This window comes from Macaca fascicularis, chromosome 18 (assembly GCF_037993035.2).
Source record: "Macaca fascicularis isolate 582-1 chromosome 18, T2T-MFA8v1.1".
Classification (NCBI taxonomy): Eukaryota; Metazoa; Chordata; class Mammalia; order Primates; family Cercopithecidae; genus Macaca; species Macaca fascicularis.
Window position 1 is genome coordinate 58,451,250 of NC_088392.1, and position 144,179 is coordinate 58,595,428.

Below are 144,179 nucleotides of genomic sequence, written 5' to 3' on the forward strand. Positions count from 1 at the left end.
TTTCATTCAACTCACTTTATCTACTTTATCTACTGGCACCCTGACACTACCTTTCTCATGCACAATTCAGCTAGTGAACAAACACTTTGTGCTAGCACATGCTACCTGCCTGCCAACACTTCAGTAACCAGACAATACACACTGTTATCTGTAAAATGGATTTATACAATTTTATTTATAAAAAGTATATATAAATATATAAATGGATGTATATAATTTATATAATTGTTTGAATAGTTTTATTGCCTTTTACCTTATTATTTTCAAAAATGATAAAACATCTCACAATCTTTGATTTGTTTGCTTTCTTAATCCATAAAAGCATTGGCAAAATTGTTGCCAGTAATTCCTTCTCATTATCAACTGGCTTTCTTCAGCTTACTGTTATTTCAAGTAAGCTAAAATAGAATTTAAATAAGTTGTCTTAGTAAATTAATTTTCATTATCTGTATTCGATATTTAGTCTATGTTTAAAATACTGTAGCAATCATTTACATATTTCAACATTTATGATAAAAATGGAAAATTATCTCATATTTACTGATATTAAGTTGGCTTTCTGGAAGTGGGGTTTTTCCATGTGACATGTAAGTTTAAAGTTTAGGATTCATTTATTTGGCTTTCACGTTGCTTTGGAAAATGTGATTAAAATAAATAACTTTTATCTGGTTCTTAATACTGAGAGCTCTATTTTGCTGCCTCTCATATAATTTTTTTGTTACTGAATTTGTACATAAGAAATAACTTCAAAAGAAAAGAAAAGCTATTAATAAACTAATGGCTGTAATGAAAGCAATCTTATTATCAATGGACTCTGTCAGTGATCAGCACATTTCCAGAAGTATTAGCATTCTTCTAAATCATTTATCCTGTGTAAATGTCATAATGGAAAAGGCAAAGTTACAAATTAATGCCGGGGTTTTGAAGACATCAAAGTTATTAATGTATACATTCAATTTAATTTTAATTAATTCTAAACATATCCTTCAGATTTCTTTTAACTTGAATGTATTAGAAGTGCCAACATAATAATAATAAAAGAAGAGTCAATGGGTGGGGACTGTACTTACCAGATAGTAAAACACACTGAAAACAGTATACTACAGCTGTAACAATAGTCAAAATTATCAGCATACCCAATAATATATCAATCTAATAGAAGAGAGACTAGAAATGTACTTAAGTATGTATGGTAATTTATAATATTTATTGATTTTTTTTATTATCAACTAATATTTACTGAATGCCAAATTCTGTATAATGATGAGTAATATCAAGTAATTATAATCTTTATTAGATTACTAAACATTAAAAAGCTGATAACATCAATTATTATTAGGTCTATGGCTAAGCAAGCTCTGTTAGGAACAGCTGGCAGAAGTGTAAATGGACATTCTTGTTGACAGAAAAATTTGGGAAAACGCTATAAAAATTATGTGTCCATATACTTTGATATGGCATCCCTCTTTTTTAAAGAGTCTATCCTATACAAATATTTCAATTTCCATGTGTTTGTTCTTATATGTACATGTATATTATGTCTATATTAGATATGTAAATATTCATTGTAGCATTATTTGTAACAGCAAAAACTGAAATCAACCTAATTTTCTGGTCATAAGAGAATGGTTAAAAAGGTGTGGTGCAAATTTATGAATATTATGCAGATTTTTGAATGAATGAGGTTGATAAACATGTGCTGACACAACATGATGTTCATGATAAGGTAAGAAAATCAAGCTACAGAAAAGTATACTAGAAAAAATTCGATGACAAACTCTTGGCACTAAATTCACATTCTAATACCTCTGTTTGGCTAACTGTAGGAAAAGCAAATCTGCTGCCACTGCTTTAAAAACTGGCTGTATTGGTTATCTGTGCTGGATTGATAATTACCAATTGTCAATTTTGCTCTTCCATCACCCACTTTTAAGGCCTTTGTGGAACTACGTTTCCCAGCTTCACTTTCTCCGTAGCATTTTTAGAATTTAGTTTACCCATCTATACCACCATTTCTTTCAAAAAGCACGTGAAGTTATTTTCCGTGACTTTATTTTAGTACTCTTTCTGCAAAAGATCAATTTCTCCGGAAATGTGATTGTCTTGTTAGTTAATATGCTTGCGTCTTCTCCTAAAGGGTGACATTGACACAAGCTTTTTGGAGATCGTTCAGAAGGCTGCTATCTAGAGGCGACACTGTTGAACTGCAGACACTTACTTTCAGGTGCTTGAGAGAACTTGACTATATTTTTCACTTCTAAAATTAAATGAATGCATGCTATATACTAGACATTCTAACACCACAGATATAGAAAGGAGAAATGCATTGTCCTTATTCTTAAGGGGCTCACAGGCTAGCAAGCACAGGGAAGTAGTGTGGTAATTTCTGAAGGGAATAAAGGAGAGCTAGCTATAACAATTGTCAGAATTATCAGCATACCTAATCATATATCAACCTAATAGAAGAGAAACTATTAGCAGCACCCAAGCAGGCTGGGGTGGTGGAAGAGATAACAAGAAATGCTTCTGAGAAGTGGCAATGCTTGAGGTGAGTAAGGAAAAGCCAAACAGATGAGGGCAGTGGAGAGGGCTCCAGATTAAGAAACTAGGGTGGAGCAGTGTGACAGAGGTATGAGAAAGCAGGCCCTGTTCTAGGAACTACAATTAGTCCAAACACCTCACTTAAAATGATAAAAATGGGAAGGGCATTCAATTTGCAAATACTTTGACTAACAAGTAAGATGATTAATTGGAATGGTTTTAGAAACATCAAGGACCTGCTCACCTCAGTGGTGAGCTAAAGGATTTCCTAGGCTTGGAATGGTGACTTATCAGAAGATCCTGACTTCCACAGAGAAATACTAGGCTCTCCACCTCAGTGAACAAGCCACGTGGGTGTCTCAACAGAACACAGTCATGAGGATTCCTGAGGGCCATCTCAGTGCCACCTCATAAAATTGGGCCTGCCCATTGGCCAGCACAAAAAATTTCACTGGTTCTCAATTTCCTACCAAGTTAAATCCAGCCTCCTAATTGGATTCAAGATCCTTCTATAGGCTGCCTTTCATATATCCTTCCAGAATTAAATAAAAAGAATTTGGCATATAGCAGTAAGATTTTTGGAGTGAGTCCTGGGTTTGGATTTTAATTTTGCTACCCACTTAACCTCTAACAAAAATGATTTCTGGCCACGTGCGGTGACTTACGCCTGTAATCCCAGGACTTTGAGAGGCCGAGACTGGCGGATCACTTAAGATCTGGAATTTGAGACCAGTCTAGTTTAGTAGAACCCCTGTCTCTACTAAAAATACAAAAATTAGCCATGTGTGGTGGCATGCACCTGTAATCCCAACTACTCATGAGGCTGAGACAGGAGAATTGCTTGAACCCCGGAGGTGGGGTTGCAGTGAGCCGAGATCGCGCCATGCACTCCAGCCTGGGATACACAGTGAGGCTCCATCTCAAAAAATAAAAAAGGATTTCTCTTAGCTCAGCTTTTGTGTCTTCATCTATGACATGGGTATAAATCATACCTCATAGTGTTATTTTGATAATTCAGTAGGATAGTATATTTTGAGTAAATAATGCAGTAACCATCATTTAAAAATGACTGACTATATGATAATTTTAAAATTCCTATTTTGTTTCAGACATTTTTGTTTTGATTTAATTTAATGTAACTTAATTTAGGAGAGCTAAGTAATTAAACATGAGGCCAAAGTACATAAGAAAGTGGCAGTCTTTTATTGCAAATATGCATACACTCTTAGACGAGGTTCTCTGGTCCTCAGGTGTGGGGGGCCAGGGAAGTCACGCCGGCGCTCTCGGGTGATGTTCTCCGGTCCACGAATGTGGGGGGCCGAAGAAGCACACCGGCTCCGGCCGGCGGCGGACTTTTATGCCTGGGAGCTGGAAGGGGAGGAGTTCGGGGTGTGTGTGTAGGAGTGGCTTCTTGAATTTCAGTGTCCTCGGCTTGACGTCATTCTGCGCATGCTCAGTTGATTTGGTTCTTTTCCCGGGCGCGGGAAAATCTGTGAAGAACCCGGAAACAACAGGGACTGCTCCATCTTGTTCACCTTCCTCCATCTTGTCCCTTTTCCTTCACCCAAACAGTCCAACCTCTTATTGATTATAAGAATTTAGGGCGCCGTGGTCTGTCTGGCTGCTTCCTGCTGTTAAGGGGCGTAGTTAGGGTCTGAGGTTGGCAGTCGGGTGTAGGGATGCAGGAGCATTTGGTTGAAGGTGACTCGGGTGATCTCTTGGACCTTGGCTCGGAAAAAATTTTATTAGAATGGGAGTAAGACATAACATAAGGCAGAGGATTAGTATGGGAATTAGGAATGGAAGCATCTGCTGTACTACAGGCGGTAGCCATACCGGTGGTCCGGGGGTTAAGGGGGCGTTAAATTGTTGAAGCTAGGGAAACCCCGATAATTAAGGGAAGAAAAACAGCCCGCTTTTGGATGTTATTGCTGGAGCTGAGCTGGGAAGCTAGTTCAGACAATTCTCCTTCGCTATATAGGGTTAAGCTAGGCACTAAAGATACCGGAATGCAAAGGGACTGGGTGATGGAGGTATGGTTAAGAGTTTTAGATAGAGTTTGGTTACACCAAAAGTAGCCTCCAACAGGGGCCGTCTGGGTCCTGCTGGGAGCTTATGTGCAATTACACCATGAAGAGTTTGGCGTAGAGTAGCAAAAAGGAATCTCTGTCTCACTGTCTCTCTTCATATCTCTCTCTGTCTCTCTCCATCTCTGTCATCTCTGTCTCTCCCCATCTCTGTCTTTGTCTCTCTCCACCTCTGTCTCTCTCTCTGTCTCTCTCCATCTCTGTCTCTCCCCATCTCTGTCTTTGTCTCTCTCCACCTCTGTCTCTCTCTATCTCTGTCTCTCCCCATCTCTGTCTTTGTCTCTCTCCACCTCTGTCTCTCTCTATCTCTGTCTCTCCCCATCTCTGTCTTTGTCTCTCTCCACCTCTGTCTCTCTCTATCTCTGTCTCTCCCCATCTCTGTCTTTGTCTCTCTCCACCTCTGTCTCTCTCTCTCTCTGTCTCTCTCCATCTCTGTCTTTGTCTCTCTCCACCTCTGTCTCTCTCTCTCTCTGTCTCTCCCCATCTCTGTCTTTGTCTCTCTCCACCTGTCTCTCTCTATCTCTGTCTCTCCCCATCTCTGTCTTTGTCTCTCTCCACCTCTGTCTCTCTCTCTCTCTGTCTCTCTCCATCTCTGTCTTTGTCTCTCTCCACCTCTGTCTCTCTCTCTCTCTGTCTCTCCCCATCTCTGTCTTTGTCTCTCTCCACCTGTCTCTCTCTATCTCTGTCTCTCCCCATCTCTGTCTTTGTCTCTCTCCACCTCTGTCTCTCTCTCTCTCTGTCTCTCTCCATCTCTGTCTTTGTCTCTCTCCACCTCTGTCTCTCTCTCTGTCTCTCCCCATCTCTGTCTTTGTCTCTCTCCACCTCTGTCTCTCTCTATCTCTGTCTCTCCCCATCTCTGTCTTTGTCTCTCTCCACCTCTGTCTCTATCTCTGTCTCTCCCCATCTCTGTCTTTGTCTCTCTCCACCTCTGTCTCTATCTCTGTCTCTCCCCATCTCTGTCTTTGTCTCTCTCCACCTCTGTCTCTCTCTATCTGTCTGTATCTCTTTGTCTCCATCTCCGTCTCCGTCTCCGTCTCCCCACCTCCCGCTCACCAAGGCTGCTCCCCTCACCAACTCCCCTACCTCCTGGCTTCTCCCTATCTCTGACTCAACAGGGACTGAGTGCAGCAGAGGCCCTTGGGGAGGTCTGGGCTTTCTACTGCCTTCTGGTTACAGCCTCTCCTTCCCTGTATCTGTCCTTCATCCTGGCCTAATGAGTCCACATTTTATTTAGGGAGAGGGCAGAGTGACAACCCTGGGTGGGGGGGGGGGGGGCAATCTGCAGGGCCCTGCATGACTGAGTGTATCTGGTTGTCTGTAGACCAGGTTTAGAATCTCCATACAAAGTTAGGATTAGTAGGAGTAACTAGGGGAATTAGAGTGAACCATAATAATGATGACAAAGGTGTAGAGGGTAAGTTCAACATTGCCGAAATCACAAAGGGCACCCTGCCAAGCTAGGTCTTCTATGAGAGTAAAAAGTTGGGAAACCTACTGGTTGGGGGATGGGTCGGGAAAGAGGGTGTCTATGGGGTTTATGAGGGAAAAGTCAGTTAAGTTAAGATGAAGAATGGTGAGGAAGCAGGAAAATTTGAGGAGGGTGTTGATCCTTGAGTAGAACCTGGCCACCTGGAGAAAGGGAAGGGGAATAGATGTTTTGAGTTAGGTCCCAAGAGGGGGTGGGACAAGAGGGCATGATGAGGAAAGAGTGGGCAAAGCATGCATAGTCCAGGCAGTAATTTAACATTGGGGTCTGGCAAGGGTTAGACGGTTTACCGTCTACCCTCACTACTGAGATAGTGGATGGCTGGCTAGGACCTCCATAGGTTGACAAAACAGAATAGGTAGCCTCCGCATTGATGAGAAAAGAAATTGGCTTACCCGCTACCTGTAGAGTTACCCTAGGCTCAGCAAGGGTGACAGGGGTCTCCGAATGTGGGCACCGTCAGTCGTCGTCCAGGTGTAGGAGCTGGAAGGAGCCTTCCGACCCTTGAGGAGAGGCACCACGTTGAGGCGCAATGCCTGCCCTGCTGGCGGGGCAATCAGACTTCCAGTGTCCTTCCTGTTGGCAGGTTGGGCATGGCGTGGTAGGCAGGCGAGGATTTGGACACTGTTTTGCCTAATGCCTAGTTGTGCCACACTTAAGGCATGGACGAGACGGAGTGGCCGGCTTGGCCTGGAGACACTGGTTTGCCCAGTGTCCTGAGTCTCCGCATTTATAGCAGGAGCCCCTGGGAGACTTGCCCTGTGTCTTCCCTGCTGGCAGAGTGGGCAACGCTGGTTGGAGGGCAGCCACTAGAGCTTGCGCCTGAAGCACAGCCCTTCTTTTCTCCTTGTCTAGCTCTGCGGCCTCAGCTGCTGCTTCTCTGGAGTTAAAAACTTTAAAGGCCAATTTTCCTGTATGGGAGTCTGAGGCCCATCTTCAACCTTTTTTTGCTTTTTTCGAATATCTGAGGCTGACTGGGAAATAAAATAGGAGGCTAGGACAGCTACTCCGGCTGGGGAGGTGGGGTCTAGCCGAGTAAATTGGGCTAGTGCCTCTATAAGGCGATTTAGGAAGGAAGCCGGGTTCTCATCTGGGTGCTGATTTCCTTTAGTTTATCAAAATTGACCACTTTGTTAGAGGCTGCCTGCATACTGGCCAAGAGACATTGAACCATAATGTCTCTCCTATGGTGGCCGGGCTGCTGCGGTTGGTAATCCCAATCTGGTTCTATGGACAGGACAGCCATCTTTCCTAACAGGACGGTGGCGTCGGTTAAATGCCATTGATCTGCATGTTGCCTGGCGGCTGCGAGAATGCATTCTCTTTCCTCTGGGTTAAGAGTGGAAGTAAGAATGACATGTAAGTCGTGCCAGGTAAGGTTATATGCTCTGGCCTAGGTATCGAAACTCTTTGGAATATTAGGTGGGGTTGGCTGAGAAGTCGCCAAGTCGTTCTTCAATTTTGGAAAGGTCAGCCAAGGAAAAGGGGACGTGGACTCTAACCACGCCTTTGGCTCCAGCAACTTCTCGGGGTGGGGGAGGGGGCAACAAACTAGCAGGGGAGGTTGGAACAGTCAGACTGACCAGTAGGGTAGGTTAAGACAGGCTGACTGGTAGAGGGGGTTGGGGCAGGCTGACTGGTAGAGGGCTGACTAATGGGGGCCGCTACCGCGGTCTTGGAGCGAGTGTGGGCGGAAATGGGAGAGGTAAGAGGAGTGGCTGAGGGAGGAGTGTCGGGAGGGGCGGTAGGAAGTCCATAGGGAGGGGGGTTGGAAAGTTGGGAGGGAGGTCGCCTGCCGTCGGCCCCATCTGAAATGGAGGTGGAGTCCTCCTCAGTTGCTGAGGTGGGGGCCAAGGGCCGGGTTTAGGGGTTTAGGCTAACAAGACCTGGGCCATTTAACACCGGGCGCACAGGTCTGGGGGAGAGCGCAAGTCCTAAAAGCCTTGGACATAGATAATTTCTGACCACTTTCCGAGCCTCTGGCAGAAATTAGAGAGATCTAATTAAAATGTTACGGTCTAAAGTGCCTTCAGGCGGCCGTTGAGACTGGTTGTCAGTCTCAATGTTGAGACTGGCCACGCCACAGTGGAGAGTAAAATCAGTCGCTTTCATTTAAGATCTTGCTGTAATTGTAAAGTTTTGAGATTAGTTAGAAGACACCCTAAAGGGGTGTCTCTAGGTATTTTGGATTGGGGATTTCCTATTGCCTTTCTCTCGCCTATAGGCGGAAACCGAACTCTACCTGGCTACAAAGCGTCCTTTGGAGCCACTAGAGACCGGGAGGCTCCTGGAGCCGGAATGGAGATTACCTCCAGGCGGACGTCTCCGTCCTGGACGGGTCTCACACGGACTGGAATGGAGTTCCTTTGGGCAGACGTCTCTACCTTTGGGAACTCTCCTGTGGGTCACCTGGTGACCAAAAAACCTTGGGCCTGTGCAGGACTTCTGGCCAAGGAGTATGAGAGGGAGGCAAGAGATACTCACCCCTAGGAGACTTGGAGGTGTGGAAAGCGATGTCTAGGTCCTGGTCCGTCCGGGGCGTGAAGGAGGAGGCTCCTCGGACCTTAGGGGGCCCTGAGGAGGGGTCTCCTCCCGGGTTTTTAGCATGCCACAGTGGAGAGGAAAATTAGCCGCTTTCGTTTTAAATCTTGAGCTAGATGTAAGGCTTCCACGTTTTGGAGGAGACACCCTAAAGGGGTGTTCGTAGGGATTTTCAATTGTGAGGTTTCCATTGTTTAACCACCAGAAATGGAAACCGACCTCATGCAGTGGCAAAGCGTCCTTTGCTGCTGCTGGGGACCGGGGGCTCCTGGAGCCACTAACGGAGAATTGAGGAACTTCAAGACGGACGTCTCCGGGTTGAAGGCCTCACTGCGCCACAGGGTGGCTACGTCCTTGGGCGTACGCACGACTCTAGGCCAAGGACACGGAAATGGACGGAGATGGTTAACAAAGGGGAGTACTCACCGAAGAAGAAATTCGCAGAGCGGCACCAGTGGGAGGCTGGAACACTTGTTTGGTGTTCGTGGCTGGTTGGGTTGGGAGCCGGTTCGCTGTGGAGGAGGTTCGTTAGACCCTTAGGGGATGTTGAGGAAGGGTCTCCTCCTGGGTCGGGTTTCTGCACCAACTGTTTTGATTTAATTTAATGTAACTTAATTTAGGAGAGCTAAGTAATTAAACATGAGGCCAAAGTACATAAGAAAGTGGCAGTCTTTTATTGCAAATATGCATACACTCTCGGACAAGGTTCTATGGTCCTCAGGTGTGGGGGGGGGGGGGGGCCAGGGAAGTCGTGCCGGCGCTCTCGGGTGATGTTCTCCAGTCCACGAATGTGGGGGGCCGAAGAAGTCACACCGGCTCCGGCCGGCGGCGGACTTTTATGCCTGGGAGCTGGAAGGGGAGGAGTTCGGGGTGTGTGTGTAGGAGTGGCTTCTTGAATTTCGGTGTCCTCGGCTTGACGTCATTCTGCGCATGCTCAGTTGATTTGGTTCTTCCCCCGGGCGCGGGAAAATCTGTGAAGAAGAACCCGGAAACAACAGGGACTGCTCCATCTTGTTCACCTTCCTCCATCTTGTCCCTTTTCCTTCACCCAAACAATTTTTAAGTAAGTTTAATTTGGCTACTTAATAGTCTTTGGATTTACCCTGTGTTTTGACTTTTATATCTTTGTAATTTCCATCAGACAAAATTCTATATCATCTTCAAGGATTCTTCCTCAATTCCCCTGATTGAAAATAATTATTCTTTCCTTATTCTACAGAAATTGTTTCTCTGGTACAGAAACAATAGTAATAATTTTGGTGAATAGAGAATCAGTGAAAAAAAAATTGTACAGGAAAATTTTCTTACCCTTTTCACAAGTACTATTTTCACCTCTTTCAAAAATTTTTATTTATTAATTAAATGCTTGGTACTATTTTATTTTAAATTCATTTCTTAAATCTCATGCCCCAAGATTGAATCCAGTGGGAAGAGATAATTTTTTTAAACTTTTATTTTAAGTTCAGGGGTACATGTACATGTTTGTTATATGGGTGAACTTGTGTCATGGGAATTTGTTGTACAGATTATATTGTCACCCAGATATTAAGTGTAGTACCCATTAGTTATTTTTCCTGATCCTCTCCCTTCTCCTACTCTCCACCCTCCAATAGGTTCCATTGTCTGTTGTTCCCCTCTATGTGTCCATGTACTGTCATCATTTAGTTCCCATTTATAAGTGAGAACATGTGGTATTTGGTTTTCTGTTCCTGCATTAGTTTGTGAAGGATAATAGTTTCATCTCCATCTGTGTTCCTGCAAAAGACGTGATGTCATTCTTTTTTATGGTTGCATAGTGTTCTGTGGTGATACTTAATTTTTTAATTGCAATGTCTACAATAATTTATGGAGTTCATTAAATTTATGTTATTTTGTAATGAGCATTTACTAATCAAATAATTCTATTGATAAATTTTATCATTAAAAAACAAATGAATTACTCTAAATTTTAATTTATAAGTGAATTCATGCCCCTGTACTGTGGGGCATGATAAAGATGATGATTATTTATAATGATAAAGATGATGATCCATAAAATAGGAAAAGATTTTCTGAATTTGTCTGTTTACATATAAAATACTACATTAACCAAAGAGAAAATAAAACATTGTTTCCTCATCATATGTAGTTTTTAAATAAATACATAAAAAATTACATTTAGTAATTAATACACCATGATCAGAAATAACTAGTTCAAAAGAAGAATTTTTTTAGAAAGTAACTTTTTTCTTTAACAAGTTTATTAATTCTGTGTTCTTAATGTTTTCCTTTCCCTTCACCTAAGACTTTTCCAAGATTACCTATTAATTCACGTAATGATGCTACCCCCTCAAGTAATTTCACAGGGCAGGAAATATGATTCAGACTATATGTTATCATATTTATTTAAAAAATATAATTTCTTGAGCTTTTGGGTTCATTTTCAAACCTTAACATAAACACGATATCGTTTTTACTTCTTACACAAATTAACACCCTGAGTTTTAAGCAGTAAAGAGAATATTGGTTTATGCTGTTTTGTTTGAGATGACATTTAAAAAATATGTCCATTTTGGAAGCTTGAGTTGTATCTGAATGATACTGATCACCTTGGAATGGTGGAAGAGTTCTTCCTTACTAACAATGTTGAGAGAAATTACATTGTTCAGCTCTTGTTTCCACAGATAGTATGGAGGAGGGCATCTATTAGAGGTAAATCTTTTCTTTGGAAGCAGCTTTAAGTCTTTGTGTATTGATAAAGAGAAGAAAAAGCTCACAGGAACATTTTCTTATCCTTTCACAAGTGGTGTTTTTACCTCCTTTAAAAATTGTAAGCAGGGCCAGGCGTGGTGGCTCACGCCTGCAATCCCAGCACTTTGGGAGGCCGAGGCGGGTAGATTGATTGAGGCCAGAAGTTTGAGACCAGCCTGGCCAATATGGCAAAAATCCGTCTCTACTGAAAATACAAAAAATTTAGCTGGGTTTGGTGGTGCGCACCTATAGTTCCAGCTACTCGGGAGGCTGAGGCACAAGAATCGCTTGAATCTGGGAGGCGGAGGTTGCAGTGAGTCAAAATCACGCAACTGCACTCCAGCCTGGGCAACAGAGCAACACTGTCTCAAAAAAAAAAATTACTTATTAGTTAAATGCTTGGTATTATTCTTCATTTCTTTAATCTCATAGTGTTTTGACTATTTTGTAATTCTTAGAATGATTGTCCTAACAGAATGCAAACTCTAGTTTTGCAGGTCAATTTCCACTTTTTTGGTCAGTTTAAAATATAAAAAAATCCAAATTTAAAATAGTCACTATATTCTAGAAGAGAAAACTGATTGAGTTCATTTTTATAATTTTTAACATGTTTTAAATCTTAAACGATAACAGTAATTTAAAATACACTCAACAAATTTCTCTAACAACAACATGTGTTTCTATATACCAAGAGTATGATCCTACTTATCCATTTGTAGTTAAAAAAATTCAAACAGTATGGAGATTTCACAAAGAACTAAAAATAGAACTACCATTCAACCCAGAAATCTCACCACTGGGCATCTACCCAAAATAATAGAAATCATTATATAAAAATACCTGTTTTAAAAATTTTTTATTTTGTTATTTTTCTTTTTCAACTTTTATTTTAGAATCAAGGAATACATGCACCGGTTTGTTACAAAGCTATATCACGTGATGCTGAGGTTTGAGGTATGACTGAACTCATCACTCAGGTAGTGAGCATAGTACCCAATAGACAGTTTTTCAGCCCTTGCCCTTCTCCTTCTCTCCTTCCTCTAATAGCCCCCAGTGTCTATTGTTTCCATCTTTATATCCATGTGAACCCAATGTTTTGTTCCCACTTATAAGTGAGAACATAAGGTATTTGGTTTTCTGTTCCTTCATTAATTTGCTCAGCATAATGGCCTTCAGCTGCATCCATGTTGCTGCAAAGGACGTGATTTCATTCTTCATTCTTTTTTATGGCTGCATAGTAGTCCATAGTGTATATGTACCACATTTTCTTTGTCCAATCCACTGTTGATGGGCACCTGGGTTGATTCCATGTTTTTGCTATTGTGAATAGCACTGCAATGAACATATGGGTACACGTGTCCTGTTGGTAGAATAGTTTATATTTCTTTGGGTTTATACCTAGTAACGGGATTGCTAGGTCAAACGGCTATTTGACTCCCACTTCCTTAAGAATTCTCCAAACTGTTTTCCACAGTAGTTAGACTAATTTGCATTCCCACCAACATTGTGTTAGTGTCCCCTTTTCTCTGCAGTCTCACCAACGTGTTAGTTTTTGACTTAACAAAAGCCATCCAATGCAAACTTTAAGAGAGAAATGCCCATGTCAGGATTTGCCACAGAATGGAGTGTGTACCAGATGCTATGTGGCTGGTTGTTGCTTGAGTGTTAAATCACCATGAGACCAATGCTCCTTAGCCACCCCATGGATTGCATCAATTATAGAGTAGTAAAATATACTAAAGTAAGAAATGGATGTAGCAGCTGGCAGTATACATAATTTGGAAAATATCAGGAAATATGTAAATAACCTTCTAGCATTACAATGTTTTAGCTATTCTGTGCTTATACATCATAAAACTTAAGTTTTTGAGAGACAATTTTTCTTCCAATTAGGGAATAGCAAAGAGTATGCAACAGGCAAATTTGGGTCCTCTTCATATCTGATGAAGTTATAGTATAAAAAAGCAAACTGGCTAGGGTATCTGAACAATGGGTTCAAGGCTTTGCAGCACAACTAGCTGGTTGGGATCATTTAACCTCTCTATTTCTAGATTCCTTGTCTAGAAAATGAGAGAATTGGGTAAGAGGTTATCTGAGATGACTTAAATTCTACAATAGTTTTATTCATAAAGGAGCAAAAGGTAGGCAAGAAGCACTACAATTATTTCCCTTCAAAAGGATTAGGCCTTGAAAATAAGTTTATTTCATTTACATTATCTCAGTCAGGTTATTGCTGCTACTCTATACATATTTTACAGAATTAAGTAAAATTACCTGGCTAGTTTCTTTTTCTCAAGTCAGCTTTATGCCTACTAAAAGTAAGCAATCTATGTATGTGTTTCCATTTTATTTATTCAACATAAACAGTAGTGTTGCAAAGAGAAACACAACTTTGTAATGGATTTAAATAGTTGGTTAATTATTGTTGTTAGGAACTTAAAGCCATATCCCAGAGTTTTATTTTAAGTCTAGAAATGAATAGAAACTCTATGAAGGCAGAAACCATGTCTGTCTTCTTCACCTGTATATTCACAGAGCCATGACTAGCACTCAACACCTAGTTGCTTCTAAGTAAATATTGTTGAATATATGAATAACTACAGAGTGCTTTTGAAGAATATCTGCTTGCCAATTGAAAGCTCTATGATTCAGTTCTATGAAATTGATTAAGCCATATTTCATGTATTTTTCTGACATAATTGGCAACAGTAGGGAAAAAATTCCCTGTAAGTGGGGAAAACTCTAGTATTTCCTCAATAACTCTTTCTACTTTAGGATTGTCATAATTTTTTTGCTATTCTAGATTAATTTACAGTTAATCTTATAAATCAATAAAATTCAATAAAAATATATATTTTTTCTTCAATGAACCATTTCCAGCGATGCTTTCAGTTGGCAAACTCTTTCCTTATTATATTAAGCATGACCTATTGCTTAATAGCACGCAATCTTGAAAAATCTTTTGAAGAGACAAATGACTTCAGATATCTGAAGATATTGACCGATACTCTACGTTCCTTTTCAATTTCCTTTCAGAAATGTACATTTTCATTCAATTTTTCAATTAAAAGTTTTAATATAAATATTTCTCTAAAGAAAAATATGGCTGGTGGATGTAGACAGGGCTTCTTTTGTAACTTCCAAGAACAAGGCATCTTGGTTGACAAGATTGGTGCTACAGGCCTCAAGACCCATAGGATTCACAATGTGAGTTATGTGCTATTCATTAGACAGTATCAAGGGATGCAATACATTTTCTGTACATTTTTTGACATATTATTTAAAATCAGAAAGAAATTTAAAAGGCTTATCTAAAGTGCCTAGCCATATTCACCCTCAAAATGGTATAATCAAATAATGGCATTGACCTTAGAATATCTGAGTATTTGTTGACTGTTAATATATATGGTACATTATATATCTTTGGTGGATGTATTTGTGATTACAAGGTGCAAGGTCTCCATAGAGAATACTGACCACAAAGCACTTACTGTTGGGTGTAATGTATGTTACCGTATCGTGTTACTGTGTGTCGAGATGTCACTGGGGATGTGGAGTCAACGGTTTGGCTTATGGGAAGGTCTGGGCTCACCATTTGCATCACTTGAATTTCTGGCCCTACTAAAATATTGCCAGTCATCACAGGTCCCATACAAACATCAGTCATGCTACTATTGCTCATGTCAGGCACACCAGGACTAGCCAGTACTCTCTCAGCATAGATTACATTGTTGTAATCTGCTAACTCAGCAGGTACACAAATATTCCCTTGAATATCATAGACAGGTGCCATTACTGCTTCGGTTACTACAACACTGGGTGCAAGTTGAGGATCAAAAATAATTGTAGTGGGTTGCACACATTGATCAGCAGTACCGTAAGTCTCAGTCACAATAATATCCCCATGAACCACGGGTTCAGATGCTGCCACTTCTTCTTGGAATTCAGCTTCTGAGGGAGTCAATCCTGAAGATTCATTAACAAAGTAATTAGGTCCGAGCAAAGGGAGGTCAGTACTGATCGGTATACAAGCCTGGTGTGAAGGAAATGGTTCAATTTCTGTGTTTAAGCAGATCTCAGCAAGAGTCCTAAATTTTGGATCTACAGTTTCCATGCAGCTTTCATCTAAGTCATCCACAATCCAACTGCAACAACCAATAGAGCCTACGGGAGACCCTACTCCCTCGTGGTCATAAATGAGCAAGCAGTCATTGGCTGGTCGACCTTCATCTTCATCTGCATAAGCATATGCTTTCTAAAATTAAAAGGGAGTGCAGAATTAGAAATTTCTTTTCCCCTAAAACAAGGAAGAATAACAGCAATCCCTCAGAGAGACTTCTAAGTTGTTATGGAATAAACTGAATAATGGTATCAGTCACTCATTAAAATAATTGATACTATTCATGCACATTCTGTGATAGTATTTGTAACTACCAATTTTAAGATATAGTTTACAATTGCAACAACATCTTCAGCATTTTTTTTTTTTTCCGTAAAGAATAATGGTGAAATTCATGTATCACCAGATGGGGAATAAAGCAGGCTAACTGAAATATGAGATAAAATGGGTTGTTATTTAAGCCGAGTAAACTTACTAAATAGGAATTCATGAGGGGATTTATTTACTCTTGATGCTACTCTATTAGGCCAACTCAATGTCTATAGGGCTTCTTTTTTTTTTTTTTTTTTTGCTGATAGACCCATGATCTTTTTTCTTTTTTTCATGGATACATAATAGTTGTATATATTTATGGAGCACATGGGATGTTTTGAAACAGGTATACAATGCATAACGATCAAATCAGGGTAATCAGGGTATCTCTCACTTCAAGCATTTATGATATCTTTGTGTTAGGGACGTTCCAGTGCTGTTTTAGTTCTTCTAAAATGTATAATAAATTATTGTTAACTATAGTCATCCTGTTGTGCTACCAAATACTAGATCTTCTTTATTCTAACAGTATTTTCGTACCTATTAACCATGTCCACTTTGTTTCCCCTCCCTAGTACTCTTGTCAGCCTCCAGAAACATCATTCTACTCTCTATCTCCATGAATTTGTTTTTTTCTTTTAGCTTCCACAAATCAGTGAGAACATGTCAAGTTAGTCTTTCTATGCCTGGCTTATTTCACTAAACACAATGTCTTTCAGTTCCATCCATGTTGTTGCAAATGACAAGATTTCATTTTTTTAGGGCTGAATAATATTCCATTGTGTATGTGCATCACATTTTAAAAGTCCAATCATCGTTGATGATTGTATTGGTTGATTCCATGTATTGGCCTCGTGACTAGTGTTGCAATAAACATGGGGGTGCATATATGTATTTCTTTGATATACTGATTTCCTTTCTTTTGTATATATACCCAGCAGTGCTATTGCTGGACCCCTTTTCTTAGTGAAGGTCAGTTGGTGGATAAGTCACTGGACTGAGAATAGGAGAGCTATCTTAGGTCTTAATCTAGCACAAGGCGTGGTGATGCTGTGTTCCTGAGTTTTAACTCCTTTCGTTCCCAATTCTGTCTTTGTATTTTTTCTTTTCTGTTGGAGGCTCCCGGAGAACATGAAGGACATCAAAAAAAGAGGTCATAAATGTACCTTTTTTCTCCCTTGATGAACACTTTCCTGCTTTGCTACTGCTATGGGAAACAAGGTGAGGAATCAAGGAAACAGAAGATAGAAAAATGGAAAAGGGAAGTGGAGAATGATGAGGGGTGTGGCCTCGTTCACAGTACTAAGATGTGCTATGGCAGTTGAATATGAAATCCTGCGGCAAACTAGTATTTTGTGTTTTAAGGAGAAGTGAAACATTTTTTATTCAGGTTTGGGATAGGGTTGAGAGTAACACTATATTTCAGAAGAGGCTTACTGCTATTGTATTTTACTATTATTATTCAGTCTCAAGATGATTGTGTGTGTGAGGGCATTACCTCCGAGAAGTAGCTGTCCAAGAAAGCCATGTTGACGTCGGAGTCAGCGTAGTCCCGCAGGGTTCCCATGGTAGAGCTCCTCTTCCTTGCGGCCCCTGCGGCCCCCGCGACTCCTGCGGCTCCTGCGGCCCCTGCGGCCATGAGGCCAGCGGCTGTCCCCATCCCTGTGTTGAGCTCCACTCCCGATACACCTCCTTCCACCGTGCCCCCGGCTGCATAGGTGTTGGTGTAGATTTCTGAAAAGGGAGGATGTTAGTGTAACAGCGCTCGAGTTGCCTGCAGCTCGTATCTGCCTAAAACGCTGCCGCCGCCTTCTGCGGTGCCACCACCCACCCAGCGCTAAAAAGCTGACAAAGAGCGATACGAGTAACACCGATACATCTCCAGGCTTGTTGACTAAAGAAAAGTAAATTAATGACACAGAGGGAGTCAGTGGTGGGACGTGGCCTTCCCACATTTGCACAGACTTCGCCCTAGACCTAAAGGTGTAGAACTTGCCAAGAGGAGCTGCAAGCAGGCCCCCCGTTCCCGCCGTGGCCGCTGCGGGCTTGACCCATCCGGGAGCCCTCCAAAGCAAGGCCAGCGGTGTGACTGCAGAAACTGAGCTCATAGTCCTCCTTCCTTCTGGAACAAGATGCAGCTGGGCTCACAGGGATGTTCAGTCACAGAGCTTCTTTGTATGCAAAGGGCCAAACTCGGAACACTAAGGAACCATCAGAGGAAGCTCACATGCACTGCAGAATTCAGCACCCTTTCTATTTGGTGCAATCATTGCCAGATAGCTAAGTAGTGTGTTCAATATTCTTAGATATACGTGGGGCTGGTAAGACAGGAGAGTTTAAGACACTCTCTTGAGGCAAAAGCTTGTCTGAATTTAAGAAAAGTTTTTCAGTGTATTATTAGAGTACATTTACTACCTTTTCTTTAGCTCTTTTTCTTTTTTTTAAACCAGCTTGTGTTATAAATAATGACTACAGTAGCATGTACTCTGTGCCAGGCACTATTCTAACGCATATTTTGTGATATATGTATATATACATATTTATATATGTGTGTGTATATATACACACACGTATGTTATACATAATAAAATAATCTATACAATATATGTATGTATGATATATTACATATGTAATATGTATTATTTACTCCTCACAGCAACACTTTAAAGTAGGTACTATCATAAGCTCAATTTCAAAGATAAGGAAACTGAGGCCCAGGGAGGTTAAATGTCTTGACTAAGGACTCACTACTACAGGTTGAACATCCCAAATCCAATAATCAAGAATCCAAAATGCTCCTATGTCTGAAACTTTTTGATCACCATGGCACAAAAAGGTTGAGCCAAACTCAAACTCACGGTCCTGTGCGTTTCAAATAAAAGCTATGCAGCCCTTAAGCAAGTGGCAGAGCTGGGAATCAAACCCAAGCATTCTGCTTCCAGAGTTTGCTCTTTTAACTGCTGTGTCATACTTCACTGTCTGTAGTTTCAGATAGAAAAAAAAAGTGGCTACTTCAAACAGGTCACACTCCCTCTAATTATACTGTCAAAAGATTGACAGACTTTTCCATAAGGTAGTTTTACATGAAGTTGGTTTCTGGTTGAATAATTGTGAAACATTTAAAAGGAAAAGCAGATTTTGGTGTTTACTGACCAGAGGAATCCATCCGATCCTGGGTATTTGAGGCTGTCATGGGTGCACATATATTTGACACATCCTGAAAAGAAAAATAAACATTTGAAAAACAAATGCTTTATGTTAAACATTTAAACACTGACATCTGTTCATTTTTGTGCAGCATGTAATCGTTAAGACATGCTCAATTTCCACTGAAACTCCACACTTCTCTGGAAAGTGATAGTCCACTCACCCTGTCCTCCGGATGGGCCCCTTCAATTCTCCAAGACTGCATCACTCCTTCTCCGCCCTCAGGCACAGGAGCAAATCTTGTTCCCAGGCCTTCAGGCTGCCTCTGTTTGCAGCAACACAGCAGCAGCAAGAGCGGAGCCGCTGCTCAAGAAAGTGACGACGCGTTACACAAATTGCTCAGTTTAGGAAGTCACTGGATGAATCGTTTTGGGGAGCATTTGGGGGCTTTATATTTAGAACAAAAATACAAATATATGTAAGAAAATCTCATTTTTTTCCTTTAGAGGATTGAGTATACATATCCAAGTTTATAAATACAACACCACCAAATCACATAGAACTCTAGCACTAGATGGCAAGGAGTTTGAGATCAGGTAATTGAATTTCTTTTTTTTTTTTTTGAGACGGAGTCTTGCTCTGTCGCCCAGGCTGGGGTGCAGTGGCCGGATCTCAGCTCACTGCAAGCTCCACCTCCCGGGTTTACGCCATTCTCCTGCCTCAGCCTCCTGAGTAGCTGGGACTACAGGCGCCCGCCACCTCGCCCGGCTAGTTTTTTGTATTTTTTAGTAGAGATGGGGTTTCACCGTGTTAGCCAGGATGGTCTCGATCTCCTGACCTCGTGATCCACCCGTCTCGGCCTCCCAAAGTGCTGGGATTACAGGCTTGAGCCACCGTGCCCGGCCTGAATTTCTTTACTGACAGATTAGGAAAGTAAGGTCGTCTTTAGTCTAAGAATCCTGAGCTGGTTGGGGCAGATACACACACACATGTAAGTTAAACACATCGTGAATATATGCTATCAAGAGGATTGAATACAGGATTCAGCTATGGGACCTGGAGATAGGACCTTTCTTCAATCCTTATTACAGTTACGCTTAAAATAGAAGTCAAATAATACTCACTAAATTTAATGGAGATATTTACAATTATTTTAAGACTGGTTTATAGACTATAATGGAAAATTAAAGCTATCAAAAATGTTTAGCTATCCAAGTGTTTCTTCCAAGAGGAAATTTACTATTTGTTACCCTAATAATCACCTCAATTCTATATTTTAATCCATAAATATAGACACTGCTTAAGTTTTCTAAGATTCTAGAATACACTCTGTTTAGTTCTTCGGGCCCACTCTAGTTGCTTTCCATACTTTCCTAATTCTCTAACATTCTCTAAGTGGGTTAATTAAAGATAAAGAATAGAAGGATAAATGCTTGAGGAGATGGATGCCCAGTTCTCCAGGATGTGATTATTTCACATTGCATGCCTGTATCAAAGCAGCTAATGTACCCCATACATATGTATACCTATTATGTACCCACAAAAATTAAAAATTAAAAACAGATACAAAAGAAGAGAATATCAAAGCTGCAAAATCAGCTTTAATCTTATTACAACAATTAATTTGGCAATTTTGCCATCTACACTATGAACAGTGAAAAGTCAAGTTATACATTTCCATAGCATTTTCTGGAAAAGGGCTAAAACTAGAATTGGTAGCCCCTAGGCCATGGTTCCACCTATTCTATATTTCTGTGAATTTAAATGTGAGCTGGATCATGTACCATTGCAGGCATGAACTCTAACAAAGGTACTATCTAATAAATGAAGTGTTTTTAGCGCATACCCAATACAATCACTGTATGTGTAATCTCATTTGGAGCTAACATCAAAAGTGTCAATTTGAGGCCCTTCGGGAACATAGGTTTGGACTCAGATCCCTCCCACTACCATCACACTGCCCCCTGTCTCCTAAAATCGACCATGGACTTCTCCGTTGAAAACAAGTGTCCATAGGGCTATTCCTCTCCTATTCTACAATCATTCAGTTGAACAAGTCTCCTGCTTTCTTTGACCTGGTCTAGAAAAGTCCTGAAACTCTTAGTGCTAACCTTCTGGAAATGCAGCTGGCACTGGGTTTTTAACCCTGAACTGAACATTAGTCTCACCAAAGGGCTTGAACATGCTGATGCTTAGTCTCATCTTGAGTATGACCCAAGCATGAGTAATTTTGGAAGACCTTTAATTAATTCTTATGTACAACTAGGGTTGAGAACCACTAACTCAAAGCTTACCTGAAACCACTACTCAATTGCTGTAGAGTTACATTCTGGGAAAATATCTCTAATATCATTGTGAGAATCACTCATGATCTTTGCATAGCTTTGAAACCTCGCAGATTATTTCAAGAAAGAAATCCTCCCCAAAAGTCAGCTGTTATTTTTTGTGCCTTGAAATGATTACATTTTAATTAGTGCTCATCCCTGAAAACATAGCAACAATACAGTCTGACAAATTTAATTCGCAAATTTTACAACCCAGCTTTTGATCCCCATGAAACCTAAGTATTGCAAGGGCAACCTAAAATGTATGAAGTATCCTTCCTCTGAGGATCTATATGTTTAAAAGAACACTATGGGGAAAGGAGGGCCCTTTTTGGGAAAGTTTTCTTTGGGGATCTTGCCATTTCTGTGACCATAGTCTTCGTTTAGGCACTCACCCAGAGCCCGGAGGGTAATTCTCTGTTCTAGTCTCTTCTCCCTGCTTCCTACCGCAGGGTCACCTGTGCTCATCTGCCCTCATCGACTCTTCTGTGCCACGGTACTGAAGCCCAGAATCCCTGGTGTGTCATGAATGTGCCTCCATGCTGGCTCCCAGCCTCTCTTTTAGCCTCTGTGCTCCTAGGTGTGCGATGCTGTTCCATATCTTGCTCCCTTTTGTGTGTGTGTGTGTGTGTGTGTGTGTGTTTGTCTTTGATTACCTTTCAAATTTCCTTAGACAGCATCCTCCTTTAAAAGAAATCCTCAGCAGGGCATAGTGGCTCACGCCTGTAATCCCAGCACTTTGGGAGGCTGAGGCAGGTGGATCACGAGGTCAGGAGTTCGAGACCATCCTGGCTATCATGGTGAAACCCTGCCTCTACTAAAAATACAAAAATTAGCCAGTCGTGGTGGTGGGCGCCTGTAGTCCCAGCTACTTGGGAGACTGAGGCAGGAGAATAGTTTGAACCCGGGAAGTGGAAGTTTGCAGTGAGCTGAGATTGCGTTGCTGTACTCCAGCCTGGGCAATAGAGCAAGATTCCATCTCAAAAAAAAAAAAAAAAAGAAAGAAAAAAGAAAAAGAAAAAAGAAAAAAACATCCTCAGCTTTTCAGGCTTACCTCAAAATCCACTTTTCCAAAAAGATTGTCCTAACTTTTCCATGGAAATTTCCATGATGGGATTTGTTTTGTGCTTTTCTGTAGTATATGTAGTGATTTGCATGTGTTTCCCATTTTTAGGACTCTCACTCTAGGCTTTCTTAGTTATCATTGTGGATTAAGCGCATATCCTTGTCCGTCCCATTGTTTATTTCTAAGGCACTCAAAAACTGCTAGAGATACCAAAAAGAAATGGCTACATGAACCTAACCATCCCAGCGAACCTCATTACAGTCCTATTTTGAAGAACTGTTGAAAAGAAGGATTTAATTGAGTACTCACAAAGCAGTAGCAGGATGCCCAGAACCATCATGCCGATCCCTGCTGGTCCAAGACCAACATTTGAAACTCCAGCTTGGTCTTCAGTGACAGGCCCATATGTGTCACCAGTTACGTCCGCTGTGTAGATGCCCGTGGCACCAGAGTCCAGGCACATGTGGTTGTCATCGCAGTCGCAGGCATACAGCTGTACCATCTGTGCCAATTCGCATGCTCTGTTATAACTGTCCTTCACCAGGATTGGGATTTCATAAGATCCTGGAGATAAAACCTGCTTAGCCGTAAGGATTGCTGAGGTAGCTGAAATGGAAGAGAGGAAACAGAACAGAAAGTAAATGGAAATTCCTTGGTTGTTGAGGGGGTGGTGGTTAACTCTCCCTAATACCAAACACTGACTTAAAACACTTGAGTTTTCATGCTTTCTTAGTCATAAAGCACCTTGTACTTTTTTAACATTTAATTTATTATTATTATTATTGTTATTTTTGAGACAGGGTGTCACTCCTATTGCCCAGGCTGGAGTGCAGTGGCACGAACATGACTCACTGCAGCCTTGACTTCCTAGGTTTAAGTGATTCTCCCACCTCAGCCTCCTGAGAAGCTGGGACTACAGGTGCGTGGCACCATGCCTGGCTAATATATATATATATTTAGTAGAGACAGGGTTTTGCCATATTGCCCAGGCTGGTCTTGAACTCCTGGGCTCTAGCGATCCACCTGCCTTGGACTCTTAAAGTGCTTGGATTACAAGCATGAGCCATTGTGCCTGGCCTTTGTTTCTTCTCTTTTCTTTTTTTTTTGAGACGGAGTCTCGCTCTGTCGCTCAGGCTGGAGTGCAGTGGCACGATCTCAGCTCACTGCAAGCTCCGCCTCCCGGGTTTACACCATTCTCCTGCCTCAGCCTCCTGAGTAGCTGGGACTACAGGCACCGCCACCACGCCCGGCTAATTTTGTTTTGTATTTTTTAGTAGAGACAGAGTTTCACAGTGTTAGCCAGGATGGCCTCGATCTCCTGACCTCGTGATCCGCCCACCTCGGCCTCCCAAAGTGCTGGGATTACAGGCGTGAGCCACTGCGCCCAGCCTCTTTTTCTTTCTTTTCTTTTCTTTCTTTTTTTTCTTTTTTTAACATTTATAACTACTTTTTAAATAAGTATTGCTTATTGCTGGATTGCTACTTCTACAATGCAGGCAAGGACCTTGTTGCATCTTTCTGGAGCAACAGTAATTGGCATATAATATACATTCAATGAATATTTGCCCAATGAATAAATCATATTAAGTTGAAAGAAAATATTAGAAGTCTTCTATTTAGGATTACAGTTTACACAATAACCTCCTTAAGACTGTTTATACGTATCTGAGTCAAAATTTTCACTTAAATTTAATTTTCACTTAAATTTAATTTTCACTTAAAATTGTTCAAATTCGCCTAATTCTTTGTGCTATCATTGCCTATGAATTTTTATAAAACATATTATCTAAAATATTGGTTGGAATGTATTTATTAATACAAGGAGTGTTAAGAGATGATTAAATTTACAGCTAAACCATGAACAGTAACTGACTGATCCATAGCACACAATATTTTTTATTATGATGGTTTATTATTCTCAGTTAGCTAGATAGCAAGCCAGATTTGGTGTCTACCAAAATCTGTGCACAAAGTAAAAATGAGATAAGACAATGCCACAGCACATTAAGTAAAGTTCATTCTGTTCTAAAACACCAGCATTGAAACAGGTCTCTAGGAATATTATCTCCAGTGCGGTTATCTTTTTTCTTGGCAAATCTGTAATAGCTATAATATTATACCTCATGCAGAACATTTTTTCTTATGTGTAAAATCATAACATCTAGGATCTGAATGAGGAAAAAAGTGGTTAGCAATTATTATTATTTATGAATGGGCTATTGAGCTTTATAGGAGATGGCATATTCAGAGTTGACTTGATATTAATGGAATTGCTTTAATGTGATTAACTTTAAAAAATATTAAAGTGGTTTTGCTGAAAAGAGCTAAAGGTTTGATGGTAAAAACAAATTGCCTAGTTGCTCACTTTGACCAAGTCTTTATTGGTAGTATTTTTCCTACCATATTTTAGGGTTTCTCCATTCTGTAAACAGAGGGGCTTGGTGGCCTCAAAGAGGTGGGAAGTATTTCTTCTCATCCTGGGCTCTGTAGTCTGATGGCCACCGAATAGCCCATGAGATTTTCCCTGTAGCCCCATATGAATATGAGATTAGGGAGCTATCTAAGCCCAAATGGGATCCTCCCATAGCATTTTCTTTTTTATTATGCGCTTAACCTTTTAGGAAAAAGAACCCAAGGTAGATAAAATGTTGTGTTATCTGAAGTTTATTCTTAATTTTTATCGATGTCAGCCATTCAATTGTATGTAGCTGTAGTCAAGATACATACGTATACAACTTTGTGATCTGCTTTTCACTTTACTTTCTTTGGTTTATGCGTTCTTTTGTATCTACATACTTTGTATAATTCCAATTTTAATGGCTGTATATTAGCACATCATAATAATATGTAGTATAATTTGTTTAATCATTCCTCTAATAGTAAGCAATTCAGATTTAAAGTTTTACCCTTAAAAATAAGTCTGAACTCATAGCTATTGCTAAAAATAATTTAATTGCTCTTATGTGCTCCCGAGTAGTAAATGTTTAAATGTATCTATGGGATATATGAGTTTCAGAGACATATATGTGATTTGTCTGAGTTTATTCAGAATAGGGAATTGTGACATTCTTAATTTATGAGTTTGTTAAAGGGTTCTGTTTATTTTAAACTGAATAAATATTGGTTTAATGTCCTACCTACTCAAAATGATGGGTAAACTGGTATTTATCTACCATTTGTAAATGCAATATTAATGAAACATTTTGACTCTTATTTCAGTTCAAAATTTTGTCAAATATCCTGTGTACATGAAAGATTTTTTTTCATTTAATGTTAATATGGCAAGAATTGTGGAAACAGAAATAGAATGTTTTATTAAGTGACTTGACACATTTTTTGGTAATTGTTTTGCTTTGGGACTTAAAGTCCAAAAAGCAAGCTTACATTTCACTTACCATTTGTTGATCTGACATCCCACATGTCAGCTGTTCCTGGTGGCTGATCAACAACACAGAAAGTAAAGGGAGACCCATAAGAATGCTCATGAACAGAGATAAGGACTGATGGAGAGTCAATGCAGATGGTTCTTCTTTCAGGAAAAATGTTTGGACAGTAATCGTTGATATCAGGAACCTCAATACATATGGTTCCTGTAGCTGTTTTTCCAGAGCCATCTGAAAGAGTAAGTGTCATAGGTGTTGAGGTAAATGGTGTTAGGGAGAAAACTCTTTCTCATATCCCCGATGATGCCATGGAACTTGTAGGAAACATATACGTGACTTGGGAGGCTTGACAGGTTTCTGCCCGCTTCAGCGACCCAAAGTCACTCTTCCCTTTGTGTGCTACCTTCCAGCCACACTGCTTCTTTTGAGTTCTTTAAACAAGTTTCTTTTTTTACTCTGGACTCTGGCACATTCTTTCCACTCTTCCTAAAATGTTTTCCATCCTCATTTCATTTTGCAATTCTAACACATCCTAAGGCACAAAATCAAATGTTCTTCCTCAGAGAAGGTTTACTGCTTTCTAGTCTCACCCTGTTCCCATAAATTAGACCCCCGGATCAGTTATGGACCTCCATTCAGAATGCTCATTGAGTCCTGTGTTTGTAGAAATAAGCACAGTTGAAATAAATACTTGTTGGTGTTTTTCTTCTGTGTTCACTGTTTATTTTAATTGCATCGGTTACACGCAATTGCTTTCAGAAATGGCATTTCTGAAAACAAATATAAGTCTATTAGATTTTTCCCTAATCCACTTGAAACAAGTTTTTGGATAGTATAATTTATCAGAAAGGCCCAAAGACTAAAGATTAGGAGTACAGGAGCTTTTTAGTCCACTTTTCTACTCTATGTTCTGTTACAGCAAATAAAGAATTTTTTTTGCTTGTTTTTAACTTGAAAAAAATCTTAGCTTTCTCACTTTTAAACCAGAACATGGTAATCTCTAGGGCACTTTAGTAGGTCATTTTCTGAGAAAGCAATAAATTCCTTTTACAGACGTTTTCTGTGTGCCTAAGTAGTAGTCACTGAGGTAACTGAATGAGAATAAACTGAGAGCCTAGTATAGTCTATATGATTTTGTATAATATGTTTATATACCCTATTCAGCATTGGACCTGATTTCACTAGATGAAAGATGTTGATTTCACTTAGTTTCTCATTCGAGAGCCATCAGATTATTCCACAGATTGTTTTATTTGTCATTCTCTGATCTTTGGTAGCTCTTCTATTACCTTGTGATTGGCAACCAAAACTCAAGCTATTGCTTATAGCGTTTACTCCCCAATAAAGTTTGCTCTTCCTAGAGGTCTGTCTCTTCACCTGATGATGGTGTGTGCTGAAGCAAACTTATTCCAACTATTCAGATTGCTCTGTGTCAGTGCAGACACTCTGCTTAGGTGAATAAACCATCAGCTTTGTTTTTGGATTTCTCTTGGTACATTTTGATAGCACTTTCTCTCTCTTTATTTGCTTGGAATGACTAATTATTTGTTCTAGAATTTGAAGATTTTCACGTATGACCAATATGCAAACATAGGGTGCAATCAACATGGTTAGAATCCATTTTCAAATTAGATCTTTCAGAATACTGATAATAAATAGGACAATGTTATTTATGAAACTGACCCAGGCATTAAAAGTTACTTGCCACAGGGTGAAGCTCAGGATGCATGGACGATAGTTGGTTTGGTTTTATCATGGTTTGTTTTTGAATTTTATGCTGCTTCTTTACCTTTATTTTTGTTTTGATACTAGAAAGGTCAGCTATAAACTCATTGCAAACCTACAGTATCTGTCTTACATTAGGCATGTATCTCGGACACATATCTTTCCCCTTCCTTTGTGGTTCCTGACCTTTCTCTCTTGTTTTGTTCTACAGCAGCTGGTTTCCTAGGCACTGCTTCATAGGATCATTAACTATTGATAAACAAATCCTATTGCTACTCACCAAGAGGACTGCTTAATAGATTTTCCCACATGAGAAGTGGCTCACTTACAAGTTAAGTCAGTGCATCTGCATTTATGACTTTTAATATGGATCTTATATTTGGAATAACCTGTGCTTTCTTGATCCATAGCATCTTATTATGGAAATATGTCAAATCAAGCAACACTCACACAAGCTTCTCACTGTAGTTCAGCTTTAATGGCTCTAAAATAATTGTATTCACTGTAGTTCAGGTTTAATGGCTCTAAAATAATTATATTCACAAGGTGATGCCCAAATGAACTTTGGAGAGCATGTAGCCCTTACTTTAAGTAAACATTCCCAACATACCCTACAAGTGAGATTAGCCGTACTCAAGAGACAAAGTTATAAACAGAAGATAAATTATATTTTAACTTTTACGCTTTAAGCCATATGCAACTCACTTTTGCAAGTAGATGAAATAAACTATGGCTTAAGTGTAAATTATGATTTTAATTGACTTCAATTCTTGATTTAAGGTGCTTAGGACTTTCTATAGGTCTTACATACACCATTAAAAATGTTTGAGTAACTCAAATATCAGCATTAGAGTAACATAATACTTAATATAATAGTATTAGTTTTCTTAAAATACTGAAAATAAATTTTCTTACCATCTATAGCCAGGATCTCTGCTGTGTATATCCCATTGATAATATATTTTGACTTCGTATCAAATTCTCTAGAAAACTGTATCTCACCAGTTCTTGAATCAATTTTTAACCAGCTGCCTGCATCATGCCCTATGATATATCTGTTTTTAAATAAAAAATTCATTATTATGCTTTTATTAAAGTTAGTACTATTAAATCACATAAGAGCTACAGTGTGGCAAACTTAAATATTGTGTTTTTATGTTTTATAGTGATGATTGCCTTGGTTTATAAAAAGTGTATATATATCAATAAAAATTCAATGATGTATACATTAATATACAGATTGGCAAGTTTTAAAATTTCATTATTCTTACTCTTCTAGCTCCTAGTATAACTGTTAATAAAATGTATGAGTTTATTTCAGCTCTGTTTATTAAATAATAGCAATATAAAACATCTGTTATTCATTTTCAAAAACAAATATTGCTTATTTATTTTCACATGTGGTATACTCAGGATTTTTTTGTGGCTTTTCAGCCATGTTGATTTCAGAGCACCTCACTGATGGCCTGTTGGGGGGTTGTGGTATCCTCTGTTCAGTGTGTCTGTCTGGATCTTGTTACAGATGATAGATTTAAAGTGCTTGACCTCACTGGAAGAAGATCTGGTCTCTACCAGGCACAATTTCAAACCTTCTGTTCCTTTTTCTGAACTGCTTTTACCTCCGCCCATCCTGGCAGACTTCACAGGTTTTATTTGAGTCTGTCAATTTGTTAACTGATTTAATAACTAAAACTGTGAACATCAAAGTAACTTATAAGTCAGTAGACTTTGTTTACTCCAAGAATATTGGGATGAAGAAAAGGAGATAGAGAAGGGCAGGATATAGAGAAGACCTGTGTACTTCACTGTGGTTATTTCCAGAATATTTTACACTGTTCTAATTCACATATAATCTACGTATCTCATGCCCCAATACTACCTTTTAATTTCTCCTCTTCTGACTCTCCTTATGCCTATCAAATTTCTAAAACACTGTTTTTAGCTTCTATGATTGTGTTTTTTCTCTTAGATTAAGCAGAGAATTGAAATTAGTCTCAAAGTCATAGGTAACACAGGTTTAAGAAAACAAGCGGTCACTCAACTTTTATGGTGTCTTATTGTCTACAATATGGCTTAATCGGCCCACGTCCAGGGTAGTACAAACTGGCCACAAAAGATCAAAAAGACTCATGGAGTAATTTAGGAGGCTCTTTGATCTTACAATTGCTCACTGGACACGATTACTTTTATAACTAGTTGGAGCCCTTACATTATTGAAGCCTCTAAAACACTGTTAAAATTCTAAGATTTCAAATGCTCTAATAGTCTTTTAAATCGAAGGAATAATAAAAGCAAAAAAACCTTCCAAAAGTATTACAACCAACATATACTAGCACATGCTACATGAATTAACACTGGATAGAACCATAGAACATGAGGAAAATATTTGCAGTACCTGACATTTGTTGCAGGGTTTCCTGTGTCCAAATCTATGGCTGTATATGTGCCAAGCACATAATTCATTAAAGAACTTCCTTTTATTCCTTCCCGCACACTAAAAGCCATAGTACTTGGATGAAATGCAGGTCCTTCTTTCACATTAACAACCTGAATTCTCACAGGGGTTGGGTGCATTCGGAATTGAGAAGCAACGGAGTAGTGAAAATCAGCTTGGTTTTTAACTCCGATACTAAGCTGAATATTAGGTGCTTGTTCATAATCCAGCATCTGAAATGAAAGAAAATAAAACACTCTGAAACAGCAAAGAACTCTCTTTTGATAAAGTAAGAACCCATGGTAAAGCAAACCACACACTAGAATAAAGTCCAGGAGATACATTATTTAGATTTTGAAATGAAAAAAAATTTGCTTATTACTGTATTAGGTGTCTTAGATATCTTATTCTGTTTATCTTTTAGCATAATCCACTATGTAGATCATTTAAGCCTGTGATTTTAAATTGGAATAAAATTTTGGAGTTTTGGACTTTTTATACAAAAATGCTGAAGTGAAAAACGATATTTTCCAAATGAGGTGTTTATGAAAAATTCTTTAGAATAAAAGAAAAAATGTTTGCACTATTGAATGAATAAATAAATAGTACCCAGATTTTCTTTCTAGCACTCACATCTGAGAATCTTTTGAAAGTATAATCAGAATAAAGGCGCTAATATATATGATGTCACTGAACACATAATTTTTTTTAATGATGTAAACAACTTATAAAGAATTTATGATGATTATAGTCGCTGGGTCTGGTGGATAGGAAGACGCCTTTATGGGGCATATTCAAATAAGTAAATGCCATGCCCAGAGAAAAGTCACCTTTGAAATGGGTATTCTGGATAAAAAATAGAATCTTTTGATCCAGAATGATTGATGTGGTGACATGAAAAGTCACAAGTGAAAAAGTAGTTGCAAAGAAAGAATTGCTGAGCAATGTCTGCTTAGAAGTGTTTTGGAAGCTAAGGTAAGCATCACTTGCAATGCATTTCCAACAGCAGAAGTCAAGACATCAGCAAGGCTTGCCATCAGCAGAACTCTGAGGTAAATCTCTGCTTCTCAGTGAAACTCCCTGATATCATGAATGTTTCCTTAGGTTTTAGAGTTACATCTTTTCAGAAGAGCTGATAAGAAAAACATTCACAGAAATTTATTTAGGTTCGTCTTGGGAGATGGCTCAGCATGCCACACTTGAATTTCAGCCAAAACCCGTCAGGTCTGGGATATTGATTCCTTTTGCACGTCTATTTACAGGTCCACATAATACCTTGTCCACTGGTCCACATAATAGACCACCCCACATGATATTTAGCACAGAACTGAATATAAATTATGTACTCAAAAATTGATTTTCAACTGGAAGAGATCTTTCTTCTACAAATCTTTTTTTATTTAATGGAATTCCATGCTATCTTAAAATAAATGAAAAATCGAGAACCTCTTTTTTTTTCCTTTTCTTTTTTAATTTTTTTGAGACAGGGTCTCATTCTGTGGCTCAGGCTGGAGTGCAGTGGTGCAATCTCAGCCCACTGCAATCTCTACCTCCCAGGTTCAAGCAATTCTCCTGCCTCAGCCTCCCAAGTTGCTGGGACTATAGACATGCGCCACCACACTGGGCTAATCTTTGCATTTTTAGTAGAGATGGGGGTTTTGTCTGTTGGCCAGGCTGGTCTTGAACTCCTGACCTCAGGTGATCCACCTGTCTTGGCCTCTCAAAGTGCTGGGATTACAGGCATGAGCCACTGTGCCCAGCCTGATAACCTCTATTCCGATAGAGAAATCTCTTGTGGTTTTGTTATGTATACACACAAATGCACTTTTGTTTGTAAGAATATTAATAGTTCTCTCCCCATTGAACAGAGTGTGACGAAAATATACCAATATGTGTCTAAAGTTGTATCAGTTAAAGATCTTCACATAATCTAGGAGCAGGAAATTGGTCTGGGGTGAATCTTTCCTCTAGGAGGGAAAGCCAAATAGAGGAAAGGCATAAAATTGTTTATTCATTCTTTGCAAGTGGGGCCCTTTAGTCAGGATTTTCTGATTGTGTCCAGAGGTCAGGGATTGTAAAGAGCAATGGAAACAATGGTTTACCTTGGAGTCTCTTCATAAAGTAAAGGAAGAGGCTGGGGAAACTCAGTCTCTGCAGTTTAAGAAACAAATGAAGAATAACCGCTTAACAAGGTACACAGGCGTGTGTTAGAGTGGGTGGGGGCTTGAGCTGCAGTGACCTAGAGTGAGGCTCTGGAAGGGATCAGGATGAAGATAACACATCCAGAAATGTATCTGGCTTCTGGCAGGATTTGGCTTCTGTAAATTGTAGTACAGAAGCTAAGCTTAGATTCTCACTTCCATTTTTTTTTGTTCTAATTTAATATGACACGGCTAATTCTAGTGGGGACACTGATTCATTTTAAAATTAAGTATGAAAGAGGGAGAACGTTAGAAGTCTCCATCCAAAAGAGGATGTGATAGCAGTTTTTCCACAGCAGGGGACTCGGGAAATGCTCATTATCTGCCTGAGCGTGTGTTCTGTTTCCAGGAAGGCTCATTTTCTGGTAGAAATGTGTCGGGAAGAGAGAAGCAGGGCACGCACAGCTGGGAAGGAGTTTATGGCGGTACACAGACTTGGAGGGAAATCTCAGGGTGCTAGTTTTTTCCTAAAATTGGTTTTACTGGCCCCTGATTACACAGTGAGACACGAAGGTGGCAGTTAAATATGACTTTGGGACCAGAGAATTCTGGTTGGATCTTGTCTCTGCCATTTACCACCTGGGTAAACTGAGACTAGCAATTTGTCCTCATCAGTTTTGTTTCACTTTCTCTAAAAATGGAATTACTGGCTGGGTGTGGTGGCTCACACCCGTAATCCCAGTACTTTGGGAGGCTAAGGTGGGCGGATCACTTGAGGTCAGGAGTTTGAGACCAGCCTGGTCAACAATGCTGAAGTACAAACAATGCTGGTCAACAATACTAAAAATACAAACATTAGCTGGGTATGGTGGCACATGCCTGTAATCCCAGCTACTTGGTAGGCTGAGGCATGAAAATTGCTTGAACCTGGGAGGAGATGGTTGCAATGATCACACCGCTGCACTCCAGTCTGGGTGACAGAGTGAGACTCCATCTCAAAAAAAAAAAAAAAAAAAAAAAAAGGAATGACCCTGTTTTCTTCCAAGAGTTGTGAGGATTAAATGAGATAAAATACGTCAACCCTCTGGATACACCTTATAACAGAATAGTTGGTGTTTAGTAATTGCTTAATAAATGTTAGAATTATTATAAAAATAGAGAATCATTTTTTTTTTGTTAGAGTTCCAATTGGGTAGCATTTTGCTTTGCTTTTTTCTCAGTGTTGGAGTCAATGTGTGTGTATATATATATATATACACACACACACACACACACACACACGTATTTATATTGCTGGTGTTTTCATATACACTTATCAATAAATGCCAAGGAGAGGCTCTTATTGACAAAGAGACTTTCATTTTTCTGAGATCTTTCTCTTGTTAAACTGTAAATTCCTTGAGAACAGGGACCATATCTTATTCGCCTTCATATCTTTAGCGAATTCTCAATACATAGCAATTCTCAATACATCTTTTTTTTTTTCTCTGCCTCCCCAGTCAGGGTTCAAGTGATTTTCATGCCTCAGCCCTCCCGAGTAACTGGGATTACAGGTGACCACCCCACACCCATCTTTCAGTAGAGACTTGGTTTCACCCTGTTGTCCAGGCTGGTCTCGAACTCCTGGCCTCACAAAGTGCTGGGATTACAGGCACGAACCATCCTTAAATCCTTTGAATTGAATCTTTGTAATTTCCTCAGACTAAGAGAAGGGTTATATAAAGCTTAGTCAAAAATCCATTAATGAAGGGCCAGTTTCCACAAGGTTAAGGGGTATCCTGAATGAAAATGGAGAAAGTGTAAGAGGACATTAACCTCATTCCAAATGTATCTGGAATGAGAGGCTGACCTCTGGCTGTTGAAAATGTCAAACATGGGAAAATTACTCTTATGTTCCCTAAAATAGTTCTTTTGGCTAGGTAGTAACACACACATAAAATTTCATTTTAATTAGCCTTTCTCTATTACTCTGGTATTTTTAAGCAAATTTTTTCTTACTCTTTTTAAGAGACTTGGAAAGTTATTCAGAAGAAAATAGATAGGGCTTTGTATATACAACATCCAAATTACATTGACAAATTTTTCATGAAATTAATATTTCAATATATTTTTTTAGCAATTAAGTATATCTTTTAAAAATGTTGTTATCACAGAAGGCACATTACGTAAGTCAGAGAGTACATTGCCTACATTGTTAATTTTTTCATGTTTATAATTTTATGCAGAAGTTATAAACGATGCAGTCAAGTCCAGGGACTTCTGTTTGGATGATATCTATACTATTAGTTTCAGGTAAATATTATCATCAATACTATTCTCAAATTTTGTGAGTCTCTACTATCTTTTGGACACTGGACCAGGTGCTGGGGATGGAAAGATATTTAGATCAAGTTCTTTATGCACAAAATTCTTCTATTATTTTAGTAGGTTGGGAGACAGACCAAAAGTGAAGAACAGTTACATAATATGAGATAATATACAAAGTCAGTCACTAAGATGGTAAGAACATAGGTAAGAATTGCATGTTATGTCTAGCTCTTGATTTTTAACCAGGATGCAAGGTTTAACAAATTCTGATCCCTGGAAGAAAAACTTGACTAAATATTCAGAATTTCATATGGTGGGAGGTGACCTCCTGTTCCTCTATTCCTCTTCGTATTGTATTTGGCAATGACTCTCTTTTTTTTTTTTTTTTTCAATTTTTACTGCCATTGCCTTAGATCAGATGCTTAGTACCTCAGGGCTTAATTAATATGATAATAATTTTGATAACTTTGGTCTTTTCAGAGTTGAACTCATGTTGTTATTTATTTATTTATTTATTGGCAGAGTTTCACTCTTGTTGCCCAGCCTGGAGTGCAGTGGTGCAGTCTCAGCTCACTGCAACCTCTGCCTCCTGGGTTCAAGCAATTCTCCTGCCTCAGCCTCCCAAGTAGCTGGGATTACAGGCATGTGTCACCACACCTGGCTAATTTTGTATTTTTAGTAGAGACGGGGTTTCTCCATGTTGTTCAGGCTGGTCTCGAACTCTCAACCTCAGATGATCTGCCCGCCTTGGCCTCCCAAAGTGCTGGGATTACATGAGCCACCTCGCCTGGCTGATGTTATTGTTATTTTAGAAAATATCCCAAATCTTTCCTTGGTCTATAAGTAGGAATTGAAAAGCTTTTTTGGTCAAGGGCCAGATAGTAAATGTCCTAGGTTTTAGGGGTCATATCATATATAGTTTCTATCTCAAGTATTCAAATCAGCCACTTGAGTGTGGAAACAGCCATAGAAAATATATAAATGAATATATGTGACTGTGTTCCAATAAAACTCTTTATGAAACAGGGGATAGGTTAAATTTGACCTCCAGATCATAGTTTGCTGACCTCTGTCCCAAAGCAATGTTTTCCAAATAGAAAGGCCATGATATACTCTTTGAATCCTTGTGTTCACTTAAGAAATTATAAAATTTGTGTATTCATTTGGATGACAATCTTATATATAAATATTTTTCATAATTTTGGTGGCCAGCTCATAAGTTAATATACCATATGATTTCAGTGTGTGTGGTTGTGCGTTGATGGTAAAGTAGTAATACTAAAATTGCTCAGATAACTTGAGAAAGAAAAGAGAAAGCCCCAATGAATAAACGATATGTTTGCATCCAGAAGGCTAAATGGTTTCCTAACACGCTATCTGAAAAAACCTCACAGTCACTTGATGATGTGGTTTGGGTGTCTGTCACTCACAAATCTCATCTTTAAATGTGATTCCCAAAGTTGGAGGTGGGGCCTGGTGAGAGGTGATTGGGCAGATCCCTCACGAATGGTTTAGCACCATACCCTTGGTGATAAATGAGTTTTTGCGAGATCTGGTTGTTTACAAGAGCCTAGGACCTTCCGCTTCTCTCTTTTGCTACTATCCTTGTCATGTGATACACTGGCTCCCCCTTTGCCTTCCTCAATGATTGTAAGATTCCTGAGGCCCTCACCAGAAGGACATGTCAGCACTTTGCTTCCTGTACAGCCTGCAAAATGGTGATTCAGCTGAACCTCTTTTCTTTATAAATTACCTAGTCTCAGCTATTACTTTATAGTAACACAAAAACAGCCTATGTGCTTGAATAGAGAAAAATAGTAACAAAACTGAATAATCACACTGTAAATTCCACAATCACACTGCGTAGCAAACTAAAAATATGTGTGTACGTATATGTCTTAATACATGTTTTCCCGGCTATAAGTGTTATGTTGTTAAGCAGCAATTTCCTTTGATAAAAAATAACAATTTCCCTCGTTACATTAACGTTAATCTGAATCTTACTGGTTTGTGGTTTTATTCATTTCTAATTATACATTTTTCAGTTTTATCATTGTCTATGAATTAAAAGCAAGTAATTAAAGAAAAATTAATCTATAGAAAAAAAATCAAACCTGGTATTTCAGTATGCAAGGTTCTCAGGGGATCGATTCCAGCTTCACTTCTCTGATGTGACTTCTCATTACTTCCCTACTCGAATGCTCCACTACAGCCCCACGGGGTTGCTCACCATGCCCTGAACATGCTTCATGTTTTCTCACTCTGCGTCTTTCTTTATTTTATTACCCACATTAGCAATCTTAGCTATAATATCTTGCTTAAGCCTTATTTCCTGCATGAAATCTTTTCAGACAGATCTAGCTCAGAAGGATCTCACCATTTCTTATCTCATTCATTATTTCATCTTTCATTCCCTTGGCAATTAATTATGTTTCATATGATGACATCTGTACTATTTATTACACTGTGAACTCCCATAACATTGTCTAATTTGGGGGTGCTTACCTTATCTTCATAACTAGATACTAGACACTGTCAGAACAAAACTGCCTTCCTATTTTTCTAGGTAATAAATTTTGTGTTGCTAGCTAGGAGACTCAGACTGACACGGTAGTTACTTAGGACCCTTGATATAAGCAATATTCAAAGTTATGAAGTACTTTTTCTGAAGGCAGATTCTATTCTGTCTCTAAGGTCATTTAAAACTTCTTTGGAAGAAAATATTGCAGAAGAAAATATTGCAGATCCTTATACTGTACCTTGACAACTTTCAAAATGCCTTCATTGGTTTGTGGGTCTGTTTGGATATCGAACCAATTCCCATCATTTCCAGAGAGAATTAAATATTGCGCCAACCAATTATCGGTGCCTTCTTCATCAAGATCAATTGCTTGTAATCGTAACAGTTCCGAACTTAAACAATTCTCTTCAATACTGGCTGAGTACTAAAATGCGGGGATCAATTTTGTAGTCAATGAATTTTCAAAAGAAGAAACGTACTTAAGAACACATAATTATTATTTAAAATACTAACAACAAACTATGTCAATTATTTTTGCACCATTATTCAATGCCCATAGTCCAATCAGGAAAATAAGAATAAACTGATTACAAGATAATAAAACTGACATTCATGTGCTGTATGTAAAATCAAGATCAAATTAGCACTTCGTCTCTTTTTCTTTTCTTTCTTTAATATTTTGCTTATTGTTAATTTCTTTATTCTTTTAGACAGGGGATCAGATTTTTTTTCTGTAAAGGGCTGAACAGTAAATATATTAGATGTTGTGGGCCAGAGAATTGGTGTTGTAACCCCTCATCTCTGCTGTTGCAGCACAAAGCCCCCACAGACAACATATAAAGGCATGAGGACAGCTATGCTCTCTAATAACACGTTTTTTGTTTTGTTTTTGTTTTTGTTTTTTTTTTGAGACGGAGTCTCGTTCTGTCGCCCAGGCTGGAGTGCAGTGGCCGGATCTCAGCTCACTGCAAGCTCCGCCTCCCGGGTTCATGCCATTCTCCTGCCTCAGCCTCCGGAGTCGCCCGCCACCTCGCCCGGCTAGTTTTTGTATTTTTTAGTACAGACAGGGTTTCACCGTGTTAGCCAGGATGGTCTCGATCTCCTGACCTCGTGATCCGCCCGTCTCGGCCTCCCAAAGTGCTGGGATTACAGGCTTGAGCCACTGTGCCTGGCCTTGTTTTTTTAATTTTGTTTTTAAACTGAAACAGACAGCAAGTCAGATTTGGCCCTGCTGGTTTGGATTTTATGCTTCTTTATGCTTAGAGATGGAAGTGGAAGTTCAGAATGTTTGGGGCTCTAGTAGAATTCATTCAGCAAATCATGAGGCAGATACAAAAACATTAATGTTGCTATGTTATTCCCAGAATTAGATCAACAGATTTCTGTGTTTCTGTGAACAGAGTATACAGAGTAGACAGTTCGTTGCTTTTGCAGAGAAGGCTTGTTGGGAGTAGTGAGTCAAAGACCAACATACAATTTGAAGGTATATTACTATACCTAAGAAATTCCAAAGTTTCTACAACAAAGTTGAGTATGTCCATACGTAGGACAGAACCAGGCTCATGAGCCAGCATGAAAGCAAATTGATTATTGACACTTATGGAAAAAGGGTGATAAGAATACAAACTTACTGAGGTTTTCTCTAAGGTGGGGAAATTATCGTTGACATCTAAAACCTTGATTCTACAGTCACACTCAGAAGACAGTCCATCTGCAGCTCCATCCCGATCTGAGCCTCTCACAACTAGGTTGTACATACTGTGTTGCTTAATCAAGATGAAAAAGAATGTAAGACTTAGGTTTGTCTTGAATAGAATCTGATGCATTCAATGCCATTATTTCTCTCCTCCTTTATTTATATAATTAAGCTTTTAATTTTTATTAAAAATGGATTATTTTCCTTCCCTCCTTTATGTTGGAGTAAGGGTACACATAGATCATTTTATCTTTGTCTTTTCAAAATCGGACTTTTTATTTCTTTATTCATTCACAGAAGGCTTTACCTCCCTGTCCAAGAAACTGGACATGGTGCAGACCTCTCCAGTGTACCTATTCAGAATGAACATGGGTGCACCTGACGGCTCCTGAGAGACGATCTTGTAGGCAATTTTAGAATTCAGATGATTTTCTTCATCTGCATCTGTGGCACATAACTTTACTACCAGTGCATCTAGAAATAGAAATGGGGGTGGAGAATGGTAGGGACTCTTAGAATAAATTCAGCAAATCATAAGGCATAAGAAGACAGAGTGATTGGTCTTCTCCTGAATTCTCTCTGTTTGAGTTTTCCATGGGAATATAGTACCATAACTTTCAGCTCTACCAGTGATTACAAAAATAATTGTGGTTTACTTTATAAAACCTTTTACTGTTTTAAAAGTACTTGCACTCCTTAAATGATTAAATGCTAAATTAGTAGCAAAACATAGTTCTCTTTAAAGCACGAAGAAGAAGTTCGATAGATTCTTTATCAGAAAGCTGAATAAACAGATTTTTATCTGTTTTATTTTTTGCCATGGTCTTGTGAAATGATTTTCAAAAGCCTAATTAAGATTATAGTTTAATTAAATGCAACATTGTAATTATTTATTGAACACCTGTATTCTTAATTGCCACTTATCCAGAAAGCAGATAGTTACTCTTGGTTGCACTGGAAGACAGCACTTTACCAAACAGTCACAAATATATAATTATTGAAAAGAAGACTTGTCTGTAGCAATATAAGGAGTTCCTAATTACTCATAAGTAGAAAGAATAGGTATCCTAGGCAAATCCCCAGGGACATCAATCTACAGGACAGATTTTTCAGAATTGTCAGGTCCTTGATGTTCTTTTGCTTCCTAGGCAGGGGGACTTGGTTGTGGGTTTCACCTTCTCTTCCTTCACCAATGTTATCTTGAGGCGTGTTCATGAGGAATCAAAGGACTTTGGTTCTCCTAGGCAAAATCTCTTTGCCTCTCTATGGGAGGACCATTCTAGTTTAAAAAAACATTTTGTGTTTATCTGCCTTTTCTCCTGAAATTTATTTTTCCTATTATTTCCCCCTAAATTTGTTTAGAGGTATATGGGCAGACATAGATTTGAAAGGGAAAGGGACATTAGAGGATTGGGGAACAAACCGATATTCATGTGCTGGACCTAAAATCAAGGTCAGAAGGCAAAGGGAGAGGAGAGACAGGAAAGTAGCCATATAAGAAAAGCATAAGCATAGGAAGGAAAGAAGTTCAGGAGAACTAATATAAAGGAAAGACAGAGGGTATTAGAACTGGAAATGGAATTAAGTGTAATGGAAAAAAATGAAAGAAAATGAGAGAATAGAATGTAGTTTGCTATGTAGTCTGTGAAGATCAATGATTAACCTTAGTGAATGATCTGATGGGTACAATTGCATGTGCTTGCACCATCACGCTCTACCTGGTGTGGGTCAGCCAAACACTTTGAGTAACAGACCAGAACAGAGCCTTCTTAAACATTCCTGGTTTATTCCTCAGTTTGCTCACTTGGATTTAGTTGTTCATGTGCCCAGTAACAACCTCTAGGGAAGGTGCTGAGCACCTGCTAAATTGCTGTAGGGACCTTCCGCAAGTAAGAAGATATTTTATTTTATCATTTTAGACATAGATTTCCTTTTCTAGCTCAGTTATAAGTTAAAATATGTGGGGTTTATTCAAAATACAAGTGTGACTTTTCCTGTCCTTTACATTTCCTGTATGTCAGTCTTCTAAAGCTTTTGACCAAGAGAAGTAGGTACGCTGTGACACAGAGAAGGAATGTCATTCTACTTACTGGCATCACTATTTTCTTCAATACTGGCTGTGTATACACTTTGTGAAAAGACTGGAGCGTTATCATTTATGTCCATAACTTTGACTCTAAGCTCAAGAGGCCTTTCTAAGTCTTCACCCCGTGAATTCAGAGCCCGGCAATAGATCTGTGGAAAGTTGGAAAAAAGCTGTCTTTTTCCACCAAAGGAATTTTAGTAACATGCTTGAAAATATATCAGAAAACAGGCAAAGAAACAATTTTTTTTTCCAGTGAATTCAGACTGTAGTACAGTCAAATAATTTAAATATGATCAAGACACTTGACTACATGTACATGCAACACACCAGAGAATCCTGAACTATAAACTTTTATTTTCATACTCTTTCCATTCCTTCAAGTCTTCTATTTGGGTTCAGTCTACCATGATTTATCAAAAGTAATCCATTATCTTAAGGCAATATTTTTTGAAAAAGGGAAGAAAACTCATATGAACAAATCAAAACATATGGCTATGACTTACCAAGAAAAGTGGAGTTATCTCTCTGTCTACCACTGAAGTGATGTTAATTTCCCCAGTGCGAGGATTAATGGTGAATACCCCATATGGTGGTCGATCGATCCCTACTCCAGAAATTCGGTATGTAATCTTCTGGCTCGATTCGCAGTCTGATCGAATCTACGAGAAAAATAGCTAGGGTTGTGATCCAATTTAGAGCAGATAATACTTAAGAGTGTAGTGGAATGAGAAGGGAATGGGTTTCTTAACCAAATGGGCTTTGGATTGAAACCTGGCACCATGAATTAGTCCTGTGTGACCTTGGAAAATTTACTTTACTTTGCCCAGACCAGCTTACAGTGGGGATAATATCATCTATCACACAGATTTGTTGCGGGAATTACGTGAGATAATGTGTACAACGTACACACTTGATGCTAGGTTTGTTATTAATAACACATTGTTCAATTCTCTGATTTTTTAGCATATGCAGAAAGAGCTTCACAAAAGAAATTACAATCTTTACTATTTTTTTTTAAACTTGTGTCATATTAATAAGTATCCTACCTAAGCTGGAGTTTGAGATTTAGTCAAAATGGTCTATAAATTGAGAATATCAGAGAACTATAATGGTTAGAGATATTGGTAATCATTTTATAAATGTAAACATACTGCACCACTTTTCTGCCAAATAGATTTTATGGCAAATATTCTGCCACATAGATTTTGCTTTAGTAGCTTTTTTATCTATTGCTGATAAATTTAAACTGAAACAGTTTTGAAATCTCACCTATATACTAAAGATAAGAGCATTCAGTAAAATAGTAAGATTTGTTACCCACACATTCACAGTCAAATAAAGATGCTGGAAATAGAACTTAGGTTATCTCAACTCTAATCCAAAGGCCCTTTTTGCATAGAAGAAAACTTAAGAACCTCCTAAAATGCAAAGATATAGAAAAGAATATGCAATATAAGTGGAATAACATAAAGCCACCACTATGAGTTGAATGGAAATAATAATTTAAAAGCATCCCTCCAATTTGAAAACATCTGAGAGAGAATAAATCTGTTTTCTTGAGCTAAGGTTGTATCTGTAACATCATTGCTGATGCTTACTACGTTTTAATGTAAAGCTGGAAGGAGGGAATTCTGCAGATCAGTTTACTGTTCAAGATCAAGATGCCCAGAAAGAGTGAATGAAGCTATTAATGTGGATCCCATCCTTCATGGATCAATTTATTACACATTCTTTAACTCTCCTTCCTTTCAGTAGGCATTATTTGTGAAAGTCTTTTAAGACTCTCTTATTTTCTGGGTGTGGAGATCTGGTGGGAACTTTTGATACTATCCTTACTTTCTCGGAGTGAATTCATCAAGTGCAGTAAACTTAGCTTGACTTTCTGGAGGGCCCATCTTCAGACTGTCATTAAGTGAATACACTTCCTATGACATTGACAGGCAATAATGAGCAGAACACAAATGGATGAACAAAGCCCAGTTGTGCTGGAGATCCAGCTCTTTTCTTCTAGAATCACTTGCCATTGACTGACCTGCCCCATGTCAGCCTCCCTGCACATGATATTCAAATCGTGCAGGGAGGCTCAGCAACTGGAGCAAATGACCACATTCTGTCTTCTAAAATAACTGTGGAGCAGTGAAGACTGCAAATCTTGGAAATATTTGAAAGTTTCCCTGCTCTGCAAAAGCATCTGTCATCAGCTTGCTTCATCACTTACTTTGGCAATGGGGTTCCTCTTCGAGTTGTCCTCCCCTTCTCGACAGGCTGCGGCAAACTTGATCCACTCCCGCTTTTGTCTTCTGACTGTTTGCCATTTTGTAGTGCCATTTTCAATGTCAAATTCCTTCACCTTAAGAAAAATGGTTCGGGTGTCTTACAGTGTTCGAACAATTTTACTTAGAAAGGACATTTATTTAATATTGTAAGGTGCATTTGGAAGAAACAGTGATATTGAATTTGAAGAACAGAGAACGTTTTCATGAATTCACAACTCTGGATACATACAGCTTGGTTACCCCTGGCTGCCACCCCTTTTGGAATCATCTTGGTTCCAATTATCTGATTCTAGTGAAATAAATTTGATTAGCTACTTGAGGAGCTCATGATGTGCTATACTGTATAAGTTGGGGCAGTTTTCCTTTTTTCAATCTATCTTCACCATATAGGAGCCTTGCCTACCTAACCCTTCATTGAGCTTTCACCAGAATTTACAGTGTGCAGAGTTTAAAGATTATCATTGCTCCATGTATGCACATCCCATATAAAATAAAAGTTGTGCTGGTGAGTCGTGCTTACCTAAAAGAGAGAAGAGACTTTTTCTCTTCTGTTGATAAGGACACCACTGTGGCTAAGCACCCAAATATATTTTTGTGGAATTAGAAACATATTTTCAGTATTGGAGGAATTGATGATTCCTCCAATAATCCCATGGACACCTATAAGGCTTTGCAATGTTGTCATTTGTATCTGTGCTTGCTATATGGTTTTTCTTTTGTAGCCTTAAGTTGCTACTGTTGATGTATAGTTAAGAATTTCATACTCTTAATGAGATTAGAAATGTCACTACATGTGCAAGCATATGTGTATATATGCATAAACTATATATATGTGTGTGTTTATTTTTGTAAGTCCTAATGTACCCCCTGAAACACAGGTGATTATAAGTTTATTTAGGCTAAGCTTCGTTGAATTACCACTTTGTGGGAAGGAGGTGTTCTACTGAATGAAGCATATGTTACAACCAGAGTATTTACATTATTTCCCCATTTTGATACAACTTACTGAAATGTACCACCTATTCCCTATTTCACCAAAAAGATGAGAAAAGTAATTTTATTTTTTCCAATGACTTGAGAGGATCATAAGGAAAATTTAACTACAGTAATAAAATAAAGCTCTGCCAGAGATAGAGCACAGCAGCTCTAGTTCCTGAGTTCCACTCTAAATGGCACCAGATTATATGTTTTCCATTTAGTTGTGATTATACACTTTGAATGTTTGTCCTTTTTCTCATTGATGAACCATTAATTGTCTTTCTGTCTAATGTGTCTAAACAGTCTCTTCCCACTCTAAAGTGTCACTTCGCTTCTTCTTTTTTTTTTTTTTTTTGAGACGGAGTCTTGCTGTGTCGCCCAGGCTGGAGTGCAGTGGCCGGATCTCAGCTCACTGCAAGCTCCGCCTCCCGGGTTCAGGCCATTCTCCTGCCTCAGCCTCCCGAGTAGCTGGGACTACAGGCGCCCGCCACCTCGCCCAGCTAGTTTTTTTTTTTTTTTTTGTATTTTTTAGTAGAGACGGGGTTTCACTGTGTTAGCCAGGATGGTCTCGATCTCCTGACCTCGTGATCCGCCCGTCTCGGCCTCCCAAAGTGCTGGGATTACAGGCTTGAGCCACCGTGCCCGGCTGAATGTTTGTCCTTTTTCTCATTGATGAACCATTAATTGTCTTTCTGTCTAATGTGTCTAAACAGTCTCTTCCCACTCTAAAGTGTCACTTCGCTTCTTTTGCTTTGCTAGGGGTTGGAAAACATATAAATAAACTACTTATATAGTTTGATAAACAGGAGTTACTAAGACAACACGCTGTTGCAAACACATGCCTTAAGAGCGTAGAGATTTGGGAGCCTGGGTTTTACCATTGCTATTTCAGTTCACCAGAGATTCTTTCTCTTAACTTTTATCTGGATAATTACAATTTCAAATATTCTGATTTTTATATATAACACATTACAAAATTCAGTTTTTGTTTTAATTTTAAATTGAGAAAATAATTTTATTATACATTACCTCAACAATAAATTCACTGTTTACTTCCATCACCACCTGTTTTAATAGAAGATACCACATTAGCATAAATCTGCATAATTTAGAGGAAGCCATGTCATAAAAACATTGACAATATTCTTTTATTAATTCACTTTTAAATATGCATTTTATTGATGATATGAAATAAATATGGCTAACACAAATGAATAATAGACTTTTTGCCCTCCAAATTATTTACATTTTAGGGAAGACAAACACGTAAGTCTACAGCAGGTTAGGATACCTCAGTGGGCTTGATGGAGGATAGAGAAGGCAACTCAAGTGATTCAAGTGAATTTCAAGAAGACTTCCTAGGAGAGTAGGGATTTGAAAGGGCTCTGCAGAATGAAGCTAGTTTCATAAGAGGAATTGATGAGGAAGAGCATTTCAGCCAGGGTGAAACAAGAACACAGTTGTAAAGGCTGTAAGTCAGTGGATGTTCCAGAAATGGTCAATAATATTTTTGCTGGAAGGTAAGGGAACGTATGAGGAGCTGTGGGAGACACAAGAATCTACATGCTACTGCCCTCTGACGCTCAGTGCCATCCATCAGAAAAACAGATGAATAAGTTCTTTGTCAGTTGGAATTTATTTTACTCCTATCACTCCTTGAACTCTTATATCACCTTTCTATTGATGAATTATTCCTTCCATAGGTTCATCTACTGGAATATATTTTCAAGCTTCAAACATACTTTAATGTATTTTAAGGTTTTTATTGAGCAGTCTAGCATACTTGTCTGTAATGAAAATACAGGTATGAATAGAAATTTTATTTTATTGAAATTTCTGTCATTGTGAAACTCTAAGCGTAAAGAAACATTTTTTCTCTGAATTGGATTAGTTTTACAATTATACTTAGCATCACAATTGAGCAAACAAAATGCAAATATTGAAATTTCAATGCAATATAATTAAATATGAAAAGTAAAACTTTATTGGAAATGCATTGCAAACACGGGGATGAAGTTTTAGAAAAATTAGTTCATAAATAAATATTACTTATTATTAGAATTAAACAAGCTTCAGAACCAATTCTATTTTGTCTGGTTTTGCCTTTCAGTTGTAAGTGCTGGGAAAACTTGTTCATATTAATAGATGACACTGGAATTTTTTTTCTGGTAGCAGAGTCATTAAATTCTTGAAACTTATTCTGAAGTACATGACCTAAATCTATAAGGCAATTTATCATCAAAATGATTTTTTAATGATGTATAAGTTGACAACTGCTTTAGGTCCTCTTTTAATTTTGTTGAAGACAAATAATTGAAAACCATGACTTGCAAAAGGATTTGTTAAGTGCTTTGAAATTAACTCTCTTTCTCAATACTGATGTCAATATTTTCCATTATTCCTTAGTTTAGTGTTCCAGATAATTTCACAATCTATTGGAGTGCAACAGAATAATGTTTGCCATGGCTGAGAGGTGTGACTTTTTAAGGGGGATCTGGGAGAGAAGGACTAGCTTGATACCTCAAGTTCAGGTGCACACTGAGGTAGATTGAGTTGAAGAAGGACTAGAAACTGAGGATCTGGAAAATGCTAGAATAAAACTAGAGTTTTAAAGGAATATGCATTCAGAAAAATACGTGTCCCAATTTGAAGACTATTATAGTAACAATTAAGCTGATATCAAGTGTACATTTTGAAGTTCAATGATTTGTAGTCCATAGTGGATATATAGCCTTAAATTATAATTTGGCTTAATAAAAAAACAATGTGTTTTATCAAAAATTTCTTGAGACATGCGGGCATGAGAACTCAGTAGTGTGGCTTTGGACAAATCCCCTGGCGTCTCCTTGTTTCAGACTCTGATCCAAATAGAATGACCAAGGCGGAACTGACAGGCACAGCAAACACTCAGTACATTTGTAAAGAGGAAGGAAAAATGAACGAAGAGTTTTCTTCTGTGATTTCAAGGGCGCGTTCATAGTGCCCCATGACATCTAAAAGTACTAGTCTATCATTTTCAAGGATTTGAAAGTAGCCACATCAAGCAGACTTGTCTGTAGTTTAAAGGGATGAGGAGTTTTGAGTTCATCTTACCTTGCCTTATCCCTTCTACAGAGCCCAGCTCAACTGAAGTAACTCTGAGAATTTTTGAATATAAGCCCCTTTTCATCCTTTTGCTGTCCCTGAATTTTTTATTTTTAATTATTTTCAGGCCAGGGAAGTGGAACACTAGAACCCAGGGTTCTCATCTAGCAGAACCTGTGCTGTGCTTCCATAGTACATTTGTGGTATTTCTGCTCCCTGCTCAGCTGGTTCTAAGGATGAGAGTAACAGAAGCCACACTCTCCAAATCCTGTCACTTTATGTACAGGTCTCCCGGAAGGAACTTGCCAGGTATTACTCCCAGGCCCTATGAAATCATAAGCCCTATCAGGAGCCCTCACTTTCTAAGAAACACCTGTTAATAAGTGTTTTGGAAGAAGCATGGAATGACATCAGCCTCCTAAATTGCATAGCATAGTATAACTGTATGAACCTCAGTTAAACTGTGAAAAGTAGTCATGGACTCCTAGGTAATTGTGGAAATTCCTTGCCTACAAAAGTCTTTTTAAAATTTTCTTTTTTAAGACTAGTCAAGTGCAGTAGTGAGATGGGGGGGGGGGGGGGAAGAATAGAACAAGGAGCTTGACCTGTAAGTGACTGTGAACAATCAGTTGAGACAACTCACTACCTTTGGACCAGCTCGAAAGTCATATTTTCAGAGCAATATGTGGGTTAGGCATCATCCGCTGATGTGACTTGACCTGAGGCCCTGAGTAAAAGACACATACACAGAATGGAAATGGCTGAGCCGGTCATCACAATGGTAAAGTACTAGAAAAGGGAGTTGGAGGCACATGCTGTTGAGGGAGCAAACATAACCCGGAGAGATGTGTGGTATCCTAAATGTATTACAGTCTTTCTGGGCCTGGTTGATGACAGTTTCCTGTCTCACTTTATTTTTGGATATCCTTTTGATAGGTTGCATTAATGGCAAAAACTTGAACAGGACTTTTACTGGAAATATAAAAATGCTTAAGAAACTAAAATTTGGACAGACGCAGTGGCTCATGCCTGTAATCCCAGCACTTTGGGAGGCTGAGGTGGGCAGATCATGAGGTCAGGAGTTTGAGACCAGCCTGGCCAACATAGTGAAACCCCATCTCTACTAAAAACACACACACACACAAAATTAGCTAGGCATGGTGGTGGGTGCCTGTAATCCTAAGTTACCAGGGAGGCTGAGGCAGGATAATTGCTTGAACCCGGGAGGCGGAGGTTGCAGTGAGCCGAGATCGTGCCATTGGACTCTAGCCTGGGTGACAGTGCAAGACTCCATCTCAAAAAAAAAGAAAAAAGAAACTAAAATTTATGTCTGTGCTAATTTCTGAGAAAGAAATGAAGAGTAAGACACAGGCCTAGAAAGAGTGACATGTTAAAATAGGAGGCAAGCAGGAAAATAAAAAAAGATATTGGGATGAATTAGGCAATGTAAAGGAAGAATGTATAGGGTTGGGCATTGGCCCAAAATGGAAGAGAGTCACTGCTGGCAGAGTGGAGTTTTGGGTTCACATCCTGACTGTCCCAGTTGTGAGCTGTCTGATTAATTTATCCCTTGAACATTTTTTTTTTTTTAATTTGTAAGATTTACCTTTCGAGACTTTTGTAATCTCTTCAAATGGTTTTGTTAACTGTGAAATGTTTTGTTAATGTCAGGTGTTAGAATGGCAATGTAGTGGTTGGCAGCTTCAGAGAACCAACACCTCGTCTCAATTTGAAGCAGTCGAGCTCTTTTTAAAGCTCACTAACCATATTAAAGTTGCTCATCAACATGTGGGTGGGAAATATATGATGAAGTGACTTGGTAAGAAAGATAAGTTAGAAACTAAATCCATTCATTCATGGAAACATTTTCATTGACAAAGCATGTGACAGACACTGTTCTCCGTGTGCAAGACAAGTTTTGACCTGTAATAATATATATATTCCAGAGAGGAATAATAGGATATGCCATACTCTATTGTCATCTAACTTTTAGAAAATTGCAGAAATTTTTCTGAGTCTTGCTTTCTCTTTTAATACTTACTTCTAGAGAGAACACGATGATTTTATATAAGATATGTAGACTCTAAGTCATATATGCTTCTTGCAATATTGGAATAGATATTGTTCTCTTACATTCTGAGTGTATTTAAAGTAGTAGCTACAGAACAAGGCTATTTTTTCAGCTCTATGACTTACCTTTTTAAAGTAAGTAGTCAGTTTTGAAGTCATCCGCATATGTAGGACCAACTTATTAATAAGCAGTTCTTGCCCAAATAATGCTTATAATAATAATTGAGTAAAGCAATTACCATCCTACCAGGTCTACGGTAGAGTTGCCAAGTTCAAGCCTAATTATACCACTTTTGTTTATAATTGCAGGTGTATCAATAATGGCGTTTTAGTTTGTAAGCCATGTAATTTTCTGCATAGAAAAGAAGGGCAAACATTTCTCATGCAAGTTATGTCTGAAGTTTTCCCTCTAGGCACTGTTGTCACACACGCTGTAGTCAGAGCTGCTTTCCACGAGTGAGGAATTCCAACCGTGCTCCCACTTGGGGAAGGGAAGGAAACATTACTGCAGCTTAAACAACGGTTTCGCTGCTCTGTAAGGAACTCCTTCCTGGATACTTAAGAACGAGAAAAGAGTCATCGGACTATGTACTCAGGATCCAGAAGCTCTCCCCCACGCAAAAAAGTATCGTAGAATCCCAAGGGCCATGAAATCTTTTTAGGGCAGGATTTTTATCCTGCGAGTCAATAAGTAGATATTCCTGAGAAAACGATACTAAGTTATAGGTCATGGTAATACCAGATATCTCTTGGGATATAAAACTTTTTTTGTATGAGGTTCTCACCATGAACTCTGCAGGAATTTGAAGGCAAAAAATATAAACTTATCCACTGATTTAAAATACATTTAGTAATTCCTTAGCCACTTATATCAACAAAACAATAATAGAGGTGATGTTTGCTTTGATGTAAACTTTGGGGTGATGAGTACGTTCTTTCTGTAATAAGCAGTACTGAAACTGATCATTTAAAGCAATCTAGGGTATTCTGTTTAGTACAAATATCAAACCAAATCAGATAAGGTGTTTCTCTCTCCATCATATTTCTGGAAATTTGCCTGACAAGTAAATAAAAACAAATTTCTGTTCCATGTTTTAGAATAACATATTTGAGTGCATATGAGAACTAAATTGATAAGTGGCGAAGTTAGTTTTAAATATGTTTTCAAATTTTGATGCCTGCTCTCAACTTGCAATGAGATAATAGCCATATTTAGCCACCTACCTTCTTTACTTTCAAGAATCAGACTATTTAATGGAAGTGTTTACATCTTATGTGTAGCATGAATGGTCACCACACATAGAGAAAAATTCTTCTCTGATAAATGGTTGTCTTTTATGACCTTATCAACTTTATATAATATAGGCCTCTTCTAACTAATAACTGTCCTGCCTTAAGTGATTCCTTCCTTATAAAATTTATACAATCTGTAGCATTACCTAAATCCTCAGATTCTCCAGCCAAATTTATGAAAACTATTTATGAGCCAGAAATGAACTTCTACTATGTAAGTATTCAGTGGAGATAATTTTAGAATTGCAGAGTTTCTACAGTAGAAGCAACTTAATAACATCATGTCTAACCATATATTCTCACATGGGATCAAAGGAAGCCGTGAGAAGGTGGGTGCTTTTGCCAAAGTCACACAGCCACTTTGAAGAGGAGCTGTGATTCAAACCCGGGACCTCTGAGTCTCGATTCACTGTTGATTGTCCCGCACCACCCTTATCTGTTTTATAGGAGAAGAACACGATAAGCATCCTTAGGAAGAAAATGCCAAATGACTCGTGATAAAATCAATGGCCTATTGTAATCTAGAGTTTTGAGTACCTTTTACTGGTTAGCCAGTCAGAACTTTGTTTAAAGTACTCTTTGCGGTTGAGATGTAGCTGACACAAAGTACCTGGGAGTCTCTGAGAGGCTGCCACACCCTCATTAGTGTAAGCTGCAATGATGCCCCGGAAAGTCTTTGATTTAGTTAATGAAGAAGGGGCAGAGTTCAAGTTCAGGAAATTAAAGACAAGTAGGCATGCCTACTTTCTTATAATATCTGTAACATCATATTGATTCTCCTTAAACAATTCTTGTATTTGTTTCAATTTTGAAACATGCTAGAAGTCTCTACCTCCCAATTCCAGATGTTACTGATTGATATGGTAAGGGATCTATTATACATGCATAAAGAAAAAATACATAAAGAACGTTTTCACAATTACCATGAAATGTCAAACACAAAGACTTCAATATCAATGAGGAGTAGGAGGAATTAAGTATTAAAAACACTAGTGTTACCCAGGAAAATAAATAAATACTACCAAAAAAGGTCCCGAGAGTCTGAAATACAATACTCTTTCAAGATCAAGGAGAGTAATCAACTCTTCAATTAAATAATATTATCATAAAACATGCCTGTGCAGAAGGCAATGGGACAAGATTTGGTGCTCAGAAATGGCCTCTAAAATCTTGACACATACAGTTTTCCTTACAGAAAACCAAAAGTTTATCTGAGTCAAAGCATGAAAAATTCAGAAGTGTAACAAGAGGTATATACTAATAACTTACTATTTCTATTGAAGACCAAGTTCGATTCTTGCCTCTTCTTTTAGTAACATTTATTTTATGCAGTAAATAAATCATGATCATTGTAACAGAATATTGCCCTTCTAGCTTGTGTTTTTAAGTTTAAGAATATTTTTCAAAAATTGTCTTGTTTAATATTCTGTCTCCTAAACTCAGAGGATGCAATATTCTACCACTGTTCTCACGTTCCCTTTTGAGCTCAGGGTGTGTGCCCTTTGGCAGTGTTTGGCTCCTGCGCTGCTCTTGAAGTTTAGATATGTGAATTCCAGAAGAGAAGCTCTCACTGTGCCTACTGGAGAACGACGTGCTCCCATCTCTCCCAGCCCTAGCTACTCTCTGTTTCTTACAATTGATGTTCAGAGGAGTCTGGTATAATTGCCACTTGCCTAAGAATAGGATGGGAATCATTTTCTAAGCGTAGGTTGTAACACTAATGTGGATACTGCTGGGAGATTGAAGTGTGGCCAACTATAATGCATTTGTCTTAATTTGAAAAATTTGTACAATTCCTAATAATCGTGTCCTCTTATCTTCCCACTTATTTTTCTCAGCTATTTGGACTGAATTGTTCTATCATTTAATCATCAGTAGACTTAAGTCTAGTCTAGTATAACTAATTCTTTAAACAAAACTTTTCTAATTGAATTGGCAATAGTTTAGTGATTGGCCAACTGGAACTCTGTTCTTTGGAATTGAAATGATCTCTTTCTAGGGTAGGATACTTGCTATGCATGCTGCCTGTCTGGAAATCATGTCACACCTTGGGCACCCAAAGGTTAGAGGAAAGTAATATAATATCCAAAATGCCATGTTTACTGTAAAGAAATAAGTCGTTTAAATATTTCTTTGCTGGTCTGTAGGAATGTATTAATAATTTGAGAAAAGGTTCGTCTTGATGGCTGGGCTTCATTTTTCTTTAGCAATATCTGACTGGAAAAAGTTTTCATGACTTAAATATTTCATCATTAGTTGCAATGTAATTTCAACATGGCTATCATTCCTCCACTTTGAAAGAAACTCATAGGGAAATAGCTGTTGAAAAGAAATGGGCTCGATTAACTTCCCTTCAAATTTAGAACCCATTTGTGCTGGGAGTTTTCACAGCAATCTATCTGATTTATTTATATGACCATAGAATATGAATTTTATTTCCAATTAAAAATTTTAAAATAGTCCTAGCACTTAAAGTGAAGTAGATTATGTCTCTGAGGGCATATAAATTTAATTCAGCCGGATTCTCACCCTGCTTCTCCATGGCACTTTGTTCCTCAAGGCACAGAGAGTTGTTTGAAATTAACAGAGGCTGGACTTCTAGAACTCTGTTTGTAGGAAGGGGATTAAAAATGGAATAAATCCCATGTAGAAAGCCCGATCACTGATAGAGACAAGACCTTGAGGCTGCATTTCCTTCCCACCTCTTTAAATTCTACTTACCACTAGAATGATCAAAAGGCAAAAGTTTCTGAAGACGAGCCAATCCATTCCTTTGGGTTTCTCTTGCATACAAATCCTGTGAGATTCAATTTGAGCCCTTGTCTTCTCGGTTCCGAATTCTGCTCTACAGCAAAATACGCTTCGAGACACCCTTTTAGGAGGGCATGGGTGATAACTCTGGTGATCTCTGGGCAGAGAGATGAAGATATTCTATAATGACTCTGTTTCCCCACCCCAAACTCTCAGGCTGGTCTGGAGGACTGGCATTGTTTGGGCTCTGGGTAAGATTTTAGACACACCTTGATTCTTATTGCAATGAAACCCTTTGTTGGACACCAAAGAAAAACCTTACAGAGCTAGGACAAGATTTACAGGGAAGATAGCCAATGAATAATAAATTACTCACAACATAAAAAATAATTAAAACGCTAGGGCCTATCATCATGCTGAATAAAATTAGAAGGCTTCTTCTTACTGCCAACGTTGTAAAAGCAAAATTACATATACTGACAACACATACACACACATGTCCACTACAGAACCCACTTCAAGGAATGATACTTTTAGCAGAGGCCATTGTTGAAAGTCATCAGGCCTCAAGTATGGTATAGGAAGAAAGATAGAATAATGAAGCTCGTCTCAATTCAGTTGATTCTTGCTTCTCTCTTTAAAATGTCTTGTAGTTGAACTGCACTCTCAATTTTAAAGATATTCTTGAATAACAAAGTTAAGATGAAGGAACTCTTATTTAACTAGTACCAGTATGTTTGTTTCCATACTTTGGCATTTTCTTTCTTGCTTATTCAGTCAAACCTTATTCAGTCAAAAAATATGATATTTACAAAATCATTTTAAAGTAACTACAATATAACATTCTCACTTCTCATGGTATTACCACTGATACAAACTACATAGTGTGGGTGAAGAACACCTTTTACACCATCACAAACATTTATCAAAGAGAAACTGAAGTTGGAAATGTGAGAATTTAATGAAAAAAAGCCCAGAGTGGGATCTGGATATTTTTGAATATTGTTTCCGTTTTTTCATGTCTCCCTTTTCCTTTGTTAGTATGGGTTTGACACAGGTTATAGGAATATCCTGATGCAAAAATTGCAGGCTGGCAGCAACATCAATAAACTTAAAAGAAAATGCAGTTAACTGTTCTCTGATTTATAGATAATACATGTTGGTTGGAGAATTTCAAAGGGAGACTGTTTCCTGTCTTCACTATCCCATCACTGTAATTCAGAAACAAGGTTGACCCTGGTAATAGAATATATTCTAAGTATTGCTTACTTTTTTGAGAAAAGTAGTTTTAGCATTTTTGGAAGACAGATAAAGTAATTTATTTTTGCATTATTTCATGTCATGTTGAATTAGATAATTTAACTTGCCTAAGATAATTAATGAAACAACACTAGGTCCTTATGTGACATTGCTTTTCACAAGGGAAAAACAACATTCCTCTCTATTGTTGTGTTTGAAGGAGATATTTCACAAAGATTTCTACCGTTTGTTTACACTATAGATTATTTCTTCAGAAATATAAGATTTTCTGTCTACTTGAATGCTATTTATAGGATGGGTTTTAAAGAAAAGAAACAGGAAGCAATAGAAATAGGTACTAGATCATTTATGTGGGTACCTCTAGCTTTCTCCATTTGAAACTCCTGATTTCAGTGGTATCCAGAATTTGAATACAGATTATAATCATGAGCATATTTAGAAGATTCTTCAATAACTAAGGAGTGACTACCTGAAGCCCCATCATTTCACTTCTATTTACTCCTTGGAGATTTGTGGGAATGATCTTTTCTTTTAAATTTTTTTTGGAGACAGAGTATTGCTCTGTTTCCCAGGCTGGAGTGCAGTAGTGGTCCGATCACAGCTCACGGCAACCTCTGCCTCCTGAGTTCAAGCGATCCTCCCACCTCAGCCTCTCAAGCACTTGGGTTTACACGTGCATATCATCACACTTGGCTAATTTTTAAAATATTTTGTAGAGACAAGGTCTTGCTATAATGTCCAGGCTGGTCTCAAACTCTTGGGCTTAAGTAATCCTCCTGCCTTGGCCTCCCAAAGTGCTGAGATTACAGGTGTGAGCTACTGTTTCCCACAGGGGATGATTTTACAGTGGAATTCTCAAAGACAAAACTTGGTTATGGTTCTGAGCTTGTGTAGATAAAGAGTAGCTACTTCTGTTTCTCTTGAAGAGTATCAGTCATTATAGAAACAGAGCACAAAACATTAATGCTTAAAGATAACCACAGAGATCATATAATCCAATCTCTCCTATCCTCCCTCTCTCCTACCCATGTGATAGTGATAGTCCAGAGAGGCTGTACGGTTTATTAGGGCCAAAGATAGGCAAGAATTCCATCTCCTCTTTCAAAGTCTTATATAAATACCAAACCACTTTTGGTATTTATATAAATACCAAACCACTTTTCATTATTAGCTATGTATATAAAGGCAAAATAATTGATGGTTTAACACTATTAGCTTTAAAAGACTTTCCCATACTTTAGAGTTTACTAAAATGTTGGTTCTATGAGCAGAATATTTTTTAGCAAGTTTTTTATAGTATTTATTTTTGATGTCAAACCAGTGACATTTCATTTGCTCAGATGAAACCGTACATTGACTTTCAGGGATGCTATTGATATTTAATTATTGTTCTTATGCTTCTGTAATGTTGTATAAAGTAGCAAGACACCTTTATTCTCCACATCACATCTGTGTAGAATATAGTGAGAGCTTTAACACACGTACTTTTCAAATCAATGCTACAGAAGGCAAAGAATTCAATATGTACCAATACAAGTTCTCTTTGAAAACAGAAATGTAATTTATACAGGCAAAGATATTGTGGAAATGACATTAGGGCAAACTTTTCCATCAAATTATTCTAGTCTAGGGTTACTACTGGATATTATTCAAGTATCCAAGGACAATTCTATTTCTTGAAAGCAGGAGTTAGGGGAAGGAAATTTAAAAAATATTTATGGTCCTAGAGTATGTTGGTCAAATGCAGCACAAGTTGTTTCTAGAGCTGACACAAGCAAAGGGTTTTCAATTAGTCTGGGCCTGGGGAGCAGGGGACAAAAGGTAAACAAGGCTTGTCAAGGTTTTGACCTAGAGTAATTGCTGTGAATACATGTCTGTTCACCTACCACACTGAAGATAAACATCCTGTCCCCTCATTAAGGGCAATTTATGTATGGCAACAAGGGGCCAGCCAACCAGGTTATTTAGTGGGTGTTAGAAATCATAGAGATTAAACATCAGTTTCCTAGTTATGTTATTTCCATAAAGATTATGTTAGTTTATGCCCTAAAATCATACTTACATCCTGACAGAGATGCCTTGTTGATTATCTCTGCGACTTCACAGATATAGGATATATTCCAAATAAGTGGAGACAGAATAGCAAGGCTTCTAACTTTATATTAAATAAAGTGTATTACTTACATACTTATTGCATACTTGCTACATACTTATCTTGGAAATATCATCTTAGTTTACCTCCTGCCTCCCGATGACTACAGTGGCAGCCATTCTACAGCGTGATAATGACTTAGATGTCACTCTGACTTCTTCAGTGACACTGGCAGTGCCCCTCTTATAACAAAGTTGTATCATGTACATGATTAACCTTTGATGCTGTTAGTTATATATCTTGCAGCCTTGACTATGGAATCTGGTCAGCTCAGGATGTCTGAAGAAGAAATCCAGCAATAGGAAGGTCGAAAGGTAGGCAGTATTTTTTGAAATATATTTCTTGGGCCATTATGTAGAAAATGCAGATTTCCTGGCCCCAAATTTAGTGAATCAGAATCTTTGGGGATGAGATCTAGAATTATTCATTCTTAACATGCTCTTTAGGTAATTCTGGGGCGGCAGGCTGAAGTTGAAGAATTACTGAATCAGGGTAATCACCTGGCCCTGTGGGTGGCCCAGGGAGAGATGGCACCAGGTAAACAAGAACATTTTTCTTTTTTCTTTTTTTGAGACAGAGTCTCCCTCTGTCACACAGGCTGGAGTGCAGTGGTGCAATCTCGGCTCACTGCAACCTCCATCTCCTAGGTTCCAGCGATTCTCTTGCCTCAGCCTCTTGAGTAGCTGGGATTACAGGCACCTGCCACCACATCTGGCTAATTTTTTGTATTTTTAGTAAAGATCGAGTTTCACCATGTTGGTCAGGCTGGTCTTGAACTCCTGACTTCAAGTGATCTGCCTGCCTCTGCCTCCCAAAGTGCTGGGATTACAGGCGTGAGCCACGGCACCCAGTCAAGAACATTTTTCTAATGTGAATAAGATTAGCATCTCTTCATGGGGTGGGCCAGGGGCCGGGGAGAGATATTGGTTATTTATATTTCTTTTTATTTGAAATATTTATTTCTTTTTTCCTGGTTTTCCACTGGGCTGCTGATGTCTTTAATACTGGTTCTTTCATATACTTTTGTATACGAGAGAAATGAACTTCTGTCATATGTGTCACAATTCACTTGTTTTTTTCTTTTGAATTTGTTTGGATTTTTTTGCAATTGATAATGATTATGTTTTTGCACAGGATAGGTTTTTATAAACAATTCTGCTTTCTGTATTAGTTTATCTGTCATAACTTATTACAATACAGAAGTTTGTAATACGTTATGCCAAACTTAGTGACTTAAAACAACACAAATTTATTATCTTACTGTTCTGGAGGTCTGAAGTCCACAATGAATCTTGGGCAAGGTTGGTTCCTGCTAGAGGTTCTAAGGAATAGATGTATCTCCCTGCTATTTCCTGCTTGGAGAGGGTGCTTTCATTCTTTGGCTTATGTCCTCCTTCCAGCGATCACATCATCTCTGCTTCCTTCCTCATGTCTCCTTTATGTCAGCAAATGTACATGAATCCCCTAGGTTGTATCAAGGTGTGGAATTTCTGGGTCATAAGTTAACATTTTTTTAACCTGCTAGAGAATACCAACTGAGCTCCCATCAGCAGTTGAAGGAGAGTTTCTTTGCTCACCAACACCAATATCAAAAGCATTCTTAGACTTTTAAATTTTAGCCAATTTGTAGGATGAGTATTATATGTCATTTGCATTTCTCTGATTATTGCTGTTAGGCATCTTTACATATGTCTATTGGTCATTTGGATTTTTTCCTTTGTTATTAGTATTAATTGTTAATATTAATATTTAATTAATGTTATTAATATTAAATATCAATATAAACATTTAATATCTTCATGTTAAAGTGTTTTCCTCTTTTTAAAACTGTAGTGTTCTCTTTGCTAAAAATAACTTTTAGTGCTCTACGTTATGCATATCCATGTATTATTTGTTGGTTACATGCATTACAAATATTTTGAACTCATTCTGTGGTTCATCTTTTAAATTTTTTTAATGAGTTCTTATCATGACTAGAAACTCTTATTTTCAGTCCTCATTTATCAATTCTTTCTTTTATAGTTAATGCTCTTATGTCTTGTTTAAGATAGCTTTTAATGTACCTATAATATATTGCCTTGCAAGTTTACATCTCTATATTACCTGGAGATGATTTTTGTAAATGGTATAGGATCAATTTCATCTTTGTTTTTATATGGATACCTTAATGTCCTAGCACATTCATTGAAAACAGTGTGTTTTTTGCACTGCTTATAAGACCAGCTATCGTAAGTCAAAATCTGTGCGTCAAATACATAATATACAATAAAGATATTAAAAATATTAAAATTTTAAATAAAAATAAGCGTTCATAAAAGTGTGTATCTTTTTAAGTTGCATACTATCCCTTTTTTCCTTTCACTTATTTGCCTATTCTTATGTCATTGCTAATTTCACTTTAATTGCATAGTTTTGTAGTAAATCTTAATATCTGATAGAGAAAGTTCCCCCACTTTGCTCCATTCAAGTGTTTTGGCTATTCTTGGATAATTGCATTTCCTGTACTTTTTAAAATCAGCTATCTGTTTCACAAGTGAACTAGGATTTTGATTAGGATTGCAAAATATGTTGAAGTAAATTGGAAAGAACTAGCAAATTTCATTTTTGGCTCAAGTATTAGAATACATAAACAGAAAATATCTCTTTTTTAAGGTTTATTTAATACAGTTTAATTATTTTTCAGTGTCAAGGTCTTACAGAGACATTTTAAATACCTACTGTTTGGTACTTGAGATTTATTTGATGCTAGTAGAAATGTTATATTTTGTTAATTACATTTTCTTGCAGATAGAAATGCAATTGATTTGAACCAGTTGATTTTTGTGTCCAGTAATTTTGTTAAACCCGTATTTTAAATTTGAATGATATTTCCAAAGATTCTTTTGGAGTTTTGACTACGCAATCATTTAATCTGACAATAATGATAGTTTTCTTTTTCTTCCAGTCTCTATAACCTTTCCCTCCTACTTTTTGAACCATCAATGCCATGTTAAATGAAGCTGTGATAGTGAACATCATTGTTATTTCTGTATTTCAAAGAGAAAACCTTTAATATTCCACTATCGGGTATTATATTTGTTTTATTGATTTTATAGAAATTGTGTATAAGGTTAAGAAAATATCCTGCTCATAATTTGCTAAGAATGTTTATCATAAGAACATGCTGGATTTTAGCAAACATGTCATATATATTGGGAAGATGATATATTTTTTCTCAATCTACTACTGTGTATATTACACGGATAGATTTTCTAATGTTAACCTGATGTTGCATTGTTGGTAATAAATACAAATTTGGTCACTAGTATTTTTGATATATTCCTGGATTCAGTTTGTGACTATTTTGTTTAGGAGTTTTCCATCCAGGTTCATTACAACCAAGATAATGGACATATCCATTATCCCTAAAAGTCTCCCCATGCAACTTTATAATCCTTCCTTCCTACCCTACCCAGGCAACACTAATATGTTTTCTATCACTAGAGATTAATTCACATTTTATGGAATTATATATTATGTTATGTATTTATTAAAGTATAGTTTATTTTTTACGTATGGGGTTACACAGTGTGTTCATTTTTTGTTTGACATTTGTGAGCACAATTATTTTGCAATTCATACTCAGTTTTGTGCATCCATAGTTCATTTGTTTTTTATTGCTAAGTAATATTTAATTGTATAAGTATAGTACAAGTTTTTAAATTTGTTCATCTGTTGATGAACATTTGCATTGTTATCAACTTGGGGCTACCCGAAATAGAGTTGCTATAAAAATTTGTGTACACATCTTTGGTACAGATTTATATATATTCATTTCTCTTGGGTAAATACCTGGGAGTAGAATGTCTGGCTCATGGTGTAGATGCACGTTCAACATTTTAAGAAACTGTCAAACTGTTTTCCAAACTTGAGATATTATTTTACTTGCCCACCAGTACTTGGTATGGCAGACTTTTTAATTTTAGCCATTCTATTAAGCACGTAGTGGTATCTCATTGTAATTTAAAGTTGCATTTTCTTTTTAAAAAATAATTTGAACTTTAATTTTAGATTTAGGGTGTACATGTTGTTACATGGGTACATTGTGTGATGCTAAGTTTTGGGGTATGGTTGATTCCATCATCCAGGTCTGAGTATAGTACTCAGTAGTTAGTTTTTCAGTCCTTGCACCTTTGCCTCCCTCCCCACTCTAGTAGTATCCAGTGCCTACTGTTGCCATCTTTATGTTTATGAGTGTCAATGTTTAGATCCCACTTATAAGTGAGAACATGTGGTATTTGGTTTTCTGTTCCTGAATTAATTCACTTAGCATAATCGCCTCCAGCTGCATCCACGTTGCTGCAAAGAACATAATTTCATTCTTTTTTAGGGCTGTGTAGTATTTCATGGTGTATAGGTATCCCACTTTGTCCACCATTAATGGGCACCTAGGTTGATTCTGTGTTTTACTACGGTGAGTAGTGCTGTGACGAACATACAAGTGCGTTGTGTCTTTTTGGTAGAATGAGTTATTTTCTTTTGGATATATATCCAGTAATGAGATTATAGGGTTGAATGGAGGTTCTGTTTTAAATTCTTTGAGAAATCTCCAAACTGCTTTTCACAATGGCTGAACTAATTTACATTCCCACCAACTGCGTATAAGCTTTCCCTTTTCCCTGCAGCCTCACCAGCGACTGTTTTTGTTTTTTTTTTTCTAAACTTTTTAATAAAAGCCATTCTGACTGGTTTGGGATGGTATCTCATTGTGATTTTGATTTGCATTTCTCTGATGATTAGTGATGTGGAGCATTTATTAATGTGTTTGTTGGTCGCTTGTATGTCGTCTTTTGAGAAGGGTCCATTCATGTCTTTTGCCCATTTTTTAATGCAGTTATTTGGTTTTTGCTTGCTCAATTGTTTAAGTTCCTTAGAGATTCTGAAAATTAGACATTGTTGGATGCATAGTTTGCCAATATTTTCTCTCATTCTGTAGGTTGTCTGTTTATTCTGTTGATAGTTTCTTTCACTATGCAGAAGCTCTTTAGTTTAATTAGGTTCCACTTGTCAATTTTTGTTTTTGCTGCAATTGCTTTTGAAGGCTTAGCCATAAATTTTTTGCCAAGCCCGATGTCCAGAATGGCATTTGCTAGGTTTTCTTCTAGTGTTCTTATAGTTTGAAGTCTTACATTTAAATCTTTAATCCATCTTGAGTTGATTTTTGTATATGATGAAAGATAGGGGTCCAGTTTCATTCATCTGCATATGGCTAGCCAGCTACCTCAGCATCATTTATTGAATAGAAAATTCTTTCCCCATTGCTTATTTTTGTCAGCTTTGTCAAAGAGCAGATGGCTGTAGGTGTATGGCTTTATTTCTGAGTTCTCTGTTCTTTTCCATTGATCTATGTATCTATTTCTGTACCAGACCCATGCTGTTTTGGTTGCTGTAGCCTTATAGTATAATTTGAAGTCAGGTAATGTGATGAAGCAAGCTTACTTTATATAGACATTAATAACATTAATGAGGGCTCCACCTTCATGAGCTAATCACTTCTCAAAGGTCCCAACTCCTAATACCATCACCTTGGGGATTAGGAATCCAACGTATTAATTTTGAGAGGACATGAACATTCAGACAATAGCAACTCTGAAAGAGAGCTGAAGGAAAATTAACTAGTTCTAAATGTTAGTAATTTGGATACAAATTTTACTGTATTTAGTAGACATTATTTGTGTTGTGTGTGTTTTTGGGCAGAGGGGTTAATAACCATTTTTAGGCTCTTTGTGAAGATGGGTTATTTTCCATTTTTATATTATTTATTATTTGTTGGTTTCACAGAGCTGAGTAAAGTAAGAATGTCTTGACTCTGATATCATTTACTGCACATTCTCAATGTCTTCATTTTTATCATCTTTGGCAGTTTCCTCTTTGTAGAAGCTAAAATATATATATTTTTAGCTTATTTATTCCTAATTATGGCTTCTAGTTTGTCAATAGTTATCTAATTATATCCCTATTTATAATTAAAGTAAATGTACTATGTCACTGAGGCATATTAAAACGTATACAAATTTAGATCTGCTCCAAATTCCAAAACAATTAACTTGGTTTTTTTTCTACAACTTAGCTCTCTAAATTACAATTTCCTTATTTCGCTCCCTAGTGAATTTTGGGAGATTAAATTAGATACTTTTATGTAAAGAAAATAGCACATAATTTCTTCTCTTTTAGTGTGTTCCACTTTTCAGAATTTCTAGTGAGTGTTTACATATTTTACCTGTTTACTAAAACCTATAGTATGGGGTATAGATCTGACTTGATTTTTTCCACATATTAATATCTAATATTTAGTGATAGTCATTAAATATGATTTTCCTTTTTTTGTTTGCTACTCTGGTTCATAATGCATAATTTGTGATAATTGTCTCCCTGTATTTGAAATTTGATATTATATTGATTTTTAAGTTTTATTTTGACTTTCATGACTATTAAATATATTATTCATCTTAAAAAAGAATTCATTATCCTTACTTCACAAACCATAATGTTGTAAAAGGAAGGCTTTTAGGCTTTTGATAAAAGTGTTGGTAAAAGAAGACCAACCAGAAGGCTTCCAGGATTTTTCTAAGGAGGATTGAGTTCCATTAATAATAAAACCTATTAATTATGTCACTTGTCTTGAGTTTCCCAACTGCAAGTCTTATATTCCAGTTTTCCAGTCTCGTGTTTATTTTTGTCTTTATACTGAAAGCAGATTAGTTTTCTTGGTGATGAATTCTCAACAGTCAAGTTTATAGAAGATGATGTATAAAGCAAAATATGAATTTATTAATTTGCAGTGAGTAATAGCTCTTTTCATGGGCAATAACTTTGAAGTTCATATCCTCTCTGCAAAGGATGCCCTCTGCTTGCTCTGCTTGCCCTAGCAATCAAGGTAGCAGTCCAAAAATTATTCACTGGTCATGAACAGAGAGCAAAGATGAATAGATATTTTGACACGCCCTTCGCCTAAACTGCAGGAATATTTGATAAAACATTTTTGCTCTAGGAGAAGGAAAAATTACATTTATCCTGCCAGAGAACAACACTTGTTCTTGAGTTCAGCAGGTTCAGAATCTTTCCATACGTTTGATTTCATCTATCAGGTGATCTTTTATACTTTTTTTAAATTTATCAATCTCACAGAGTTCTGGGAGTACATTTCTACTGCTACTATGATTTTTTTTTTTTTTTAATGTGAAGAAAGATACATTCTTGTCCCAACTTTAGAATCCCTTTTTTGGACTCTATTTTTCAAATCTTTGAAAAATGTTTATGTAAAAATAAACCATTTTTTCTTTATCCTACAGCTCTAACTAAAAATTAGTTAAGTCTAAATTTTTACATAGCTCATCTTTTCCTAAAATGCATGTAAGATAATTGGCTGAGACACATTTTACAATCTCACAAAATGTAGTCATATTGTCATTCAAAGAGGTGCTATCACACCAATGAGCAATTTGGAAAAAGTAGTTCTGTTTGGAGTGGTGAGAATTTGATAAGCAATTTGCTGTAATCGAGGGTGTCAGTTCTCTTATAGACTGTCAATGCAAAGATGGGTTTTAGAACCATGTGAGTATAAAGAACTACATTTATTCATGTGCTGAACAAGTTTCTGTTTGCTGCTGTGCTGACTTCTGTGCATCACACATTAATTCAACATTTGTTATTTAATTATTTTCATACCCAACTAATGGCAATATAATGTAATTTTTTTTGTTGTGCCTTAAAAACGAAACAAAACAAAAAACAATAACAACATCAAAAAAATGGAGTTTTGCTCTTGTCGCCCAGGTCAGAGTGCAATGGCATGATCACGACTCCCTGCAACCTCCGCCTCCCGGGTTCAAGCGATTCTCCTGCCTCAGCCTCCCAAGTAGCTGGGACTACAGGTGCCCACCACCATGCCCAGCTAATTTTTGTATTTTTAGTACAGACGGGGTTTCACTACGTTGGCCAGGCTGGTCTTGCACTCCTAACTTCAAATGATCTGCTTGCCTTGGCCTCCTAAAGTGCTGGGATTACAGTCGTGAGCCACAGTGCCTGGTCTGTTGTGCCTTTTAAAATAAGCTAGGTGCAAGAACATGTCTCAGAGAGTGGGTAAATTGGTATGATGTTATTAGTAACAACTTATTAAAATGTTGGGGTTATGTTTACAAAAAATGATAACTTTGATGAATTCATAGCCTTTCCTTCTGGCAGTAGATATCAAAACTAATTATTCAGTCCATTCCTAAGTTTGTAATGGTAAAGCCAAGTCATGTATTGTAGAAAAATGGTTATATGTGTAAGCACTCTATGGGGGGCAAGCATCTAATTAACATAAATGATATGAAAGTTAATGACACAGGGGACCTGAAGATTTTTCTATTTTACACCGTTGGGTATTGTTACCTAATCTATTAATATGGTAGCATCTGACCCATTCTTATTTACAGGGAAATGTTCAAGAAAGGCCTGTCATGTCAGCAAATTCTGAGGTTTCTCATGGCATCTATTACCAGAGTGCCGCAATATCCCAATAGCTGTTAACAGACCTTGACAAGGCTTTCTCCATATTTTTCTCCTATCATTTCAGTGCCCACCCACCCAAAGGGCCAGCTCCTGCATTTTTTCACTTCACTGATGCCAAAGCCTCTTTGCCCACCTGTGCAGCAGATGCAGGGAATTAACTATTTCCAGAAGTGGCCCTCCCTTATTTATCCGATGGCTTAACCACAGGGCATGTACTACAGTGGCCCCCAGTGTTTTCCCCAGGAGGACTAAGCTTCGATTGCCCATGGTTGTAACTGGCTTGATAGGTAAAATTTATTGGTAGCTTTCCCTTGCATGTTTCATCTCCCTGTCACCTACCAGTGGTTCCTTTACCTCCTTCCAAAATTGCTCTGTAATCCTGTCTCAGAGTTTGCATTTGGGTGATCCCAATATAAGGCAGTGATCAAAACAAGCTGAGAATCACATGTCTATAATTCATTAAGCTGAAACTGGCATATGCTTTGAGACACACAGTTAATAAATTGAATGGATCAAAATATTTTTCTTTGAAAACATGTGACAAATTATATTCTGGGTCCAATCAGATGCAAACTTTGATAAGAATCAGAGCCTGATATTCTGAGCAGTTTAGAGAAAGTTCTGGAGGCAGAAATTCTTCCTTCTAAGTTTTATATAAGAGCTAAAGAAAGAAGAGGTATGACTGAGAAACAGGCGCAGACTGGGATATACCAAGTTGCTCGGCTTCCTTTGTAAAACTAGGAAAAGCAATTCTCTCAGGGTCAGCCGGAATTTGTCTTATTTGAACTCAATAGCCAAGCAGATGACTAGAAACTGGCATCATTTCTAAACTGTTAGACCAACCTAACATTCTCCATTTGTACTTATTATGTTTGAGTTTTTTCAAGGCAATTCATAGTGAGATTTAAATTTAATCTGTTGCTCAGTGACCTTTTTCGCTACTTTTTTTTCTGTAATTGATCTGTCCAGGGCTTTTGTTTTGTTTTTGTCACTTGTTTTGCTACCTGCTGTGGTTGGATCACTCACTCACTTGGATTATCGCAGTAGCTCTTTAACATATCCTCTTGATTTTTGTGACTTCCTTCCCAAAGTGTCAACCCTGTAGGTAAAATGTTCCTTTAAAAATACAAATCCAGGCTGGGCACAGTGACTCATGCCTATAATCTCAGCACTTTGGGAGGGCAAAGCAGGAGGATTGCTTGATCCCAGGAGTTCGAAACTAGCCTGGACAACATTACAAAACTCTGTCTCTACCAAAAATACAAAAATTGGGAGGGCATGGTGGCTCATGCCTGTAGTCCCAGGTATTCTAGAGGCTGAGGTGGAAGGATCTTTTGAGTTCAGAATGTTGAGGCTGCAGTGAGTCATGATCATGCTACTGCACTCCAGCCTGGATGACAGATCAAGAGCCCATCTCAAAACAAACAAACGAACAAATAAACAACCCCAAACCTGAACAAAGCACTCCTCAGCCCCAACTCCCCAGTAGCTCTCCATTACATTCAGAATAAATTTGTTAGGATGGCCTGCAAAGCCAAGCTCAATCTCAATCTTTTCCTCTGGGATCCTACCTCCTGCTGCTTTCCTTCTTTTAATCTCTCCACACACAGAGATCTTGCTCTTGCATGAATATCCCTCTGTCTGAAATGTCCTGTACCCAGATAGCCACATGGCTTGCTCCTTAATGTTCTTTAAATCTCTGTTCAAATATTACTTTTCTAATAGAACCCTGCCTCAATTACTCTATATAAAAGTACATCCCTCCTGCCCTGCAATTCCTCTCCTGAATTATCCCACTTTATTTTTCCCTTGATCATTTACTGTCATCTAACATATCATATATGTACTTGTTTATTTCTTTACTATCAGACTTCCCTCATCTCCATTCTATCTTGATCATAAACTCCATGAGGAGAAGAACTTTATCTTTCACTGTCATGTCACCACTGCTTGGTGTAACTATTTGGAATTCAATAAATATCCGTAGAGTAAATGAATGAATACGTGAAAACATTGGCGAAGGAAAGAATATATGAGGAAATAATATTTAAATTGCTACATGAAGGATGAAAGGATGCTGCTATATAAAAGTAAGGAGGAGAATGTTTCATGCAGAGTGAGTACTATTTGCAAAAGCCAAAATGTTTCCTTAATTAATTTCTTTTCAACTTTTCCATTACATCAATCACAGTGCAAATTAACGTCATCCACTGTGGACCAATGCTACATAAGACAGCTCCCTGCAGGCTTTTCTGGGACATTCACTGGAAATCCATTGAAATTTTAAAAATAGGGGGGTTGACTAGACACTTGAAAAAATGCTCATCATCACTGGCCATCAGAGAAATGCAAATCAAAACCACAATGAGATACCATCTCACACCAGTTAGAATGGCGATCATTAAAAAGTCAGGAAACAACAGGTGCTGGAGAGGATGTGGAGAAATAGGAACACTTTTACACTGTTGGTGGGACTGTAAACTGGTTCAACCATTGTGGAAGACAGTGTGGCGATTCCTCAAGGATCTAGAACTAGAAATACCATTTGACCCAGTCATCTCATTACTGGGTATATACCCAAAGGACTATAAATCATGCTGCTATAAAGACACATGTATGCATATGTTTATTGCGGCACTATTCACAATAGCGAAGACTTGGAACCAACCCAAATGTCCATTAGTGATAGACTGGATTAAGAAAATGTGGCACATATACACTATGGAATACTATGCAGCCATAAAAAAGAATGAGTTCATGTCCTTTGAAGGGACATGGATGAAGCTGGAAACCATAATTCTGAGCAAACTTTCACAAGGACAGAAAACCAAACACCACATGTTCTCACTCATAGGTGGGAATTGAACAATGAGAACACTTGGACACAGGAAGGGAAACATCACATGCTGGGGCCTGTTGTGGGGTGGGGGAGGGGGGAGGGATAGCATGAGGAGATATACCTAATGTAAATGATGAGTTGGTGGGTACAGCACACCAACGTGGCACACGTATACATATGTAATAATCCTTCACGTTGTGCACATGTACCCTAGAACTTAAAGTATAATTAAAAAAAATAGGGGGGTTGACTCAACCTGATTAATATTTTAAAAGGTCACATAGGTTCATCTATACAAAATTGTTTGAAGAAGGCTGATGTGGAAGCAGAGAGACTACCTAGGAGGCAGTTGCCAGTATGATGGTGACACATAAGGATTAAAACTATTAAATGGTTTGGCTCTGTGTCCCCACCCAAATCTCATCTTGGATTATAATCCCCATGTGTCAAGGGAGGGAAGTGATTGGATCATGGGGGCAGTTTCCCCCATGCTGTTCTCATGATAGTGAGTGAGTTTTAATGACATCTGATGGTGTTATTAGCATCAGCATTTCCCCTGCTTGTAATTCTCTCTCCTGCTGGCATGTGAAGGTCCTTGCTTCCCCTTCGCCTTCTGCCATGATTGTAAGTTTCCTGAGGCCTCCCACCATGCAGAACTGTGAGTCAATTAAACCTCTTTCTTTTCAAAATTACCCGTATCAGGTAGTATCTTTATAGCAGTGTGGTAATTTGCTAATACAAACTATTAAATGGCTTAATATATATATTGGTTATAAAATAAACAGAACTTCCTAATGGATAAAATTTGGGTAGTGAGAGAAAGAATGAGATCAAGGAGTCCTTAGTTTCTGGCTTGAGTAAGGGGTAGATGGGATAATATTTATTGGAATGGGGAAACTCTGGAGGTAAAATCATAAGTTTAATTTTGAACCTTTAAAAAGGGGTCTTGATGAGGTCTCACAGAATCAGTGTAAAATGTTAAGAGAAGAGAGCTTGGGACCAAACTTTGGATTGGATAAATGAGAAACAAGGGAAATAGAATGAGCAAGACTGGCTGATGAAATACAGGGGATATCAGGAGAGAACGGTGTTACACAAGCCAAGACACAAGAGCGTTTCAAGGATGAAAGAAGGGTTACTTTTTAAAGATTTTTCCCAGAGGTTAAGGAAGAGGGAGAACAGAAAAGTGGGCCTTGTGCTTGCAATGCGTAGATCTTAGACAAGCTTGATAAGGACCATTATGACAATCTGATGGGAGGACTTTGAAGTCTGATGGGACATGGAAAAGAAAAGACAGCATGTGTACATGAACCTCAAGAAGCTTGATGAAGCAAGCAAACAAATGAGGCATTAGCTGCAAGGAGGGGTGCAGATGAAAATGTTCTACTGAGAGGAAGGAAAGGAAGGAAGAGAGGAGAGAGAGAGAGTAGACAGAGGAGACAGGAAGAGAATGAGAGAGAGGAGATAAAAAGAGAGAGTGGAGAGAGAAAAAAGATGGGAGAATGAGAGAGAAAAAAGATGGGAGAATGAGAGAGGAAAGAGAGAGAAGATAAAAAGAGAGAAGAGAAAGAAGGAGAGGAAACAGAAAGAGAGAGAGAGGAAAAAGAATAGGAAAGGTACTATTAGGGAAGGAGCAAAGTCCTTGATTTGAGCAGAACTGGAGGACTGTGTTTTCATATGAGTAGATCACAAATCCGTGGAATAAGCCCATGGGAGGGAGGAGATGGGTGCAAGTACCGGTGGATATGGAGGTTTTGCAGAGGAAGATGAATGCATTTGAAATGGATGACTTTTGATTTCTCAATGAACAATAGGATTAGGTCATCAACAAAGAATGAGAAGGGAAGAGGGGGTATGGGAGGTTTGAGGACAAAGAAGACGCAGAGTAACAATCTAGTATGATGAGATGGGACATCTATAAGAGAAGCAGATAGGATTTCAGGGAAGTATCTGATGTTATGCTGAGATTTGAGATTGAGTGTTTAATATTTAAAAAGTCAGCTCACTTGGATAATTTGTTTGGCTGTTTGTGTGGAGACGGAGATTGAGGGCGAAAGGTCTGGGACGAGAGGCAGAGAGCAGGGAAAGTAGGTTGAAGGCATTCACAAAGAAGTGACTCCAGTTATACTCATGAAGCTAGATTAGACAGAGAGGTGAAGCTGACAGTGAGAAAGTGGTGAGAGTCAAGACACTGAAGCTTTGATAAAGTGGAGAAATGACAACAGCATGAGCCCATGAGCTGCAGGGATGAGAGGGAAATGGTCAGAGCCTGTAGAGGCAGAAACTGAGGCATTCCAGGTACCAATATGCCAGGTTATGACAAGGAAATGGCAGCTGAGTGGAGAGGGGAAATGGAGGTTTAGAATGAGAATCTGGGTCTTGGGTGGTTCATCCATGTGGATGTTTAAGTTACTATGAACACTTTCAGAAGTTGATAAAGTCACAAAAGACTTTAGGCCAGGACATTGAGGCTTCATTAAAAGTGGAGACATTATGAAGAGGAGAGAGGGAAAGGATCATACGAGTCTGAAAGAGGTAAGATTTTGTGCACGATGAAGTTGATAATAGTCTGGAAGTGGCATTGGAGAACAAAAGGAGATGCATCTCAGTAAAGATGAAAGGGTATGATTTAAAAGTCAAAAAAGAAAAGTCACTTTAAAAGAAATAAAATGCTGGTGTATGCAAAAATAAAAATGCAGAGTATGAAAGAAAGAAAGGTAAAAGTATAAAGATGCTACAAGCATCAAATAAAAACTAAAAATGCAGCTTTTTATCATCTGCTCATTTGTGGGGCTAACCACCTGGTCAAGACTGGGCTCTAGCATCTGTAATTAGTGGTCCAGAGAGTAGGTTCCTCAGTACACATTTAAAAAAAGACAGCTAGGAAATGGAGAATGAAAATGTATTTTAACGTTGTGAAAATAAAAGAATTATCTCTCTTCCAATACAGGATGATAATAATAACTAGATTTGATAACTTTGGTTTTACCATCGAAAACCTTCCCCTTGCTTACAATTCAGAAAAGATAAGGGAGGCATATTAATCATTTTATTGCTGTATGCATAACTCTTTGGAAATTACAAATCAACTTAAAAAAAAAAAAAAACCAACAGATAACCAAGCAAGAAACTAGCACCCAAATAATCCAAAAACGTTTATATTGAAACTTGAATAAGAGAACCTTGTTTTAAACACCACTAGAGATGAATATTAGAATTTTAAAATGCTTGTAAAACTGATAGCAAAAGAAAAATAAGTTAGACTAGGTACAGTTTGATGATAAAGTGTTTAGTAATTCAAATACAGCTGAACTGGGGAGAGAATGCAGACAATTAAACAAGATTACACATTGTTTTAAAATTATTTGATGGATAATAGGTTGATCTTGTCAAGATTTGTCCTAACATAAATTGAATAATCTGGAAGTGGAAGACAGATTTGATTTCAAGGAGAGTAGCACTCTACTGTGGACTGCTGTATCCTAGTACAATGGGAAATGGGTCTTAAAAAATACCAGAAATTGTAAAAACAAAAAGTTGCAATTTATGAAATAGGCATGGGAAAATGTGGCAAATGCTTTTAAAAGTTTGTTTTGGGTTTTAAATGTCTTCCCAAAATAGTCATGGGTATTTATGGTAAAGATTATAATGCCTTTCAACTCCAGTGAAAGCCAAAAGGTGTCATATGTTTTGTACCATGACAATCAAACATTGGTATAAATTCAGAAATAAATTGCCTAGATTACTAAAAACATCTACTTACTAGAGTAAAAAATGTAATTTTTGAAGACATATAATTAAAATGTTGTCAGAACATTTTCTTGAATAAAAATTATGATGCTAAAAACTTTATACACAAATGTAGAACAGATGTCTAGATGAAGATATATAAATATGCCTAAATACGTACTTTTTCTTTTGATTTTTCAGTGCAAATACAATTACATCAGGCAACACGCTTAGAAGTAAATAATATGTAGCAGGTGTGTCTGGAATTCAGTATCAAAGTAAGCTCGAGATGTTATTTTGGTTGATATTAAATGGTAAAGTATTTATAATACACTGATTTTTGCCACTAAAGACTACCTCTTTAGAAAGCCAGATAGATATTTTATAAACATTGTGGTTTGTTTTCAAACCATATATACATAGCATTAAATTGCTACCTCTTTCTTCTTCATTTTGTTAAGAGCAAGTTGATCTGAAACTCAACTTGAATCCTAATTATAGTATTCACTTATAAAATGATTTCCGTGTCTCTTCTTGGTCTATGACATGATATATATGATCTAGAGTAAATATCTAAAAAGAAGAATGAAGTTCTGTCTAAAGCTTGTTCATTGAAAAATGACATGCCTTTAAATAACTACTAAAATCATTGATATCTTAAAAAGGTAATTTTAAAATTTAGGACTAAAGGGAAAATCAATGTGCAACCCTGGAAGAAAAAATTGGTTGGAAAGTATCTTCCCGGAAAGATAGATGACTAATACTTCAATTTTTCTTGTTTTTCCCATCAATGTGCAATCCTGGAAGAAAAGTTTGGTTAGAAAGTATCTTCCAAGAAAGATAGATGACTCATATGGCTATGTTTTTTCTTGTTTTTCCCATCGTTTAACAGTGTTTAGGAGTTCAAATGTAACTAAATTGGGGGGATCTTAACAACCATCGGATTTTAGCAGCAACAGTTATTAAAGACAGCGATTTTGTTGTTTGCAAGACAGCCTAAAAAATATCTCTGGAAGATATCAGATGTCTTAAGAAAAGGCTTGTGATGATATTTCATATCAAAACAGCAAGCAAGTTTCCTGTGGTCAGCTACCATTCCCTTTAATAAATTACTTAATTAATTCATTAATAATTATTTCTACTCCTTAAAACTCCTGGACCCAGGCATACTCAAGTATATTTTAATAAATACCTTTTGACTTTATTCCTGGAAAGATTACCCATCCTTAATGAAGCCCCCTAAGTGGCAGAAAAAGAAAAGACTCCCTTTGAATGACTTTATTTATACCTCTGCATTTGGCATACTACAGACTATCAAAATTTTACATATTCTACGACTTAAAAGAAGATGTATACTGTGGCTTTTAAAAATATTAGCCTTATCTGCTGTTATACAGAGCAAAACAGCTCTAGCTTAAATAATTCACTCCTATCCCCTTTTGACCAGTGTAGGAAGTCAAATATTCTTTGGCCTTGTAATTTCCTGGGAAATTTGAGTATTCGGGGTAAATTCTTTAAAAGTTGTATATAATTCACAACTCCAGGGCAAATTTTTTATTCTAATTTTATTTTGTCATATAGAGTTTCAGTTTAGTGAGCTTATAGTAACATTGTATTTAAGAAAGGAAAATGTTTCTCTACCATGCAATAGTAAATTTACCTTTTCCTTAGAATGCTTTCTTTTTAGAGATTTTTAATTGGGTAATACTATATAGCAAACACACAGAAATGGTATATCATAAATAGGACATTATTAAATTTTGAAACTAGAAAAATATGTTATACTGTATAATTTGGACACTACCTATAAATCAGAGCATAAATAAGCCCAGATCTTATTGACAAATCAAATCAGGAATTTAAAATTTATACTAGTGAGAAAAATTAGGGGGTTATCTATTATTATTTCACTCTTATCAATACAATATTGTCAACTCTGTTAAAGGTTCCTGATTGATCCCTGCAAAAGGGCAGCAGAGGTTCGCTAAAGCAACCACTGCTTTACGTGCTAAAAGCGAATAATTAGCATGGTATTACTTTACAAAACAATTCTTTTCCAACTTTCCCCATTAAACATTCTACATGTTCTAAAAACATTTTTTTAGACCCCCTTTAAAAAAAAATTCCCCAAAGCTTAAGCATACTGCAAGCTGCTGCTTTTTTTCTTGTCCACAGCTCAGCCTATGTAAATCATTTTAACTTCAGAGCTATGTAATAAAGAGCTGGATATGAATGAATATCACGTACTAAAAACAAAACCTGAAAACACAGTTCAGTTCCCATTTGCTTACTTGGAAGGTCATTTACCACTAGTGATGACAACCATGTCTGGCCTCACTTGCTTCAATTCGAGAAGTAAACTTAGAAAGTTTTGCTTTCTTAAGTCAATACCACATTGCTAAAGGGAAAAGTGAGTGTGATATTCCTCAACCTTACCAGTAAGCAATATTCGTCAAGATTACATCTATCACTAAACACAAACTAGAATCAGAAGAATCCTTGACTCCACAGGAGATTTAACTGAGACCCCAAATTAAGATTCAGGCTCAGGCGTTGCTAGTTTACCCTGAAGAAACCTCATCCTTTTGTCACTCTCTAATGGAATTTTCCTCCTAGGAAACACTTCCTAATTTGAAATTTATTTTATCTAGTGCAATAATTAAGGAGGAGTGCTTGATGGTTTGTGGACTTGACTATGTAGTCAAACTTGAAAAAAATTTTTTTTTTAAATTTTTATTTATGTTATCTGTGAAACTGAGGGCATGTGGCACACATTTTAGATTTTTCCCACAGACATGAACACATATTGCATATTTAGTTCTTTTTAAATTTTGCTCAAGCTATATGGAAAAGCAAAACAGAGCAAGGAGAATTATGCCAATTGCCGTTGTAAGGCCAGTTACATGCTGGAGATAGACTACAGGCCACTCAGGCACAAAGAAGGCTCTGCCTCAAGTTTTAGTTCCTTAGTCCTAATATAAGAAAAATGTTTATGAACGCTAAGGAGAGCTCTCCCCTAGCAGCGGTGTTTCCATTTATTTTTCTCATTGTGATTTCTCACCTTGCTCCTAGATGACCTGAGCATGAAGTTGTGCGTTATAAATCACATTGTTAGTTTTTTAGTGGTGGGAATTGGATCTAAACCACAGTGACTATGAAAAAGTGAGCTGGGGTCCTGACTACTTGCTATATTGCACGGTACTGTACTTTGTGATTCGACTTCGAGCTGTGCTAGGGGAGGCGGACCCAATGGTTTGGTTAAAGTGATGGTCAGAGGAACTCCTCATGTGGCCAATGGTGGCTGTCCCTCCCAAGCTGCTCAGGCCAATGCCACCACCACTTATGCCAGCTCCACTCAGGGCCCCACCCCCAGCACCCATGCTGGTGCCAACCAGGCCACTGCTGCCTATGCCACCGCTGATCCCAGTGGTGCCACTAATTCCAGTTACGCCAGCACCAGAAACAACCCTCTCTGTCACAATCACATTGTGGGCATTGGTTAACTCGGGGTGCATACTAAGACTACCTATCATGCCGGAAGTTGGTTGGATTACTCTTTCTGTCACTACCACATTTGAAGACTCTCTAGGATGATGAATAGTCAGAGAGGCAGGTAGACTAGAGCTTGGTGCTATTACCCTTTCTGTCACTATGACATTTGACCCATCTCGCAAGTCAGGCATCTCTAACATTCCATGCAAATCAGTGCCAGAGATTGGGCCGACCACTCTCTCTGTCACCACCACGTTTGATGCTTGTCGGTTATCGTGAAAGTGTACAGAGGGCTTCAGAGTGTCAGAGGTGGTGTAAGACTCGGTCACAGTGACATTACCATAGCCCAGAGGATCGAGAATAGGCTTAGGATGCTGCACACCAGGTCCCGAGGGATAGGTGCTCTCAGAAATTACTGTGGTAGTGCCGAAATGTGGGGAGATTGGTGGGTGTCCACTAACGATGGGCTCTGTTTCCTGAGGAAGGCAAACTGGTTCAGTGCTTTGGGGTGGCCAAAAAGGATCAGGGTCTGGATATGATTCAATTTCTTTTCCTAGGCTGATGTCTGCCAACTTCTTAAATTTAGGTCCCAGAGTATCCAAGAAGCTGTCATCTGGATCTTCTCCAATGAAGCTACAGCAACCCACAGAGCCAGCAGGGGAACCTACACCTTCGATGTCATATATGAGCAAACAGTCATTGGATGGGCGTCCTTCATCTTCATCTGCATAAGCATATGCTTTCTGAATTTATAGGAGAAAGAGAAAATGAAATTATAAATGCATATTTAGTAATAATAGAACAACCTTTATCATTAGTTTTTCTTCCAGAGCATTTCCAAAGAGGAATGAAATAAAACAAGATTCTAACATCTACTAGAGATGCTTTAAAAATCATTTTATAATTATTTGAAATAATTCAGTTAAAAATTATTTTAAGTATAATTCCAATAATGTGATTTTAAAAATTTACTTAGATGGACTTATTTATAATTGTGTACTTTGGACATAAAGCCATACACACAAAAAAACACATGAATTATTTATAACAAAGTTAGAGGGAGGTATATAAAAATGCTGAACTTGAAGGACATAAAAATGTGTTGTTTTGTTTTTTGATTGGAAAAGGTAGTTCATAGTTTATTTGGGTTCACTCAGGATTTTGTTTCTTTCCTTCAGATGGAGTGAATATGATGATTCTGTGAAGTTTTATTGCAACATGGCTTTTTCAGCAGAGCAACAGGAAAATTTGACTCTGGGTCTGTTCTACAAAATTAAAGGTGACCAAAGACATTTTTTAAAAATATAATCTCTCTAAATTCAAAGTAAAAGTTCAAAGACATATATGATTTTGTTTCATCTTTGCTGTTCATAATAGTGGATTGTAAACTTTCAGGTTAACAGAAATATCTCATAGGAAACCAACTCATTGTGCCATTCATATAAAAAAAAGTTATTGAGCCTTTGCTATTTGCCAGACACTCTGTGTTTGGAACTTAGCTATGCATAATGAACAATACCAGGTACAGTTCTTCTCTCACAGAGCTTACATTTTGGTTGAGTGAGACAGACAATACAGAAGCCTATGGTCAGGAGGTGACAGATGCAGGGTAAAGAAAAAGAAAATGATGGGTGTTGTTCTTTTAGATAGGGTAATCAAGGAAGGGGTCTCTGATAAAGTGATATTTGATCAGAGAGTGGAAGGAAGATATTTCTATGTTATTAAAACATAATATAAAATATTTTGTTATATATATGAATAAGTATTCCTATGGTTATCAACAAGCCTCATTACTGTCTATTGCTATATGAAGGCTTTTACCAATATTTCATTTAAAAATATCAGCCATTCTTTAAACCAACCACTAGGTTAGTTAATGAACCATTTTAGGCCAGAATATAGAAGGACAGAAATGTTTTTCTAGTTGGTATCAGGGACAGGAACTTCCTGAAGGTTGAGTATCATATGGTGTGTAACCATGGACAATTACATCTCTTCCTGTGAATGGCAAAGTTAATTCTCCTGCAGCTGCTTCTCCAAGTTTCATGCTCTTCCCACCACCTGCAGTTCGTTCTTACAATGTTTTGGAAGTAGACTATGGCTCTTGACCCCACTCTTATTAACTATTGACTCTGTGTCTAGAGCTGAACTATGTACTGGCAATATAATGTAGAGAACATATGGATGAGACACTAAAAGTGGTGGTAAACATATAAACTGACAGATTTCAGCAATGATAGGTTCTATAAATGTGTAAACAAAGTACTGCAGAAATAGAGATGAGAAAACATTACTCCTATTTTGGATGAGAGGGTTCACTGTAAAAACTTTGGAGGGAGAGTGATATTTGGACTGGGTCTTGAAGGATGGGTAGGAGTTTGTGAGAGACATAGTGGGATGCAAGCATTACAGGATGCAAGCACAGGATGAGCAAATGCATGGAGGTGAAAAGTCTGTGGCAAAGGTGCTCAGCAAGTGGAGTTGATGGCAAGGAGTAATTGGAGATGAGAGGGAGGGTTCTTTTTGTGAACAATCTTAATTAACATGTTAAGGACTTTGGATTGCATGCCATGAACAAAAGAGAGCTGAGAGCCATTGGCTGTTCTTAAGTTGGGGAGTGAAGTGCTCAGGTCAGAGCTTTAGATCTATGATTAATTAACAGCATGGATTGTTGGACACAAACGCTGAGAATCTAGTTAGGAGACTCTTGCCCAAGCCCCTTTAGGAATTAGTGAAAGCTTGGGGTGAAGAGCAGCAGGCACATGGATGGCGAGAAAGACATGTGGCTAGGGACCTTACCTGACAGAAGTAGCTTTCCATGAAATTCATATTCAGACCTCCTTCTCTACATTCCCTCATAGAATTTCTTCTTAATGTTCCAGAGTACTCTTGACATATCTCAGGCATTCCTGAAGTTTTAACTCCCTCTGTTAGTTCAAATCCTGTCATTCTCTCTCCTCCTCCCAGATCTTGCATTTCTCTGCCACCATACTCATTTGTATAAACTCCTAAAAGTGTTGATCAAATTAAGTTTATTTTCTTTAGTCTATCACAAACTAAAAAAATTAACAACTTGCCTTATAATACATGATTTTTTCATTTAGGTATGCATTTGTGAACAAAGAAATAAAAAGATAATACATAAAGAAATGAGATATAAATACAATATTGAGCTCAAAATAATATTATTAATTTGTTAATTTGATAATTATCTGTTGAGAGATTACTATATTCTCTGCTGGAAGTGAAAGCTGCAGAGGACTTATAAAAATCTATGCCCTAAAGAGTTTGATTTCAACCTGAAGGAAATTGGAAGAAAAATACTCAAATTCTGAAAGTTAAAAAAATAGTGTAAGAATGCCCCAATGTGTAACTAGAAGCACAGGACATCCAGAAAAAGACATGAGAACCACTGGCTTTCAGAAAGGAAGCCATGGCTATGTGAGGAGAAAGGTTTTCATGAAGAATCTTGGGTTTGCACTTGGATGTGAGGAGTAAGTGGAAGCCTGTTACTGTATTTGAGGTAGATACTTGCTTCAGTAGCACATATACTAAAATTAGAACTATACAGAGAAGATTAGCATTGCCCCTGCACAGGATGATACACAAATTGGTCAAGTGTTTCATCTTTTTTAAATTAAAAAAATATAAAAAGAAATATTTGAGGTAGGTGAGATAAAATGATGGCTGGGACCGTGGAACTGCTATGGAATGATGAATGTTGTCAGTGGGATACGTATCCACTGGTTTTAGTACGTGAAGTATCTTGAGTTTGGGAACAGTGTACTTTTCATGCTTCAATTGTCCTTGGTACCTCTTATGGTGCTTTGTTCAAAATCTGTGCAAAAGTTTGTAGACTTAATGGGAACAAATGTGTAGATAAATACTGATGGATTTGATGATTTGATAAGTCTTGAGAACTGTTTTGATGTTAGTGAATGTGAGTCAACAATGAGATTCTGCTTTTGAGGTGAGAAGACATTGGGGTTGTTAATGAAAATGGACAAATCAGGTGGAGAAATAGATTTAAAGATTACTGTGTCCAATTCTTTGAATAAGTTCCAGTTCTACAAGTTATACACATGTCTATGCCTGTTAGAGTTTAAAGTAGAAAACAATGGTTACTGTTTAAAAAGACTAAGAGAAAAATACGCTAACCAATAGTATTTATTTACCTTGAGAAAAGTAATGTGATACAACTATTTTCACAGATATGGATGTTATTTTAATTGTTCTTTTATTATAGTGGTAGTTATCCACTTACTGTGAAATTCTAATTGTTCCCTGGTTTCTGCCTGTGAACTGGTCTAGATTCCTGTTTTAAGGCAAGTTGGATTTATACAGTCTTACCCATGTGCTAGAAGAAACTCCACCACGTGCACACAATCTCAGTTGAGAGCTTTGAAAGATTTTGATAGTGTTTCATCTACTTGCTTTGAATTAAAGAAATTGGACAAATATTTTTTAGGTAATATTTGTGATGATACTGAAAATGGATGTAATTTTTTTCTATGTTATAATAAGCAGCTAAAGTCAAAGCAATTCTGAATCCTTAAATTAATTGTGTATAAAGATTTTAGCCTCAATCAATGAGCACAGGTCTATTTTAGTCGGGTTGTGCTTTAATTTGAATTAGTGTATATATGTGTATGACATATGTGTGTGTATGTCTGTTAATGAAATTTGCTCTATTAAATTAAAAATCTTGACTAAAACTTACTCATGGTTACAATTCAGTACTTCTGCATATATAGAGATCCTAATTTGGTCATCTTCTAAGTACTCTTTGATGGTTGAGGAAAACTTTTAAAATGCAGCATATAAGAATAATAATTACTGTAGGTTTTTCCTTGCCATTTAATTTACAAATTAGTCATTTAAAAAAGAATGATATAAACACTTTTGAAGAAAAATAAGACCATCAAACAACAATATGCAAAGAGAGAAAACAGACTTCCTAATCATTTGAGTTGTTAAACAATGTTTTTTTCTTACCTGAGTTGTCAATGCATTCAATTATATTTGCATTATCAGGTGGTATTTGTGGTATGATGGTGGTCATAACCTAAAAGACAGGAAACAACATTGCCATTTGTAATGACCAATGACTGTAATCTTTCTATAGTCACACATTTGGTTTATTCTCAAATTACCTCAGGTTTCCCGGAAAAAAAAAAAAAAAACTATTTAGGAAATGCTGAAATCCATTTAAAATTTGAACTTCTCTTAGAAAACCTTCCCTGGTTACTTCCATCTAATTTTGTTGTGCTTTTGATTCCTCTTCATTTTCCCCATTAGATTTCTCAGCACAAAAAACAGCATAGACTGTGAGTGATGGCGGCCATCTTGGTTCATGTGTAAAAACTGAATTTCAGTGACTACCAAAGGCTATTTATTAGAATGTGGCACTTACCCCGGGTTCAGGCTGTGGTCCTTCTACTGCCCATGAATGAATTGCTCCATCTGAACATTCAGGAACAGGCTCAAAGCCAGCTGCACTACGAGGAGCACCTCCACAATCACAACAAATCATCAAAAATGGGACCACTGGTGGTGGAAGGATAGTAATACTAGATTAGCGCTTGGTGCAAATAAAAAACAAAACAACTTGACTTTTTATGGTCAAATTTGAATTCCTGATATAATTCCGGTTGGTTCTAAAATTATGAAAGTTTCAGAATACAAGCTGAGTAATGGTCAGAGCCCAAAGCAAATAGGAGCTTCTGTATATTAGACTGCAATCAATTTTAGTTTGTTTTGTAGTATTAAAAATTACAAATAGTGGGACTGGCATGGTGGCTCATGCCTGTAATCCCAGCACTTCGGGAGGCGGAGGCGGGTGGATCGCTAGAGTCCAGGAGTTTGAGACAAGCCTGAGCAACATGGTGGAACTCCATCTCTACAAAAAATACAAAAATTAGGCATGCATGGGGGCTTTTGCCTGTAATCTTAGCTACTCCGGAGGCTGAGTTGGGAGGATGGCTTGAGCCAGGGAGGTTGAGGCTGCTCAACCAGGGAGGTGTGCGGTGGTTGTGCCACTGCACTCCAGCCTGAGTGACAGAGTGAGACCCTCTCTCAAAAAAAAAAAAAAAAAATTACAGATAGTATTACATTATTAAAACCAATTAATCTTTCTATGTCATTATTTAGAAAAATATTAAAGGAGAGAAGAAGGAAAGATGAAAGGTCAGGCAATATAGTTGATCCTTTGTGTTCTCTCCTCCATGTCTTTATTTTCTTCCTTTTACATATGCTTGCCTTTATTTCAATGGTAAAATCTTATTCATGCTTCCAGCAATTCTCCTTGAGGCTACTATTTCCCCCTATGCAGGTGTCTTTTCTTTCAACAACTCTTATACAAATAGAAAACATCACGCTGCTTAGCAGTGTCTTCTGTTGTTAATCAAGTGGAGTTTTCTTATTTTTCTATTTATTATCAGCCTCTTATATAATCTAATCTTGGTAAATGGTTTTGAATAAATGGATGAAAGAAAGAATTTGTAAATTAAAAATGTGAAGAAGAAGGAAAGGAAAAAAGAAGGAAGTAAATTAGGGAGGAAGGAAGATAGTAAGGATAGAAATAAGGGAGAGAGGGAGAGAAGAAAAAAGAAAAAAAGAGAAGAAGCCCATGTGTTGGTTTTCTGAAAATCTACTAGAGGAAACTTTGGGTCTACAGGTAGTGATGACTCTAAGGCCCATATATAATTTGTAAATCTTTTTATTAACTACAGTACCCAGAGGTAGTCAGCAATATAAAAAACCAACTCAGGCCGGCCGCGGTGGCTCATGCCTGTAATCCCAGTACCATGAGAGGCCAAAGCAGGTGGATCACGAGGTCAGGAGATCGAGACCATCCCAGCCAATATGGTGAAACCCTGTCTCTAATGAAAATACAAAAATTAACGGGGTGTGGTGGTGCGCGCGGGTAGTCTCAGCTACTCAGGAGTCTGAGGCAGGAGAATCGCTTGAACCTGGGAGGCGAAGGTTACAGTGAGCTGAGATTGCACCACTGCACTCCAGCCTGGGCAACAGAGCGAGACTCAATCTCAAAAAACAAAAAACAAAAAACAAAAAAAAAACCCAAAAAACAAAAATCTCAACATGAAAGTCAGGTATTATTTACAGTAGTGATAATCAGCAGTTGGGTAATTAAGTTGCTCTTATGAAGTATTAAATTTAAATATTTTACAAGGTAAGTTGTAATCAATATGCATAACAAATAGAGAATGAACTCGTTTCATATGTATTTTATGTTATATTCTGCAACTTCACTCGCATTTTTGCCTTCTTCCTGTCTTGGTACATTTTGATGAGAATGCTCTTTTCTTTCTCTCTTTCCCTTTTCTCCATTTCATAGAAATTTTCCTAGTTATTACTTCAATTAATTATGAACCGATAAGAATAAACTCTTATTTGTCAATGTAGAAATTTCATTTTTTGGAAATATGTTTTAAATTTTGGAAAAAGAACTCCAGCTTTAAGCTGTGTTATCATCATGACCAGACTTGTTTAGATGAGTCCAATATTGATGAAAACTTAAAAAAAAAAGAGTTGTTTAAAATCAGAGAAAACCCAGTTCACAAATAAATGTAGCAAAAAATATCTGTCGCTGTTCATGTGCAAAGAAAAATGAAAGTAGAAAAAAAATATTTTGTATGTAAGTGCTCTGACTTTATATTTTGTGTGTGCGTTTGATTTAAATATCTGAGGTACCTTCTGACCTTAAGATTTTGATTCCACATTTGAAAATGACAATGTTTGCATTAATTTAATTGCAATGTGCAGACTACAACCTACTTACTTTAGAGGTCCTGTTCTCATTTCTCAAAGACTGTGCCATGTGGTTTATCTTGCTCTAATTTCTATCATCATTCAAGGTAATGTTAAAGACCACCTGGAGAATCCACTGTAGTCTACCTTTATGGCTAGACCTTTGACTAGTGCTACCCTAGTGGCCATAGAACACGCTAAATGCTTCATGTGTGGTACTTCTTTTTCATCATCAAAGCATTGTTTTAAGGTAAGTATTATTTCATACATGACAAAAACAAGGCTCAGAAAGGTTAGGTGACCTTCAGAAGAATCAGACAATTCGGCTTAGAAACCAGAGTTTAACCCTAGGGACTCTCCTTTTATTAATACTATGCAGTGTTAGTATCAATAAAATCTCTTTGAGACCTGCCTATCTTTTAGTCTAAGCTTTCACTATGCTGTCATGTACTTATTTTATTTCTTGCACATTGGAGTTCTTCATTGCAGTACCTTGCACTCTCATTCTTTTGGGTTTTTGCACATAGTTTTTTTCCCCTTGTATTGTGTTCCCTTTCTCTAGTCCATCAGCCTAACTCTTATTCATCTTTTAAAACGCAACTCAGAGTTTACTCTTTCCCTGTTGCCTGCCTGCCTGCCTGCCTGCCTGCCTTCCTTCCTTCCTTCCTTCCTTCCTTCCTTCCTTCCTTCCTTCCTTCCTTCCTTCCTTCCTCTCTCTCCCTTTCTCTCTTTCTTTCTCTCTTTCTTTCCTTCCTTCCTTCCTCTCTCTCCCTTTCTCTCTTTCTTTCTCTCTTTCTTTCTTTCTTTCTTTCTTTCTGTCTTTCTTTCTTTCTTTCTTTCTTTCTTTCTTTCTTTCTTTCTTTCTTTCTTTCTTTTCTTTCTTTCTTTCTTTTTCTTTCTTTCTTTCCTCTTTTTTGACTGAATGCCTGCCTCCTGGGTTCAAGCAATTCTCCTGCCTAAGCCTCTTGAGTAGCTGGGATTAGAGGCACCTGCCACCATACCTGGCTCATTTTTATATTTTTAGTAGAGACGTGGGTTTCACCATGTTGGCCAGGCTGGTCTTGAACTTCTGACCTCAAGTGATCTGCCCGCCTTGGCCTCTCAAAGTTCTGGGATTACGGGCGTGAGCCACCACACCCGGCCCCCTCTGTAGCCTTTTCTGATTGTCTTCTTCACTGCAATAGCAATTTGAGCCTGCTTGTCATGGCATTTCCCCATTACATTGAGACTTATTGCAAATAAGTTTTTATCCTCCACAGTCCTGTAAGGGGTCAAGAAGTTTAATTTTTTTCACCTTATAAACCCAGTGCCAAGCGTAGAAATTTCTTTATAATTGCACAAAATGAGAGTTTGTAAAATACGTTTTATCAAAGAATCAGAAAATGTATCTCTTCCCCCACCAGTTTTTGGGGTACACATATACATAGGATTTGCTAAAGTACTCACATCCTAAGACCAAGAACCCCATGATGAGCAGTCCAATGCCAGCAGGACCGAAATGCACATTGTCTGCGAACAATAGGGGTTGTCTTCCATTTGGGTATAAAGTAGAACTTGCTGTCTCAGAGTAAAGTGTGCTGGTTTCATAGTTAGTGGAAGAAGTACTTTCTTCTCTGCCAGTATTGGTAACTTCAGTGCTCGCCTGTGTATTAGTCCTGTCATCTCCATCAACATTTTGAATGTCAATATTAATTGTACCAGTGCAAGTTCTTTGAAGAGCATCTGTAATAACGTTCAAAATGGAAGAAATATTTTAGACATTTAGTGTAGTAATGGTTGGACAATACTGAATTATTTTTTACACCAATATTTATTTCAATGTCTTTATTCCCATAATTTCTCCTCACTTGCCAAATCATCCCTTGTTTTTGACTCGGTTTTAAAAATCAATTAAATTATTATATTATTATTATAACTATTAGTCATAGTAATACTATTTATTGGATTATTTCTTTACATTTGGATATTATTTATAATTGGACATTATATAATTTGGATAGTATATATAATTTGAAAAGTATAGAATTACAGAAAGAAGCAAAACAAAACCAGAAACCAAATTCGTGGTAGCAGCACCCAAGGACAACCCTCGCTGATATTTTTTAAAATGATCTTTTGTCCTTAATTATAATGCCTAATGGTTGCTTATTATTTATGTTACACTGACGTGATCATATGGTTCATTCCATTTTTTTACTTTAAGCTATAAGTATTCTTTTGTATTTTAATAAACTTTTTATTAACATAGTTCCTGATGGTTATATAATTTTATATCGAACGGACCATGGTTTACTTACCCAGTTGCCTATTATTGATGTGGTTTTCAATATTTAATTATTAGTGCTGTAATTAACATCTTGTGCATTCAGCTTGTTATATTTAAACTTTTCCTAAGATTATTGAAAGTGGAATTATTCAGAAAAAATATGGGAATAATTTGAGGTTGTTTTTGTAATCTTTATTACATAGATGTGAGCTCAGTTGTCTGACTTTATTAATTGATGTAACCCTAGAATCTGGCACAATGGCTGACATTTAGTTAGGACTCAATTATACACTTTCTAAATAAGTGAATAAAAACATTTCTGAAATATAACAGAAATACGTTTAAATCCAGTCTGTATGTTATCAAAGCCCATGTCCTTTCAGCTCGACTATGCTAATCCTGCTGTTTTGTTTTTGTTGCTATTTTTATCATTATCATCACATCCTTCTAAACCTATATTGTTATTGTTCCATTTTAAAAAAGAGACAACAGCTATAGATGGAATAAATAAATAACTGCTCTAAGATTATATAGCTAGTACGTGATGGTAGAAGACACAAATCTAGTCTTATTTCAGGACTCACGATCTTAGCTACTAAATTATACTGCCTCAAGTTGTTAAAGATATGAGTCTATAATGCCCAATGTGACAATTTTTGTTGGAAAGGGGTTACTTTAAAATGTGATAATTAAAATGTTAGTATCTTAAGATATATACAGCTTTCTCTAGAAAAGATAAAAATGTCAATTGATTTCTTACCATCTATAGAGAGAATCGTTCCTTGGTATTTTCCTCCGAGCATATTATACTGTTCCCTGGTAACTTTATTTTTCAAAGTGATTATGCCTGTTCTTGAATCGACAGCTAGAAGGTCAGCTGGATTATTTCCCATTACATATCTGTATTTGAAAGAAAATGATACAAATTAATGTCAGCTATCTAAAAAAAGAAATTTTAATTTAAAATGTATTTTTTTTTCAGTGAGTGGTTATAACCCCTAGATATAGTTTTCAATTACTAGAGACTTTATTTTTTCTCAGGGCAGTCTTAGCTATATGGGGCCACTCAGGGGTACATCAAGATTTATATTTAAGAAAAAAAAATACTGAGCACCCATTTCTGATGGAGTGTCCTTTTATGCCCAGTTGGATGTCAGAATAATCCTTTGATGCTTGCAGTCTCATTTTCATTTGATTTAGGTAGCAGCAGAATTATTACAGAAGACCTAGATCCTAGGATTTCCTGGGCTGCTCCTAATTCTAAACTATTCTTTTACAAAGAAGTTATTTCATCAACTTGGCCTGCACTTCCCCCCTGTTTCCACTCCTCCTCTCCGCATACACTAGAACTTGAAAAGACCTCTTCTGAATTCCAAAATATGGCCTTGCCTTGAGCCTCTATTCTATTCTCTTCTCATCTTTGACTTCCATGTTTTTCTTCTCATCTACCATTTGTGAAACAAACACTGGTCAGGTAATTCTGTCTCTGTCTCTGGCATTCTGCTAAGCTCTGTGTTGGGTCTACCTTCAGTGAATTCACTCCTGTGGGGTACAGGAGAGCTCATCAGCAACATGGTACAGTGTGACAGGACCTCTAACAGAACTACTCACACTATGTGAGGAGAAAACCAAGAAAGAACTTTTAAAACACATGGGTGGGCTGAGTGCGGTGGCTCAAGCCTGTAATCCCAGCACTTTGGGAGGCCGAGGAGGGGGGATCACCTGAGCTCTGGAGTTGGAGACTGACTTAGCCAACATGGTGAAATCCCTTCTCTACTAAAACAAAAATAGCCGGGTGTGATAGCAGGTGCCTGTAATTCCAGCTACTTGGGAGGATGAGGGAGGAGAATCGCTTGAACCAGGTAGGCGGAGGTGGCAGTGAACTCGGATGGAACCACTGCACTCCAGCCTGGGTGACAGAGTGAAACTCGTCTCAAAAAACAAACAAACAAACAAACAAACCCCAAACAACAAAAAATGCATGGGTAAAGTGCTTCTCCCATTCTTCTTGTCACAGTCACATGTGCAAACACAGGTACATGTACACACACAGATTTTCTTTTGTGACTTGGTAGAAATATTTGCATATATAGTTTTAAAAAATAACATGGCATAGTTTTCCTTAATATAACTAATTTTTCATACCAGCGTTATTGACCAATATTGAATGCTGAATAAAGTGAAGAATATAATTGAAATGAGCTAATAAAATCTAATTGATTTAAAGCTGGGCAGATTTACAATCGGAAAATCATTCCATAAACTCTTCTGAGGGACCAATCATGGCCTATAGTAATCAGCTAATTGATCAGTAAGATACAGAAATACAGGAGTGTCAATACTTTTTAGATATATTATTTTCACATATCACATCTTTACAGTTTAACATCTTACATCTTGCATGAATTTTTATGTTTCCTTAAGTTAAACATTTTAAATGAACAGTTTATAGTACTTTTTACAATTAAATGATAGTTTCAAAAATAAGGAAAAGTACTTTAACTCAGATGCTTATAATCTATAAAAAGAACATATGTACTTAAGTTCAGTACGTAAGGAAAATTAGTTGAAAATCTCACTCTTACCTAACAGTCGTTGAAGGTCCACCTGTGTCCAGGTCAGTAGCTACAAAGTCTCCCACTTTATAATTTGATCCCATATTACCAGTTACAACATATGTCTTTGAACCTGGACGAAACACTGCGCCTTCAATTACATTTAACACAGTCACAGTAATTGCAGTTGCTGTCAGTTTATACTGAGACATAATTGAATGATGAAATTCAGCTTTATTTCTGACACCAATACTAAGTTGCAGATTCTGCATAGCTTCATAATCTAAGGGCTAGAAAATACAGAGTAAAATAGTTTTAGTATAAGAAGAGAAAACGTTCCAGGTGAAAGAGAAATCCTTTGATAATAGCAAAAAAAAAATATGATTCTCTTTCTTTTATGAAACATAAATGCACACAAATACACAATTTTTAATCTTTAATTGACGTAAATTTGCGCAAATAAAGTAAGAAACAATTCAATTGCCCTAGATTCATTGTTGAAAAGTTGTAAACGTATGACATGAGCTCTAATTGTTCACCAAACAAATTAAAAACTTAAAATAATATGGATAGTCAAATTTATGTATTTTTTAGTGCAAAGGCAATTTATCTTACCTTCAATCATTTTACGTTTTTCAGAAAGTAGCTATTTATTACACAGTATGGGTCACATATATTAGGGTTTCAATCATTTGAATGGTTTTATCTATAAGAACTATTTAGAAGAAATTTCACATCTGTAAGTGTGACTCTTTGAACAAATCAGATAATATAATGTAATATATATACTATAAAGAAATATTTTCTTCAACTTGTTCTAGGAAATATTTATCTCGTAAAATAATCAAGTAGTGATTTTCTTTATGAAAAATGATATTAATATCTACAACACATAAAATCCACAAACAATTATGCCATTAGGCCCATATATACCAAATATATTTTTCTAAAATTTCACAAGAGTAATTTAGATAAAAATAGAGATTCACGCATTGAGCTCTCTTATTTAGCTAAAATTTTGAATCTTTGTTCTAATGTTGGTTTTATTTGCAATTCAAAGAATGACTGTAAAATCAAATGTATATATACATTACACACACATAATATATATATGTATATAGCTATAACAAAGGATTTAATATATGATATCTCTGGGCAAACGATTATCATTCCCATTTTACAGATAGAGATTTTGAGGACGGATAGGTTGAATAATTTTCTAAATAATGTAATAGTTGGGGCAAAATAGATTAGACTCCAATTTCCCCAGTATTGAATCCTAAATAGTATCATGGAAAGAATGTGAGCTTCATATCTAGAGAAAACTAGGTTTAAATGTTGGCTGTACTACTTACTAGCTATGAGAACTTACGCAGGTTCTGTGCTCTCTTGGAGCCTCAATGTCTTTATCTGCAATATGGAAATAATATAACCTAATTTGCAGGGATGCTTTGAGGGATAAACTAAAGCACCTGCACACTGTATCAAGTTAAATATAAGCTGTAGGCATGGTGACACTTTAAGAAGACACAGGAGGCAAAAAGTCACAGATTCTTATGGGGACAGAGTTGTTTGAGAGTCTGTTTTCCAGGCCTATTCCGAAAATAAATAGTTAAATAAGGATTATATTTTACCATGAAAATACATATTGCATGAAACATATACAATCTATGCACAGTTGTTGTAGATTTTAAAAATGGACTCTACAAGTTGTGTAGCACAGGGAGAAACTTGACTATCAGCTCCCTAGGAGGCAAATTTTTTTCTCACATCTCATGAAATTTTACTGCAGGTAAATGTGGACCATTAATATGGGGAGGACATAAGAGCATTCAGTTGTTCTGGACCAGTTGACTTGGACCAAATTTCCAGTATATCTGTGTTCCTAATAAGCCTTGATCAGCAGCCACAGTGAAATGGGAGTATGATAATTCTACATTTATAGTAATTTAATTTAAACTTTATGAAAACACACTGGAGGAATAAACACATTTTTATTTACATGATGGATATTCCACATGTGTAATAATTGACTTACAATGTTGACATGGACACAGTTTTAAAGCCCCTATTAAATATGCTTTTAAAAAATTCTTAAAACATTAACCTTAAGGATTAATTATACTTTGTTGTAAGCATAAAATATATTATTTTTAAGGTGTTTTGAATTTATATGATCTATTTGGGGAGTAATGTATTGACAAAATGTTTTAAGTTAAAATTCAATGCCTGTTTTTTAAAAATGATTATAAGCAGAAAGACTATACTAAAAAGCTCTATGTTACATATAAATTTAAAACACAGTAGTCTTTATTCTTTCACTAAGTCAAGTTTGTGAAATGTTAGCATCATTTTATTTTAAGTTTAACATTTTGAAAAAAGGTTAAGGAAACAAAATATTTAGGATAATTACACCATACCTTAACAACCTTTAAAATTCCCACATTTGTTCTTTCATTCATTTCTATTTCAAACCAATTTCCTTCATTTCCAGAGATAAAGAAAATTACTGCCATCCAGTTAGCTGAGAACTCTTCATCCAAATCAATTACTCTAATCTCGAGCATATTTGAATTTAGAGTATTTTCTTCAATATCCACCCTATACTGAAACAAGAAATGAAAACTCTTAGCACAAACTGTGTGAAAAAGAGAACTATAGTAGATTTATACTGGAATGTTGTAGTTTTCATCTCATTTTTCATGGCTTAACTCCATCTATTCTTGCATAAGCATAAGTAAAAGGTATGTGTCTACATTTGGGTTGCATGTCAATAAACATAACATGTGCCTCTGTAAGTAGAATTGTTCGTATATGTTTTAGTATATAGTGAATTGAGAGTTATTAATTCCAAGAACAAATACTTACTGAAGACTGTTCCATGTAAGGGATGTTATCATTGACATCAAGGATTTTAATGTTGCACTCACATTCCGCTGACATGCCATCTGCCCCGCCGTCTCGGTCAGAACCTCTTACAGCAAGAGAATACTGGCCATATTGCTAAAAATACATATTACAAGCAATGTCACACTTGACGTAGACAGCCTTTACTTTGTCTTATGTGAAGTTCTTTGAAATGTTGGCTCAACATTTACATAAATCTACGATAGAGGGAGCGTTAACACAGAATATGGAAAATCCACAGGTTTCATGTGATTATTGCCAATAATGCTTATCATGCATTATTTAAATGATGCAACACTTTTTAAAAGGCTTCATTTCTTATTAATAATAATATGCCCAGACATTGAAAAAGTTTATAAAGGGTAAAACAAACCAGAATGATCTCAAGGAGAGAGAGTAAGTTTACCAAAAGTTTATGGCATGAAAATTTCATAACCTAAATAATCAGCCCCGAGTGGGCAAGAAGCATATAGAGAGGTAACATAGATTTGTGTTTTGGGAGGTAGTGGGTTGTGGCAATGGAGTTATTGGTGATGTATGTCTTGACTCTATTCAATGGTGCTTACATTTCTAGAAGCTGGTAAAAGCTATGGAGGCTTTCTTTGACTCATGCAAAAATGCACACTCATTCGAAATGATGGATATGATTGAGGGGGTTTTATGGGGACATCTTGAGGTCTCTCCATTGACCCCAGGTTGAGAATATCTGCTCTGGTGGCTTCCCAATGGCTGCAGAGTCCCTTTCCTTCTGACAGCCCTTTCTTACAGTGCTTTACCATGAAAGCTCTTTTGACATGAACAAAACCCCACTGGGCGTTTAAGAAAGTTTGAGGGAGAAAAAAGTAAACATTTAATTTCTTCTAATGTTTATTTTCAAACATGCATGAAGGGACACTTAGGTAACTTAGAAGCTTATAACATTTAGATAGTTAAAGAGTATTAAAATAATGTGATTTATCCTAAACCTAAAAGTCATCAGCAAAAAGATTGTCATTTTTAATAATTAAAACAAAATTAATTGAATACCATCAGAAAATAGTTTCCTCACTTATGCCCCTAATTTACGTTTAGGTCAGCGAGATTCTATTAAAAGACAATATTTTTTAAAATAATGAAAAAGCACATATTTTAAAACTAAATCATGAAATCACATAGCATGCTAGAAACCTCATAATGCTGACTTTACTCTGTTAACAATCACTAGTTATTTTCTTATCTGTAAACAAAAAGATTGATCAGACTGTCATTCTTATCCTGTGGTTCATTTCCCAAAGTAAATGAATGGGTGGTCTATCGATGGATGTTACATAGGAGAAAAAGGGTTCTGTTGTCAATGGAGCTTAGATCTGCTAGGTTAAAGAAAGAGAACTTAGTATGTAAATATTCTTGGAGCCTCCAGCATACTCACATGCATTGTAACTCACCAAAATGTGGACATATAGCAAGTGATTCCTAAATTCATTTTATTATAGAACACACTTTTTAGAGAAATAGAGTTTTTCATTGTACCTTAGGCATATTTTCATGTACTTTAACAATATAGTTTTCTTACATTGAAGCAAATTTTAATTAATTAACTATATGAAAAAAGCACAAAACGTAATTTAAAAATCCTCCCTTTTTTGTTTAAAAAATATTTCTTACATGAAAGAATTATGTAAAAAGTTATACAGGTAAAAATTTAAAACATCATTTTCTTTGTCTTTTTGTCTCTTCAGTATCCTTGCTTTTAGAATCAGTTCCTTTGAGACTAAAAACCCACAAAGAAAAAGAATTACCTCTCTGTCTAGAAAATTATTCATCGTTCGAATTTCTCCAGTATTTCTGTTGATAATAAACATTGGTGAATCTGAAGGTTCTTGTCTTATAATCTTGAAGGCTATTTTTGAATTCAAATTGTTTGGTTCATCTGCATCAGTAGCATTGAGTATCATCACCAGTGTATCTAGAAATCAAGGAAAATTGATTGCAAATGGGCGACTTACGTTTTTGTTACAGTATAGTATATCACCTTTCCAAAAAAGTGTTAGAGTTAGTTGATTCATATGATGTGGACTTCATTGTCTTACCTTTCTACTCCTTCAACTTATGAATATCTTGGCTCTTTTCTATATCTTTGCCTAATAAAAAGATCAAATTTTACTAGGAATCTAGACATTGCTGATAACTGGGAAACAAAGGAAACGTGTTATTCTGGCTATTTCTTCTTCTAGTATTTTTTCTTCTTTTTTAAAGGATGTTGTGGCAAAACAAAATGATAATAAGACCAGACCAACATTTTCCCAACTTTCTCAACACTTTCTAGCTATATGATCTTGGCCTCAGTTTCTTTATCTATAAATGGGGATGATATTACTGCCATCCTCATTGAATTCATGTGAGAATTAAATCATTAATAAGAGAAAACTATATAAAGTTCCTAATTAATAATGCACATTTGATAAATATACATTATTACTGTTTTGTTTTGGGTGATCCTTCATCAAGTGTAAGGTAATTAGTAGATGTAAAGAAATGCTTGTTTAACTACATACATTGTCCTGTCTCTTATATTTTTCATTAATTTTATAAGTAGTTTTGATGAAGATTATTGGGTTATTGGAGAATGTGAAAAACTGCCAGTGCTCATTCATAACTTTGGAATTGTTCTCTACTCTCCAACTCCATTTCAAATACAATTTTCCTACAAATGCTCCAAGGCATCTGTCATCCCCCACCTGTATTCATTGTAGCATAACCTTTAAAATGTTTTCACTAGATAATTAACATTTATATACACTTATATAATTTATATAATTAAATTCCATGCAACTATTTGAAAGCAGTGAAACAATCTAGGTGTCCTGATATGGAAATATGTTCAAAATATATTTATATAAAAATTCCTGTGGATTAGTATGTAACAGATGATACCATTTATGTTAAAAAGCATGTGATTTATGTTTACATAAATAGAACGCATGTACACAGTGCATACCTCTGAAGAATGGTACTAGGAAATGCAGACAACAGATTTTTGTTCCCTTTTCCTTTTCATATTATATAAATTTAATGAGCATTTTTATAATAACATTTTTAAAAGTTGAAAGTATAGGTACAGTATTTTAATGAATAAAAGTAAAGTGTAGGGATTTTTGGAATTCACAAGAAATTTTATCACTTCCAGGTTAAACCACAAAATGAAGTTTTGTGTGGAAGTGACTTCTATAAGTGATTTTAAAGTAGCTAATTTTAAAAAGGTGGGGCGGTGGGGAACGCAGTATGAGCAGAAAAGGGTGGGATTGCCCATCCACACAGTTAGACTGGGAGGCTGAATTCACATCCCGATGCCCCTGCCACCACTGTGCAAAATGCCTTTAAAATTTCTTGTTAGGACTCTTCTACAGGGCTGGCCTGAGAGTCATATGAGAAAATCCTCCTCATTGCTTTGGAATCACGCCTTGTGTCTCTCAGTTTGGAGCTGCTTCCATAGTTGAAAGGAAAGACTTGCTATTCTGCCTATTTTCTATGGTTTATCTGTTATGTTCATGATGTGTATTTGACATAGTTTGGTCTCCAGTTAGGTGCCTGGCTGTTAGGAGTGATTTGGAAGCCACTACATTACTTACTTGCATTAGAATTTTCTTCTATTTGTCCTACAAATGTAGCCATTGAAAACACTGGAGGGTTGTCATTTATATCCAAAACCCTGACTCTGAGCTCTAGCGGCCTCTCTAAATCTTGGCCCATTGAGTTCAGAGCTCGGCAGTAGATCTGGGAGAGATAAGATAAATAATTATATTGTGAAACATAGATTTATTAAGTTCTTACTTTGAGCATTATACTAGCACTGTGGGGAATTAAAAGAATTATTATGTCTAACTAGAACATAGGCACAAGCCCTGCTTACAGTCACTAAAGGAAAGCAAATGTGGCATTCTTAAGCCCACATTCTTAGGTAGTAGCTACATGGGGGTTTGTATCATTATCATTATTATTTGTATTTGAAGCATCCCTAAGTGTAATGTGTACTATTTTACAAAATGGCATATTTCCATATATAAATGCATTGTGATACTAGCCTGGGCAATATAATGAGACCCTGTCTCTAAAAAAGTAATAAAGATTTTAAAAATGCATTGTGCTCCAAGAAAAGCTAACAGGGTAGCATGCCTTTTTAAAGTGTGTGGGGTATCATTGTGGTACAGATGGGAGAAATAAAGATTTGGAATTGAAGGCTAAAGAATTAAAGTTGTGTGAGGAATACAGGCAGGCAGTGTGAGTGAAAACTGCAAATCTCGATTATTATTTGAAGGTATTTTGGGATATGGATTGATGGGGTTTTAATAGAAGAGGTAACAGGAGCAAAATAGGGTTTCTTTATTCCTAGTTTTAATATTAAGAAGTGTTGGCCATGATGATAGAGGGGAATGGGAGTAGCCAAGGAGTCGGCAGAAGGGAGACAGTAAAACAGAGGTGATGGAATGATTCTCCAAGTAACTGGTAATTATAGGACGATGGAAATGTCTTGGAATACGCTGTGGGAAAAAGCAAACAATTGATCCTGCTTTTGGATTTAATGGAGAACATTTCTGAGCTGGGCGAGAGAGAAATAATTGTGGGAGTTTGTGATGGATGGTTTCAGCCTTTTTCGTGAAGTTGGTCACAATGTCAACTGCTTAAAGTGGAAATGAGGTAGAGGGTTTGAAGAGATAGGATACTTAAACTGTGTGACAGCTCCTATAAAGAATGGAGTGAGATTCCCTTAAGAAAGGATGAATTTTCAAGGTGCATTCGGAGCTCAGGCGAGCTTGAGGAATACAAATTTATAGTAAAGTATACTTGCTCAGAAAACAGTCCTGCGGTAGCTCTAGAATCATTACCTGACATTAGACTTAAAAGAAGCTAACATTCTTTACTGAATTTAAAAAAACCGAAAAATTAAAAAGTTAGATATTTGTTCTTCCAAACAAATACTCTAGTTTGCCAATGAGGACAGTATAGACGTTAGCATTTTTGCTAACACTTAAGTGAAACATTTCCTTCTCTCTGAATCTTTGCATTTCTTTTCAGTCGTGGGATGCTCGTGAATTAAGAAATAACCAAAAATGCCAAATATTGAGACTCTTGAAATCAAATTAAGTATGATCTGAGATTAAAAGCTTCTGAGAAGAATTTCAGCATGAACATATATATTGACATGAAGTCCACTTACAATGAAGAAGGGAGTGACTTCTCGATCAACTATGGATGTTATATTAATTTCACCAGTTTTCTGATTAATGACAAAGATCCCATACGGTGGCTGATCAATTCCTACTCCAGAGATGCGGTATGTAACTTGCTGGTTTGCAGCACAATCTGAGTGAATCTGCAGAACGAACACAAGTAAAAATATTACAGGAAGCAAATAGAGTTCTATATTTGATATATATATGACAGCTTTCTTGAGAGTTGTTGCATATGATGACCTTGTTATTTAGGAAATATTGACAATGGAGAATTATTTTCCTAGATAAGAGTAACAATTACAGCTCTAATATTTTCAATGGTAACTGACAATGTAATTAAAGAAATTCAGTTTCTACTTCTATCAAACAAGAAAAAAAAGCAAAATATCACCCCACTATATCTAAGTCTATGCAATCATTATGCATACCTTCATTCATTCAACAGTTAAAATTTTATGTTGTCCAGCACTTTGGGAGGCCGAGACGCGCGGATTACGAGGTCAGGAGATGGAGACCATCCTGGTTAACACGGAGAAACCCCGTCTCTACTAAAAAATACAAAAAACTAGCCGGGCGAGGTGGCGGGCGCCTGTAGTCCCAGCTACTCGGGAGGCTGAGGCAGGAGAATGGCGTAAATCCGGCAGGCGGAGCTTGCAGTGAGCTGAGATCCGGCCACTGCACTCCAGCCTGGGCGACAGAGCGAGACTCCGTCTCAAAAAAAAAAAAAAAAAAAAATTTATGTTGTACTCTTTGCAGGGTCTGTGCTTGCACTGGAGCTACAGAATGAAATTGCTTGCCCTCTTAAGGAGTTTACCAATGTTGTCATCATGCAACTGTAATCTTCAATTTTTTTTCAATGTAAAGTTTTCAAAGAAAGTAGATTTATTTAGGTGACAAGTGTTATCTGGGTTTGAGCGGAAGCTCTGAATTCTGAAAATGGGAAGGAAGTATTAGCAGAAAAGGAAGGAGACCATGCAAATAAATGGTTATAGAAACCGGAACTCTTTCTTTGAAGTAAAATATAGTTTGACTGTAAACAAATCTTAGTGGGGAGTCTTCGTGAGCGTCTGTGTGGATGTATGTGTATATTTGTGTGTGTATCTGTGGATGTGTATATCTGTATGTTCATGAATTTGTGGGGGTGTTTCTGAGTGTGTGTGTGTATGTAGAAAGGAAGATACAGAAAAATGAGTAGAAAAGGGGTATGAGAGAGGGCACCTTGTGAATGTTAATAAACAAACAAAAAAGTAGGAATTCAATTCTAATACATTGTGAGGCAAAAAGAGCACACATTGAAAATTTTTCTTTGAATGTGCTGAAAGCCAAATTATTTATTAAAATAATGATCTTTTTTCATCTAGAGTTTGGGATAACACACGATCACGTGTATGCATTTCACCAAAGAGATGAGTCAACGTTTACCTGTTTCTCTGAGCACCTGCTTAATTTGTCCTTATGAGTTTCAGTTTTCATCATCTAGATGACTATAGTTCTGTTCTGTATTGTAGTTTCTCAGTGAGACATGTTCACAAAATATTTAACAGACAGTTGCTTTTGAAACTTTATCCATCCTGATTTTCAATGTTATACTTTGGAGTTGATACTTACTTTGGCGATTGGATTCCTTTTTGAGTTGTCTTCACCTTCACGACATGCCGCTGCGAACTTGATCCATTCACGTTTCTGCCTTCGGATCGAATGCCATTTAATGGTGCCATTTTTAGTGTTATAATCTCTTACCTTAAATGACAGCAATAAATAAATGGTATATATTAATTTGAATTCGTAATTCAAATTCCACTGAGATTTTTGGAAGAGGATATAATCTCAGAAACAGACGATATTTAATTGGGAAAATTGGTAATTTTGGTAATCTATTAATTTTAGCATTATATGACCTTTACCTATAAGAATACATTTTCTTCAGAAAATATATTGTTATTCTCAAATTATTTTCTTGTTTAAAAATTTGGAAAAATGGATTTGTTGTATATTACCTGGATTCGGAATTCACTGTTAACTTCTACCACCACCTGTAAAAAATAAGATAATCACACTAGTTATTTTTTAATTAAATACTTTAAAATTTATATCATCCAGTTACTTTAAAAATGACATGAAACCATTGGCTTGTGAGTCATTAAAATTATTTTATCAGCCAAATAGCAGGTGGATTTGGTTTATGTCTTGGGTCTGATGATGATGCTAAGAATTTTTGTTTTTACCTTTCGATTTACTCTTCTCTTTATTACTATTATTTTATACTTGTATTTCTCCCTAAATAAGAAATTTTCAACTTTTAATTGAATTTATTTGGAATTGCAAAGTATGAAAAATTTTATTTGTATCACTGATATAAGAAAATTATAGTTTGCATTTAAAAATACTAAGAGTAGTAATTAAAAAATATTAAAAAGTTCTTTTTATAATTTTAATTGTATCATAAAAGAAAATATAAACAATGAGTATCTACTTTAAAAAAAGTCACAATAGATAATTCAGAAAATAAATATTTATGATCAATATGAGAAGTGTAAAAAGATAATGTTTTTATTGTGAGAATTACATATCCATTGTGTATTTAATATTAATAATTATGATTATTACTATTCTTATAATTTATTAAATAATAACTCGGTATTAGATTATGTATTTATGTAAATCTATGCACTTAATCATCACAACAAATACATGTGGTCATGACTAATACTATCTCCATTTTACAGATAAGGAAATTTGAGTCTTGGATATTAACTTATGGCTAAATATAATTCAATACAATTTAGCACAAATTTGCACTTGAGCTGTGGGTTTTACAATAAAATATGAGATAGCCTATTCCCTCAAGTAAATTGCTACTAAGTAAAACGTGCTACAAAGAATTTATACTGTAACTTTAAGAACTCGAAAAATTCTGATTTTAAACTAATCTATTATCCTTGTGATTGGTAATATTTACATACAATGATAGTAATACAGCACGAAAAAAAAAAAGAAAAGTAAATCGCCCAAATTTTAAAACATATAACTGACATATTATCTGTAGAACCCATCTTGGACGCAGAACTGAAATGATGAAATGATGTTCATGTAAATGCATGCTCCTTGCTACCTGTGAATTTATGAACACTCTTCCCTCTCTCTTGTTTGTGAGTGTGGGATGGGACATGGGCATACCTTATTCGTCTGTTTGAAAGGCATTTCTTCATAGCTGCAGAATTGTGCATGCATCTGTTATCTGTTATTGCACTTCCCTTACTGCATTGGAGCATCAGTGCTTGCTGTTTGTTTTGGAAAACTATGCAGATGACTAAGAAATATTTCCAGCTTTATGAAGCTGGGTCATTCTTTTTCCCATGAGAGACAACTTGGGCAGAAGACCAAGTAGGTTTCGCCATACAGTCAGACTCTCAATTGGATCTGTAATCTAAAAACTGCCACGTCTGCTTAAAAATGTGGTGGGTTGGTGTAAGCTTATTTTCTATTGCTCAGAGTCTAGAATAAACTCTGATACAGAGTCACTCTTGGACTTTCAAAGGCAAAATAGTGAAATCTGAGTCTTGATAGAGTTGGAAAATCTTCAATATATTTCCTCAATTCTCTGAACTTTAGTTTCCTCACTTGTAATGACAAAAGTAGACTAAATTTTATACAGGTAACTTTGCAGCTCTAATATTAAATGCCTGTGTGCAGTAGGAAAATACTGAAGTACTTAGATGTGGGAAGGGCATGATAAAATTGTGGTTTTAAAGCTTACTCTGACAACGGTTGGTAGGACTAGTGACAACAGTCGGTAGGACTAGTGGGAAGAGGCGGTGATTACAGACTCTTGGGGGTCTCTGTATCACAGCAGACTGGAGGTGAGAAGGAGGTACCCTGGAGCAGAGGCAGAGGCAGAGGGAGTGGACGGGGAAAGATTAAGGGATACTGCACCATAGCATTGGCAGGGCTTGAGAACAAATGGGATGGGGGTGTTCAAGCGAGGGAGGAACCTCAGGGGATGGCAGTTTTAAACTGTGGGACTGGGAACAAGACAGCAATAGAATTTAGCAGATTAGAACACATTGAGTTTGAGATGTCAGATAATGCCTGGGTGAAGATGATCAGCAACTGGAAACATGGATCAAAAGTTGAGCAAAAGTTCAAACTGGATATGTAGATTTTGAGGTACATCTGCTCAGGCGGGCTGGTTGAAATCATGTGAGAATTTGAAATTCCTGAAGTAGAGGATACAATCAAGAAGCAGCCTGCAATTGAGGATAAAACTAGAAGAATTTCTACATTTATTGAACTAGGAACAAGGACAACAAACGAATAAAAAAAAAGGAAGGAGAAGGCCGGGAGTGGTGGCTCATGCCTGTAATTCCAGCACTTTGGGAGGCCGATGCGGGTGGATCACGAGGTCAGGAGATCAAAACTATCCTGGCCAATGCGGTGAAACCTCGTCTCCACTAAAAATACAAAAATTAGCTGGACATGGTGGTGCGTGCCTGTAGTCCCAGCTACTTGGGAGGCTGAGACAGGAGAATCAGTTGAACCCGGGAGGCAGAGGTTGTAGTGAGCCAAGATTGCACCACTGCACTCCTGGGGACAGAGCAAGACTTTGTCTCAAACAAACAAACAAACAAACAAACAAAACCAAAAGGAAGGCTAGGAGGAGTGGCGAAAGAAGCAATAGGAAAATATAATGCATTATAATGGAGGTCAGAGGAAAAGGAAAATGGAAAGACAGATGGGGTTGAAAGAGATAATGTAAAAAAGTTGAGCAGAGTGAATTCTGAGGAAATCCTGAGGTTCTGAGGGACCTTCAAGAGAATATTTTTAGCGGGATGGAACATGCACTTGCTTGACAGCAAGGGGTTAGGAAATAAGAGGAGGAGAGGAAGACATAAAGATGGTCACTTTTTCAAGATATTAGTGATAAAAGGGAACAGAGGGACAAGATGGTAGGATTAGATATAGCATTCAATGACATTTTTTGAGAGAGGGGAACCTAAGGATTTTTGAAAGTTTAGAAGCTAGGAGGAGATTTTGATTTAAAAGGAGATGTTCAGAAGGAAGATTCTTACAGAAGTGTTGTGATGGGGAGAGCAGGAGAGAACGGGCAGAAAAAGAAAGGACCTCAAAGACAAAGGCAAGAAAAGATAGAGATTAAAATCAATCAATTAGGAAAGGGAAATTGGAAGACATTGTACTAAATGACCTAGACTTTGTCCCTGGAGTAAGGGTGAGGTGGATGGAGATTAAAATCAATAAATTAGGAAAGGGAAATGGGAGGACACTCTCCTAAATGACCTAGACCTTGTCCCTGGAGTAAGGGTGAGGTTATTTTCTGGCAATTAAGGGAGAAGTTTGGATTCCCAAATGAGTTTGGAGTGTGCGCTATGGAGGCTGTGATGGAGATTTACCTAGAGATGAACACAGGGGTTGTCAGGCTGAGTATATCTCAGCTGTCTTGCCCGGTGGATAGGGATGTTGGGGTAAGTCATTAAATCAATCTGTGCCTCAGTTTCCTCAGCTGTATATGAGACTAAAAGTCCCCTCTAGTCCTAAAATTCTGTGAAAGCAGTAAATAATTCACCTGAAATGCATCCTCAATGAGTTTTCCCTTCGTTTCTGTGTTAAGAATCAATCCATATATGTACTTTTTAAAAGCTACAGGAGACAAAATTGCAGGCTAATTTTATGAAATCCCCAATTACAGTAATTTTTCATGTTTTTCTTTTTAATATTGAAGTTCATGCTTCCTTGCACATAATAAAAATGGGTTTGAGGGTAACAAGCTATTTTTATTTTTAAAAATCTCTTGCATTTAACAATTGTGAGATGGTCTTCCCAGTCACTTTTTTAAGCATTCAATTCTAACATAATTGTTAAGTTTTTGTTAAGCATTCAATTCTAATGTAATTGTTAACTTTTATATACATAGCAAGGATGCACTTGAAACAAAGCTAAAATATCACAATTTGCTTTATTTAAAAACCTCCTCTTGCATTTACTTTGTACTGCTCTGACAAAGGGTATCAGCCTGGGGTTGACAACACCTCAATGGGTTGAATTCTCTAATTTATTCTTTTTGTTTGTGTATTTTACAAGTACATACTGAATGTGAGTTATGTGGATCCAATGCTAGATTAAGACTTTTAAAGGCCTAAAAATATTATAGTAAGCCTCAGATGAAATGCAAAGTGAATTTAATACTACACTATTAAAATGCTGGGGAAATCCAGTATTATTGTTTCTATGTTTAATAGTGTAATAATTTTTTGGAGTGTGTGGGGGAAGAGCTGTATAAACTATTCAAAAATTTCCTTGTGGTACCTCTGCTGTGTGTGATTAGACATCTTTTGAGCAATCTTGCACTAGTGCAGGGCACTATAAGGGATACAAAGGCAAATCAGACATAGAACCTGCCTTCAAATAACTTACAGTCCTGCAGTTTTACAAGCAACAGGCAACCATTAATTTGTAGAGATGTGATTTCTCATTAGACAAGTATGGAAAACTGTGCCCTATTCTCATAGACCAATTAAGAGTATGGATCAGCAGCCAATGGGATTAAAAAAAATTTGACCTGTCTAAGTCCATTGAAGGAATTTGCATATCAAGCATAATCAGCAAGGGTGGCATGACCCAGCACTGGGCAGGGGTGTTCCCTGAGTTGAGGGAGCACTATAAATCTAATTGCGACGCCTGGCAGAGCAGGCTTCCTGCTGAGGCAATGTCTATTAGGACACAGGGATACTCAGCAACCATGTCTTTGATGAATGTGTCATGGAGAAAGAGTTACCAGAAATTAAGTGCTCTGGGTAGAGATAAGATAATTTCTAGACTGATGAGATTTGTTAAACAAGTGAATCTTATTCCTAGGGCCAGCCTTTCAGATTTAAGACAGCATTCTTCAGTGCTTTAGGTTCTACTCTTTCCTAAAACAGGGATGACAAAATGTTTTTACTTTGCGGCAACTCAAACCAATTGAGCGATGATGTTTGTACTCTCTGTTTCTGTAAAGGTGACGGAAGATGCTAATCCTAAATCTGCAGTGAAATAATAAAGCTTTTATGAACACCATATATAACTGTTAATGATGATACTTGAATGCAATTTGTAAGTTTCACTGAATACATGAACAGAAATATTCCTTCCATTCTCTATAAAATATTTTACTGAAACACTAATCTCTATGCTGTATATCACTATAATACATGCTCAAGACGGCACAAAGAGCCCTCTCTTTTGCGTGCCTTCTGTTTGGTCTGTACTAGTTTGTTAGTCCTTCTTTTGCTTTAGGCATCTGTGAATGCAATTATGGGGACTTAAGATGTCTTCAAGTAAGTTTAGGAACTGTGTAATGAAATGTGTTTTATTTTCTGTGCATTTCAGCCTGAGTGCTGAAAGTACTCTTAAAAACTCCTGCTCGTATTTTACAGAATTTCAATTCAGTTCAAACTGTGGAGTTAGTTTATCAGGTGGTCAGAGGGTTGGAGTTTTGTTTGTTTGTTTGTTTATTTGTTTTGAAATGAAATATTAACCCATAGAAAGAAGGGGAACATGGTTACTATAATGAACCAAAATAATCAGATCATTCATTGTCATAGATAAAAGTCATTTTCTCTGTTCTTTGAGCTTGAGCTGCAGAAATTTACCTTTTTAGAAAAAGACATCTTCATATTTGTAGTGACTTAAACGGACTAATTGGACCTGGCAAAGTTGCAAGTAATTTTCAGAAATCATTAAAACCATAGAGATCCCGCTGGCTCTGTTTTGCTTTCCCACAGTGACCATGCTGTACTTTTTACCATTGTCATACACATGCACACAGATTTCTTTTATCTGGTGCATAGGAAGCATTGTTCTCTGGCCTAGAGAAAATACATTCTAACTCCTTTCCCTACTCCATGCAATGATTATACGGAAACAAAAAGAAGAAAGCAAAATAGATGTAGAATTAACAAAACGTGTTTGACTTGCAGTGTTATAGCAGGTGTAATCTCTTGTCTGTCTAGGAGACTTGTCAGAACAATAGACTAGCCATAGAGCAATCTTGTTTGCTGTAAGAGCAGCTCCTCCAGCTTTGTTCTCCCTGATTCAACCCACTCATTTGAACAAGGTTCACAACCTTCAGATGCATTGAGCTGAATACACAGTATGCTTGCAAACAGATAGTTACCCAGTTCTCAGGTGGATGTGCTTAAAAGACATGACCAATTTGAATATCTTAAAGGCCTTAACTACGGTACAAACACACTTCCTAATGCAGGTTCCCACTTACTGACTTTGAGTAGAGATGAATATAAAGACTTTACATAGATTTTTTTCACTTTTTGGTAAAAGCACGCATTTATAATGAGACTAGAAGAAAGATAACTGAAATAATTTGCTATAGTGGGTGGTTGTTTTGAAGAAAAAAGTATTTTAAAGAAAAATACAGATTAGGAAACTCCAAAGGACAATTACCAAAATTATCCCATGTGGCAAAATCAGTACTTAAAATAAATTTTGATCTTCCAAACCTTAGAAAGTGAAATGTTTAAAAAAAAAAAAAGCTGTCATGTCAACGTGAAAATGAAACATTGTAATTCATGATAGTGTAAGTTATTTGAGAAATAATTTTCATAAGGCATGTGAGAGACTTGTGATTGATTTCAATATAAAATAAGGTAACCTCCTCTTCCCCCATTCCCAAAAACAACCCATAAACCAACAAAAAACAATCTAGGCACAGCCAGAGAAAGTTCAATAAAGATAAACGATTTTGATGATGATACATTTTATTGAAGAATGACTAAATAGAAAGTGATTGTTTAAAGACATTTGATATGCTGTAATTAATTTGAAATAAATAAGTCAAGAAATAAGGTACATCTTAGAGATTCTATGAAAGTTAGTGTACACCTTTCTGAACAAGCTGATCAACTAAAACTATAATAGCCCTTAATGGATCAAATTTATTTGAAATTTTAAGTCAAAGTATTTGATTACTGACAATATGAAACTCTTGCATTTCAAATGACATACTGTATGATGCTCAGTGATCCCTACCAAACCCTAAGTAATGAAATCAACTGATCCTAAATATCCACTGAAAAGAGTATGGGATAAGACTAATGTTTGAAGGAAAGCTTGGAAGTAAAGCCACCATTTTACTGATGCTCATTTATAACTAAATCCACTGATTATGTCCTGCCTTAGTTATTAAACTGAATTCAAACTAACCAGCATACCTTGAATCAAAGATCTAACTTATTATACCAACCCAACATTCCAGTTCAAAAATCAAGCAAGTAGAAACAAATGTGAACCACAGCATTATACATCCTGCCAAGCTGGAGGGCAATTGACTTGGCACCTGCCTTTTTGAATTACATTAACCTTATTGTGAGAGAGATTACAATTTTCAAATTTTCACTGAAAGTGAAATTGACATAATACATTAGTGGTGCACTTAGTATTATCTCTACAAAGAGAAAACGAATTACATGTAAGGGGGCAATGGTAAAGTATTTCATCACATTCGTCTGACCATCAAGTGCACAACTTTTGTATCACAGTCATCACTGACATTCCAGTAGTAAGATCAAGTGTAATAATAGTTATATTTACTCTTTAATTGTAGCCACTTCTTCACTTCATATGTCATTTATAAACCTCCTATACTGCCATTTTTTGAAATTAAAAATGTTTTAAATAAAATCATAAACAGTGTGGGGCTTTGTAAAGTAGTGATACAGATTCTAACCAAATATGCAACTGATGAGTTTATTTGGATAGCGAGGCCAGCCACAAACTGCTATGATTTTAAATTATGTGGATGCCATTTTTATGTTTTAAAAATTAGAGTAATTCCACTATCAAAGATACTAAAAAAAAAAAAAACAAAAAACAAAATTAGGTTAAAAACCCAGACACACTTGTGATATTTAGTTTAAAAGCCCTCTTGCAAGAGATTTTGAACCACAAAGTGCTACTAACTAGCGATAGGAATTTCCTAAATTCAATATTTTCCCAGCATGATTTAGCAATGACTTCAATGCCAGAGATGTAATACAATGAGTTGACACTGATGCATTAACATGATCTTGAGTCTTCAGTTAGAGAGAAATGCTATTGAAAAATCTAGTTCATAAAATCACCTTGTCATTAACATATATTTTAAATGGGTTTAGGTTAGAAATAATGCCTACTAACATTTTCTAAAAAGTTTTCACTTGTTTACAATGAGCATGATTATGAAGGGTTTTTACCAGAATCCACTCACCAGAAAAATGAACAGCACTGCAGCTACTCTGAAGAAACGCCAGTCCATCTCTGCTGGATTCTCTTACATCCAAGACCAAGGGAGTTTTGTTTGTTCTTCTCTGTTCTTTTTCTTTCTCCCACTCAGCTGGTGTCTGATTAAAATAATTTCTCAGTAGATGTTCTTACATGCAGGCTTTGAGGTGTTTCTGCCTTCCTCTGGGAGAAGGACTGAAGGTACGTATAACCAGTCTGGATCCCCACCCTAAAAACTTGGGCTGGTCTCACTGAAATGCTTGACAAGATCATCATTGCTCCCAGGTAAAAACTTGGGGACACACCCTTCTTCTAGCTGAAAAGCAACTCTCGATGGGGCAAGGAAGATTCACTCCTTTACTGAAGGTTTTCAGTAGCAGGCTCTTAAAGTGAACAGAAATGTGGAGGGTTATACAGGTGATGGGGGCTTCTCACCCCATGCTTTCTTTACAGCTAGTTTAGTTTCTCCCCATATTCAACAGGCAGGTATAACTTGAATGCTCATATTATTCATTCGATTAGCTGTTTGTAGCCAAACCCTCGGGTCATAGTAGAAAATTACAAATTTTCCATTTTAGTAGATGTTGGGAAAGTTTCAGTTATTTTCAGCTGTTAAGAGAAGGAAAATTTGCTAATGCGAGTGAGGCTTTTTTAAAGTTATTAATTCCAATAAGTAAAACTGTGATGCTTATAATTATTAGAACCTCTGCATAAGTCACAATTCCCATTAACTGACCAGCCTTAAGTCTAAGGAATCCTCCATTTTCCCTCTAAAGGAATGATTTTCTTTCCCTAAGTATTTTTCTTTCTTTATGATTCTTTTTTTTTAAATACAATAAAACAAAAATTTAAATATTACTAAACTTAATTAAGGGTGAATAGTGAGGACTATCAATTAAAATCCTGATAATAATTTTAAAAATGAGATTTGGTGCCTGAAATACTAATGGAAACACAGAAAGCTGCTCAACAGGTGAGGTGGGTTAAAAGTCAATGACAATTCCCAAGCACAGAGCCAAGAATCTGTACAGTGAGCCAATTAGAACACAGGGAATACACTGAAGAAATGGCTGCCTACACATGTAGATGGGAAACTGAATGCAGCCCTGAGGTTTGTGAAAACAAATAGCAACCTTCACAAGGCAGCATTTGGACATATTTTTGAACTCTCTTCTCTTCCCCTGACAATGTCTAGTATAAATATTGTGAGTGGCAGGAAGCTCATAGGCACTAGATGCCCTCAGAGTTTGAAACGGCTACTTGGAACAAGAGACCTATCTGATGAGATGTTGATTATGGTCAAAAAGTACTCAAAATGTCTCCAAAAGGAAGAATATCTCTGAGGGTCAGAGAGTCTATAGAAGGCTGTCATTTCACTACAGATTTGTGGCAAAGAAGATGCATGGTTTGAATTTTCATATTATCCATCATAGACTGTAGAGGGTAGGAGATAGCCTGCCCATGTTTATTTGCAGTGAATAAGAATGCTTATGATTGTAAATAGCAGATGTAAAGAAATAAAATTTAGAAAGATGGGTTGGTCAATTTTCTCTAATGAGAAATGTCAAGTAAAATAGACTGCATAAACCTATGACTTAGTCTGAGCAATATATTAGTATCAGGTTGTCTGACCATGAATAACAGAAGACTCATTGGGCACCAGACACAACTGGACCTACTCTTGCAGCTTTCCAGTGGCAAGTCAATGTGTATGTACCTTGGATTCTGGGCACGATGCTAGGACATGCACGGGGCCTTCTTCATCCATTAAATTACCTTTCCTTAAACCCAACCCTGACTCCACCTCTAACTCAATGCCTCACTCCAACCTTCCTATCTGACTAGCTGATTCATAAGGCAGCAACCTCCCAAACATGTTTCTGGAGAGGAGGTGTGGTAGAACTCCAGCACTGCAGAGCAGCGTCTGTGTTGGCAATCACATGAGAGCCAATTAGATGTTAAACACAGTGGGAGAGGGAAATTATTAATCACTTTCTCTCCTTTGCCTCCTTCCCTACCTTTTTCTGTTTCTTACTCATTTTAATGTCCTCAGAACAGTGGTATCCAGTAGAAATTTCTGCAATATGAAAATGTTCTCTCTTTATGCTATCAGATATGGTAGCCACTTATAATATGTGGCCACTGAGAATTTAAAATATGGTTATTATGACTAAGGAAAAGAATATTTAACTTTGCTTAATTTAAGTTTAAATAACCACATGTGGCTAGTGGTTACCATATTGGACAGTGCAGACATCGTTGCTTTTGTTGTCTATCTTCTCTCTTACTCCAAGATTTAATTCCTTCTGGTTTTTACAAACTCAACTCTCTTCAATCTACCCTATGCCTTTTCTTAACTGAGAACTCCACCGTTGTTCCAGCTTTCAATTAGCACATTTAATTAGTTTTCCTTCACGTACTCCTATCTCAGTTGGTCCTGTCCCTTTTCCTGACTTAGTGGTCCTCTTTCCTAATGCCAATGAGTTAGCATACTTTACAACATAGGCAACACAAACCATTTCATTTCCGCATTCACATTGTTTTCAATTCTTTCTTCCAGCAATCTCATCTGTAACCTCACATCACACTGTTGCTTCTTCTTTCCCATCTCAGTGAACTCCTTTTCTTTACTCTGAACGTTGTTCAGTATGTGTACCTGCATGTACATAGCAACAGTTCTCATTTCATAAAAATTTTGTGAAATTTGGGGTGATTTTTCCGTCTGGAATTTCCCTGGTGAGCTGACAAAGTTTTCTATAGAGACTAAAATTCTCTAGAGAAAAGGATTTTCCTCTTTTTAAGAAGGCATTGCAAACTCCAGAATGTATCTTAAGTGTTTGCATTTCTACATTTGTTGTTAGCTTGAAATATTGCAATACCTTTTAAGAAAACAATCAGCCTCTATAAAAGTAATTTTGAAAAACAAAATAATCTGCTTATTTAACAAAGGTAACATGTTGTATTGAGCTAGAAGTTCTCAAGCCTAAAGACAGTAACTGTTTTATCCACCTTCATTTACATAGCATCCATAGCATGAATTCGTATTTCAGAGAAATTCTTTGGAATGTGCTTTTTTTCCATTTAGCAATAAAGTATTTTTAAATTGATATATAGTAGCTGTACATATTTTCGGGGTGCATGTGATGTTTGCACACCTGTATGCGTTGTTATAATGATTAACTCAGGGCAACTGTGACATCTGTCACCTCAAACATTTATTATGTCCTTGTGTTGGGAAGCTTACAATTCTTCTCTTGTAGCTATATTGAAATATACCATAAATTACTGTTAACTGTGTTTTAATGTTATATGTGAACCTCTAGTTTTACATATGTGTCTAAATTTTCCTAATGAACTCTACAAATTGTTTAAAAAATAGGTGAAAGGTAAAAAACTTAAAACTGGAGGAGAAATTGAAGTAAATATGTTAGGCATTATATAAATAAAAATTTTCTTTTTGCCTCTATAGTGTTGTAATATTCCCATGAGATATATTGATTGTAGATCTTGTTCACATTGTTTGAAATTAAACTATTCCTCAAAGAGTCAATGTCACACCCACATATGTCTGGGAGATGGGGGTTGCATTTTAAATTAAAAGATACTTTTCTTTTTAATATATAACAATCACATGCAATGTCTGGTTGGTAAGTGGATTTTTGGTTTGGACAAAAGAGCTACAGAAGTAATTTTGGAATATTGAATATCTTGGAAAATTTAAATAGGAACTATAGAAAAGTATGACCTATTTTATCAGGTTATATTATATTACGTCTTTTTATTTTTTTTGAGATGCATCTAGCTCTCTTGCCCAGGCTGGAGTGCAGTAGCGCGATCTCAGCTCACTGCAACCTCTGTCTCCCAGAACAAGTAATTCTCGTGCCTCAGCCTCCCGAGTAGCTGGGTCTACAGGTGTGAGCCACTACGCCCAGCTAATTTTTTGTAGTTTTAGTAGAGATGGGGTTTCACCATGTTGCCAGGCTGGTCTTGAGCTCCTGACCTCAAGCATTCTACCTTTCTCAGCCTCCCAAAGTGCTTGGATTACAGGAGTGAGCCACCGTGCCTGGCCATATTATGTCTATTTTTACAGATATGTGAATTATGTTAGGAGTGAAATGTCATGATGATGGAAATTTTCTTCATGATAGTTCAGCAATGAAACAGATAAAATAAATATGACAAAATATTAACAACTGTTAAATCTAAATGATATCGTATGGTTTTCTTTGTTTTGTGTATATTTGAAAATTTTCCTAATAAAAGTAAAAGCAATGAACTTAAGTAGACGTCAGCAAATTATTGCCATGGGTCAAATAGGGTCCACTGTGTGGTTTTTGTTTTTTTTTTAGTTGAACACAGTCATAGTCATTTGCATATAAATTGTGGCTCCTTTCACTCTACAACAGCAGGGCTAAGAAGTTATGACAGAGACCATGTTGGTGTAGAAAGCCTAAAATAATTACTTCTCTTGCCCTTTACAGAAAATGTTTGACAATCCCTTGACTAGATGAATAGATTATAGCTTGCAGTACAAATATGACTCATGAGTAGATTAGTTGATTTTAGGAGAAGTCACAAAATTGATCTCAAGGATGTGAACAGAAATCACGTTGACTGAAAATAACCATTAAAATTTAAAAACCTAGGCCAGGCGTGGTGGCTCTTGGCTGTAATCCCAGCACTTTGGGAGGCCGAGGGGGGCGGATCACTTGAGGTCAGAAGTTCGAGAGCAGCCTGGCCAACATAGTGAAACCCCATCTCTACTAAAAAATACAAAAATTAGTCAGGTGTGGTGGCAGACACCTGTAATCCCAGCTACTTGGGAGGCTGAGGCAGGAGAATTGCTTAAGCTGGGGAGGGGGAGGCTGCAGTGAGCTGGGATGGTGCCACTGCACTACAGCTTGGGCAACAGAGTGAGACTCCATCTCAAATTGAAAAAAAAAAAATTAAAAAAACCAATCACTGAGAAAAAGATATTTACAATAAAACTGTAGTTTTAGTTTTATATGTTTAGAGAGATTTTGTTTATAATTGACCAAAATAATCTACAGCCTAACTCTTCTTCCTTTCTTTCTAGATCTAAGGGAAATCTTAATTATTTTTCTCTAGTCAATTCTAGAATGAGAATTCAACAGCATTACATCTTTTTATGCCTTTCTCTATATAGAAACAATGTTTATGAACAAGGGAAAATCTTAAATGATTTTGAGAACTGTGACCTCTATCTAATATGTGAGTATTTTATGATGAAATAAGAATGGTGAAAGAGACTAAGCTATTATTACTTGTGTTTTGAAGAAGTTAAAAATATATGATAAATCTGAGTATTGCTACATGTTCATCACTGTACTAGGCACTGTGTTCAAAACAATTTTGAACTCTGCTCTTAAGGAGCTTACCTTGTAGCTACAAACACACTGACACAGAAGTATTTCTACTCCCTTCTGGAAGACTGTTCTACTCATACACCTATGTGGGTTAGCCACCATCCCACTGTAGTGTTTGGATTTCATGTGCAACTTCAGGCTTTTTTTTGTTTTTTCTTATAATATGTTATCACCAGGCCAGTTCTACAGCATTTATTTTTTTGGCCTACGATATTCCTTGCACTATACTAGTGACTGAGGTTACAAAGATGGATAGAATACGGTCCTTGCCCTCATGAGGCTCCAAGCTAAGTGGAATGGAGAAAACAACAGATTTTTTTTTTCCACTTGCTGAACAGAAGCGTACATAAGATGCTTTGGGAATCCATAGCCCAGTTTTATTGGAGGTGACATGAGAGAAATCTTATAATGTTAATGGCTACACATTTGTGGCATAATAGAACTGATTGCTAAAATACTTAATTGCTTCCTTTCTTTGTAGCTTACCTAAATCTCTCATCTTATACTTTAAATTTTATAGTGTTTAATTGAATGCAGCCATAGTCAATTGCTTCTATTGTCTGCACTTTGCCTTTCGGTCTTCATTTCTGCTCTCATTGTTTCTCTCCAGGTCCCCTTCACCTGGCGTTGCTGTGCATACTTCTGATTATACATTTTGTATCCAAACTCTACATTTTAGTCCATGTTGTATTTCTTTTCCAGAATAGTGTTTCTAAAACATTGCTTTCTTTATGTCATGCCTCTTCTTAAGAAAGTGCTGTAGGCTGGGCGCAGTAGCTAATGCCTGTAATCCCAGCACTTCGGGAAGCTGAGGCAGGAGAATGGCTTGAGCCTGGGAGTTCAAGACAAGCCTGGACAAAATGGAGAAACCCTGCCCCTACAAATGAATGTGAAAATTAGCTGGGTGTGGTGGTGCACACCTGTAGTCCCAGCTACTCAGGAGGCTCAGGTGGGAGTATTGCTTGAGGTTGGGAGGCAGAGGATGTACTGAGCTGAGATGCCACCACACTGCAGCTTGGGCAACATTAAGACCCCGTCAAAAAAAAAAAAAAAAAAAAAAAGGAAAGGAAAGAAAAGAAAAGAAAATGCAGTAACTCCATATTTCCTCTCAGATGAAAATGACTTTACATTGTAAAAACATTATGGCAAATTTATGTCTGCAGGTTATTTATTGTATATGATGGAAACAAAGTGCCATCACCCTTACAGTCTTAAGATTTTTCCACCATTGCCTTTCATTTTTGAAGACCCGGCTTTTGATAGTGATGATACCAATATGAAAGGTAATAGTCGTGATTGATGTTTGTCGAGGATATTTTTCATTTATGGGTATGTGTATAGCCCATGGGCATGTAAACAGCTTACTCCATCATTTTCAGAAACTGTTTGTTGACTGCAGTTTTAAAAATCCAATTGCACTGATGTTTCCTGAGCCCTGGTAGGGACTGCGATAGTTGCCAGGACAATTAAAAAAAATTTACATTTTACTTTAAGTTCTGGGATCCATGTGCAGAATGTGCAGATTTGTTACATAGTTAGAATGGTGATCATTAAAAAGTCAGGAAATGACAGATGCTGGAGAGGATGTGGAAAAATAGGAATGCTTTTACACTGTTGGTGGGAGTGTGAATTATTATTATTTTTTTCTTTCTTTTTTTTAATTTTACTTTAAGTTCTAGGGTACATGTGCATAACGTGCAAGTTTGTTACATATGTATACTTGTGCCATGTTGGTGTGCTGCACCCATCAACTCGTCAGCACCCATCAACTCGTCATTTACATCAGGTATAACTCCCAGTGCAATCCCTCCCCCCTCCCCGCTCCCCGTGATAGGCCCCGGTGTGTGATGTTCCCCTTCCCGAGTCCAAGTGATCTCATTGTTCAGTTGGTGGGAGTGTAAATTAGTTGAATCATTGTGGAAGACAGTGTGGCAATTCCTCAAGGATCTAGAACAAGAAATACCATTTGACCCAGCAATTCCATTACTGGGTGTATACCCAAGGGATTATAAATCATTCTACTATAAAGACACACACACATATATGTTTATTGCAGCACTGTTCACAATAGCGAAGACTTGGAACCAACCCAAATGCCCATCAATGATAGACTGGATAAAGAAAATGTGGCACATATACACCATGGAATACTACGCAGCCATAAAAAGGGATGAGTTCATGCCCTTTGCAGGGATATGGATGAAGTTGGAAACCATCATTCTCAGCAAGCCAGGAGAAATTTTTAAAAAATAGATAATAGAAGTTTCAAAGTTTAAGAAGGCTATCATCTTGACTGGATCTCAAAGGTGTGATGAGGCAGGCTTGTTCCTTTTACTAAGCACACTGACATATGTGGTATAGGAAAGACTTATAGTGTTTTATGAGCCCCTGCAAAAGGGAAATAATTTTCCCATTAAAGGAATTTGAGAGCACTTCATGGAAGAGGTAGATTTTGAACTTTTCAGGATGACTACATTCACAACAAATAAAGATGCAGATGTAAAAGAAAGCAGAAAGAAATACATATTTTTCAGGACCCAAAGGAGTCATATTGGACTAGGTGTCTCACTTGTGAGAGTTAGCAGGGCTGATAATAGAATAGAGTGAAGGCAGAACGTGACGGACTTTGAATGCTCTGCTGAGAAATTTGGACTATAGTCAATGGCAGATAGAGAACCAGTGTGGGCTTTTGAGCAAGGTATTGACCTTAAAGTTGTGTTTTTGGAGTTTGTCCTGGAAGCTCTGTAATGAGTGGGTAGGCAAGAGACACTACAGGGAGAAAGATGAATTTGGAGGTTACCATAATAGTTTAGGTAAAGAACCTGAAATAGTGTGGTTTCAATGGGAAGGGGAAGAGAGATGGGAGCATGATGAAGTTAAAATAGACAGTAGCCGATGGCAGATTCAAAGGGGGTGGAGGAATAGGGTGATGGAGGCTCAGGGGAAACACTTTGCTTCTTTTGAAATTAGGTGCACAGGGAAGATACTTATCCCATTAATAACAACAACAAAAAAAGAATCTGTTAGAGTTTTTTGTGGAAGAACTGACCAGTTTTTAACATGTAGTTTGTTTGTGTTTTTTCTCTATTTTTACTTTAAAATTCAAACTTTTATCCAGATTTACAATATGTTAACATTTTGTCCTATTAGCTCTTTCTATGCATAAACACATCTTTTGCTAAATAATTTAAAAGTGAGTTGTAGATATTGTGCCACTTAATTACTACAGCATATACCTTATAATAATAAAGACTTTCGCTACACAATCATAGTTTTAGTGTCTTTGTTGCAAAAAGTACTAAAAATTGATGCTAATGAGCTATTTGGCACGCTGAACAAAAAGAATACATGAGTCCATAGTGTTTCTCAACAGGGTGGTGGCGGTGATGAAGAGTAAACTTTTCTTTAGGGAAGATTGCTAGTAAACAGAGAAGAAAATGATAGAAGTAGAAAATTGAGATATTGCACCCAGCAACATAAATAACGGATTCAGACCAAGACCATCAATGGGTATTCATACTATTGAGTAAAAGTTTGTTACAAAACTAGGAGTTTACATGGTCTCCAAGTATCTCACCATCTTACTGATTGATAAAACCTAGTATTGTTAATAATGAGACAAAGTGACAATATGTACCTCCTTTCATGATGTAATGAAAACTATACAATGTCACACACAGTATTCTGGCCCAAAATATTTAACCTGAATTATCAAAAGAAGAAACAATCCAAAAAACATCAATTTTAGAATTTCTAATAAAAAATAACCTGGATCTTTAAAAAATGTCATTGTTATGACATACAAAATATAGTAGGGGATTGTACTAGACCAAAAGAGACTAAACAGACAAAGCATGCGAGGCTTAAAACCTAGATAATGGGTTGATAGGTGCAGCAAACCACCATGGCACATGTATACCTATGTAACAAATCTGCATGTTCTGCACATATGTCGCAGAACTCAAAGAAAAAAAAGAAACAAATATAACGTTCAATCCTTAATTGGATCACAGAGCCTCCATCAACAATAAAGAATAGCAGTAAAGGACATTTTATGGGAAAATGGGCAATTTAAAATTTTGATTTTGGGCATTTTAGACTCTAGAAAAAAATTAAGTTTTTAAATGTTCATTTCTCTTAATATTTTTAATGTCATTGGTCTATGTGTCTGTTTTTATACCAGTACCATGCCGTTTTTGTTTTTGTACCACTACCATCCCATTTTGGTTATTGTAGCCTTATAGTATAGCTTGAAGTGGGGTAATGTGACATCTCCAACCTTGTTCTTTTTGCTTAGGATTGCTTTGGCTATTTGGGCTCTTTTTTGGTTTCATATGAATTTTAGAATTTTTTTTTCTAGTTCTGTGAAAAATGACATTGGTAGCTCCATAGGAATAGTATTGAATCTGTGGATTGCTTTAGGCAGTACGGCCATTTTAATAATATTGATTCTTCCAATCCATGAACATGACATGGTTTTTCATTTGTGTCAACTTCTTACAGTAGTGTTTTTTAGTTCTTCTTGTAGATATCTTTCACCTCCTTGGTTAGATGTATTCCTAGGTATTTTATTTTCCTGTGTGGCTATTATGAATCAGATTGCATTCTTGACTTGGCTCTCAGCTTGAATGTTGTTGGTGTATAAAAAATGCTACTGACTTTTGTATATTAGTTTTGTATCCTGAAACTTTACTAAAATCATTTATCAGTTCCAGGAGACTTCTGGGGTAGAATCTTTAGGGTTTTCTTAAATATACAATCATATTCTCAGTGAAGAGAAAGAGTTTGACTTCTTCTTTTCGTGTTTGGATGAGGCAAATTAAAAAAAAAATGAGACAACTAAATATGTAGATTGCAATACATGGTGAAGAGGTAATTGTTATAAATATTTTTACATCAGGTGAAATAGCATAACATGTTGAACAAAACCTACAGGCAAACTAGATAGGACAAAGAGGTTTTAATTTATGTCTTTAGTCATTGACAGATGATAAAAAATGGTTCTGCAAACAAATTAGACAAAGACAGCAAACACAAAATGCAACACAACAACAAGCCAAATGGAGTAATCATATTCACTAATATAATTGCTAATGTTTGAAATAATACACTGATGTATAAATCTGAGGAGCACAGTAAAAGAATAAGTCATGACCAATTGAAATTCTTTCTAAAAATGCAAGTCGGTTTAATGTTTAAAAAGATCTATTACAGTAATTAATCATTATAACAACTCAAATTAAAAAAATAACTTCTATGCATATTTGAAAAACTTGATATAATTAATCATTTGTTTTTAAATGAAAGAATAAGTATAAAGAAATAGGATGGTTTCTCACTTAATAAAAATGATGTATTATACAAAAATCTACTATTATTCCTAGTGTCCAAATGGTAAACACAGTCTTACTAAAATCAGGGGGAAAATAATCTCATTATTACATTCTTAATGTCTGTAGATGTAATAGCCAAAGAAAATATTGGAAAGGAGTAAATATTATTATATTAATAGACCATAAATTTGTCTACATGGGAATTCCAAGAGAATCAATTATAACTTGTAAGACACATGAAAATTTAATTAAGATTGTTGAGTACATAATTAATAAACAAATTAAATAAATAGTTATTAGTTACAGAATATAATGAAATAAATATGTCCCACTTAAAGTGGCAACTGTGAGTATAAACTATCTTATAAAGAAGCTGAGAAGAAATGTGTAGCACCTGCCTGACAAAAACTTCAGGCTTTCTCAAGAGACAGAAGAAGTCATGAATCAATAGAAAAATGCTCTTGTTTTTGTACAGAAAGAGGCAATATCATAAAGAGACCTCCAAGTCTTTTGTGTGTGTGAAATTTGTCAAAATTATTTCATATTTCATATGGAACAACAAATGATCAAGAATAGAAATGAACATTCTGGAAAAGTATAGTAATTAGTAAAGTCAAGTCTGACAGATTACTAAACATAGTAATACTATAGTTATTAATGCAATTTGGAACTGGGAAATGAGTAAAATATTAATTAGAGATCCAGAAATAAACTTAATAGAAGAGGTAACAAAATCTCTCTAGTCTGAAATAAAGATGGCTTTTCAAATCACTGAGCAAAATGTACATAACTCAAAAGATGGTGTTGAGCATGTGGCTAGCCACTTAGAACAAAATTCACCAACTTCTTATGCCAGAAAAAATTCCAGATGGAAAAAAGATTTAAATGTAAAAGAAACTAATAGTAGGGAAAAAATAACTGAGTAAAAATGGAAGTACCTTGAAGTGGGGAATGTCTCTCTAAATCCAGGACCAAGAAGGATTGACACATTTAGCAACATAAAAGTTAAAATGTCTATATGTTAAGTAAGCATAAGCAAAACAAAAAGAGTGGCAAGGTAGAATAAAAGGTTTTTTACATATATAACAAACAAAGGTCTAGTTTCCAAAATATATACTTAACTCTTGTAAAACTATAAGAAAAAAATTGATGACTCAAAAGAAAAATAGGCAAAAGAAATAAAGAGGTCTTTCACTTACATGAACACAGATAGGTCTTGCATTTAAAAACATATAAAATGGTTAATATGCAGAAGTAAAGATGTTCACCCTCAGTCAAAATCAGATATATAAATAGCAAAAAACACCAACAACCAAACAAGTAAAAAAAATTTCATCCATCAGATTGGCACTTTATAACAAAAGTACTAGAGTTTTGTTATAAATACTAGATATCTATTGCTGAGGCAGAAGTAGAAAATCATTTACTTGACTGAAGTGAAAGTGTAAGTTTATATAATGTTTTGGGACAGCAATTTGACAACAGCTAACAAAATTAAAAAATATATACACTTTCATGCAACAATTTCTATTCGTTGAATTTAGCTCAAGATACACTGGCACAACAGATTAAAAATTACCTACGAGGATGTTCATTTCATTGTTTTTGTAATAATGAAAAGTTCTTAGCAACCCCAATGTCTATTAGAATAGAATTTGGTCAGAAAATTTGGGTTCATTTGTACGGCGTAACAAAAAAAAAATGGCAGATCTTTATATATTGATAATGAATGGTGTCCAACTTACAGTAAGTGTAAAATCAAGTATGTAGAATAATGGGTCCAATGTGAACACTTGCGTATAAAAATAAAAATATGTTGTGTAGATGTATTTTATATATGCATAGAAATTTTTTGTAATTATTCACTAAAATCTGTTAACTGAAGAAATAATTATATGCTTAATTTTCTATTCTTCTGATACATTTCTATGGTTTATGATTAACAGGCCTTTGTTTTATAACAAAAAGTAAAAATATTTTAAGCTTCATAATTGACTTTCTGCAGCAATGTACATATATAGTATTGGCACAGCAACTTGATGAGATGATGCTTTGTCCATCTGAGGATAGAGATGAGGATTAAAGATGTATATGTAAAAGCTGTCAGTTTAAAGGTGTTAATGATATTTTGTCTACATGGGAATTCCAAGAGAATCAATTATAACTTGTAAGACACATGAAAATGTGGAGGAAATCATTTAGGGAGAGCTGAAGAGAAAGACATGAAAATATCTGAAGAGCAAACTGGCTTGTCCACATTTGCTTAGAAAGAAGAAGAGTCAGCTAAGGAGACGGAAAAGGTGCTTCAAAGAAGTCATAGAACTAACTCAGTCCAACGCAATTTAAATCAAAGGCAATGCTTCGAGGTAAAAAGTTTCTGTGCTACTCCTGAAGACAGGAGAATAGGAAGAGCACTGAAATTCCCCTGATGTTCTTTCCAACTTTCTGACTGTTACTTTTCTGTTTGTTTGCCAGTATATTCTTCTCTAACCACCCATTCAATGTATCATCACATGAAGCTTGGGTCTGTGTCCCTCTTTCCTGTTTGTTGTCTCTCCCAAAAGTGATCTCATGCAAATAACAACTTATAGATAGATCTATACAGTCAAGGCCTTTTCTCCTGAACTCCAAACCTACACATCCAATTGCCTACTTGACATTTCTTTTGGAATTTTCAAATACAATTCAAACTCAATGTGTTGGAAATTCATTCTCACTTTCACCAGTGATCACTTCCCAGAAAATAATACCCACATCTATCTAGTTGTGCAAGACAGAAACCCAAGAGATATTATCAACATTTTTTTTTCTTACCCTTCTATTTTAATCCATCACCAAGGTCTATTGATTTTTACATCCAAAATATCTCTCAAGTTCATTCACTTTTTTCCATCTTGACTACCACTATGTTAGCCAGGTGATTATTGTCCTTCGCCAGAATTTTTGTTATAACTTTCTGGCAGGTCTGCATCTATGCTGGCCAGCCTCCAATCTGTTTGCTACATTAAAGGTAGAAAAATAATTTCGAAGAGCAAACCTAAGCATATCAATTCCTTAAAAAAAGAAAAAAAAAAAACACTTCTTGGTAACTTTTAGAATAAAGGGGAACAAGAGTCCTTCGTCTGGACCGCAAGGTCCTACATTATCTAACACTTATTTATAAATAAAATATTTATCGCCCACTCTCCAGTCTCACTTTATACCACATTCAGTTCAGAAGGAGCTCTTGGGACCCTTGTTCATCTCCTTCACATCTGTCATAGTTGCCAAGTTTACAGGTATTCGTGTGATTGTTACTCTCTATCCTCACTACCAGACTGTTATGTCCCTGAGAACAAATAAAACGTTTTAATCGAAACTGTGTTCTTGAAACCTAGCATATAATAAATATTTTTGGATTAATGGATAAATGAATGAAAGCAAAGTGGAGTTTTAAGAAGAAAGGGTATGTTTCAATCTTCGTTCAGAGATCTGAGAAGATGGAATTAAATCCTAAAGAAGCCAACCAATTTGAAAATAGATGATTGTTGGAGAATTCCAGAAGCACTTATAATTATGTGGAGGTGAGTGTTGGCAAGAATATCCAAACAGACTATGGGGTATGTTCTGGAAAGGGAAGGAAGCAAAGAATAGATCCCTTATATGATTAATTCTGAAGAAATGCAGAGTATGGGTTTGGAGTCTGTGAGGTCAAAAGACATATGTATGTTTAATACAAGCAAAGGAATGAGATTTCCAGAAGGATAGTAGATTTTGGTTGTAAAGCTTTCATATTTGAATTCAGATGTATAGAAGTAAAATGATTTCCTAAGGCTTAGGATGTGGCCATGAGAACCGGTGTTCATGATGGTAGGATCTGTACTCTAGAGCCTGTGTACATGCTCCCTGAGAAGTAAAAAGGGCCTTAAAGTGGGGGAGTATGTGTCCCTCCCTCTGCTTCCTTACCATTGCCTGGGACCCAGTATACACATAATAAATATTTTGAGTTAAATTGAATTAAAGCCCTATTTTTTCAGAACGTCTGCCACTTCAGGTCTTGGAGCATCTCTCTAGACTGTATCTCACAGTTACTGCCATAGAAACTCTACTTCATTACAACTTCTTGAATGAATAATTAGTATTTTTAAAGCCATCTATTTCCTCATCCCTTCATCCCAAGCAGTGATATATATATATATCTCGCATTTTTCCTACTGCTAGGGACTTCAAGAATTATGTTGCAGTTGCAGCCAGTGAGCAGCAAATCGTTTTTGGCAATTATGGCAAGAGTTACAACAAGAAACAGGTTTTAAAAACGTGTTTCTGGTTCTTGGGAGGGTTTTTCAACTAGAGCAACTGCAAACATCATCAAATTTCCATGATATAATCAGCTAGGTGGTAGGAAACGCTGATGACTAACCTCTGGAAATGCACATGCAAGCAGTCAAACTTGTATGTTGTGAGTCACAGAACTTTAGACTTAGAGTTAGTGAGAAGAACACCCAGGAAAATCTGCATACATTCAGATATATTGATTGAGAGGTAACACCTAATTCTATCAGGAATCTTGTGTCAATGTTATATCATCAACTCTAACCCATATTAATCATATCAAGCAGAAACTATGGAATCTTAGCAAAATATTTTACCATTGAAAATATTTGCTTCCATCCAGAAGTATTAAATTTGATGCCAATAAATGTCTTACTTAATAGAGCATAGAAAATTGTGTCTAAAATACACTGGAAATGTCTTGTATAATAGAGTATATAGAAAACTGTTTTCCAAAGTATACTTAAACTGTGAATTCTTAGGCTTTATTTTATGTTTGATTAAATCCACATTTCTAGAGAGTGAGACCCACAAAACTATAGTTTTAGTAAGCACCCAAAGTGGATTGGATATACTTTAAAATCTGAGAACCCTTTTTATAGATATTTGGTTAATAAAATTTTATTTGTAAAGATGTTCTCGTGCATTTATCACAACTGTTACAAACAAGTACAGACTACAGTGATTCTGAGAGTATTCCATTACTTAAACTCTTATTGCCAGTTTATGACATCTCAGCAATGGGAAACAATTTGAATGTTGCTGTTAATCAGAGGAATTGCTTGGCATAGCGGGACAGAAAGCGAGTTTTGGAGTCAGACAAAGCCGAGATCAAATCCTGGCCACTTGATTTGATCTCGAGTGACCTTGGCCAAATCAATTAATGCTCATAAGTCTTAGATATTCCCATTTGAAAAATGGAGATACTATGTTGAAAAGGCAAGCAAAAGTTTATAGAAACTAAATAAGGGGAAGGAGAAATCTTGGTGAGTTTGTATAACTTCAGATAGTGCAACTGAGATGAAATGACGTGTATGAAGGGAAGTTGTGAGAGATAAAACCAGATAGATGGTTATGAATGGTCTTATAGCCACTGGAAGCTACTTGAGCCTGATGATATTAATTTTCCAAATCCCAGATTGTTGCCTGATGGTCTTTATTTTATTAGAGATATCTCTGGATATCTCTAATATCCTTAGATATCTTTTCTGCCCTCTACTTAAATCATCTCAGCCTCTCACTGTCTAAAGATCCTGAAGCAGATGACAGGGACATTGTTTTGGGAACATGGAAGTCAAAAAAGGTAGTGCTAATCTCTCTGCCAACAAAAAGGGTTGCCAGCGACAATTTGAGCACTTTCAGTGGAAGCTGCCAAGCAGTCAGAAACACACACACGAACATGGAAGCAGAATGCATTGTTCATTGAGCGTTCACCATGCTAGGATCTGAGAATATGAATATAAGTGAGAATATGAATATAGTAATATGAATATAAGTGAGAATATGAATATAAGTGGGTTAACAAACAAAGTCTACTGGAGGAATATATGTAAATTAAAATGTTATGTGACAATTTCTGTAATAGAAGTTTGTACAAAATTCTGTAGGAGAAAACACTTATTTGTCCTAAAGAGTGAGAGGAGTCTTCGGAGAGGAGCCAGCATTTGAAATGGGTCTTCATGAAATGTGGAGGATGTTGTAGATGAGGGAGGTGGAGAATGCATCATCCTAGAGGAAACAGAGTTTTCCAAATCCTCAGTAAGACAAAGCCTGGAGAGGTGAAAGAGACAGGACTTGGCAGCTGACTGTTCTTGGGGTTAGCTTTGTTGAAATTAGCCTAGCCTTATTTTATTCCAATGGGAGACACAGACGAACTTCCTTCTCCAGCTGTGGAGTGGGCTGCAAAGGCCCTCATAGGAATGGTATGTCATGTGGGTTATCATTCTCTTCCCTCCAGCATTTCCTCACCAGGACACACCCTAGCAGGTGGCTTTGCAATCATCACTGGCCTGCTCACATCAGCCCACAACAGAATTGTTTTCTGAAGGCCAAGTTCTGCTTTCCCAGTGCTCCTTCAACAGTTGGTTTATGTTACTCACCTACAAGGCATCTTCGGATGCCCTGTGATAAGCTTTTCCTCCTCAGCACAAGTTGAGAATGAGGGCCCTGATGGGAAAGTTTCCTAGCCATCTTATGTATACAACCAGAATCTAAAATAATGTTCTTAAATGCTAGGTATTCCTCTCTAAATATTTGCTTAACAACCTATTATTGTCGCTTATCTATTATATATCTTCTTTTCAGAGGATGTTCTCGGCCTGTGTGTGTGTGTGTTGCCGTGTATGTGTGTGTTGGTGTATATGTGCTTGTTGTTTTGTGTGTGTTGCTGCAAACTCCTCACAACATACCAAAGATTCTCCTTTTCTGATTGCCCTTTTTATTGACAAGATTTTTGGATCTGGAAATGTTCCATGGGACTAGATATCCCATTGTGAAATCTCCATGTCTTTCTCCCTAATTCTAAACACAGGGGCTTTTTGACATTGAATGGGGTCTCACCCAATAAAGCTGTGCTTGAGCCAGGATTCCCTCATGCCAGGATCCTTGGTAAGATGCAGGTTAGCCTTCAAGAGTTACTTCCTCTTTAAAGAGGGCATTTCCCAGAGACCTTCTCTGTTGTGAAGGAGGTGGTACAAATAAGGTCACACCCCTGCACTACAGTATGGTCTGAGTGCCAGCAGGAATTCCACCTCCTCCTCGGAACACCCTTGCCTCCACCCACACTCACAGCCAGTATACACGCACTTGGTGAAAGAATACCTATCAATTCTTATAACAGAGAAAAGATCCTGGTAGTAAAATAACTTGAGAAAGTGAGGCATAATAAATTTATAGAGACCCGCCAATTAGTAAAATTCAAGAATTTATTTATTCATGCAATAAACATGGATTGAGTTCTTATTATGTCTCAGATGCTATGCTGGGTGTTGAGGAATGAAGATACTCATAAGGAGGTCATAGTCCAGAGAGCATGATGCCCTCATGGAGAAAATGCAAGCATTATTTTGTATTTATAGGTATATTATTTATTTTTCTCAGGTCAGAGGAGCCCAGCCTGTAAGCTAGGAGCTTAGAGGGCTGAAATAATTGCAAGGAACCTCTGAAATCTTACATTTACTCATCAAATTTTATAGACTTATTAATTGATAGTTACAAATTTATATATTTTCCAGTCATTACTTAAAGTAAATGAATAGTAAATATGTCCAAGTAGCTATTCAAATTTTCAAATATTTATAAAAATCATCTCATTTATAAAATGTAATAAAATTAATAAAATATAAATTAAAATAGTTGTAACTTTAGTCATTTTTTGATAGATATTAGCAGTAACATTGCAATATAGTAAAAAGGTTTTATATAAACACAAGCTTAATCAATATTTAAAAGGAGACTCCCATATTCCAAAAATATAAACCTCCAGAGAGCCACTGACCATTTAAACTGCGCTAACATAAGTGAGCCAAGGCATAGTTTTTAAAGCAAATAATGAGTAATTTATTACTACTGTTTTTTCACCCACAAAGAGTTTTCAGTTTGTAATATTTAATGCTATAGTCTTTGATTTATGCCACTAGTGTTGATTGAGTGCCTACAGCTATACGCTGCATCTGGCACAGAATATTGTATAAAAACTTTACATGATTTTTTGAGATTAGTTAACAAGATATATGAATAAGTTAATTTCTCTGTGATGACTATTTTTTCTCATTAATTTGTACATAAGATGTTAATGTTTCAAATAAAATGTAATTGCCCTTGCTAAGTAATACTGTCTAGGTAAAAATGCAGGAAGAAAATGAATGCAGCACAATGTGTTTTTTATTACAAAAACTGGAAAAAACTTAGATATCCTCTAATCTTCTCCATGACCTGATATTTATTTATTTATTTATGTATTTGTTTTTTCACAAATACAACCTTTATTGTTAGCAGGGTCCCTACTAAGGGAATAGCAGAGGTTACAAATATGAAAAAATAACCCTGCCCATAAGGAAAAATGGGTGTAAAACAAACAGATACACAGATTCTGGAACTTTACCTTTGTGTCTGTTTCTGCCTAGACTCCTCTTTATGAGTTTGTTTATTTTTTAATATTTATTTATTTATTTATTTATTTATTTTTATTTTTTTGGAGACAGAGTCTTGCTCTGTCACCAGGCACCATCTCTGGTCACTGCAACCTCTGCCTCCTGGGTTTAAGCGATTCTCCTGACTCAGCCTCCCGGGTAGCTGGGACTACAGGTGCATGCCACCTGTATTTTTAGTAGAGACCTGGTTTACCATATTGGCCTGGATGATATCTATCTCTTGACCTCGTGATCCGCCCCTCTCGGCCTCCCAAAGTGCTGGGATTACAGACGTGAGCCACTGCACCCTGTCCTATTTTTACATTTTTTATTCTACTTTAAGTTCTAGGATACAAGTGCAGAATGCGTAGGGTTGTTACATAGGTATACATGTGCTGTGGTGGTTTGCTGCACCTATCAACCCGCCATTCAGGTTTTAAGCCCTGCATAAATAAGCTGTTTGTCCTAATGCTCTCCATCCCTTTGCCCCCAACCCCATGACTGGCCCCAGTGTGTGTTGTTCCCCTCTGTGTGTCCGTGGGTTCTCATTGCTCAACTCCCACTTCTTGGTGACAATATGCGGTGTTTGGTTTTCTCCTCCTGTGTTAGTTTGCTGAGGATGATGGCTTCCAGCTTCATCCATGTCCCTGCAAAGGATATGATCTCATTCCTTTTTATGGCTGCATAGTATTCCATGGTGTATATGTGCCATATTTTCTTTATCCAGTCTATCATTGATGAGCATTTGAGTTGGTTCCATGTCTTTGTTATTGTAAATAGTGCTGCAATTAACATACATTTACTTGTAGTCTTTACAGTAGAATAATTTATAGTGCTTTGCGTATATACCCAGTAATGGGATTGCTGGGTCAAATGGTATTTCTAGTTTTAGATCCTTGAGGAATCGCCACACTGTCTCACACAATGATTGAACTAACTTGCTTTCCCACCAACAGTGTAAAATCATTCCTATTTCTCTACAGCCTCACCAGCATCTATTGTTTCTTGACTTTTTAATTGTTGCCATTCTGACAGGCATGAGATGGCATCTCACTGTGGCTTTGATTTGCGTTTCTCTAATACCAGTGATGTTAAGCTTTTTTTTCATGTGTTTGTTGGTCACATAAATGCCATGACTTGATATTTAAATTACCCTCTTATATCACATGTTTGATGGCAAATTGTGAAAAATTTGTTAAACTTTTAAAAGTTCATAAATGAATAAATGTATTGCAGTAACCCTAAATAGTATTGTTTACATTTAAATAAGTAGAGGAATATAAGCACCGAAAGTGAAAATGTAATATAAGATCAGAAATTCTGTTAGTGTGATTATCTACCACATGCATTTTACTGCAATAGGGAGAGCAGACAAAAAGACTTTCTAATTTAATGAACATAGTTGAACACCTCCTTAACTCCTAACTTAAAGTATATTTTACATGAAATGTTCACTTCTTTTGCATTCTTATGAAATGAATCAATCACCATCTTTTGAAACATCCTTATTTTTAAGGACAGAGTATATAGTTTATTTAATTGTCCTTGAATTTCAGAAAGTTGTGGCACTTAAAACTGAAGATTATCTAAACTTGCTGAAACATAAGAGGATGCTTTAGTATTTTGGGTCATGTGTAGGACTAGCCAATACTTGATAGCATTGAGCAAATGAGTAGATTGTGGCAGTCTTATCCATCTTCTCAATCTAACTGCTTATATACCTAAGGGCCTGTTGCTTACTAGGGGCTGTTACACATCAGGATGGCATTTGTAGAATCTAGTCAGGTAATCGCTTTCCTGAACATTGGACAGCTGATGAATTTGTGAGAGTGATACATACAAAAGTTTACTAGCCCCCTACCTGAAAGCAGTATCAGGTCAAAGTGATGATGTATTTGTATTTATATGTATATTATTCACCAAATTTTCTAACTTGGGGGTAAATATTTGATTTAAATAGTAAGCCCTTAATTTCAAAATGATTTTGGAAACTCTTGCGTGCATCACCTTCACAAATTCATCAACAGTCCAATGTTCAGGAAAATCATTAGCTGGCTGGATTCTACAAAATGATGTGGAGATATTACTAAAAGCTAAATGGACTTTCTTTTACTGCTTAACTAAATATTTATTTAGTTATATTTATATTATATTTATATTTAGTTAGGTATATTAGAGATACCTCCCAGATAACGCCATACCCATAAATGCTACCTCACACTCAGCTTATGATGCATGTCTAAGTTGAATTGGAAAATCACTTGTGAAACTCAGGAAGCATTGTCCTATGTCCACTGCTATCTTACTATCCTGTGAGCTGGTATAGTTGCATTGTGTCAATATTACTATTAATTTGCTAAATTAATAGGTCTACTAAATGTATATTCTCAGTGAGAACTTGTTAAACGTGTTTGTTTCTGAGTAGGTGTGTCCAATTAGCATAAATTCATACTCAGTCTTGTTATTTCTTTGGACCAGCTGAAGTTATTCACACAGAACTTAGCTTTGAAGTCAATGCATTCTTAATATTTCAATTACAGAAACTTTAAGAAAAGAACTAATTTTTTAAAGTCTCACATCATTTGTGACATTATAAATGAACGTTTCTTGGTAGTATTCCAGAAAGTTACGGTTAATTTTTTTAAAATCTTTTGTTCATTTTTAATTAAATTGTTCCTTGAGAAGAACTGCCATGTCTATTGGTCTCAGGGTTCTTTTTCACAGAGTAAAAATGGTATGTTGGTTAAGTGTGGCTGCTTTTAGTTCTAACAGGTTGTGATTCTAGGAAGTAAATATTTTTGTAATAAGTACATTTTCTTATGAGAAAGGAAACTTTAAAATTGCATTAAGAAAAGCTGCTGCACAGCTGGTTTTTTTTTTTTTTTTTTTTTTTTTTGAGATAGATTCTCACTCTGTCGCACAGGCTGGAGTGCAGTGGCGCTATCTCAGCTCACTGCAACCTCCACCTCCCAGGCTCAAGCGATTCTCCTGCCTCAGCCTCCTGAGTAGCTGGGATTACAGCTACTGTAATCCTACTGTAATAGTAGCTGTGACAGGCGCCCACCATCATGCCCGCCTAATTTTTTGTATTTTTACATGAGACGGGGTTTCACCACATTGGCCAAGTTGGTATCGTACTCTTGACCTCAAGTGATCCACCTGCCTCAGCTTCCCAAGGTGCTGAGATTACAGGTGTGAGCCACCACACTCCACCACAGTTGGTTCTTATTGTAAAGTATAATGCCAGTGTTTTATATTTAATTGGAAAGAATATGCTAATTATTAACATCAATTTATTGCCTTAAGAGAGCCTATGCCATCTTCAAAATTTAAAAAAGTCTGTCAAATATGAATGTTTCTTGTGAATTTCATCTTGTGGAGAGTAAGATTATAAGATAATGGATGAAAACTTCATCAGAATATCACTTTGATCATAAAACCCTAGAAAAACCTCTAAATTACCGAAAAACAGCAATATACTTTGTGAACATAACCTTACGTAGTGGTATAAAGTTACACATGTCTGATGGAGGAGGTAGGGTAGTAGTCGCGGAGTGTGTCAGCCTGGGTTTAAACCCAGGTCCAATCATTTCCTATCTATGTGACCCTGGGAAAGTTATTTAATCTTTCTGTGCCTTAGCTTCCTTATTGGTAAAATAGGACTAACACCAGCACCTACCACATAGTGTTAGGAGAATTACGTGATTCAATATATGTGCCAGGCACAGGATAAGTGCTGAATAAGTGTTGCCTGTTATAATTACAACACAGAAATGTATATAATATATTGAAGTACATGCATCCTATCTAAATTTCCATTATTTTTTAAATGTGTGGTTGAATTCACAGAAATTAATTCTGCACATGATATACTTGGTGTATTTGGTTCCTTCCTCTGGTGTGTTGTATTAATTTATATTTTCTTCAGCGTATAAGTATATACACTGGGTAAGAGTATAAAAGGTATTTCTTGTGATGGGTTATGGTAAAAAAAAAACAAAAGGGATTGAACGTGACTGTCCCATAGCATCCAAATTCCTTCCTAGTTAAGTGTCTTCTGAAAATTAAAGCCTTAGTTTTTTTTTTTTTTTTCTTTCTCTAGTGAACAATGAGCAGTAAAACTGGCTCCAAGGATGGAGAGTGAAGATAATGGTATAACTAGCTTGGGAGAGCAGGCGATCCCCTCAGGGTGTCCACTGGGCGAGGAGCAGAGGCGGCAGGTGGGGAGGTAGAACTGGGTGGAGAAGTCCCAGAGCAAGCAGTAACCTGTGCTCAGACTCTGGGCTGGGCTGGACTGATAGGTGGGGAGGCTTCTCTGAGATTAGGCATGTTTGGTCCTTGAATGGATTGAGTACAGGTTGAGAGAAAGGAGAGAAAGTGTGAAAGTGTTTTAGGGCATGTGATGCAGTTCTGAGGAGGACAGCACTGTTGAAACTTGGGAGGGAAAAGAGAGGAACAGATGGCGCAGGGGCAAATGGTGAGAGATGTTCAGGGGAAGTGATAAAAATGAAAGTTGGAATCAATTGAATAAGATTTGGGCCAAGTGTAGTGGCTCATGCCTGTAATCCCAGTACTTTGGGAGGCTATGGTGGGAGGATCACTTGAGGCATGGAGTTTGAGACCAGCTCAGGTGACATGGTGAGACCCTGTCTCTACAGGAAAAAAAAAAAAAAAAAAAAAAAAAAAAAAAAAAAAAAAAAAAATTAGTCAGGCAAAGTGACATCCATCTGGTTAATTCCAACTCCTCAGGAGGCTGAAGTGGGAGGATTCCTTGAGTCCAGGAGTTGGAAGCTGCAATGAGCTATAATTATTCCATTGTACTCCAGACTGTGCAGAATGAGACCCTATCTCAAAAACATAAAAAAAGAGAAAAGAATCTGTACACACTAGACTCCTTATGACTGCAATGATGTGCTAGTGCTCCTTAAGCTGTAAGAGCAAAATTGAACAATGGCAAATCAATGCAATGGTGTGGTTCGCAGGTTGTACTGTTTGCAGTGTTGATGAACAAAAAGTTGTTGCTGCATTAGTAAAGTCTGAATTTCATTTCTGGAGCTAATGATGAGTTTTATCTAATAGTAGTCTTCATAATGAATTGAAAAAGCAAAAGGGTATTGATGTGATTTTCAGTGTGATATGTTTGGAGACTTTTCTAAGGAGATATTGAACCATCCAGGAAACTAGCCAAAGGTTATAGTTATCCATTAAATCTGATAAACAAATTGTAGAGAAGCAACGAAAGGCAGTCTGTGAGAAAAATGGATTGGTAAGTAGTTTTGATCCTTTTAATTGTAATTGATCTTTTAACAGATACAAGTTGCATCTGCTAAAACTCACCCCTGGATCACTAAAAAGACCATCCTTTCAACCCCCAAGCATTTCTGTGATTTCTTGTGGAATTCATTCTAGTGTTTATGAGCAGATCTGGTCAGATGCTTGAGCACCACTGCTCTTCCCCAAACAACACCTACTGTCTCCATCCCAGGAGAGCTAGACCCTGGGATGCAGCCATCTGGGGTGAAGAAAATAAAATGTTGCCCTCTTTTCTTATGGGGGGATATCAAATTAATGATGCATTACAATATCTTTCAAAGCTAAAGAGTTTTGTACCACTGTCTCCCTGAATCTCAGACATGGGTGGGCCAGGAAGAGCTCAGAGTGGCACACACTATGTGGTTTTCCCAGACCAAGGCTTTGTTTCTGGGTTGAGCTTTGCCTGCTTTTCTCTTTCCTTAGGATGAAGTATCTGCCTTTCTTTGCAACCACATATCAATGATCAATGTAACCTTTTAAAAATGACTTCGTGGCCAGGCGTGGTGGCTCATGCCTATAATCCCAGCAATTTGGGAGACCGAGGCAGGTGGATCACCTGAGGTCAGGAGTTTGAGACCAGCCTGGTCATCATGGTGAAACCCTGTCTCTACTAAAAATACAAAAATTATCTGGGCTTGGTGGGGAGGGGAGGCTTTAATCTCAGTTACTCAGGAGGCTGAGGCGGGAGAATCACTTGAACCCAGGAGGTGGATGTGCAGAGAGTCAAGATCACACCACTGCACTCCAGCTGGAGCGACAAACCAAGACTCCATCTCAAAAAAAAAAAAAAAGATTTCACAAGATTGTGAAAATAAAATATTTCAAAGGTTGCTAGAGGGAAATAAATAAAATGATGCCAATTCTTTCATTTTAGAGCTTCTAAAGCATTTATTTTTCATAGAGAGCTCTTTTAGTATTTAGTAATTTCAATGAATAAATATGTAACTACATAAATTGTATTATTTCCTTTTGTAGCTTCTCCTAAAATGCAAGATCTAGTAACTTGCAAGAAGTATGAATCTAAATGTAGGAAAGGCTGCCTTTCTTTGACCCAGTTGTATGCCTCCAGGTTCAGTAGGTATGGGATGAGCCACCAGCAATTCAGGTATGCATGAGGGACTGATGAGTTACCCAGAAGAGAATCTTATATATCTCACAGGGGAAAAGAGTCAAGCAGACAAGTTTGGTCCAGGAAACAAAAGACTGGTTGCCTTAGAGGAAAAAAACAATCAAGAATATACCATGTTGTCCATCACACACATTTATCTCTTGACCTCAATGTATGCTGAGGTGCTGAACGTAAAACTGAAATGACATAAGATCCTTTTTAGACAAACAAACACTGAGGGAATTTGTCACCACCAGACCTGCCTTTTAAGAGCCCCTGAAGGAAGCATTAAATTTGGAAAAGAAAAGCCATTACTGGCCACTACAAAAACACACTGAAATACACAGACCAGTGACACTATGAAGCAACCACATAAAAAAGTCTACAAAATAACCAACTAACATTATGATGACAGGATCAAATTCACATGTAACAATACTAACCTTAAATGTAAATGGGCTATATGCCTCAATTAAAAGACACAGAATGACAAGCCAGATAAAGAGCCAAGATCCATCAGTATGCTGTCTTCAAGAGACCAATTTCACATGTGAAGACACACACAGGCCTAAAATAAAGAAATGGAGGAAAATTTGCCAAGCAAATTGAAAACAGAAAAAGTAGGGGTCTGAATCCCACTTTTGGACAAAATAGACTTTAAACCAACAAAGATCAAAGAAGACAAAGAAGAGTGTTACATAATGGCAAAAGGTTCAATTCAGCAAGATCTAACTATCCTGAATATATATGCACCCAATACAGGAGCAACCAGATTTATAAAACAGTTCTTAAAGACCTTCAAAGAGACTTAGATTCTCACACAATAATAGGGGGAGACTTTAACACCCCACTGACAACATTTGACAGATCGTTGAGACAGAAAATTAATAAAGATATTCATGACCTGATCTCAGCTTTAGACCAAGTGGACCTGATAGATATCTACAAAACTCTCCACCCCAAAACAATAGAATATACATTCTTCTCATCACCACATGGCACTTACTCTAAAATTGATCACATAATTGGAAGTGAAACACCTCTCAGCAAATGCAAAATAACCAAAATCATAACAAACAGTCTTTCAGACCACAGCACAATCAAATTAGAACTCAAGATTAAGAAACCCAGTCAAAACCACACAACTACATGGAAGTTAAACAACCTGCTCCTGAATGACTCCTGAATAAATGATGAAACTGAGGCAGAAATCAAGAAGTTCTTTGAAACTAATGAGAACAAAGAGACAGTGTACCAAAGATCTCTGGGACACAGCTAAAGCAGTGTTAAGAGGGAAATCTATAGCACTAAATGCCTACATCAAAAAGCTAGAAAGATATCAAGTTAACAACTGAACACCACAGCTAAAAGAACTAGATAATCAAGAGCAAACAATCCCAAAACTAGCAGAAGACAAGAAATAACCAAGATCAGGGCTAAACTGAAGGAGATAAAGACACACACACACACACAAACCCTTCAAAATGTCAACAAATCCAGAAGCTGGTTTTTTTTGTTTTTTTTTTTGAAAAAATTGATAAAACAGACCGCTAGTTAAACTAATACAGAAGAAAAGAAAGAATCAATTAAATACAATCAGACTTGATAAGGGGGAAATCACCACTGACCCCACAGAAATACAAATAACCATTAGGAAATACTATAAACACCTCTGTGCATATAAACTAGAGAATCTAGAAGAAATGGATAAATTCCTGGACACATACACCCTCCAAAGACTGAAGCAGGAAGAAATTGAATCCTCAAATATACCCATAATGAATTCTGAAATTAAGGCAGTAATAATAATAATAATAATAATAATAAAGCCAGGACCAGACAGATTCACAGCTGAATTCTACCAGAGGTACAAAAAAGAGCTGGTATCATTTCTACTGAAACTATTCAAAAAAAATTGAAAAGGAGGGACTCCTTCTTAACTCATTCTATGAGGCCAACATCATCTGATACCAAAACCTGGCAGAGATACAACAAAAAAAAGAAAGCTTCAGGCCAATATCCCTGATGAATATCAATGTAGAAATTCTCAGTAAAATATTGACAAACTGAATCCAGCAGAACATCAGAAAGTTTACCTGCCATGATCAAGTTGGCTTCACCCCCAGGATGTTAGATTGGTTCAACATATGCAAATCAACAAATGTGATTCATCACATAAACTGAACTAAAGACTAACACCACATAATAATCTCAATTGATGGAGAAAGGTCTTTGATAAAATTCAACATCCGTTCATGTTAAAAACTCTCAATAAACTAGGTATTGAAGGAACACACTTCAAAATAATAAGAGCCATATATGACAAACTCACGGCTGAATATCATACTGAATGGGCAAAATCTGGAAGCATTCCCCTTGAAAACTGGCATAAGACAAGAATGCCCTCTCTTACCGCTCCTATTCAACATGGTATTGGAGTTTCTGGCAGGCTAATTGTCAGGCCTCTGAGCCCAAGCTAAGCCATCATATCTCCTGTGACCTGCATCCAGATGGCCTGAAGTAACTGAAGAATCACAAAAGAAGTGAAAATGGTCTGTTCCTGCCTTAACTGATGACATTACCTTGTGAAATTCCTTCTCCTGGATCATCCTGGCTCAAAAGCTCCACCATTGGGCACCTTGTGACCCCCACCCCTGCCAGCCAGAGAACAACCCCCTTTGATTGTAATTTTCCACTACCTACCCAAATCCTATAAAATGGGCCCATTCCTATCTCCCTTCACTGACTCTCTTTTTGGACTCAGCCCGCCTGCACCCAGGTGAAATAAACAGCCTTGTTGCTCACACAAAACCTGTTTGGTGGTCTCTTCACAGGAATGCAAGTGAAAAATACCATTTAGGACATAGGCATGGGCAAAGGTTTCATGACAAAAACATCAAAACCAATTGCAACAAGAGCAAAAATTGACAAATGGGATCTAGTTAAACTAAAGAGCTTCTGTACAGTAAAAGAAACTATCAGAGTGACAGACAACCTACAGAATGTGAGAAAATTTTTTGCAATCCATTTATGTGAAAAAAGTCTAATATCTAGACTCTACAAGGAACTTAAACAAATTTACAAGAAAAAACAAATGACCCCATTAAAAAGTGGGTAAAGTCATGATTAGACTCTTCTCAAAAGAAGACATACATGTGGCCAAGAAACATATGAACAAAAGCTCAATATCACTGACCGTAAGAGAAATGCAAATCAAAACCACAATGAAAGATGATCTCACGCCAGTCAGAATGGCTATTATTAAAAAGTCAAAAATCAATGGATGCTGGTGAAGTTGTTGACAAAAAAGAATGCTTTTACACTGCTGGTGGGAGTGTAAATTGATTCAGCCCTTGTAGAAGACAGTGTAGGTAGCAATTCCTCAAAGATCTAGAGGCAGAAATACCATTTGACCCAGCAGTCCCATTGCTGTGTATATACCCAGAGGAATATAAATCATTCTGTTATAAAGATACATGCACACATTGCATCACTATTCACAATAGCAAAGAAATGGAATCAACTTAAACGCCCATCAATGATAGACTAGATAAAGAAAATGTGGTACTTGTACACCATGGGATGCTATGCAGCCATAAAAAGGAACAAAATCATGTCATTTGTAGGGATATGGATAAAGTTGGAAGCCATTATTCTCAGCAAACTAAGGCAGGAAGAGAAAAGCAAAACCACATGTTCTCACTTGTAAGTGGGAGCTGAATGATGAGAACATATGGACACGTGTTGGGGAACAACACACACTAGGGCCTGTTGGAGAGGGGAAGTTGCGGGAGGGACAGCATCAGGAAGAATAGCTAAAGGAGGCTAGGCTTAATACCTAGATAATGGTATGATCTGTGCAGCAAACCACCACGGCACATATTTACTTATGTAACAACCAGCACATCCTGGAAATGTACCACTGAACTGAAAATCAAAGTTGAAGAAAAAAATAAAAATAAAAGTGTTAAACCTTAAAAATCTATTCTAAATTTATATAATTATAAAATATATGAATGAATATTGCATATGAATGAACTTAAGTATATAACAAATACTGGATATCATTTGATGTTTAAAAGGGCAAATTTTGGATAATTAAAAGGAAGTAGAACCACAAAACCTTGCAACTGTAAAGGAACTTTGATGTCATTAGGTCAAGTTCTACTTTTTATTCTCTGTATGACACAGACCTAGAGACGTAAAAAGATGGACTCATCTTTTCACAAAAGTTTGAGATAGCATAAGTCTTACTCTCTTTCAAGTGTTCTATCCATTACCTAATAGAAAATTCAGAAGAAAATTACACCCAAGAAATGATGTGTGGCTAGACAACTAAATTGTTTAAAAAAAATCTTAAATCAATTCATTAATAACAAATTAACACTGTGAACACTAAATTGGAAATGGTTTGTGTAACCATTGTTAGGCATTGCTATGTTGGAGATGGGGATGCTGAAACTGAAATTCACCCCAGAAACTGACATACTGTCTAAGCACTTGACATAAGTTTTATCTCAGTACCTTACCTAAGTTATCTCAAACTCTCAGTTACACTATTACGTTTAACCGAAGAGATTTTAAGTGCAGGGTTTAAGCTTCATGAAAACAGGAAACTCATGTTTCTTGTGAACTACTTTATCTCCAGTGTTTAAACCAGAATTGTCTTAAAATAGATATTCAATAAATATTTATTGAATGAAGTAGTGCAAATTGTATTCAAATCACAATGTGAGTGATTATAAAGTCCTTGTTGATTCCTAGATGCCCTGTTTACTCCCAGGCTCTGATGTGAACAGAGCTGACTACGAGGCAGAAGAAATTATGCCTTAGTTGCTCTCTCTGAGAACATCCTTTGTAAAATTTCAACAGGGATAACTAGTACGTGTCTTTAACCAGACAGAAAGTTATCATCAAGTTCTGCTGCCAAAACTTCATGCTTTATAAAAATGCATGAAAAGAACAAAAACAAACACCCCTCAAACTGTGCCTTCCTGCCACCCTACGACCCCTCTACCCACTTACCCATCAAGTAAAAAAGCACGTTTTTTAAAACTTTGATAGATAATTGTGTTAATGAGGCACTAAGGTAAAATTCATGCTAGACCCAAGATTCAATTTTGTTAGCTCTAAAATTTGGTCACATGTAGTTTCTTTGACAACTGCATAATAATTATTTTCAAATAGCAACATGAGATTCACATAAATATCCAGAGTAATTCAATTGTTGCTAGCTATAAGAGAAGGTAAAAGGAGAAACCCGCTTGTCCTTTTTGGAACCACAGATGCCCAGCCTGTGGAATGTTACCGATGGTACATTTCATGTACATTTCATGGTACAGTAGATAATAACTGAATGTTTTATACTGTTAAAATTTTATGGCTTCCTAGTGTAAGGCATCTACAGGGCATCAGGGAATTGCTATGCTGGTGAACAAGTAATCTGCTCATTCAAACCATACGGTTATCAAAGGCCAGACATATTTGTCATTGAAGAAGGAATTCAAGTTTATTGTTGCTTCCTCTAGGAGAAGTTTGTTTTAGTTTTTGGAATGGTGTCAGAAGTCAAGTAGCAGTTCCACGATAAATGTGGATCAATAGCTAGACAATTTCAGTGTCAATATTCTTCTACTCTCAGACTATACAAGCTTTATTGAAATTCTGAATTCAATTTTGAATTCACAACATGTAATAAATTCTAAAAATGTGGAGAAAAGCCAAAGGAGAATCATAAAAAGAATTTCCATGTTGGAAGTTAGACTTAAAGGTTAATGATCTCTGTTTATCCAGTCTAGTAAGTTTAAGCCTGAGGGAGGATAGTTATTTTCCTATCTATTCAGTTGACAAACATTTATTAGTTCTCACCATGGGCTAGTAAGTATTCTAAGTATTTAGGATACAGAAGTAATTAAAATAGTTAAAATCGCTGAGTTATTGGGGCTTTCAGTCTAGTGGAAGGAGACAGACAAGAACAATAAAATAAGTAAATTACATAGCATGTAGGAAAGTGCTGAGTGTCATGGAAAGGTTAGAGCAGAGGAAGGGGAATTTAAAAGAGCAGGGACCAGCCACTGTTAAATAGGATGATCAGGATGAGCTGTACTGAACACATGATTTTTGAGGACATAACTTCGAACAGTCAAGGGAATTTTCTATGCAAATATCTGAAGGATGAACCTCTCAGGTGGAGGAAACATCCAAAGCAAATATCTTAAGGCAGAAATACCTGAAACAGAATAGAGAAGAAGGAGAGTATGTCAGAAAACTGAAGGGAAGAGTGGAACAGATGATATGGGGCCTTTGTAAAGACATCATTGGGAATTTGACTTTTGCTCTGGATGTGGTAAAGTGTTGCTGGATTTTGAACAGAGACATGATGTGATTTGACTTCTATTTTCAAAAGATGCCTCTCACTGCAATGTGGAAAATAGAAAAGAGATGTGGAAGGTGGCAGTCACGTAGCTAAGAGGCTTTCACAGTAATCCAGGTGAATAGTTTTGGTTGCCAACATTAACACTGTAGTAATGGAGGTGGGAAGGGGTGGTCCTGAATAAAGTTTGGAAGTTGGCTTCACAGACAGGTTGGAGATGAGATATGAAAGAAAGAGGGGAGGCAAAAATGTTTCAAGATTTTTGGTCTGAATGATGGAAAGCATGGAGTTACAATTTATTGTGATGGGTGAAAACAATAAAGGTCATGATTTGGGGACAGAATGAGGGTGCTGAAGATGAATTCAGCCGGGACATGTTAAGTTTGAGATGTCTATCAGACATCTAAGAGCAGATATTGAATAAGCTATTGGATAAATACACATGGAGTTCAGGAAAAAGGCCTGGGCTGGAGATGTAAGTTTGATAGTCATTGGTGTCCACATGGTTTTTCAGGCCTTGAGACCAGAGGATACAATCAATGGAGTGTGGCAAGAAAGGAGAACCAAGGGCTAAATCTTGTGGAATTTTAAATATGAGTGTTCAGGAAAAAGAAGCAGACACTGGAAACGAATCAACGAACTGGTGAAGAGGAAGAAGAGAAGAAACATGCGGTACACTGTGGTTCAAACGAGGGAACCATTTTAAAGAAAGATGATTAATTCAGTTGAATAACGCAGATAGGTCACACTATAGGACTGATAGGAAAATGACCATTAGTTGTGTCCAGTTCCTGAGAAACAGTGGGGATGAAAGCCTGATTGGAATGGGTTTAAGGGAGAATGAGAGGAGAGGAAACGTGAAAGCGGGTATGTGCAACTCTTGCTGAGAGTTTTGTTTTAACGGGTGAGAAAAATGGGGAAGTAGCAGGGAAGAAAAGTGGGAGTAACAGACTTTTTGGTACTTTTTAACAAAAATTTTAAGATGAGAGAAACAGAAATACATTTGTACATTGATGGGGAGGATGCAGTAGAAAGGGAAGGCTTTTTCTAAAATTGAAGACAGAATTGCATTTTGAATTGAAGACAGGTGAGTTTTTCAGAGATCCATTGATGATTGAACCAGAGGATGCATTTTTGACCATAGTAAGGAAGATTAAAGATAAATATTATACACAGCTTCCTGATCCTACAGCAGTGAGACCAGAAGATATTATCACAGGAAGTTATTAAAAGTTATCATCTGACATTTAAAAGTCTTAACATAAATAATAACGTAACAAATGGTCATGGAGTATTTCTACCCCTAGAGCTAGTGGGGATACAAGGGTGAGTGAAACCCAGTCTTAGTTTTCAGGAGTTCATTATAGGAGAGTCCACCATAGGAGTATGGACCCTAGAGCCAGGCTGGCTGGGTTGAATCCTGACTTTCTTATTTGCTAGCTGTGTGGTCTTGGGCAGGTTAGTTCAATTTTCTCTGCTTCAGCTTGCATATTTGTAAAGTAAAGTAATAGTATGTTCCTCATAGATCAGTTGTGAATATTAAATGAGCTAGCACAGTTAAATAATTTATACATAGCACATAGTATCTACAGCTACTTACTAGCTATTCTGAGTCCAATGTTATAAGTGCTCATTTAACGGAAGAAGATTAGAGTACAGTATCATGGCAGCATACAGGAGACAGTTATTCATTTTGATTTAGGGCTTATAAGGAGTCCCAGAGTGCTTTACACAGAAGGTACATTTAAATGGACCCTTCAGAATGAGTCAGACTTGACCAAGTAGCATGAAGCTCAGCTGAGCCTGGATAAGCAAAGGCTCAGAGTTGGAGCTTGCAGGGTGTGCTTGAGAGCAGGGAGACCAGGAGTGTGAAAGGTCGGGGTGGGAAGTTGTCACTGGAGATAGGATAGCAGGGCCTTGAATGCCTTCTGTGGAATTTGCACCTGGTCCTCTTATAGTCATCTCTGACAGTATTCAAACAGAGAGTCCAGGGAGTAAATAGGGGTGGCCCCAGGAAGCACAAACTCAGCCTGCTTTCCTCTAACTTGCCATCTTTCCCCCAGTTGAGTGGCATCAGCAGCCACTCCCACTGCATTTTTTCCTGTTTTTTGGTTGGCCCTTTCTATCCTCCTCAGTTTCCCACCACTTTTAACATTCTCTCTTGCCTTTATATACTTTTACATTCTGTGCCCTATGCTTGACCACTTCGTAATCTATAAAGTCTCAGCTTGGACTAAGCTCTGGAGTTCTTCCTGACTTCTCTGGACAGGAAGTAAAGATTCTTCCTCCAGGCTCCCTGGGTGCTCTGGGCTTCTCCTGGTGGAGCATTTATCTCATTTTATTTATTTTATTTTATTTATTTTCAGCCTAAAAACCAAACTAAAAGAAAAAAATGACAAACCAAAAACACTCTTTGAGCTCCTTGAGTTCTCACATTGCTTGGAATGCAATACGCTATCATAAAATGCTGAGTAAATGAACACATTGATGAAATAACAAATAACTTTAATCCTTTAAGAAGAAAGCTGACCAGAGAATCAGGAGAAAGTGAAGTTGTAAATCCACAAAGGAAGTTCAAGGAACTTCCTTTCAGGGGGACGAAGTTCAAAGAAGTCTCTTTCAGGTCCCCCTCAGCCTCCTAAAAAGGAATCCTAGGAAATCACCTTACGTTTTCTGAATTTATTGTTGAGTATTCTTAGCTTTAAGGTTTTTTGTTGAAAAAACTGAAGATTTAAAAGCACGTGAAATTTAAGGCTCAAACCAGGTTCAAAACATTATCTCCCTAAGGTATAAACTCAATGGGACACTTTTGACTACAAAGAAAATAGTGTTTGAATGAGACGCTACATTCTGACAGAGATGAAAGAAAACCCACTCATTCAGGACGATGTGTATATTACAATGTATTAACTTGACCATCCTGCGTGGTCATCAAGGTTGTATTAGCTCCTTCTTGCATTGCTATACAGAAATACCTTAGACTGTTTTAGATATGAAAATAAAGAGGTTTAATTGATTCATGGTTCCACAGACTGTACAGTAAGTATGATGCCAGCATCTGCTCAGCTTCTGGTGAGGCCTCAGGAAACTTACAATCATGACAGAAGGCAAAGGGGGAGCACACACATCACATGGAAGGAGTACAAGCAAGAGAGAGGCAGGAGGTGCCACACACTTTTAAACAGTTAGATCTCATGAGAATTCACTATCTCAGTGGCAGCACCAAAAGGGGATGGTGTTAAACCATGAGAAACCAGCGCCATGATCTAATTACCTCCCATCAGGCCCCACCTTCAACACTGAGGATTACATTTGAACATGAGATTCGGCGAGGACAAATATCCAAGCCATATCAGAGGCCATCTCATGGAGACATTCGATTTCCTAGAGATAAAGGCAAATAGGCATGCACTAAATCACCTATCCAGGCAGCTCAGCTCCCTCACGCAGGGCGCTTGCCCATCACTTTCCTGCCTCAACAGAGAACGCCTCCTCCTCCGCATTCTCTGCCCATCTTCTTCCTCTCAAGCTGCCTGCTTCACAGACCTTGTCGATATATGTCTTACAATCAGAAGAGACGCATCTAAAATACTGTGATCACTTTCCTCATTCTGACTTGAAGTGCAGTTGATCGTTTTCACATATATCCCTCACGTACTCACCCTGCTCTTTTATACACACGTGGACACACGCACACGTCAGCTTCTAGGAGAAAGGGGTTAGAACCTTCTCATCTTTCACAGAGCCCTTCTCAGTGTAACTTAAGTTTTCCAAGAAGGAAGAAATTAATACTAGAAACTAAATAGGTGGAATGTGCTTAGTAAATGCTTGTGTATTGTTTCCCAAATAGAGAAAAACAGTATAAAAAATAAAAAGAAAACAAAAACAAATACAGAGCAACGTGGGTGCACAGTTTACTAAGTATTGTGAAGTGCAATTAGTTAGCATCATTTATATAGATTGGATTGGAGGTGTTAGAACAGAATGTTTATGTTTCTCTTTTTAACGAAGAAAGTACAAAAAAGGGATACGAAATAAGAGAAGAATAAAGAAAGTGGATAAGGAAAATCAAAGGTCTCCTCTGTTGTTTCTGAAATGTTCCCTGAGATTCATTCACAAACAGGGCGTGGTTTATGAGACGTGGCAATATGTAAATTTGTGCTTATTGTATTCTGTGAAAAATAAAGCAGAAACTTACCTAGTTTGATTTGGCTCTTAGTGTCGCCTAAAGGAGTTAAAGATACCTAGTTTTCTTAACTGGATAACGTGATAGAATCGGGAGAATTTTTAGGAAATAAGAGACAGATAAGTTTTTATTTTTCTAAATGAGAGGTTACTTGGTAAATACCACCAAAACATTTATGTTGTAGGATCAGAAACCTCCTCCACACTCTGAAAGCCTACACATGACATAGTTATTTGATGTTTATATATTTTATCTTCAGTCAGCATTAACATACCATGAAAGAAAGTCGTTCATTCATTTTTCTGGGTCGAAAGTAAGTTCTTACAACCTTGTGGAAGACAATGATGTCTTCAAATTTCTGTTTGTATTCTTACATCCACACATATATTTTATCTCATTGAGCTCTTATCAGTGGCATTTATTTAAAATCCTACAACTAAAATCCTTCTCCCATAAGCCTTATAGCAAGAGACCACTGAACCTGGCATCAGCAACATTTTCAAAAAGTGTTTATGAACCCTCAAGCAAAGTGCTTTGCCAGCCATCACTGCAGAAACCACTCCTGAGAGGGGTGGACTGTCTGATTCATCACCTTGAAAAGTGGTGGTGATACTTCCTGGATGTAGATTTGAAGAGGAAACAGAGGCTCTAAAACCTCACTAGCACTTCCTTATTTCTCTATGAAAGCCTCTCCATTTTTCTCTAGAATATCACTTCAGCTCATGGGCATATTTCTTTTTTATTTTTTTGTAAGCACCCAATCTGCATTGTTCTCCAAAAGCTAAGAGATCCCTGATATGGGAATCTTGGACCAGGCTTCTCTGGTGGGCTCAGACACAGTTCCCAGGTCCAACCATGTAATAACGAATTCTGGACTTTCATATGCAGAAGGGCAAGAAACTATGTAAAAAGTTCTGTGCCGTAATAGTGTCAGGACCTTTTTTTTTTTTATACTGGAGCACTAATGTTTGCCTTCTGAAAAGAAAGAGGTAACTCAAGAACGTGCTTTTAAAATTTAAACGATGAAAGTATCAGAAAATTATGTTATTTTGGAAGGGCAGAGATGAAAAACAACAAGAAAACGACACAGAAAATAATTATAATTTGCTTTTTAAGAAACCTTTCATACAGGAAAAAACAACAGGTCATTTGGGATTTTAAAAGCTTGGTGCTAAAGACTGCAAATTTCAGAATGTTGTTGCTAGGAAAAAAGCAACAACAGGAACTGGTACTCTTCTATGTGGAAACTGCTTTGTTGACAATCTACAAACAGATCTCCTTTTAAAAAACACACACACGCACCAAGCTAAAACTGCTTATTCAGTGACGCTTTCACCAAAGGAATCATTCCTTGACTCTGTTTTTAGTTGGGTGTGGTGAGATAATTTTCTCCCTTGGCTGGAGGCTTGGAGAGGCGCCAGAGCGAACACCCATGTGAACACAAAACAATTAGGAAAGATTCATTCTGAATTAGTTGGTTCCCAGGAATAGGCTGGGATTTATTAATCTGTCCTGATTGAAATTGCTTAAAATATGAACTTGGGAGTTGATAAGCAAGCAGGCAGAACAGAAGGCTAAATCAGGGACAGTTAAATGTCTAAGTGCTCTCAGAACATAAGGAGAGCAATAAGAAACATATTTGGCTAATACCTTTATTACTTTTCTCATTTTAAAAGAATAGGAGAAATATTAGTGTTGTGTCTATCTCACAAACTTGGCTCTGTGAAAGCATAGATAGATATAGTTCTAAAATATTAGATCTATTCAATATTACTAGATCTATTCAAATAATTGGCAATTCTTTTTTTTTCTAAGTAAAAAGACTTGTTTCAGTTTTCAATTTAGACTGTGCAAAGTCAAATAAATATTCATGAGGCATTTTCATTAAAAAATTAAAAATAACTTATTTGAAGACATAACTTTTCTCTCCAACTTTTAAACAGTTAAAGATTTCT

At 36.9% G+C, this 144,179-nt stretch overlaps 2 protein-coding genes, 1 long non-coding RNA gene and 1 other non-coding gene across 6 annotated transcripts; 1 reads left to right on the plus strand and 3 right to left on the minus strand.

Annotated features, from left to right (window-relative positions):
* Nucleotides 1–3,721: 3,721 nt before the first annotated feature.
* LOC123569977 (uncharacterized) lies at nt 3,722–9,466 on the minus strand. Of its 3 annotated transcripts, none has more exons than XR_010582884.1 (3): nt 9,082–9,466; nt 6,510–8,803; nt 3,722–4,265 (listed from the first exon to the last, which is right to left on the minus strand). It is a non-coding gene; the product is annotated as an uncharacterized lncRNA (long non-coding RNA). The 3 variants fall into 3 exon arrangements; XR_012427214.1 differs by lacking the exon at nt 9,082–9,466 and having other exon boundaries at nt 6,510–6,617; nt 8,599–9,010; XR_012427215.1 differs by lacking the exon at nt 9,082–9,466 and having other exon boundaries at nt 8,599–9,010.
* A 4,102-nt stretch (nt 9,467–13,568) lies between these two features.
* On the minus strand, nt 13,569–53,334 carry DSG4 (desmoglein 4). The gene is made up of 16 exons (XM_005586972.5): nt 53,070–53,334; nt 44,931–44,966; nt 42,866–42,997; nt 41,151–41,306; nt 40,652–40,796; nt 38,869–39,035; nt 38,497–38,631; nt 37,104–37,289; nt 29,858–30,129; nt 28,378–28,517; nt 25,750–25,968; nt 22,664–22,960; nt 19,188–19,327; nt 18,971–19,034; nt 17,316–17,551; nt 13,569–15,640 (listed from the first exon to the last, which is right to left on the minus strand). Exons 1-16 carry the CDS (start codon nt 53,136–53,138, stop codon nt 14,873–14,875), a joined length of 3,162 nt encoding a protein of 1,053 aa, XP_005587029.3. The 5' UTR covers nt 53,139–53,334; the 3' UTR covers nt 13,569–14,872.
* A 19,173-nt stretch (nt 53,335–72,507) lies between these two features.
* Nucleotides 72,508–108,754, minus strand: DSG1 (desmoglein 1). Its single transcript, XM_065533655.2, has 16 exons — nt 108,603–108,754; nt 98,040–98,091; nt 97,812–97,847; nt 97,423–97,554; nt 95,799–95,954; nt 94,213–94,357; nt 92,383–92,549; nt 90,566–90,700; nt 90,118–90,303; nt 87,728–87,987; nt 85,903–86,042; nt 84,323–84,598; nt 80,520–80,653; nt 80,102–80,171; nt 77,906–78,114; nt 72,508–75,849 (listed from the first exon to the last, which is right to left on the minus strand). Exons 1-16 carry the CDS (start codon nt 108,752–108,754, stop codon nt 74,794–74,796), a joined length of 3,306 nt encoding a protein of 1,101 aa, XP_065389727.1. The 3' UTR covers nt 72,508–74,793.
* LOC123570165 (U6 spliceosomal RNA) lies at nt 78,638–78,739 on the plus strand. The gene has a single exon (XR_006694157.2). It is a non-coding gene; the product is annotated as a U6 spliceosomal RNA (small nuclear RNA).
* Nucleotides 108,755–144,179: the final 35,425 nt, after the last annotated feature.

Bases quoted from the DNA above. Each gene is read 5' to 3' on its own strand.
- DSG4 (XM_005586972.5), bottom strand. From the start codon at position 53,138: ATGCAAGAGAAACCCAAAGGAATGGATTGGCTCGTCTTCAGAAACTTT. The intron at 41,307-42,865 runs GTAAGTGATGAA...TTTTTCTCGTAG, and splicing joins AGAGGAACCCCATTGCCAAA to ATTCGATCAGACTGCGAATC. The intron at 37,290-38,496 runs GTAAGTTTGTAT...CCCGCATTTTAG, and splicing joins CCACCTTAGAGAAAACCTCA to TACTCAGCCAGTATTGAAGA.
- DSG1 (XM_065533655.2), bottom strand. From the start codon at position 108,754: ATGTACATGCAGGTACACATACTGAACAACGTTCAGAGTAAAGAAAAG. The intron at 80,172-80,519 runs GTAAGTGCCACA...CCTGTCTTTTAG, and splicing joins GACCACAGCCTGAACCCGGG to GTTATGACCACCATCATACC. The intron at 78,115-80,101 runs GTAAGAAAAAAA...CAACACTTTTAG, and splicing joins TGAATGCATTGACAACTCAG to GAGTTTATACAAATGAGTAT.